This window comes from Quercus robur, chromosome 7, assembly GCF_932294415.1.
Source record: "Quercus robur chromosome 7, dhQueRobu3.1, whole genome shotgun sequence".
Taxonomy (NCBI): domain Eukaryota; kingdom Viridiplantae; phylum Streptophyta; class Magnoliopsida; order Fagales; family Fagaceae; genus Quercus; species Quercus robur.
In genome coordinates this window covers 33,002,606-33,146,283 of record NC_065540.1, presented here as the reverse complement: position 1 = coordinate 33,146,283, position 143,678 = coordinate 33,002,606, and the positions used below count along the sequence as shown (strand labels likewise).

At 41.6% G+C, this 143,678-nt stretch overlaps 2 protein-coding genes and 1 pseudogene across 4 annotated transcripts; all 3 read left to right on the top strand.

Annotated features, from left to right (window-relative positions):
* The first annotated feature begins 86,457 nt into the window (after positions 1-86,457).
* On the top strand, positions 86,458-95,345 carry LOC126691279 (GDSL esterase/lipase At3g26430-like; annotated as a pseudogene).
* A 5,827-nt stretch (positions 95,346-101,172) lies between these two features.
* LOC126693143 (presenilin-like protein At1g08700) lies at positions 101,173-102,819 on the top strand. Its single transcript, XM_050389019.1, has one exon. The coding sequence runs from the start codon at positions 101,298-101,300 to the stop codon at positions 102,597-102,599; it is 1,302 nt and encodes a 433-aa protein (XP_050244976.1). The 5' UTR covers positions 101,173-101,297; the 3' UTR covers positions 102,600-102,819.
* Positions 102,820-111,025: 8,206 nt separating this feature from the next.
* On the top strand, positions 111,026-132,438 carry LOC126693142 (F-box protein SKIP24). Of its 3 annotated transcripts, none has more exons than XM_050389016.1 (5): positions 111,026-111,385; positions 111,471-111,644; positions 113,191-113,353; positions 113,447-113,591; positions 131,907-132,073. In XM_050389016.1, the coding sequence occupies exons 1-5, from the start codon at positions 111,123-111,125 to the stop codon at positions 132,038-132,040; spliced, it is 879 nt and encodes a 292-aa protein (XP_050244973.1). In that variant the 5' UTR covers positions 111,026-111,122; the 3' UTR covers positions 132,041-132,073. The 3 variants fall into 3 exon arrangements, with proteins under 3 accessions (XP_050244973.1, XP_050244974.1, XP_050244975.1); XM_050389017.1 differs by lacking the exon at positions 131,907-132,073 and adding an exon at positions 132,080-132,438 and having other exon boundaries at positions 111,027-111,385; XM_050389018.1 differs by lacking the exon at positions 131,907-132,073 and adding an exon at positions 132,120-132,438 and having other exon boundaries at positions 111,029-111,385.
* The last annotated feature ends 11,240 nt before the right edge of the window (positions 132,439-143,678 follow it).

Here is a 143,678-nt window from a genome sequence, read left to right as displayed (position 1 = left end):
TTGGTTTCCCCACAGGCTTGGATCCGAGGACCATGCAAGGCCTTGGTTCTGTCCATTACTTGTAAGATTTCTTTTTTGTACTTGGTTTCCCCACAGGCTTGGGTCCGAGGACCATGCAAGGCCTTGGTTCTGTCCATTACTTGTAAGATTTCTTTTTTGTACTTGGTTTCCCCATAGGCTTGGGTCCGAGGACCATGCAAGGTCTTGGTTCTGTCCATTACTTGTAAGATTTCTTTTTTGTACTTGGTTTCCCCACAGGCTTGGGTCCGAGGACCATGCAAGGCCTTGGTTCTGTCCATTACTTGTAAGATTTCTTTTTTGTACTTGGTTTCCCCATAGGCTTGGGTCCGAGGACCATGCAAGGTCTTGGTTCTGTCCATTACTTGTAAGATTTCTTTTTTGTACTTGGTTTCCCCACAGGCTTGGGTCCGAGGACCATGCAAGGCCTTGGTTCTGTCCATTACTTGTAAGATTTCTTCTTTGTACTTGGTTTCCCCACAGGCTTGGGTCCGAGGACCATGCAAGGCCTTGGTTATGTCCATTACTTGTAAGATTTCTTTTTTGTACTTGGTTTCCCCATAGGCTTGGGTCCGAGGACCATGCAAGGCCTTGGTTCTGTCCATTACTTGTAAGATTTCTTTTTTGTACTTGGTTTCCCCATAGGCTTGGGTCCGAGGACCATGCAAGGCCTTGGTTCTGTCCATTACTTGTAAGATTTCTTTTTTGTACTTGGTTTCCCCATAGGCTTGGGTCCGAGGACCATGCAAGGCCTTGGTTCTGTCCATTACTTGTAAGATTTCTTTTTTGTACGTGGTTTCCCCATAGGCTTGGGTCCGAGGACCATGCAAGGCCTTGGTTCACTCCATTACTTCTAAGATTTCTTTTTTGTACTTGGTTTCCCCACAGGCTTGGGTCCGAGGACCATGCAGGGCCTTGGTTCTGTCCATTACTTGTAAGATTTCTTTTTTGTACTTGGTTTCCCCACAGGCTTGGGTCCGAGGACCATGCAAGGCCTTGGTTCTGTCCATTACTTGTAAGATTTCTTTTTTGTACTTGGTTTCCCCACAGGCTTGGATCCGAGGACCATGCAAGGCCTTGGTTCTGTCCATTAGTTGTAAGATTTCTTTTTTGTACTTGGTTTCCCCACAAGCTTGGGTCCGAGGACCATGCAAGGCCTTGGTTCTGTCCATTACTTGTAAGATTTCTTTTTTGTACTTGGTTTCCCCATAGGATTGGTTCCGAGGACCATGCAAGGCCTTGGTTCTGTCCATTACTTGTAAGATTTCTTTTTTGTACTTGGTTTCCCCACAGGCTTGGGTCCGAGGACCATGCAAGGCCTTGGTTCTGTCCATTACTTGTAAGATTTCTTTTTTGTACTTGGTTTCCCCACAGGCTTGGGTCCGAGGACCATGCAAGGCCTTGGTTCTGTCCATTACTTGTAAGATTTCTTTTTTGTACTTGGTTTCCCCACAAGCTTGGGTCCGAGGACCATGCAAGGCCTTGGTTCTGTCCATTACTTGTAAGATTTCTTTTTTGTACTTGGTTTCCCCATAGGCTTGGGTCCGAGGACCATGCAAGGCCTTGGTTCTGTCCATTACTTGTAAGATTTCTTTTTTGTACTTGGTTTCCCCACAAGCTTGGGTCCGAGGACAATGCAAGGCCTTGGTTCTGTCCATTACTTGTAAGATTTCTTTTTTGTACTTGGTTTCCCCATAGGCTTAGGTCCGAGGACCATGCAAGGCCTTGGTTCTGTCCATTACTTGTAAGATTTCTTTTTTGTACTTGGTTTCCCCATAGGCTTGGGTCCGAGGACAATGCAAGGCCTTGGTTCTGTCCATTACTTGTAAGATTTCTTTTTTCTACTTGGTTTCCCCACAGGCTTGGGTCCGAGGACCATGCAAGGCCTTGGTTCTGTCCATTACTTGTAAGATTTCTTTTTTGTACTTGGTTTCCCCATAGGCTTGGGTCCGAGGACCATGCAAGGCCTTGGTTCTGTCCATTACTTCTAAGATTTCTTTTTTGTACTTGGTTTCCCCATAGGCTTGGGTCCGAGGACCATGCAAGGCCTTGGTTCTGTCCATTACTTGTAAGATTTCTTTTTTGTACTTGGTTTCCCCACAGGCTTGGGTCCGAGGACCATGCAAGGCCTTGGTTCTGTCCATTACTTGTAAGATTTCTTTTTTGTACTTGGTTTCCCCACAGGCTTGGATCCGAGGACCATGCAAGGCCTTGGTTCTGTCCATTACTTGTAAGATTTCTTTTTTGTACTTGGTTTCCCCACAGGCTTGGGTCCGAGGACCATGCAAGGCCTTGGTTCTGTCCATTACTTGTAAGATTTCTTTTTTGTACTTGGTTTCCCCATAGGCTTGGGTCCGAGGACCATGCAAGGTCTTGGTTCTGTCCATTACTTGTAAGATTTCTTTTTTGTACTTGGTTTCCCCACAGGCTTGGGTCCGAGGACCATGCAAGGCCTTGGTTCTGTCCATTACTTCTAAGATTTCTTTTTTGTACTTGGTTTCCCCATAGGCTTGGGTCCGAGGACCATGCAAGGCCTTGGTTTTGTCCGTTTCTTGTAAGATTTCTTTTTTGTACTTGGTTTCCCCATAGGCTTGGGTCCGAGGACCATGCAAGGCCTTGGTTCTGTCCATTACTTCTAAGATTTCTTTCTTGTACTTGGTTTCCCCATAGGCTTGGGTCCGAGGACCATGCAGGGCCTTGGTTCTGTCCATTACTTGTAAGATTCCTTTTTCGTACTTGGTTTCCCCACAGGCTTGGGTCCGAGGACCATGCAAGGCCTTGGTTCTGTCCATTACTTGTAAGATTTCTTTTTTGTACTTGGTTTCCCCACAGGCTTGGATCCGAGGACCATGCAAGGCCTTGGTTCTGTCCATTACTTGTAAGATTTCTTTTTTGTACTTGGTTTCCCCACAAGCTTGGGTCCGAGGACCATGCAAGGCCTTGGTTCTGTCCATTACTTGTAAGATTTCTTTTTTGTACTTGGTTTCCCCATAGGCTTGGGTCCGAGGACCATGCAAGGCCTTGGTTCTGTCCATTACTTGTAAGATTTCTTTTTTGTACTTGGTTTCCCCACAGGCTTGGGTCCGAGGACCATGCAAGGCCTTGGTTCTGTCCATTACTTGTAAGATTTCTTTTTTGTACTTGGTTTCCCCAGAGGCTTGGGTCCGAGGACCATGCAAGGCCTTGGTTCTGTCCATTACTTGTAAGATTTCTTTTTTGTACTTGGTTTCCCCATAGGCTTGGGTCCGAGGACCATGCAAGGCCTTGGTTCTGTCCATTACTTGTAAGATTTCTTTTTTGTACTTGGTTTCCCCACAGGCTTGGGTCCGAGGACCATGCAAGGCCTTGGTTCTGTCCATTACTTGTAAGATTTCTTTTTTGTACTTGGTTTCCCCACAGGCTTGGGTCCGAGGACCATGCAAGGCCTTGGTTCTGTCCATTACTTGTAAGATTTCTTTTTTGTACTTGGTTTCCCCACAGGCTTGGGTCCGAGGACCATGCAAGGCCTTGGTTCTGTCCATTACTTGTAAGATTTCTTTTTTGTACTTGGTTTCCCCATAGGCTTGGGTCCGAGGACCATGCAAGGCCTTGGTTCTGTCCATTACTTGTAAGATTTCTTTTTTGTACTTGGTTTCCCCATAGGCTTGGGTCCGAGGACCATGCAAGGCCTTGGTTCTGTCCATTACTTGTAAGATTTCTTCTTTGTACTTGGTTTCCCCACAGGCTTGGGTCCGAGGACCATGCAAGGCCTTGGTTCTGTCCATTACTTGTAAGATTTCTTTTTTGTACTTGGTTTCCCCATAGGCTTGGGTCCGAGGACCATGCAAGGCCTTGGTTCTGTCCATTACTTGTAAGATTTCTTTTTTGTACTTGGTTTCCCCATAGGCTTGGGTCCGAGGACCATGCAAGGCCTTGGTTCTGTCCATTACTTGTAAGATTTCTTTTTTGTACTTGGTTTCCCCATAGGCTTGGGTCCGAGGACCATGCAAGGCCTTGGTTCTGTCCATTACTTGTAAGATTTCTTTTTTGTACGTGGTTTCCCCATAGGCTTGGGTCCGAGGACCATGCAAGGCCTTGGTTCACTCCATTACTTCTAAGATTTCTTTTTTGTACTTGGTTTCCCCACAGGCTTGGGTCCGAGGACCATGCAGGGCCTTGGTTCTGTCCATTACTTGTAAGATTTCTTTTTTGTACTTGGTTTCCCCACAGGCTTGGGTCCGAGGACCATGCAAGGCCTTGGTTCTGTCCATTACTTGTAAGATTTCTTTTTTGTACTTGGTTTCCCCACAGGCTTGGATCCGAGGACCATGCAAGGCCTTGGTTCTGTCCATTAGTTGTAAGATTTCTTTTTTGTACTTGGTTTCCCCACAAGCTTGGGTCCGAGGACCATGCAAGGCCTTGGTTCTGTCCATTACTTGTAAGATTTCTTTTTTGTACTTGGTTTCCCCATAGGCTTGGTTCCGAGGACCATGCAAGGCCTTGGTTCTGTCCATTACTTGTAAGATTTCTTTTTTGTACTTGGTTTCCCCACAGGCTTGGGTCCAAGGACCATGCAAGGCCTTGGTTCTGTCCATTACTTGTAAGATTTCTTTTTTGTACTTGGTTTCCCCACAGGCTTGGGTCCGAGGACCATGCAAGGCCTTGGTTCTGTCCATTACTTGTAAGATTTCTTTTTTGTACTTGGTTTCCCCACAGGCTTGGGTCCGAGGACCATGCAAGGCCTTGGTTCTGTCCATTACTTGTAAGATTTCTTTTTTGTACTTGGTTTCCCCATAGGCTTGGGTCCGAGGACCATGCAAGGCCTTGGTTCTGTCCATTACTTGTAAGATTTCTTTTTTGTACTTGGTTTCCCCACAAGCTTGGGTCCGAGGACAATGCAAGGCCTTGGTTCTGTCCATTACTTGTAAGATTTCTTTTTTGTACTTGGTTTCCCCATAGGCTTAGGTCCGAGGACCATGCAAGGCCTTGGTTCTGTCCATTACTTGTAAGATTTCTTTTTTGTACTTGGTTTCCCCATAGGCTTGGGTCCGAGGACAATGCAAGGCCTTGGTTCTGTCCATTACTTGTAAGATTTCTTTTTTCTACTTGGTTTCCCCACAGGCTTGGGTCCGAGGACCATGCAAGGCCTTGGTTCTGTCCATTACTTGTAAGATTTCTTTTTTGTACTTGGTTTCCCCATAGGCTTGGGTCCGAGGACCATGCAAGGCCTTGGTTCTGTCCATTACTTCTAAGATTTCTTTTTTGTACTTGGTTTCCCCATAGGCTTGGGTCCGAGGACCATGCAAGGCCTTGGTTCTGTCCATTACTTGTAAGATTTCTTTTTTGTAATTGGTTTCCCCACAGGCTTGGGTCCGAGGACCATGCAAGGCCTTGGTTCTGTCCATTACTTGTAAGATTTCTTTTTTGTACTTGGTTTCCCCACAGGCTTGGATCCGAGGACCATGCAAGGCCTTGGTTCTGTCCATTACTTGTAAGATTTCTTTTTTGTACTTGGTTTCCCCACAGGCTTGGGTCCGAGGACCATGCAAGGCCTTGGTTCTGTCCATTACTTGTAAGATTTCTTTTTTGTACTTGGTTTCCCCATAGGCTTGGGTCCGAGGACCATGCAAGGTCTTGGTTCTGTCCATTACTTGTAAGATTTCTTTTTTGTACTTGGTTTCCCCACAGGCTTGGGTCCGAGGACCATGCAAGGCCTTGGTTCTGTCCATTACTTGTAAGATTTCTTTTTTGTACTTGGTTTCCCCATAGGCTTGGGTCCGAGGACCATGCAAGGCCTTAGTTCAGTCCATTACTTGTAAGATTTCTTTTTTGTACTTGGTTTCCCCACAGGCTTGGGTCCGAGGACCATGCAAGGCCTTGGTTCTGTCCATTACTTGTAAGATTTCTTTTTTGTACTTGGTTTCCCCCCAGGCTTGGGTCCGAGGACCATGCAAGGCCTTGGTTCTGTCCATTACTTGTAAGATTTCTTTTTTGTACTTGGTTTCCCCATAGGCTTGGGTCCGAGGACCATGCAAGGCCTTGGTTCTGTCCATTACTTGTAAGATTTCTTTTTTGTACTTGGTTTCCCCATAGGCTTGGGTCCGAGGACCATGCAAGGCCTTGGTTCTGTCCATTACTTGTAAGATTTCTTTTTTGTACTTGGTTTCCCCACAGGCTTGGGTCCGAGGACCATGCAAGGCCTTGGTTCTGTCCATTACTTGTAAGATTTCTTTTTTGTACTTGGTTTCCCCATAGGCTTGGGTCCGAGGACCATGCAAGGCCTTGGTTCTGTCCATTACTTGTAAGATTTCTTTTTTGTACTTGGTTTCCCCATAGGCTTGGGTCCGAGGACCATGCAAGGCCTTGGTTCTGTCCATTACTTGTAAGATTTCTTTTTTGTACTTGGTTTCCCCATAGGCTTGGGTCCGAGGACAATGCAAGGCCTTGGTTCTGTCCATTACTTGTAAGATTTCTTTTTTCTACTTGGTTTCCCCACAGGCTTGGGTCCGAGGACCATGCAAGGCCTTGGTTCTGTCCATTACTTGTAAGATTTCTTTTTTGTACTTGGTTTCCCCATAGGCTTGGGTCCGAGGACCATGCAAGGCCTTGGTTCTGTCCATTACTTCTAAGATTTCTTTTTTGTACTTGGTTTCCCCACAGGCTTGGGTCCGAGGACCATGCAAGGCCTTGGTTCTGTCCATTACTTGTAAGATTTCTTTTTTGTACTTGGTTTCCCCACAGGCTTGGGTCCGAGGACCATGCAAGGCCTTGGTTCTGTCCATTACTTGTAAGATTTCTTTTTTGTACTTGGTTTCCCCATAGGCTTGGGTCCGAGGACCATGCAAGGCCTTGGTTCTGTCCATTACTTCTAAGATTTCTTTTTTGTACTTGGTTTCCCCATAGGCTTGGGTCCGAGGACCATGCAAGGCCTTGGTTCTGTCCATTACTTGTAAGATTTCTTTTTTGTACTTGGTTTCCCCACAGGCTTGGGTCCGAGGACCATGCAAGGCCTTGGTTCTGTCCATTACTTGTAAGATTTCTTTTTTGTACTTGGTTTCCCCACAGGCTTGGATCCGAGGACCATGCAAGGCCTTGGTTCTGTCCATTACTTGTAAGATTTCTTTTTTGTACTTGGTTTCCCCACAGGCTATGGTCCGAGGACCATGCAAGGCCTTGGTTCTGTCCATTACTTGTAAGATTTCTTTTTTGTACTTGGTTTCCCCATAGGCTTGGGTCCGAGGACCATGCAAGGTCTTGGTTCTGTCCATTACTTGTAAGATTTCTTTTTTGTACTTGGTTTCCCCACAGGCTTGGGTCCGAGGACCATGCAAGGCCTTGGTTCTGTCCATTACTTGTAAGATTTGTTTTTTGTACTTGGTTTCCCCATAGGCTTGGGTCCGAGGACCATGCAAGGCCTTAGTTCTGTCCATTACTTGTAAGATTTCTTTTTTGTACTTGGTTTCCCCACAGGCTTGGGTCCGAGGACCATGCAAGGCCTTGGTTCTGTCCATTACTTGTAAGATTTCTTTTTTGTACTTGGTTTCCCCCCAGGCTTGGGTCCGAGGACCATGCAAGGCCTTGGTTCTATCCATTACTTGTAAGATTTCTTTTTTGTACTTGGTTTCCCCATAGGCTTGGGTCCGAGGACCATGCAAGGCCTTGGTTCTGTCCATTACTTGTAAGATTTCTTTTTTGTACTTGGTTTCCCCATAGGCTTGGGTCCGAGGACCATGCAAGGCCTTGGTTCTGTCCATTACTTGTAAGATTTCTTTTTTGTACTTGGTTTCCCCATAGGCTTGGGTCCGAGGACCATGCAAGGCCTTGGTTCTGTCCATTACTTCTAAGATTTCTTTTTTGTACTTGGTTTCCCCATAGGCTTGGGTCCGAGGACCATGCAAGGCCTTGGTTCTGTCCATTACTTGTAAGATTTCTTTTTTGTACTTGGTTTCCCCACAGGCTTGGGTCCGAGGACCATGCAAGGCCTTGGTTCTGTCCATTACTTGTAAGATTTCTTTTTTGTACTTGGTTTCCCCACAGGCTTGGATCCGAGGACCATGCAAGGCCTTGGTTCTGTCCATTACTTGTAAGATTTCTTTTTTGTACTTGGTTTCCCCACAGGCTTGGGTCCGAGGACCATGCAAGGCCTTGGTTCTGTCCATTACTTGTAAGATTTCTTTTTTGTACTTGGTTTCCCCATAGGCTTGGGTCCGAGGACCATGCAAGGTCTTGGTTCTGTCCATTACTTGTAAGATTTCTTTTTTGTACTTGGTTTCCCCACAGGCTTGGATCCGAGGACCATGCAAGGCCTTGGTTCTGTCCATTACTTGTAAGATTTCTTTTTTGTACTTGGTTTCCCCATAGGCTTGGGTCCGAGGACCATGCAAGGCCTTAGTTCTGTCCATTACTTGTAAGATTTCTTTTTTGTACTTGGTTTCCCCACAGGCTTGGGTCCGAGGACCATGCAAGGCCTTGGTTCTGTCCATTACTTGTAAGATTTCTTTTTTGTACTTGGTTTCCCCCCAGGCTTGGGTCCGAGGACCATGCAAGGCCTTGGTTCTGTCCATTACTTGTAAGATTTCTTTTTTGTACTTGGTTTCCCCATAGGCTTGGGTCCGAGGACCATGCAAGGCCTTGGTTCTGTCCATTACTTGTAAGATTTCTTTTTTGTACTTGGTTTCCCCACAGGCTTGGGTCCGAGGACCATGCAAGGCCTTGGTTCTGTCCATTACTTTTAAGATTTCTTTTTTGTACTTGGTTTCCCCATAGGCTTGGGTCCGAGGACCATGCAAGGCCTTGGTTCTGTCCATTACTTGTAAGATTTCTTTTTTGTACTTGGTTTCCCCACAAGCTTGGGTCCGAGGACCATGCAAGGCCTTGGTTCTGTCCATTACTTGTAAGATTTCTTTTTTGTACTTGGTTTCCCCATAGGCTTAGGTCCGAGGACCATGCAAGGCCTTGGTTCCGTCCATTACTTGTAAGATTTCTTTTTTGTACTTGGTTTCCCCATAGGCTTGGGTCCGAGGACAATGCAAGGCCTTGGTTCTGTCCATTACTTGTAAGATTTCTTTTTTCTACTTGGTTTCCCCACAGGCTTGGGTCCGAGGACCATGCAAGGCCTTGGTTCTGTCCATTACTTGTAAGATTTCTTTTTTGTACTTGGTTTCCCCATAGGCTTGGGTCCGAGGACCATGCAAGGCCTTGGTTCTGTCCATTACTTCTAAGATTTCTTTTTTGTACTTGGTTTCCCCACAGGCTTGGGTCCGAGGACCATGCAAGGCCTTGGTTCTGTCCATTACTTGTAAGATTTCTTTTTTGTACTTGGTTTCCCCACAGGCTTGGGTCCGAGGACCATGCAAGGCCTTGGTTCTGTCCATTACTTGTAAGATTTCTTTTTTGTACTTGGTTTCCCCACAGGCTTGGGTCCGAGGACCATGCAAGGCCTTGGTTCTGTCCATTACTTGTAAGATTTCTTTTTTGTACTTGATTTCCCCATAGGCTTGGGTCCGAGGACCATGCAAGGCCTTGGTTCTGTCCATTACTTCTAAGATTTCTTTTTTGTACTTGGTTTCCCCACAGGCTTGGGTCCGAGGACCATGCAAGGCCTTGGTTCTGTCCATTACTTGTAAGATTTCTTTTTTGTACTTGGTTTCCCCATAGGCTTGGGTCCGAGGACCATGCAAGGCCTTGGTTCTGTCCATTACTTGTAAGATTTCTTTTTTGTACTTGGTTTCCCCCCAGGCTTGGGTCCGAGGACCACGCAAGGCCTTGGTTCTGTCCATTACTTGTAAGATTTCTTTTTTGTACTTGATTTCCCCATAGGCTTGGGTCCGAGGACCATGCAAGGCCTTGGTTCTGTCCATTACTTGTAAGATTTCTTTTTTGTACTTGGTTTCCCCACAGGCTTGGGTCCGAGGACCATGCAAGGCCTTGGTTCTGTCCATTACTTGTAAGATTTCTTTTTTGTACTTGGTTTCCCCACAGGCTTGGGTCCGAGGACCATGCAAGGCCTTGGTTCTGTCCATTACTTGTAAGATTTCTTTTTTGTACTTGGTTTCCCCACTGGCTTGGATCCGAGGACCATGCAAGGCCTTGGTTCTGTCCATTACTTGTAAGATTTCTTTTTTGTACTTGGTTTCCCCACAGGCTTGGGTCCGAGGACCATGCAAGGCCTTGGTTCTGTCCATTACTTGTAAGATTTCTTTTTTGTACTTGGTTTCCCCATAGGCTTGGGTCCGAGGACCATGCAAGGCCTTGGTTCTGTCCATTACTTCTAAGATTTCTTTTTTGTACTTGGTTTCCCCATAGGCTTGGGTCCGAGGACCATGCAAGGCCTTGGTTCTGTCCATTACTTGTAAGATTTCTTTTTTGTACTTGGTTTCCCCACAGGCTTGGGTCCGAGGACCATGCAAGGCCTTGGTTCTGTCCATTACTTGTAAGATTTCTTTTTTGTACTTAGTTTCCCCACAGGCTTGGATCCGAGGACCATGCAAGGCCTTGGTTCTGTCCATTACTTGTAAGATTTCTTTTTTGTACTTGGTTTCCCCACAGGCTATGGTCCGAGGACCATGCAAGGCCTTGGTTCTGTCCATTACTTGTAAGATTTCTTTTTTGTACTTGGTTTCCCCATAGGCTTGGGTCCGAGGACCATGCAAGGTCTTGGTTCTGTCCATTACTTGTAAGATTTCTTTTTTGTACTTGGTTTCCCCACAGGCTTGGGTCCGAGGACCATGCAAGGCCTTGGTTCTGTCCATTACTTGTAAGATTTCTTTTTTGTACTTCGTTTCCCCATAGGCTTGGGTCCGAGGACCATGCAAGGCCTTAGTTCTGTCCATTACTTGTAAGATTTCTTTTTTGTACTTGGTTTCCCCACAGGCTTGGGTCCGAGGACCATGCAAGGCCTTGGTTCTGTCCATTACTTGTAAGATTTCTTTTTTGTACTTGGTTTCCCCCCAGGCTTGGGTCCGAGGACCATGCAAGGCCTTGGTTCTGTCCATTACTTGTAAGATTTCATTTTTGTACTTGGTTTCCCCATAGGCTTGGGTCCGAGGACCAAGCAAGGCCTTGGTTCTGTCCATTACTTGTAAGATTTCTTTTTTGTACTTGGTTTCCCCATAGGCTTGGGTCCGAGGACCATGCAAGGCCTTGGTTCTGTCCATTACTTGTAAGATTTCTTTTTTGTACTTGGTTTCCCCATAGGCTTGGGTCCGAGGACCATGAAAGGCCTTGGTTCTGTCCATTACTTCTAAGATTTCTTTTTTGTACTTGGTTTCCCCATAGGCTTGGGTCCGAGGACCATGCAAGGCCTTGGTTCTGTCCATTACTTGTAAGATTTCTTTTTTGTACTTGGTTTCCCCACAGGCTTGGGTCCGAGGACCATGCAAGGCCTTGGTTCTGTCCATTACTTGTAAGATTTCTTTTTTGTACTTGGTTTCCCCACAGGCTTGGATCCGAGGACCATGCAAGGCCTTGGTTCTGTCCATTACTTGTAAGATTTCTTTTTTGTACTTGGTTTCCCCATAGGCTTGGGTCCGAGGACCATGCAAGGTCTTGGTTCTGTCCATTACTTGTAAGATTTCTTTTTTGTACTTGGTTTCCCCACAGGCTTGGATCCGAGGACCATGCAAGGCCTTGGTTCTGTCCATTACTTGTAAGATTTCTTTTTTGTACTTGGTTTCCCCATAGGCTTGGGTCCGAGGACCATGCAAGGCCTTGGTTCTGTCCATTACTTGTAAGATTTCTTTTTTGTACTTGGTTTCCCCATAGGCTTGGGTCCGAGGACCATGAAAGGCCTTGGTTCTGTCCATTACTTGTAAGATTTCTTTTTTGTACTTGGTTTCCCCATAGGCTTGGGTCCGAGGACCATGCAAGGCCTTGGTTCTGTCCATTACTTGTAAGATTTCTTTTTTGTACTTGGTTTCCCCACAGGCTTGGGTCCGAGGACCATGCAAGGCCTTGGTTCTGTCCATTACTTGTAAGATTTCTTTTTTGTACTTGGTTTCCCCACAGGCTTGGATCCGAGGACCATGCAAGGCCTTGGTTCTGTCCATTACTTGTAAGATTTCTTTTTTGTACTTGGTTTCCCCACAGGCTTGGGTCCGAGGACCATGCAAGGCCTTGGTTCTGTCCATTACTTGTAAGATTTCTTTTTTGTACTTGGTTTCCCCACAGGCTTGGGTCCGAGGACCATGCAAGGCCTTGGTTCTGTCCATTACTTGTAAGATTTCTTTTTTGTACTTGGTTTCCCCACAGGCTTGGGTCCGAGGACCATGCAAGGCCTTGATTCTGTCCATTACTTGTAAGATTTCTTTTTTGTACTTGGTTTCCCCACAGGCTTGGGTCCGACGACCATGCAAGGCCTTGGTTCTGTCCATTACTTGTAAGATTTCTTTTTTGTACTTGGTTTCCCCATAGGCTTGGGTCCGAGGACCATGAAAGGCCTTGGTTCTGTCCATTACTTGTAAGATTTCTTTTTTGTACTTGGTTTCCCCATAGGCTTGGGTCCGAGGACCATGCAAGGCCTTGGTTCTGTCCATTACTTGTAAGATTTCTTTTTTGTACTTGGTTTCCCCACAGGCTTGGGTCCGAGGACCATGCAAGGCCTTGGTTCTGTCCATTACTTGTAAGATTTCTTTTTTGTACTTGGTTTCCCCACAGGCTTGGATCCGAGGACCATGCAAGGCCTTGGTTCTGTCCATTACTTGTAAGATTTCTTTTTTGTACTTGGTTTCCCCACAGGCTTGGGTCCGAGGACCATGCAAGGCCTTGGTTCTGTCCATTACTTGTAAGATTTCTTTTTTGTACTTGGTTTCCCCACAGGCTTGGGTCCGAGGACCATGCAAGGCCTTGGTTCTGTCCATTACTTGTAAGATTTCTTTTTTGTACTTGGTTTCCCCACAGGCTTGGGTCCGAGGACCATGCAAGGCCTTGGTTCTGTCCATTACTTGTAAGATTTCTTTTTTGTACTTGGTTTCCCCACAGGCTTGGGTCCGACGACCATGCAAGGCCTTGGTTCTGTCCATTACTTGTAAGATTTCTTTTTTGTACTTGATTTCCCCATAGGCTTGGGTCCGAGGACCATGCAAGGCCTTGGTTCTGTCCATTACTTCTAAGATTTCTTTTTTGTACTTGGTTTCCCCACAGGCTTGGGTCCGAGGACCATGCAAGGCCTTGGTTCTGTCCATTACTTGTAAGATTTCTTTTTTGTACTTGGTTTCCCCACAGGCTTGGGTCCGAGGACCATGCAAGGCCTTGGTTCTGTCCATTACTTGTAAGATTTCTTTTTTGTACTTGGTTTCCCCCCAGGCTTGGGTCCGAGGACCACGCAAGGCCTTGGTTCTGTCCATTACTTGTAAGATTTCTTTTTTGTACTTGATTTCCCCATAGGCTTGGGTCCGAGGACCATGCAAGGCCTTGGTTCTGTCCATTACTTGTAAGATTTCTTTTTTGTACTTGGTTTCCCCACAGGCTTGGGTCCGAGGACCATGCAAGGCCTTGGTTCTGTCCATTACTTGTAAGATTTCTTTTTTGTACTTGGTTTCCCCACAGGCTTGGGTCCGAGGACCATGCAAGGCCTTGGTTCCGTCCATTACTTGTAAGATTTCTTTTTTGTACTTGGTTTCCCCATAGGCTTGGGTCCGAGGACAATGCAAGGCCTTGGTTCTGTCCATTACTTGTAAGATTTCTTTTTTCTACTTGGTTTCCCCACAGGCTTGGGTCCGAGGACCATGCAAGGCCTTGGTTCTGTCCATTACTTGTAAGATTTCTTTTTTGTACTTGGTTTCCCCATAGGCTTGGGTCCGAGGACCATGCAAGGCCTTGGTTCTGTCCATTACTTCTAAGATTTCTTTTTTGTACTTGGTTTCCCCACAGGCTTGGGTCCGAGGACCATGCAAGGCCTTGGTTCTGTCCATTACTTGTAAGATTTCTTTTTTGTACTTGGTTTCCCCATAGGCTTGGGTCCGAGGACCATGCAAGGCCTTGGTTCTGTCCATTACTTCTAAGATTTCTTTTTTGTACTTGGTTTCCCCACAGGCTTGGGTCCGAGGACCATGCAAGGCCTTGGTTCTGTCCATTACTTGTAAGATTTCTTTTTTGTACTTGGTTTCCCCACAGGCTTGGGTCCGAGGACCATGCAAGGCCTTGGTTCTGTCCATTACTTGTAAGATTTCTTTTTTGTACTTGGTTTCCCCACAGGCTTGGGTCCGAGGACCATGCAAGGCCTTGGTTCTGTCCATTACTTGTAAGATTTCTTTTTTGTACTTGATTTCCCCATAGGCTTGGGTCCGAGGACCATGCAAGGCCTTGGTTCTGTCCATTACTTCTAAGATTTCTTTTTTGTACTTGGTTTCCCCAAAGGCTTGGGTCCGAGGACCATGCAAGGCCTTGGTTCTGTCCATTACTTGTAAGATTTCTTTTTTGTACTTGGTTTCCCCACAGGCTTGGGTCCGAGGACCATGCAAGGCCTTGGTTCTGTCCATTACTTGTAAGATTTCTTTTTTGTACTTGGTTTCCCCCCAGGCTTGGGTCCGAGGACCACGCAAGGCCTTGGTTCTGTCCATTACTTGTAAGATTTCTTTTTTGTACTTGATTTCCCCATAGGCTTGGGTCCGAGGACCATGCAAGGCCTTGGTTCTGTCCATTACTTGTAAGATTTCTTTTTTGTACTTGGTTTCCCCACAGGCTTGGGTCCGAGGACCATGCAAGGCCTTGGTTCTGTCCATTACTTGTAAGATTTCTTTTTTGTACTTGGTTTCCCCACAGGCTTGGGTCCGAGGACCATGCAAGGCCTTGGTTCTGTCCATTACTTGTAAGATTTCTTTTTTGTACTTGGTTTCCCCACTGGCTTGGATCCGAGGACCATGCAAGGCCTTGGTTCTGTCCATTACTTGTAAGATTTCTTTTTTGTACTTGGTTTCCCCACAGGCTTGGGTCCGAGGACCATGCAAGGCCTTGGTTCTGTCCATTACTTGTAAGATTTCTTTTTTGTACTTGGTTTCCCCATAGGCTTGGGTCCGAGGACCATGCAAGGCCTTGGTTCTGTCCATTACTTCTAAGATTTCTTTTTTGTACTTGGTTTCCCCATAGGCTTGGGTCCGAGGACCATGCAAGGCCTTGGTTCTGTCCATTACTTGTAAGATTTCTTTTTTGTACTTGGTTTCCCCACAGGCTTGGGTCCGAGGACCATGCAAGGCCTTGGTTCTGTCCATTACTTGTAAGATTTCTTTTTTGTACTTAGTTTCCCCACAGGCTTGGATCCGAGGACCATGCAAGGCCTTGGTTCTGTCCATTACTTGTAAGATTTCTTTTTTGTACTTGGTTTCCCCACAGGCTATGGTCCGAGGACCATGCAAGGCCTTGGTTCTGTCCATTACTTGTAAGATTTCTTTTTTGTACTTGGTTTCCCCATAGGCTTGGGTCCGAGGACCATGCAAGGTCTTGGTTCTGTCCATTACTTGTAAGATTTCTTTTTTGTACTTGGTTTCCCCACAGGCTTGGGTCCGAGGACCATGCAAGGCCTTGGTTCTGTCCATTACTTGTAAGATTTCTTTTTTGTACTTGGTTTCCCCATAGGCTTGGGTCCGAGGACCATGCAAGGCCTTAGTTCTGTCCATTACTTGTAAGATTTCTTTTTTGTACTTGGTTTCCCCACAGGCTTGGGTCCGAGGACCATGCAAGGCCTTGGTTCTGTCCATTACTTGTAAGATTTCTTTTTTGTACTTGGTTTCCCCCCAGGCTTGGGTCCGAGGACCATGCAAGGCCTTGGTTCTGTCCATTACTTGTAAGATTTCATTTTTGTACTTGGTTTCCCCATAGGCTTGGGTCCGAGGACCATGCAAGGCCTTGGTTCTGTCCATTACTTGTAAGATTTCTTTTTTGTACTTGGTTTCCCCATAGGCTTGGGTCCGAGGACCATGCAAGGCCTTGGTTCTGTCCATTACTTGTAAGATTTCTTTTTTGTACTTGGTTTCCCCATAGGCTTGGGTCCGAGGACCATGAAAGGCCTTGGTTCTGTCCATTACTTCTAAGATTTCTTTTTTGTACTTGGTTTCCCCATAGGCTTGGGTCCGAGGACCATGCAAGGCCTTGGTTCTGTCCATTACTTGTAAGATTTCTTTTTTGTACTTGGTTTCCCCACAGGCTTGGGTCCGAGGACCATGCAAGGCCTTGGTTCTGTCCATTACTTGTAAGATTTCTTCTTTGTACTTGGTTTTCCCCACAGGCTTGGATCCGAGGACCATGCAAGGCCTTGGTTCTGTCCATTACTTGTAAGATTTCTTTTTTGTACTTGGTTTCCCCACAGGCTTGGGTCCGAGGACCATGCAAGGCCTTGGTTCTGTCCATTACTTGTAAGATTTCTTTTTTGTACTTGGTTTCCCCATAGGCTTGGGTCCGAGGACCATGCAAGGTCTTGGTTCTGTCCATTACTTGTAAGATTTCTTTTTTGTACTTGGTTTCCCCACAGGCTTGGATCCGAGGACCATGCAAGGCCTTGGTTCTGTCCATTACTTGTAAGATTTCTTTTTTGTACTTGGTTTCCCCATAGGCTTGGGTCCGAGGACCATGCAAGGCCTTGGTTCTGTCCATTACTTGTAAGATTTCTTTTTTGTACTTGGTTTCCCCATAGGCTTGGGTCCGAGGACCATGAAAGGCCTTGGTTCTGTAAATTACTTGTAAGATTTCTTTTTTGTACTTGGTTTCCCCATAGGCTTGGGTCCGAGGACCATGCAAGGCCTTGGTTCTGTCCATTACTTGTAAGATTTCTTTTTTGTACTTGGTTTCCCCACAGGCTTGGGTCCGAGGACCATGCAAGGCCTTGGTTCTGTCCATTACTTGTAAGATTTCTTTTTTGTACTTGGTTTCCCCACAGGCTTGGATCCGAGGACCATGCAAGGCCTTGGTTCTGTCCATTACTTGTAAGATTTCTTTTTTGTACTTGGTTTCCCCACAGGCTTGGGTCCGAGGACCATGCAAGGCCTTGGTTCTGTCCATTACTTGTAAGATTTCTTTTTTGTACTTGGTTTCCCCACAGGCTTGGGTCCGAGGACCATGCAAGGCCTTGGTTCTGTCCATTACTTGTAAGATTTCTTTTTTGTACTTGGTTTCCCCACAGGCTTGGGTCCGAGGACCATGCAAGGCCTTGGTTCTGTCCATTACTTGTAAGATTTCTTTTTTGTACTTGGTTTCCCCACAGGCTTGGGTCCGAGGACCATGCAAGGCCTTGGTTCTGTCCATTACTTGTAAGATTTCTTTTTTGTACTTGATTTCCCCATAGGCTTGGGTCCGAGGACCATGCAAGGCCTTGGTTCTGTCCATTACTTCTAAGATTTCTTTTTTGTACTTGGTTTCCCCACAGGCTTGGGTCCGAGGACCATGCAAGGCCTTGGTTCTGTCCATTACTTGTAAGATTTCTTTTTTGTACTTGGTTTCCCCACAGGCTTGGGTCCGAGGACCATGCAAGGCCTTGGTTCTGTCCATTACTTGTAAGATTTCTTTTTTGTACTTGGTTTCCCCCCAGGCTTGGGTCCGAGGACCACGCAAGGCCTTGGTTCTGTCCATTACTTGTAAGATTTCTTTTTTGTACTTGATTTCCCCATAGGCTTGGGTCCGAGGACCATGCAAGGCCTTGGTTCTGTCCATTACTTGTAAGATTTCTTTTTTGTACTTGGTTTCCCCACAGGCTTGGGTCCGAGGACCATGCAAGGCCTTGGTTCTGTCCATTACTTGTAAGATTTCTTTTTTGTACTTGGTTTCCCCACAGGCTTGGGTCCGAGGACCATGCAAGGCCTTGGTTCTGTCCATTACTTGTAAGATTTCTTTTTTGTACTTGGTTTCCCCACTGGCTTGGATCCGAGGACCATGCAAGGCCTTGGTTCTGTCCATTACTTGTAAGATTTCTTTTTTGTACTTGGTTTCCCCACAGGCTTGGGTCCGAGGACCATGCAAGGCCTTGGTTCTGTCCATTACTTGTAAGATTTCTTTTTTGTACTTGGTTTCCCCATAGGCTTGGGTCCGAGGACCATGCAAGGCCTTGGTTCTGTCCATTACTTCTAAGATTTCTTTTTTGTACTTGGTTTCCCCATAGGCTTGGGTCCGAGGACCATGCAAGGCCTTGGTTCTGTCCATTACTTGTAAGATTTCTTTTTTGTACTTGGTTTCCCCACAGGCTTGGGTCCGAGGACCATGCAAGGCCTTGGTTCTGTCCATTACTTGTAAGATTTCTTTTTTGTACTTAGTTTCCCCACAGGCTTGGATCCGAGGACCATGCAAGGCCTTGGTTCTGTCCATTACTTGTAAGATTTCTTTTTTGTACTTGGTTTCCCCACAGGCTATGGTCCGAGGACCATGCAAGGCCTTGGTTCTGTCCATTACTTGTAAGATTTCTTTTTTGTACTTGGTTTCCCCATAGGCTTGGGTCCGAGGACCATGCAAGGTCTTGGTTCTGTCCATTACTTGTAAGATTTCTTTTTTGTACTTGGTTTCCCCACAGGCTTGGGTCCGAGGACCATGCAAGGCCTTGGTTCTGTCCATTACTTGTAAGATTTCTTTTTTGTACTTGGTTTCCCCATAGGCTTGGGTCCGAGGACCATGCAAGGCCTTAGTTCTGTCCATTACTTGTAAGATTTCTTTTTTGTACTTGGTTTCCCCACAGGCTTGGGTCCGAGGACCATGCAAGGCCTTGGTTCTGTCCATTACTTGTAAGATTTCTTTTTTGTACTTGGTTTCCCCCCAGGCTTGGGTCCGAGGACCATGCAAGGCCTTGGTTCTGTCCATTACTTGTAAGATTTCATTTTTGTACTTGGTTTCCCCATAGGCTTGGGTCCGAGGACCATGCAAGGCCTTGGTTCTGTCCATTACTTGTAAGATTTCTTTTTTGTACTTGGTTTCCCCATAGGCTTGGGTCCGAGGACCATGCAAGGCCTTGGTTCTGTCCATTACTTGTAAGATTTCTTTTTTGTACTTGGTTTCCCCATAGGCTTGGGTCCGAGGACCATGAAAGGCCTTGGTTCTGTCCATTACTTCTAAGATTTCTTTTTTGTACTTGGTTTCCCCATAGGCTTGGGTCCGAGGACCATGCAAGGCCTTGGTTCTGTCCATTACTTGTAAGATTTCTTTTTTGTACTTGGTTTCCCCACAGGCTTGGGTCCGAGGACCATGCAAGGCCTTGGTTCTGTCCATTACTTGTAAGATTTCTTTTTTGTACTTGGTTTCCCCACAGGCTTGGATCCGAGGACCATGCAAGGCCTTGGTTCTGTCCATTACTTGTAAGATTTCTTTTTTGTACTTGGTTTCCCCACAGGCTTGGGTCCGAGGACCATGCAAGGCCTTGGTTCTGTCCATTACTTGTAAGATTTCTTTTTTGTACTTGGTTTCCCCATAGGCTTGGGTCCGAGGACCATGCAAGGTCTTGGTTCTGTCCATTACTTGTAAGATTTCTTTTTTGTACTTGGTTTCCCCACAGGCTTGGATCCGAGGACCATGCAAGGCCTTGGTTCTGTCCATTACTTGTAAGATTTCTTTTTTGTACTTGGTTTCCCCATAGGCTTGGGTCCGAGGACCATGCAAGGCCTTAGTTCTGTCCATTACTTGTAAGATTTCTTTTTTGTACTTGGTTTCCCCATAGGCTTGGGTCCGAGGACCATGCAAGGCCTTGGTTCTGTCCATTACTTGTAAGATTTCTTTTTTGTACTTGGTTTCCCCCCAGGCTTGGGTCCGAGGACCATGCAAGGCCTTGGTTCTGTCCATTACTTGTAAGATTTCTTTTTTGTACTTGGTTTCCCCATAGGCTTGGGTCCGAGGACCATGCAAGGCCTTGGTTCTGTCCATTACTTCTAAGATTTCTTTTTTGTACTTGGTTTCCCCATAGGCTTGGGTCCGAGGACCATGCAAGGCCTTGGTTCTGTCCATTACTTCTAGGATTTCTTTTTTGTACTTGGTTTCCCCACAGGCTTGGGTCCGAGGACCATGCAAGGCCTTGGTTCTGTCCATTACTTGTAAGATTTCTTTTTTGTACTTAGTTTCCCCACAGGCTTGGATCCGAGGACCATGCAAGGCCTTGGTTCTGTCCATTACTTGTAAGATTTCTTTTTTGTACTTGGTTTCCCCACAGGCTATGGTCCGAGGACCATGCAAGGCCTTGGTTCTGTCCATTACTTGTAAGATTTCTTTTTTGTACTTGGTTTCCCCATAGGCTTGGGTCCGAGGACCATGCAAGGTCTTGGTTCTGTCCATTACTTGTAAGATTTCTTTTTTGTACTTGGTTTCCCCACAGGCTTGGGTCCGAGGACCATGCAAGGCCTTGGTTCTGTCCATTACTTGTAAGATTTCTTTTTTGTACTTGGTTTCCCCATAGGCTTGGGTCCGAGGACCATGCAAGGCCTTAGTTCTGTCCATTACTTGTAAGATTTCTTTTTTGTACTTGGTTTCCCCACAGGCTTGGGTCCGAGGACCATGCAAGGCCTTGGTTCTGTCCATTACTTGTAAGATTTCTTTTTTGTACTTGGTTTCCCCCCAGGCTTGGGTCCGAGGACCATGCAAGGCCTTGGTTCTGTCCATTACTTGTAAGATTTCTTTTTTGTACTTGGTTTCCCCATAGGCTTGGGTCCGAGGACCATGCAAGGCCTTGGTTCTGTCCATTACTTGTAAGATTTCTTTTTTGTACTTGGTTTCCCCATAGGCTTGGGTCCGAGGACCATGCAAGGCCTTGGTTCTGTCCATTACTTGTAAGATTTCTTTTTTGTACTTGGTTTCCCCATAGGCTTGGGTCCGAGGACCATGAAAGGCCTTGGTTCTGTCCATTACTTCTAAGATTTCTTTTTTGTACTTGGTTTCCCCATAGGCTTGGGTCCGAGGACCATGCAAGGCCTTGGTTCTGTCCATTACTTGTAAGATTTCTTTTTTGTACTTGGTTTCCCCACAGGCTTGGGTCCGAGGACCATGCAAGGCCTTGGTTCTGTCCATTACTTGTAAGATTTCTTTTTTGTACTTGGTTTCCCCACAGGCTTGGATCCGAGGACCATGCAAGGCCTTGGTTCTGTCCATTACTTGTAAGATTTCTTTTTTGTACTTGGTTTCCCCACAGGCTTGGGTCCGAGGACCATGCAAGGCCTTGGTTCTGTCCATTACTTGTAAGATTTCTTTTTTGTACTTGGTTTCCCCATAGGCTTGGGTCCGAGGACCATGCAAGGTCTTGGTTCTGTCCATTACTTGTAAGATTTCTTTTTTGTACTTGGTTTCCCCACAGGCTTGGATCCGAGGACCATGCAAGGCCTTGGTTCTGTCCATTACTTGTAAGATTTCTTTTTTGTACTTGGTTTCCCCATAGGCTTGGGTCCGAGGACCATGCAAGGCCTTAGTTCTGTCCATTACTTGTAAGATTTCTTTTTTGTACTTGGTTTCCCCATAGGCTTGGGTCCGAGGACCATGCAAGGCCTTGGTTCTGTCCATTACTTGTAAGATTTCTTTTTTGTACTTGGTTTCCCCCCAGGCTTGGGTCCGAGGACCATGCAAGGCCTTGGTTCTGTCCATTACTTGTAAGATTTCTTTTTTGTACTTGGTTTCCCCATAGGCTTGGGTCCGAGGACCATGCAAGGCCTTGGTTCTGTCCATTACTTGTAAGATTTCTTTTTTGTACTTGGTTTCCCCATAGGCTTAGGTCCGAGGACCATGCAAGGCCTTGGTTCTGTCCATTACTTGTAAGATTTCTTTTTTGTACTTGGTTTCCCCATAGGCTTGGGTCCGAGGACCATGCAAGGCCTTGGTTCTGTCCATTACTTCTAAGATTTCTTTTTTGTACTTGGTTTCCCCATAGGCTTGGGTCCGAGGACCATGCAAGGCCTTGGTTCTGTCCATTACTTGTAAGATTTCTTTTTTGTACTTGGTTTCCCCACAGGCTTGGGTCCGAGGACCATGCAAGGCCTTGGTTCTGTCCATTACTTGTAAGATTTCTTTTTTGTACTTAGTTTCCCCACAGGCTTGGATCCGAGGACCATGCAAGGCCTTGGTTCTGTCCATTACTTGTAAGATTTCTTTTTTGTACTTGGTTTCCCCACAGGCTATGGTCCGAGGACCATGCAAGGCCTTGGTTCTGTCCATTACTTGTAAGATTTCTTTTTTGTACTTGGTTTCCCCATAGGCTTGGGTCCGAGGACCATGAAAGGCCTTGGTTCTGTCCATTACTTCTAAGATTTCTTTTTTGTACTTGGTTTCCCCATAGGCTTGGGTCCGAGGACCATGCAAGGCCTTGGTTCTGTCCATTACTTGTAAGATTTCTTTTTTGTACTTGGTTTCCCCACAGGCTTGGGTCCGAGGACCATGCAAGGCCTTGGTTCTGTCCATTACTTGTAAGATTTCTTTTTTGTACTTGGTTTCCCCACAGGCTTGGATCCGAGGACCATGCAAGGCCTTGGTTCTGTCCATTACTTGTAAGATTTCTTTTTTGTACTTGGTTTCCCCACAGGCTTGGGTCCGAGGACCATGCAAGGCCTTGGTTCTGTCCATTACTTGTAAGATTTCTTTTTTGTACTTGGTTTCCCCATAGGCTTGGGTCCGAGGACCATGCAAGGTCTTGGTTCTGTCCATTACTTGTAAGATTTCTTTTTTGTACTTGGTTTCCCCACAGGCTTGGATCCGAGGACCATGCAAGGCCTTGGTTCTGTCCATTACTTGTAAGATTTCTTTTTTGTACTTGGTTTCCCCATAGGCTTGGGTCCGAGGACCATGCAAGGCCTTGGTTCTGTCCATTACTTGTAAGATTTCTTTTTTGTACTTGGTTTCCCCCCAGGCTTGGGTCCGAGGACCATGCAAGGCCTTGGTTCTGTCCATTACTTGTAAGATTTCTTTTTTGTACTTGGTTTCCCCACAGGCTTGGATCCGAGGACCATGCAAGGCCTTGGTTCTGTCCATTACTTGTAAGATTTCTTTTTTGTACTTGGTTTCCCCACAGGCTATGGTCCGAGGACCATGCAAGGCCTTGGTTCTGTCCATTACTTGTAAGATTTCTTTTTTGTACTTGGTTTCCCCATAGGCTTGGGTCCGAGGACCATGCAAGGTCTTGGTTCTGTCCATTACTTGTAAGATTTCTTTTTTGTACTTGGTTTCCCCACAGGCTTGGGTCCGAGGACCATGCAAGGCCTTGGTTCTGTCCATTACTTGTAAGATTTCTTTTTTGTACTTGGTTTCCCCATAGGCTTGGGTCCGAGGACCATGCAAGGCCTTAGTTCTGTCCATTACTTGTAAGATTTCTTTTTTGTACTTGGTTTCCCCAGAGGCTTGGGTCCGAGGACCATGCAAGGCCTTGGTTCTGTCCATTACTTGTAAGATTTCTTTTTTGTACTTGGTTTCCCCCCAGGCTTGGGTCCGAGGACCATGCAAGGCCTTGGTTCTGTCCATTACTTGTAAGATTTCTTTTTTGTACTTGGTTTCCCCATAGGCTTGGGTCCGAGGACCATGCAAGGCCTTGGTTCTGTCCATTACTTGTAAGATTTCTTTTTTGTACTTGGTTTCCCCATAGGCTTGGGTCCGAGGACCATGCAAGGCCTTGGTTCTGTCCATTACTTGTAAGATTTCTTTTTTGTACTTGGTTTCCCCAAAGGCTTGGGTCCGAGGACCATGCAAGGCCTTGGTTCTGTCCATTACTTCTAAGATTTCTTTTTTGTACTTGGTTTCCCCATAGGCTTGGGTCCGAGGACCATGCAAGGCCTTGGTTCTGTCCATTACTTGTAAGATTTCTTTTTTGTACTTGGTTTCCCCACAGGCTTGGGTCCGAGGACCATGCAAGGCCTTGGTTCTGTCCATTACTTGTAAGATTTCTTTTTTGTACTTGGTTTCCCCACAGGCTTGGATCCGAGGACCATGCAAGGCCTTGGTTCTGTCCATTACTTGTAAGATTTCTTTTTTGTACTTGGTTTCCCCACAGGCTTGGGTCCGAGGACCATGCAAGGCCTTGGTTCTGTCCATTACTTGTAAGATTTCTTTTTTGTACTTGGTTTCCCCATAGGCTTAGGTCCGAGGACCATGCAAGGCCTTGGTTCTGTCCATTACTTGTAAGATTTCTTTTTTGTACTTGGTTTCCCCATAGGCTTGGGTCCGAGGACCATGCAAGGTCTTGGTTCTGTCCATTACTTGTAAGATTTCTTTTTTGTACTTGGTTTCCCCACAGGCTTGGATCCGAGGACCATGCAAGGCCTTGGTTCTGTCCATTACTTGTAAGATTTCTTTTTTGTACTTGGTTTCCCCATAGGCTTGGGTCCGAGGACCATGCAAGGCCTTAGTTCTGTCCATTACTTGTAAGATTTCTTTTTTGTACTTGGTTTCCCCACAGGCTTGGGTCCGAGGACCATGCAAGGCCTTGGTTCTGTCCATTACTTGTAAGATTTCTTTTTTGTACTTGGTTTCCCCCCAGGCTTGGGTCCGAGGACCATGCAAGGCCTTGGTTCTGTCCATTACTTGTAAGATTTCTTTTTTGTACTTGGTTTCCCCATAGGCTTGGGTCCGAGGACCATGCAAGGCCTTGGTTCTGTCCATTACTTGTAAGATTTCTTTTTTGTACTTGGTTTCCCCACAGGCTTGGGTCCGAGGACCATGCAAGGCCTTGGTTTGTCCATTACTTGTAAGATTTCTTTTTTGTACTTGGTTTCCCCATAGGCTTGGGTCCGAGGACCATGCAAGGCCTTGGTTCTGTCCATTACTTGTAAGATTTCTTTTTTGTACTTGGTTTCCCCACAAGCTTGGGTCCGAGGACCATGCAAGGCCTTGGTTCTGTCCATTACTTGTAAGATTTCTTTTTTGTACTTGGTTTCCCCATAGGCTTAGGTCCGAGGACCATGCAAGGCCTTGGTTCCGTCCATTACTTGTAAGATTTCTTTTTTGTACTTGGTTTCCCCATAGGCTTGGGTCCGAGGACAATGCAAGGCCTTGGTTCTGTCCATTACTTGTAAGATTTCTTTTTTGTACTTGGTTTCCCCACAGGCTTGGGTCCGAGGACCATGCAAGGCCTTGGTTCTGTCCATTACTTGTAAGATTTCTTTTTTGTACTTGGTTTCCCCATAGGCTTGGGTCCGAGGACCATGCAAGGCCTTGGTTCTGTCCATTACTTCTAAGATTTCTTTTTTGTACTTGGTTTCCCCACAGGCTTGGGTCCGAGGACCATGCAAGGCCTTGGTTCTGTCCATTACTTGTAAGATTTCTTTTTTGTACTTGGTTTCCCCACAGGCTTGGGTCCGAGGACCATGCAAGGCCTTGGTTCTGTCCATTACTTGTAAGATTTCTTTTTTGTACTTGATTTCCCCATAGGCTTGGGTCCGAGGACCATGCAAGGCCTTGGTTCTGTCCATTACTTCTAAGATTTCTTTTTTGTACTTGGTTTCCCCATAGGCTTGGGTCCGAGGACCATGCAAGGCCTTGGTTCTGTCCATTACTTGTAAGATTTCTTTTTTGTACTTGGTTTCCCCACAGGCTTGGGTCCGAGGACCATGCAAGGCCTTGGTTCTGTCCATTACTTGTAAGATTTCTTTTTTGTACTTGGTTTCCCCACAGGCTTGGATCCGAGGACCATGCAAGGCCTTGGTTCTGTCCATTAATTGTAAGATTTCTTTTTTGTACTTGGTTTCCCCACAGGCTATGGTCCGAGGACCATGCAAGGCCTTGGTTCTGTCCATTACTTGTAAGATTTCTTTTTTGTACTTGGTTTCCCCATAGGCTTGGGTCCGAGGACCATGCAAGGTCTTGGTTCTGTCCATTACTTGTAAGATTTCTTTTTTGTACTTGGTTTCCCCACAGGCTTGGGTCCGAGGACCATGCAAGGACTTGGTTCTGTCCATTACTTGTAAGATTTCTTTTTTGTACTTGGTTTCCCCATAGGCTTGGGTCCGAGGACCATGCAAGGCCTTGGTTCTGTCCATTACTTGTAAGATTTCTTTTTTGTACTTGGTTTCCCCACAGGCTTGGGTCCGAGGACCATGCAAGGCCTTGGTTCTGTCCATTACTTGTAAGATTTCTTTTTTGTACTTGGTTTCCCCCCAGGCTTGGGTCCGAGGACCATGCAAGGCCTTGGTTCTGTCCATTACTTGTAAGATTTCTTTTTTGTACTTGGTTTCCCCATAGGCTTGGGTCCGAGGACCATGCAAGGCCTTGGTTCTGTCCATTACTTGTAAGATTTCTTTTTTGTACTTGGTTTCCCCATAGGCTTGGGTCCGAGGACCATGCAAGGCCTTGGTTCTGTCCATTACTTGTAAGATTTCTTTTTTGTACTTGGTTTCCCCATAGGCTTGGGTCCGAGGACCATGCAAGGCCTTGGTTCTGTCCATTACTTCTAAGATTTCTTTTTTGTACTTGGTTTCCCCATAGGCTTGGGTCCGAGGACCATGCAAGGCCTTGGTTCTGTCCATTACTTGTAAGATTTCTTTTTTGTACTTGGTTTCCCCACAGGCTTGGGTCCGAGGACCATGCAAGGCCTTGGTTCTGTCCATTACTTGTAAGATTTCTTTTTTGTACTTGGTTTCCCCACAGGCTTGGATCCGAGGACCATGCAAGGCCTTGGTTCTGTCCATTACTTGTAAGATTTCTTTTTTGTACTTGGTTTCCCCACAGGCTTGGGTCCGAGGACCATGCAAGGCCTTGGTTCTGTCCATTACTTGTAAGATTTCTTTTTTGTACTTGGTTTCCCCATAGGCTTGGGTCCGAGGACCATGCAAGGCCTTGGTTCTGTCCATTACTTGTAAGATTTCTTTTTTGTACTTGGTTTCCCCATAGGCTTGGGTCCGAGGACCATGCAAGGCCTTGGTTCTGTCCATTACTTGTAAGATTTCTTTTTTGTACTTGGTTTCCCCATAGGCTTGGGTCCAAGGACCATGCAAGGCCTTGGTTCTGTCCATTACTTCTAAGATTTCTTTTTTGTACTTGGTTTCCCCATAGGCTTGGGTCCGAGGACCATGCAAGGCCTTGGTTCTGTCCATTACTTGTAAGATTTCTTTTTTGTACTTGGTTTCCCCACAGGCTTGGGTCCGAGGACCATGCAAGGACTTGGTTCTGTCCATTACTTGTAAGATTTCTTTTTTGTACTTGGTTTCCCCATAGGCTTGGGTCCGAGGACCATGCAAGGCCTTAGTTCTGTCCATTACTTGTAAGATTTCTTTTTTGTACTTGGTTTCCCCACAGGCTTGGGTCCGAGGACCATGCAAGGCCTTGGTTCTGTCCATTACTTGTAAGATTTCTTTTTTGTACTTGGTTTCCCCCCAGGCTTGGGTCCGAGGACCATGCAAGGCCTTGGTTCTGTCCATTACTTGTAAGATTTCTTTTTTGTACTTGGTTTCCCCATAGGCTTGGGTCCGAGGACCATGCAAGGCCTTGGTTCTGTCCATTACTTGTAAGATTTCTTTTTTGTACTTGGTTTCCCCATAGGCTTGGGTCCGAGGACCATGCAAGGCCTTGGTTCTGTCCATTACTTGTAAGATTTCTTTTTTGTACTTGGTTTCCCCATAGGCTTGGGTCCGAGGACCATGCAAGGCCTTGGTTCTGTCCATTACTTCTAAGATTTCTTTTTTGTACTTGGTTTCCCCATAGGCTTGGGTCCGAGGACCATGCAAGGCCTTGGTTCTGTCCATTACTTGTAAGATTTCTTTTTTGTACTTGGTTTCCCCACAGGCTTGGGTCCGAGGACCATGCAAGGCCTTGGTTCTGTCCATTACTTGTAAGATTTCTTTTTTGTACTTGGTTTCCCCATAGGCTTGGGTCCGAGGACCATGCAAGGCCTTGGTTCTGTCCATTACTTCTAAGATTTCTTTTTTGTACTTGGTTTCCCCATAGGCTTGGGTCCGAGGACCATGCAAGGCCTTGGTTCTGTCCATTACTTGTAAGATTTCTTTTTTGTACTTGGTTTCCCCATAGGCTTGGGTCCGAGGACCATGCAAGGCCTTGGTTCTGTCCATTACTTGTAAGATTTCTTTTTTGTACTTGGTTTCCCCATAGGCTTGGGTCCGAGGACCATGCAAGGCCTTGGTTCTGTCCATTACTTGTAAGATTTCTTTTTTGTACTTGGTTTCCCCATAGGCTTGGGTCCGAGGACCATGCAAGGCCTTGGTTCTGTCCATTACTTGTAAGATTTCTTTTTTGTACTTGGTTTCCCCACAGGCTTGGGTCCGAGGACCATGCAAGGCCTTGGTTCTGTCCATTACTTGTAAGATTTCTTTTTTGTACTTGGTTTCCCCCCAGGCTTGGGTCCGAGGACCATGCAAGGCCTTGGTTCTGTCCATTACTTGTAAGATTTCTTTTTTGTACTTGGTTTCCCCATAGGCTTGGGTCCGAGGACCATGCAAGGCCTTGGTTCTGTCCATTACTTGTAAGATTTCTTTTTTGTACTTGGTTTCCCCATAGGCTTGGGTCCGAGGACCATGCAAGGCCTTGGTTCTGTCCATTACTTGTAAGATTTCTTTTTTGTACTTGGTTTCCCCATAGGCTTGGGTCCGAGGACCATGCAAGGCCTTGGTTCTGTCCATTACTTCTAAGATTTCTTTTTTGTACTTGGTTTCCCCATAGGCTTGGGTCCGAGGACCATGCAAGGCCTTGGTTCTGTCCATTACTTGTAAGATTTCTTTTTTGTACTTGGTTTCCCCACAGGCTTGGGTCCGAGGACCATGCAAGGCCTTGGTTCTGTCCATTACTTGTAAGATTTCTTTTTTGTACTTGGTTTCCCCACAGGCTTGGATCCGAGGACCATGCAAGGCCTTGGTTCTGTCCATTACTTGTAAGATTTCTTTTTTGTACTTGGTTTCCCCAGAGGCTTGGGTCCGAGGACCATGCAAGGCCTTGGTTCTGTCCATTACTTGTAAGATTTCTTTTTTGTACTTGGTTTCCCCATAGGCTTGGGTCCGAGGACCATGCAAGGTCTTGGTTCTGTCCATTACTTGTAAGATTTCTTTTTTGTACTTGGTTTCCCCACAGGCTTGGATCCGAGGACCATGCAAGGCCTTGGTTCTGTCCATTACTTGTAAGATTTCTTTTTTGTACTTGGTTTCCCCATAGGCTTGGGTCCGAGGACCATGCAAGGCCTTCGTTCTGTCCATTACTTGTAAGATTTCTTTTTTGTACTTGGTTTCCCCACAGGCTTGGATCCGAGGACCATGCAAGGCCTTGGTTCTGTCCATTACTTGTAAGATTTCTTTTTTGTACTTGGTTTCCCCCCAGGCTTGGGTCCGAGGACCATGCAAGGCCTTGGTTCTGTCCATTACTTGTAAGATTTCTTTTTTGTACTTGGTTTCCCCATAGGCTTGGGTCCGAGGACCATGCAAGGCCTTGGTTCTGTCCATTACTTGTAAGATTTCTTTTTTGTACTTGGTTTCCCCATAGGCTTGGGTCCGAGGACCATGCAAGGCCTTGGTTCTGTCCATTACTTGTAAGATTTCTTTTTTGTACTTGGTTTCCCCACAGGCTTGGGTCCGAGGACCATGCAAGGCCTTGGTTATGTCCATTACTTGTAAGATTTCTTTTTTGTACTTGGTTTCCCCATAGGCTTGGGTCCGAGGACCATGCAAGGCCTTGGTTCTGTCCATTACTTGTAAGATTTCTTTTTTGTACTTGGTTTCCCCACAAGCTTGGGTCCGAGGACCATGCAAGGCCTTGGTTCTGTCCATTACTTGTAAGATTTCTTTTTTGTACTTGGTTTCCCCGTAGGCTTAGGTCCGAGGACCATGCAAGGCCTTGGTTCTGTCCATTACTTGTAAGATTTCTTTTTTGTACTTGGTTTCCCCATAGGCTTGGGTCCGAGGACAATGCAAGGCCTTGGTTCTGTCCATTACTTGTAAGATTTCTTTTTTCTACTTGGTTTCCCCACAGGCTTGGGTCCGAGGACCATGCAAGGCCTTGGTTCTGTCCATTACTTGTAAGATTTCTTTTTTGTACTTGGTTTCCCCATAGGCTTGGGTCCGAGGACCATGCAAGGCCTTGGTTCTGTCCATTGCTTCTAAGATTTCTTTTTTGTACTTGGTTTCCCCATAGGCTTGGGTCCGAGGACCATGCAAGGCCTTGGTTCTGTCCATTACTTGTAAGATTTCTTTTTTGTACTTGGTTTCCCCACAGGCTTGGGTCCGAGGACCATGCAAGGCCTTGGTTCTGTCCATTACTTGTAAGATTTCTTTTTTGTACTTGGTTTCCCCCCAGGCTTGGGTCCGAGGACCATGCAAGGCCTTGGTTCTGTCCATTACTTGTAAGATTTCTTTTTTGTACTTGGTTTCCCCATAGGCTTGGGTCCGAGGACAATGCAAGGCCTTGGTTCTGTCCATTACTTGTAAGATTTCTTTTTTGTACTTGGTTTCCCCACAGGCTTGGGTCCGAGGACCATGCAAGGCCTTGGTTCTGTCCATTACTTGTAAGATTTCTTTTTTGTACTTGGTTTCCCCAAAGGCTTGGGTCCGAGGACCATGCAAGGCCTTGGTTCTGTCCATTACTTGTAAGATTTCTTTTTTGTACTTGGTTTCCCCACAGGCTTGGGTCCGAGGACCATGCAAGGCCTTGGTTCTGTCCATTACTTGTAAGATTTCTTTTTTGTACTTGGTTTCCCCACAGGCTTGGGTCCGAGGACCATGCAAGGCCTTGGTTCTGTCCATTACTTGTAAGATTTCTTTTTTGTACTTGATTTCCCCATAGGCTTGGGTCCGAGGACCATGCAAGGCCTTGGTTCTGTCCATTACTTCTAAGATTTCTTTTTTGTACTTGGTTTCCCCATAGGCTTGGGTCCGAGGACCATGCAAGGCCTTGGTTCTGTCCATTACTTGTAAGATTTCTTTTTTGTACTTGGTTTCCCCACAGGCTTGGGTCCGAGGACCATGCAAGGCCTTGGTTCTGTCCATTACTTGTAAGATTTCTTTTTTGTACTTGGTTTCCCCACAGGCTTGGATCCGAGGACATTGCAAGGCCTTGGTTCTGTCCATTACTTGTAAGATTTCTTTTTTGTACTTGGTTTCCCCACAGGCTATGGTCCGAGGACCATGCAAGGCCTTGGTTCTGTCCATTACTTGTAAGATTTCTTTTTTGTACTTGGTTTCCCCATAGGCTTGGGTCCGAGGACCATGCAAGGTCTTGGTTCTGTCCATTACTTGTAAGATTTCTTTTTTGTACTTGGTTTCCCCACAGGCTTGGGTCCGAGGACCATGCAAGGCCTTGGTTCTGTCCATTACTTGTAAGATTTCTTTTTTGTACTTGGTTTCCCCATATGCTTGGGTCCGAGGACCATGCAAGGCCTTAGTTCTGTCCATTACTTGTAAGATTTCTTTTTTGTACTTGGTTTCCCCACAGGCTTGGGTCCGAGGACCATGCAAGGCCTTGGTTCTGTCCATTACTTGTAAGATTTCTTTTTTGTACTTGGTTTCCCCCCAGGCTTGGGTCCGAGGACCATGCAAGGCCTTGGTTCTGTCCATTACTTGTAAGATTTCTTTTTTGTACTTGGTTTCCCCATAGGCTTGGGTCCGAGGACCATGCAAGGCCTTGGTTCTGTCCATTACTTGTAAGATTTCTTTTTTGTACTTGGTTTCCCCATAGGCTTGGGTCCGAGGACCATGCAAGGCCTTGGTTCTGTCCATTACTTGTAAGATTTCTTTTTTGTACTTGGTTTCCCCATAGGCTTGGGTCCGAGGACAATGCAAGGCCTTGGTTCTGTCCATTACTTGTAAGATTTCTTTTTTCTACTTGGTTTCCCCACAGGCTTGGGTCCGAGGACCATGCAAGGCCTTGGTTCTGTCCATTACTTGTAAGATTTCTTTTTTGTACTTGGTTTCCCCATAGGCTTGGGTCCGAGGACCATGCAAGGCCTTGGTTCTGTCCATTCCTTCTAAGATTTCTTTTTTGTACTTGGTTTCCCCATAGGCTTGGGTCCGAGGACCATGCAAGGCCTTGGTTCTGTCCATTACTTGTAAGATTTCTTTTTTGTACTTGGTTTCCCCATAGGCTTGGGTCCGAGGACCATGCAAGGCCTTGGTTCTGTCCATTACTTGTAAGATTTCTTTTTTGTACTTGGTTTCCCCATAGGCTTGGGTCCGAGGACCATGCAAGGCCTTGGTTCTGTCCATTACTTCTAAGATTTCTTTTTTGTACTTGGTTTCCCCATAGGCTTGGGTCCGAGGACCATGCAAGGCCTTGGTTCTGTCCATTACTTGTAAGATTTCTTTTTTGTACTTGGTTTCCCCACAGGCTTGGGTCCGAGGACCATGCAAGGCCTTGGTTCTGTCCATTACTTGTAAGATTTCTTTTTTGTACTTGGTTTCCCCACAGGCTTGGGTCCGAGGACCATGCAAGGCCTTGGTTCTGTCCATTACTTGTAAGATTTCTTTTTTGTACTTGGTTTCCCCACAGGCTTGGATCCGAGGACCATGCAAGGCCTTGGTTCTGTCCATTACTTGTAAGATTTCTTTTTTGTACTTGGTTTCCCCACAGGCTTGGGTCCGAGGACCATGCAAGGCCTTGGTTCTGTCCATTACTTGTAAGATTTCTTTTTTGTACTTGGTTTCCAAATAGGCTTGGGTCCGAGGACCATGCAAGGTCTTGGTTCTGTCCATTACTTGTAAGATTTCTTTTTTGTACTTGGTTTCCCCACAGGCTTGGATCCGAGGACCATGCAAGGCCTTGGTTCTGTCCATTACTTGTAAGATTTCTTTTTTGTACTTGGTTTCCCCATAGGCTTGGGTCCGAGGACCATGCAAGGCCTTCGTTCTGTCCATTACTTGTAAGATTTCTTTTTTGTACTTGGTTTCCCCACAGGCTTGGGTCCGAGGACCATGCAAGGCCTTGGTTCTGTCCATTACTTGTAAGATTTCTTTTTTGTACTTGGTTTCCCCCCAGGCTTGGGTCCGAGGACCATGCAAGGCCTTGGTTCTGTCCATTACTTGTAAGATTTCTTTTTTGTACTTGGTTTCCCCATAGGCTTGGGTCCGAGGACCATGCAAGGCCTTGGTTCTGTCCATTACTTGTAAGATTTCTTTTTTGTACTTGGTTTCCCCATAGGCTTGGGTCCGAGGACCATGCAAGGCCTTGGTTCTGTCCATTACTTGTAAGATTTCTTTTTTGTACTTGGTTTCCCCACAGGCTTGGGTCCGAGGACCATGCAAGGCCTTGGTTCTGTCCATTACTTGTAAGATTTCTTTTTTGTACTTGGTTTCCCCATAGGCTTGGGTCCGAGGACCATGCAACTGTCCATTACTTGTAAGATTTCTTTTTTGTACTTGGTTTCCCCACACGCTTGGGTCCGAGGACCATGCAAGGCCTTGGTTCTGTCCATTACTTGTAAGATTTCTTTTTTGTACTTGGTTTCCCCGTAGGCTTAGGTCCGAGGACCATGCAAGGCCTTGGTTCTGTCCATTACTTGTAAGATTTCTTTTTTGTACTTGGTTTCCCCATAGGCTTGGGTCCGAGGACAATGCAAGGCCTTGGTTCTGTCCATTACTTGTAAGATTTCTTTTTTCTACTTGGTTTCCCCACAGGCTTGGGTCCGAGGACCATGCAAGGCCTTGGTTCTGTCCATTACTTGTAAGATTTCTTTTTTGTACTTGGTTTCCCCATAGGCTTGGGTCCGAGGACCATGCAAGGCCTTGGTTCTGTCCATTGCTTCTAAGATTTCTTTTTTGTACTTGGTTTCCCCATAGGCTTGGGTCCGAGGACCATGCAAGGCCTTGGTTCTGTCCATTACTTGTAAGATTTCTTTTTTGTACTTGGTTTCCCCACAGGCTTGGGTCCGAGGACCATGCAAGGCCTTGGTTCTGTCCATTACTTGTAAGATTTCTTTTTTGTACTTGGTTTCCCCCCAGGCTTGGGTCCGAGGACCATGCAAGGCCTTGGTTCTGTCCATTACTTGTAAGATTTCTTTTTTGTACTTGGTTTCCCCATAGGCTTGGGTCCGAGGACAATGCAAGGCCTTGGTTCTGTCCATTACTTGTAAGATTTCTTTTTTGTACTTGGTTTCCCCACAGGCTTGGGTCCGAGGACCATGCAAGGCCTTGGTTCTGTCCATTACTTGTAAGATTTCTTTTTTGTACTTGGTTTCCCCAAAGGCTTGGGTCCGAGGACCATGCAAGGCCTTGGTTCTGTCCATTACTTCTAAGATTTCTTTTTTGTACTTGGTTTCCCCACAGGCTTGGGTCCGAGGACCATGCAAGGCCTTGGTTCTGTCCATTACTTGTAAGATTTCTTTTTTGTACTTGGTTTCCCCATAGGCTTGGGTCCGAGGACCATGCAAGGCCTTGGTTCTGTCCATTACTTGTAAGATTTCTTTTTTGTACTTGATTTCCCCATAGGCTTGGGTCCGAGGACCATGCAAGGCCTTGGTTCTGTCCATTACTTCTAAGATTTCTTTTTTGTACTTGGTTTCCCCATAGGCTTGGGTCCGAGGACCATGCAAGGCCTTGGTTCTGTCCATTACTTGTAAGATTTCTTTTTTGTACTTGGTTTCCCCACAGGCTTGGGTCCGAGGACCATGCAAGGCCTTGGTTCTGTCCATTACTTGTAAGATTTCTTTTTTGTACTTGGTTTCCCCACAGGCTTGGATCCGAGGACATTGCAAGGCCTTGGTTCTGTCCATTACTTGTAAGATTTCTTTTTTGTACTTGGTTTCCCCACAGGCTATGGTCCGAGGACCATGCAAGGCCTTGGTTCTGTCCATTACTTGTAAGATTTCTTTTTTGTACTTGGTTTCCCCATAGGCTTGGGTCCGAGGACCATGCAAGGTCTTGGTTCTGTCCATTACTTGTAAGATTTCTTTTTTGTACTTGGTTTCCCCACAGGCTTGGGTCCGAGGACCATGCAAGGCCTTGGTTCTGTCCATTACTTGTAAGATTTCTTTTTTGTACTTGGTTTCCCCATAGGCTTGGGTCCGAGGACCATGCAAGGCCTTAGTTCTGTCCATTACTTGTAAGATTTCTTTTTTGTACTTGGTTTCCCCACAGGCTTGGGTCCGAGGACCATGCAAGGCCTTGGTTCTGTCCATTACTTGTAAGATTTCTTTTTTGTACTTGGTTTCCCCCCAGGCTTGGGTCCGAGGACCATGCAAGGCCTTGGTTCTGTCCATTACTTGTAAGATTTCTTTTTTGTACTTGGTTTCCCCATAGGCTTGGGTCCGAGGACCATGCAAGGCCTTGGTTCTGTCCATTACTTGTAAGATTTCTTTTTTGTACTTGGTTTCCCCATAGGCTTGGGTCCGAGGACCATGCAAGGCCTTGGTTCTGTCCATTACTTGTAAGATTTCTTTTTTGTACTTGGTTTCCCCATAGGCTTGGGTCCGAGGACAATGCAAGGCCTTGGTTCTGTCCATTACTTGTAAGATTTCTTTTTTCTACTTGGTTTCCCCACAGGCTTGGGTCCGAGGACCATGCAAGGCCTTGGTTCTGTCCATTACTTGTAAGATTTCTTTTTTGTACTTGGTTTCCCCATAGGCTTGGGTCCGAGGACCATGCAAGGCCTTGGTTCTGTCCATTCCTTCTAAGATTTCTTTTTTGTACTTGGTTTCCCCATAGGCTTGGGTCCGAGGACCATGCAAGGCCTTGGTTCTGTCCATTACTTGTAAGATTTCTTTTTTGTACTTGGTTTCCCCACAGGCTTGGGTCCGAGGACCATGCAAGGCCTTGGTTCTGTCCATTACTTGTAAGATTTCTTTTTTGTACTTGGTTTCCCCCCAGGCTTGGGTCCGAGGACCATGCAAGGCCTTGGTTCTGTCCATTACTTGTAAGATTTCTTTTTTGTACTTGGTTTCCCCATAGGCTTGGGTCCGAGGACAATGCAAGGCCTTGGTTCTGTCCATTACTTGTAAGATTTCTTTTTCCTACTTGGTTTCCCCACAGGCTTGGGTCCGAGGACCATGCAAGGCCTTGGTTCTGTCCATTACTTGTAAGATTTCTTTTTTGTACTTGGTTTCCACAAAGGCTTGGGTCCGAGGACCATGCAAGGTCTTGGTTCTGTCCATTACTTGTAAGATTTCTTTTTTGTACTTGGTTTCCCCACAGGCTTGGATCCGAGGACCATGCAAGGCCTTGGTTCTGTCCATTACTTGTAAGATTTCTTTTTTGTACTTGGTTTCCCCATAGGCTTGGGTCCGAGGACCATGCAAGGCCTTCGTTCTGTCCATTACTTGTAAGATTTCTTTTTTGTACTTGGTTTCCCCACAGGCTTGGGTCCGAGGACCATGCAAGGCCTTGGTTCTGTCCATTACTTGTAAGATTTCTTTTTTGTACTTGGTTTCCCCATAGGCTTGGGTCCGAGGACCATGCAAGGTCTTGGTTCTGTCCATTACTTGTAAGATTTCTTTTTTGTACTTGGTTTCCCCACAGGCTTGGATCCGAGGACCATGCAAGGCCTTGGTTCTGTCCATTACTTGTAAGATTTCTTTTTTGTACTTGGTTTCCCCATAGGCTTGGGTCCGAGGACCATGCAAGGCCTTCGTTCTGTCCATTACTTGTAAGATTTCTTTTTTGTACTTGGTTTCCCCACAGGCTTGGGTCCGAGGACCATGCAAGGCCTTGGTTCTGTCCATTACTTCTAAGATTTCTTTTTTGTACTTGGTTTCCCCCCAGGCTTGGGTCCGAGGACCATGCAAGGCCTTGGTTCTGTCCATTACTTGTAAGATTTCTTTTTTGTACTTGGTTTCCCCATAGGCTTGGGTCCGAGGACCATGCAAGGCCTTGGTTCTGTCCATTACTTGTAAGATTTCTTTTTTGTACTTGGTTTCCCCATAGGCTTGGGTCCGAGGACCATGCAAGGCCTTGGTTCTGTCCATTACTTGTAAGATTTCTTTTTTGTACTTGGTTTCCCCATAGGCTTGGGTCCGAGGACAATGCAAGGCCTTGGTTCTGTCCATTACTTGTAAGATTTCTTTTTTCTACTTGGTTTCCCCACAGGCTTGGGTCCGAGGACCATGCAAGGCCTTGGTTCTGTCCATTACTTGTAAGATTTCTTTTTTGTACTTGGTTTCCCCAAAGGCTTGGGTCCGAGGACCATGCAAGGCCTTGGTTCTGTCCATTACTTCTAAGATTTCTTTTTTGTACTTGGTTTCCCCACAGGCTTGGGTCCGAGGACCATGCAAGGCCTTGGTTCTGTCCATTACTTGTAAGATTTCTTTTTTGTACTTGGTTTCCCCACAGGCTTGGGTCCGAGGACCATGCAAGGCCTTGGTTCTGTCCATTACTTGTAAGATTTCTTTTTTGTACTTGATTTCCCCATAGGCTTGGGTCCGAGGACCATGCAAGGCCTTGGTTCTGTCCATTACTTCTAAGATTTCTTTTTTGTACTTGGTTTCCCCATAGGCTTGGGTCCGAGGACCATGCAAGGCCTTGGTTCTGTCCATTACTTGTAAGATTTCTTTTTTGTACTTGGTTTCCCCACAGGCTTGGGTCCGAGGACCATGCAAGGCCTTGGTTCTGTCCATTACTTGTAAGATTTCTTTTTTGTACTTGGTTTCCCCACAGGCTTGGATCCGAGGACATTGCAAGGCCTTGGTTCTGTCCATTACTTGTAAGATTTCTTTTTTGTACTTGGTTTCCCCACAGGCTATGGTCCGAGGACCATGCAAGGCCTTGGTTCTGTCCATTACTTGTAAGATTTCTTTTTTGTACTTGGTTTCCCCATAGGCTTGGGTCCGAGGACCATGCAAGGTCTTGGTTCTGTCCATTACTTGTAAGATTTCTTTTTTGTACTTGGTTTCCCCACAGGCTTGGGTCCGAGGACCATGCAAGGCCTTGGTTCTGTCCATTACTTGTAAGATTTCTTTTTTGTACTTGGTTTCCCCATAGGCTTGGGTCCGAGGACCATGCAAGGCCTTAGTTCTGTCCATTACTTGTAAGATTTCTTTTTTGTACTTGGTTTCCCCACAGGCTTGGGTCCGAGGACCATGCAAGGCCTTGGTTCTGTCCATTACTTGTAAGATTTCTTTTTTGTACTTGGTTTCCCCCCAGGCTTGGGTCCGAGGACCATGCAAGGCCTTGGTTCTGTCCATTACTTGTAAGATTTCTTTTTTGTACTTGGTTTCCCCATAGGCTTGGGTCCGAGGACCATGCAAGGCCTTGGTTCTGTCCATTACTTGTAAGATTTCTTTTTTGTACTTGGTTTCCCCATAGGCTTGGGTCCGAGGACCATGCAAGGCCTTGGTTCTGTCCATTACTTGTAAGATTTCTTTTTTGTACTTGGTTTCCCCATAGGCTTGGGTCCGAGGACCATGCAAGGCCTTGGTTCTGTCCATTACTTGTAAGATTTCTTTTTTCTACTTGGTTTCCCCACAGGCTTGGGTCCGAGGACCATGCAAGGCCTTGGTTCTGTCCATTACTTGTAAGATTTCTTTTTTGTACTTGGTTTCCCCATAGGCTTGGGTCCGAGGACCATGCAAGGCCTTGGTTCTGTCCATTCCTTCTAAGATTTCTTTTTTGTACTTGGTTTCCCCATAGGCTTGGGTCCGAGGACCATGCAAGGCCTTGGTTCTGTCCATTACTTGTAAGATTTCTTTTTTGTACTTGGTTTCCCCACAGGCTTGGGTCCGAGGACCATGCAAGGCCTTGGTTCTGTCCATTACTTGTAAGATTTCTTTTTTGTACTTGGTTTCCCCCCAGGCTTGGGTCCGAGGACCATGCAAGGCCTTGGTTCTGTCCATTACTTGTAAGATTTCTTTTTTGTACTTGGTTTCCCCATAGGCTTGGGTCCGAGGACAATGCAAGGCCTTGGTTCTGTCCATTACTTGTAAGATTTCTTTTTCCTACTTGGTTTCCCCACAGGCTTGGGTCCGAGGACCATGCAAGGCCTTGGTTCTGTCCATTACTTGTAAGATTTCTTTTTTGTACTTGGTTTCCACAAAGGCTTGGGTCCGAGGACCATGCAAGGTCTTGGTTCTGTCCATTACTTGTAAGATTTCTTTTTTGTACTTGGTTTCCCCACAGGCTTGGATCCGAGGACCATGCAAGGCCTTGGTTCTGTCCATTACTTGTAAGATTTCTTTTTTGTACTTGGTTTCCCCATAGGCTTGGGTCCGAGGACCATGCAAGGCCTTCGTTCTGTCCATTACTTGTAAGATTTCTTTTTTGTACTTGGTTTCCCCACAGGCTTGGGTCCGAGGACCATGCAAGGCCTTGGTTCTGTCCATTACTTGTAAGATTTCTTTTTTGTACTTGGTTTCCCCATAGGCTTGGGTCCGAGGACCATGCAAGGTCTTGGTTCTGTCCATTACTTGTAAGATTTCTTTTTTGTACTTGGTTTCCCCACAGGCTTGGATCCGAGGACCATGCAAGGCCTTGGTTCTGTCCATTACTTGTAAGATTTCTTTTTTGTACTTGGTTTCCCCATAGGCTTGGGTCCGAGGACCATGCAAGGCCTTCGTTCTGTCCATTACTTGTAAGATTTCTTTTTTGTACTTGGTTTCCCCACAGGCTTGGGTCCGAGGACCATGCAAGGCCTTGGTTCTGTCCATTACTTGTAAGATTTCTTTTTTGTACTTGGTTTCCCCCCAGGCTTGGGTCCGAGGACCATGCAAGGCCTTGGTTCTGTCCATTACTTGTAAGATTTCTTTTTTGTACTTGGTTTCCCCATAGGCTTGGGTCCGAGGACCATGCAAGGCCTTGGTTCTGTCCATTACTTGTAAGATTTCTTTTTTGTACTTGGTTTCCCCATAGGCTTGGGTCCGAGGACCATGCAAGGCCTTGGTTCTGTCCATTACTTGTAAGATTTCTTTTTTGTACTTGGTTTCCCCACAGGCTTGGGTCCGAGGACCATGCAAGGCCTTGGTTCTGTCCATTACTTGTAAGATTTCTTTTTTGTACTTGGTTTCCCCATAGGCTTGGGTCCGAGGACCATGCAAGGCCTTGGTTCTGTCCATTACTTGTAAGATTTCTTTTTTGTACTTGGTTTCCCCACAAGCTTGGGTCCGAGGACCATGCAAGGCCTTGGTTCTGTCCATTACTTGTAAGATTTCTTTTTTGTACTTGGTTTCCCCGTAGGCTTAGGTCCGAGGACCATGCAAGGCCTTGGTTCTGTCCATTACTTGTAAGATTTCTTTTTTGTACTTGGTTTCCCCATAGGCTTGGGTCCGAGGACAATGCAAGGCCTTGGTTCTGTCCATTACTTGTAAGATTTCTTTTTTGTACTTGGTTTCCCCACAGGCTTGGGTCCGAGGACCATGCAAGGCCTTGGTTCTGTCCATTACTTGTAAGATTTCTTTTTTGTACTTGGTTTCCCCATAGGCTTGGGTCCGAGGACCATGCAAGGCCTTGGTTCTGTCCATTGCTTCTAAGATTTCTTTTTTGTACTTGGTTTCCCCATAGGCTTGGGTCCGAGGACCATGCAAGGCCTTGGTTCTGTCCATTACTTGTAAGATTTCTTTTTTGTACTTGGTTTCCCCACAGGCTTGGGTCCGAGGACCATGCAAGGCCTTGGTTCTGTCCATTACTTGTAAGATTTCTTTTTTGTACTTGGTTTCCCCACAGGCTTGGGTCCGAGGACCATGCAAGGCCTTGGTTCTGTCCATTACTTGTAAGATTTCTTTTTTGTACTTGGTTTCCCCATAGGCTTGGGTCCGAGGACAATGCAAGGCCTTGGTTCTGTCCATTACTTGTAAGATTTCTTTTTTCTACTTGGTTTCCCCACAGGCTTGGGTCCGAGGACCATGCAAGGCCTTGGTTCTGTCCATTACTTGTAAGATTTCTTTTTTGTACTTGGTTTCCCCAAAGGCTTGGGTCCGAGGACCATGCAAGGCCTTGGTTCTGTCCATTACTTCTAAGATTTCTTTTTTGTACTTGGTTTCCCCACAGGCTTGGGTCCGAGGACCATGCAAGGCCTTGGTTCTGTCCATTACTTGTAAGATTTCTTTTTTGTCCTTGGTTTCCCCACAGGCTTGGGTCCGAGGACCATGCAAGGCCTTGGTTCTGTCCATTACTTGTAAGATTTCTTTTTTGTACTTGATTTCCCCATAGGCTTGGGTCCGAGGACCATGCAAGGCCTTGGTTCTGTCCATTACTTCTAAGATTTCTTTTTTGTACTTGGTTTCCCCATAGGCTTGGGTCCGAGGACCATGCAAGGCCTTGGTTCTGTCCATTACTTGTAAGATTTCTTTTTTGTACTTGGTTTCCCCACAGGCTTGGGTCCGAGGACCATGCAAGGCCTTGGTTCTGTCCATTACTTGTAAGATTTCTTTTTTGTACTTGGTTTCCCCACAGGCTTGGATCCGAGGACATTGCAAGGCCTTGGTTCTGTCCATTACTTGTAAGATTTCTTTTTTGTACTTGGTTTCCCCACAGGCTATGGTCCGAGGACCATGCAAGGCCTTGGTTCTGTCCATTACTTGTAAGATTTCTTTTTTGTACTTGGTTTCCCCATAGGCTTGGGTCCGAGGACCATGCAAGGTCTTGGTTCTGTCCATTACTTGTAAGATTTCTTTTTTGTACTTGGTTTCCCCACAGGCTTGGGTCCGAGGACCATGCAAGGCCTTGGTTCTGTCCATTACTTGTAAGATTTCTTTTTTGTACTTGGTTTCCCCATAGGCTTGGGTCCGAGGACCATGCAAGGCCTTAGTTCTGTCCATTACTTGTAAGATTTCTTTTTTGTACTTGGTTTCCCCACAGGCTTGGGTCCGAGGACCATGCAAGGCCTTGGTTCTGTCCATTACTTGTAAGATTTCTTTTTTGTACTTGGTTTCCCCCCAGGCTTGGGTCCGAGGACCATGCAAGGCCTTGGTTCTGTCCATTACTTGTAAGATTTCTTTTTTGTACTTGGTTTCCCCATAGGCTTGGGTCCGAGGACCATGCAAGGCCTTGGTTCTGTCCATTACTTGTAAGATTTCTTTTTTGTACTTGGTTTCCCCATAGGCTTGGGTCCGAGGACCATGCAAGGCCTTGGTTCTGTCCATTACTTGTAAGATTTCTTTTTTGTACTTGGTTTCCCCATAGGCTTGGGTCCGAGGACCATGCAAGGCCTTGGTTCTGTCCATTACTTCTAAGATTTCTTTTTTGTACTTGGTTTCCCCATAGGCTTGGGTCCGAGGACCATGCAAGGCCTTGGTTCTGTCCATTACTTGTAAGATTTCTTTTTTGTACTTGGTTTCCCCACAGGCTTGGATCCGAGGACCATGCAAGGCCTTGGTTCTGTCCATTACTTGTAAGATTTCTTTTTTGTACTTGGTTTCCCCACAGGCTTGGATCCGAGGACCATGCAAGGCCTTGGTTCTGTCCATTACTTGTAAGATTTCTTTTTTGTACTTGGTTTCCCCACAGGCTTGGGTCCGAGGACCATGCAAGGCCTTGGTTCTGTCCATTACTTGTAAGATTTCTTTTTTGTACTTGGTTTCCCCATAGGCTTGGGTCCGAGGACCATGCAAGGTCTTGGTTCTGTCCATTACTTGTAAGATTTCTTTTTTGTACTTGGTTTCCCCACAGGCTTGGATCCGAGGACCATGCAAGGCCTTGGTTCTGTCCATTACTTGTAAGATTTCTTTTTTGTACTTGGTTTCCCCATAGGCTTGGGTCCGAGGACCATGCAAGGCCTTCGTTCTGTCCATTACTTGTAAGATTTCTTTTTTGTACTTGGTTTCCCCACAGGCTTGGGTCCGAGGACCATGCAAGGCCTTGGTTCTGTCCATTACTTGTAAGATTTCTTTTTTGTACTTGGTTTCCCCCCAGGCTTGGGTCCGAGGACCATGCAAGGCCTTGGTTCTGTCCATTACTTGTAAGATTTCTTTTTTGTACTTGGTTTCCCCATAGGCTTGGGTCCGAGGACCATGCAAGGCCTTGGTTCTGTCCATTACTTGTAAGATTTCTTTTTTGTACTTGGTTTCCCCATAGGCTTGGGTACGAGGACCATGCAAGGCCTTGGTTCTGTCCATTACTTGTAAGATTTCTTTTTTGTACTTGGTTTCCCCACAGGCTTGGGTCCGAGGACCATGCAAGGCCTTGGTTCTGTCCATTACTTGTAAGATTTCTTTTTTGTACTTGGTTTCCCCATAGGCTTGGGTCCGAGGACCATGCAAGGCCTTGGTTCTGTCCATTACTTGTAAGATTTCTTTTTTGTACTTGGTTTCCCCACACGCTTGGGTCCGAGGACCATGCAAGGCCTTGGTTCTGTCCATTACTTGTAAGATTTCTTTTTTGTACTTGGTTTCCCCGTAGGCTTAGGTCCGAGGACCATGCAAGGCCTTGGTTCTGTCCATTACTTGTAAGATTTCTTTTTTGTACTTGGTTTCCCCATAGGCTTGGGTCCGAGGACAATGCAAGGCCTTGGTTCTGTCCATTACTTGTAAGATTTCTTTTTTCTACTTGGTTTCCCCACAGGCTTGGGTCCGAGGACCATGCAAGGCCTTGGTTCTGTCCATTACTTGTAAGATTTCTTTTTTGTACTTGGTTTCCCCATAGGCTTGGGTCCGAGGACCATGCAAGGCCTTGGTTCTGTCCATTGCTTCTAAGATTTCTTTTTTGTACTTGGTTTCCCCATAGGCTTGGGTCCGAGGACCATGCAAGGCCTTGGTTCTGTCCATTACTTGTAAGATTTCTTTTTTGTACTTGGTTTCCCCACAGGCTTGGGTCCGAGGACCATGCAAGGCCTTGGTTCTGTCCATTACTTGTAAGATTTCTTTTTTGTACTTGGTTTCCCCCCAGGCTTGGGTCCGAGGACCATGCAAGGCCTTGGTTCTGTCCATTACTTGTAAGATTTCTTTTTTGTACTTGGTTTCCCCATAGGCTTGGGTCCGAGGACAATGCAAGGCCTTGGTTCTGTCCATTACTTGTAAGATTTCTTTTTTCTACTTGGTTTCCCCACAGGCTTGGGTCCGAGGACCATGCAAGGCCTTGGTTCTGTCCATTACTTGTAAGATTTCTTTTTTGTACTTGGTTTCCCCAAAGGCTTGGGTCCGAGGACCATGCAAGGCCTTGGTTCTGTCCAGTACTTGTAAGATTTCTTTTTTGTACTTGGTTTCCCCACAGGCTTGGGTCCGAGGACCATGCAAGGCCTTGGTTCTGTCCATTACTTGTAAGATTTCTTTTTTGTACTTGGTTTCCCCACAGGCTTGGGTCCGAGGACCATGCAAGGCCTTGGTTCTGTCCATTACTTGTAAGATTTCTTTTTTGTACTTGATTTCCCCATAGGCTTGGGTCCGAGGACCATGCAAGGCCTTGGTTCTGTCCATTACTTCTAAGATTTCTTTTTTGTACTTGGTTTCCCCATAGGCTTGGGTCCGAGGACCATGCAAGGCCTTGGTTCTGTCCATTACTTGTAAGATTTCTTTTTTGTACTTGGTTTCCCCACAGGCTTGGGTCCGAGGACCATGCAAGGCCTTGGTTCTGTCCATTACTTGTAAGATTTCTTTTTTGTAATTGGTTTCCCCACAGGCTTGGATCCGAGGACATTGCAAGGCCTTGGTTCTGTCCATTACTTGTAAGATTTCTTTTTTGTACTTGGTTTCCCCACAGGCTATGGTCCGAGGACCATGCAAGGCCTTGGTTCTGTCCATTACTTGTAAGATTTCTTTTTTGTACTTGGTTTCCCCATAGGCTTGGGTCCGAGGACCATGCAAGGTCTTGGTTCTGTCCATTACTTGTAAGATTTCTTTTTTGTACTTGGTTTCCCCACAGGCTTGGGTCCGAGGACCATGCAAGGCCTTGGTTCTGTCCATTACTTGTAAGATTTCTTTTTTGTACTTGGTTTCCCCATAGGCTTGGGTCCGAGGACCATGCAAGGCCTTAGTTCTGTCCATTACTTGTAAGATTTCTTTTTTGTACTTGGTTTCCCCACAGGCTTGGGTCCGAGGACCATGCAAGGCCTTGGTTCTGTCCATTACTTGTAAGATTTCTTTTTTGTACTTGGTTTCCCCCCAGGCTTGGGTCCGAGGACCATGCAAGGCCTTGGTTCTGTCCATTACTTGTAAGATTTCTTTTTTGTACTTGGTTTCCCCATAGGCTTAGGTCCGAGGACCATGCAAGGCCTTGGTTCTGTCCATTACTTGTAAGATTTCTTTTTTGTACTTGGTTTCCCCATAGGCTTGGGTCCGAGGACCATGCAAGGCCTTGGTTCTGTCCATTACTTGTAAGATTTCTTTTTTGTACTTGGTTTCCCCATAGGCTTGGGTCCGAGGACAATGCAAGGCCTTGGTTCTGTCCATTACTTGTAAGATTTCTTTTTTGTACTTGGTTTCCCCACAGGCTTGGGTCCGAGGACCATGCAAGGCCTTGGTTCTGTCCATTACTTGTAAGATTTCTTTTTTGTACTTGGTTTCCCCATAGGCTTGGGTCCGAGGACCATGCAAGGCCTTGGTTCTGTCCATTCCTTCTAAGATTTCTTTTTTGTACTTGGTTTCCCCATAGGCTTGGGTCCGAGGACCATGCAAGGCCTTGGTTCTGTCCATTACTTGTAAGATTTCTTTTTTGTACTTGGTTTCCCCACAGGCTTGGGTCCGAGGACCATGCAAGGCCTTGGTTCTGTCCATTACTTGTAAGATTTCTTTTTTGTACTTGGTTTCCCCCCAGGCTTGGGTCCGAGGACCATGCAAGGCCTTGGTTCTGTCCATTACTTGTAAGATTTCTTTTTTGTACTTGGTTTCCCCATAGGCTTGGGTCCGAGGACAATGCAAGGCCTTGGTTCTGTCCATTACTTGTAAGATTTCTTTTTCCTACTTGGTTTCCCCACAGGCTTGGGTCCGAGGACCATGCAAGGCCTTGGTTCTGTCCATTACTTGTAAGATTTCTTTTTTGTACTTGGTTTCCCCAAAGGCTTGGGTCCGAGGACCATGCAAGGCCTTGGTTCTGTCCATTACTTCTAAGATTTCTTTTTTGTACTTGGTTTCCCCACAGGCTTGGGTCCGAGGACCATGCAAGGCCTTGGTTCTGTCCATTACTTGTAAGATTTCTTTTTTGTACTTGGTTTCCCCACAGGCTTGGGTCCGAGGACCATGCAAGGCCTTGGTTCTGTCCATTACTTGTAAGATTTCTTTTTTGTACTTGATTTCCCCATAGGCTTGGGTCCGAGGACCATGCAAGGCCTTGGTTCTGTCCATTACTTCTAAGATTTCTTTTTTGTACTTGGTTTCCCCATAGGCTTGGGTCCGAGGACCATGCAAGGCCTTGGTTCTGTCCATTACTTGTAAGATTTCTTTTTTGTACTTGGTTTCCCCACAGGCTTGGGTCCGAGGACCATGCAAGGCCTTGGTTCTGTCCATTACTTGTAAGATTTCTTTTTTGTACTTGGTTTCCCCACAGGCTTGGATCCGAGGACATTGCAAGGCCTTGGTTCTGTCCATTACTTGTAAGATTTCTTTTTTGTACTTGGTTTCCCCACAGGCTATGGTCCGAGGACCATGCAAGGCCTTGGTTCTGTCCATTACTTGTAAGATTTCTTTTTTGTACTTGGTTTCCCCATAGGCTTGGGTCCGAGGACCATGCAAGGTCTTGGTTCTGTCCATTACTTGTAAGATTTCTTTTTTGTACTTGGTTTCCCCACAGGCTTGGGTCCGAGGACCATGCAAGGCCTTGGTTCTGTCCATTACTTGTAAGATTTCTTTTTTGTACTTGGTTTCCCCATAGGCTTGGGTCCGAGGACCATGCAAGGTCTTGGTTCTGTCCATTACTTGTAAGATTTCTTTTTTGTACTTGGTTTCCCCACAGGCTTGGGTCCGAGGACCATGCAAGGCCTTGGTTCTGTCCATTACTTGTAAGATTTCTTTTTTGTACTTGGTTTCCCCATAGGCTTGGGTCCGAGGACCATGCAAGGCCTTAGTTCTGTCCATTACTTGTAAGATTTCTTTTTTGTACTTGGTTTCCCCACAGGCTTGGGTCCGAGGACCATGCAAGGCCTTGGTTCTGTCCATTACTTGTAAGATTTCTTTTTTGTACTTGGTTTCCCCCCAGGCTTGGGTCCGAGGACCATGCAAGGCCTTGGTTCTGTCCATTACTTGTAAGATTTCTTTTTTGTACTTGGTTTCCCCATAGGCTTGGGTCCGAGGACCATGCAAGGCCTTGGTTCTGTCCATTACTTGTAAGATTTCTTTTTTGTACTTGGTTTCCCCATAGGCTTGGGTCCGAGGACCATGCAAAGCCTTGGTTCTGTCCATTACTTGTAAGATTTCTTTTTTGTACTTGGTTTCCCCATAGGCTTGGGTCCGAGGACCATGCAAGGCCTTGGTTCTGTCCATTACTTCTAAGATTTCTTTTTTGTACTTGGTTTCCCCCCAGGCTTGGGTCCGAGGACCATGCAAGGCCTTGGTTCTGTCCATTACTTGTAAGATTTCTTTTTTGTACTTGGTTTCCCCATAGGCTTGGGTCCGAGGACCATGCAAGGCCTTGGTTCTGTCCATTACTTGTAAGATTTCTTTTTTGTACTTGGTTTCCCCCCAGGCTTGGGTCCGAGGACCATGCAAGGCCTTGGTTCTGTCCATTACTTGTAAGATTTCTTTTTTGTACTTGGTTTCCCCATAGGCTTGGGTCCGAGGACCATGCAAGGCCTTGGTTCTGTCCATTACTTGTAAGATTTCTTTTTTGTACTTGGTTTCCCCATAGGCTTGGGTCCGAGGACCATGCAAGGCCTTGGTTCTGTCCATTACTTGTAAGATTTCTTTTTTGTACTTGGTTTCCCCACAGGCTTGGGTCCGAGGACCATGCAAGGCCTTGGTTCTGTCCATTACTTGTAAGATTTCTTTTTTGTACTTGGTTTCCCCCCAGGCTTGGGTCCGAGGACCATGCAAGGCCTTGGTTCTGTCCATTACTTGTAAGATTTCTTTTTTGTACTTGGTTTCCCCATAGGCTTGGGTCCGAGGACAATGCAAGGCCTTGGTTCTGTCCATTACTTGTAAGATTTCTTTTTCCTACTTGGTTTCCCCACAGGCTTGGGTCCGAGGACCATGCAAGGCCTTGGTTCTGTCCATTACTTGTAAGATTTCTTTTTTGTACTTGGTTTCCCCAAAGGCTTGGGTTCGAGGACCATGCAAGGCCTTGGTTCTGTCCATTACTTCTAAGATTTCTTTTTTGTACTTGGTTTCCCCACAGGCTTGGGTCCGAGGACCATGCAAGGCCTTGGTTCTGTCCATTACTTGTAAGATTTCTTTTTTGTACTTGGTTTCCCCACAGGCTTGGGTCCGAGGACCATGCAAGGCCTTGGTTCTGTCCATTACTTGTAAGATTTCTTTTTTGTACTTGATTTCCCCATAGGCTTGGGTCCGAGGACCATGCAAGGCCTTGGTTCTGTCCATTACTTCTAAGATTTCTTTTTTGTACTTGGTTTCCCCATAGGCTTGGGTCCGAGGACCATGCAAGGCCTTGGTTCTGTCCATTACTTGTAAGATTTCTTTTTTGTACTTGGTTTCCCCACAGGCTTGGGTCCGAGGACCATGCAAGGCCTTGGTTCTGTCCATTACTTGTAAGATTTCTTTTTTGTACTTGGTTTCCCCAAAGGCTTGGATCCGAGGACATTGCAAGGCCTTGGTTCTGTCCATTACTTGTAAGATTTCTTTTTTGTACTTGGTTTCCCCACAGGCTATGGTCCGAGGACCATGCAAGGCCTTGGTTCTGTCCATTACTTGTAAGATTTCTTTTTTGTACTTGGTTTCCCCATAGGCTTGGGTCCGAGGACCATGCAAGGTCTTGGTTCTGTCCATTACTTGTAAGATTTCTTTTTTGTACTTGGTTTCCCCACAGGCTTGGGTCCGAGGACCATGCAAGGCCTTGGTTCTGTCCATTACTTGTAAGATTTCTTTTTTGTACTTGGTTTCCCCATAGGCTTGGGTCCGAGGACCATGCAAGGCCTTAGTTCTGTCCATTACTTGTAAGATTTCTTTTTTGTACTTGGTTTCCCCACAGGCTTGGGTCCGAGGACCATGCAAGGCCTTGGTTCTGTCCATTACTTGTAAGATTTCTTTTTTGTACTTGGTTTCCCCCCAGGCTTGGGTCCGAGGACCATGCAAGGCCTTGGTTCTGTCCATTACTTGTAAGATTTCTTTTTTGTACTTGGTTTCCCCATAGGCTTGGGTCCGAGGACCATGCAAGGCCTTGGTTCTGTCCATTACTTGTAAGATTTCTTTTTTGTACTTGGTTTCCCCATAGGCTTGGGTCCGAGGACCATGCAAGGCCTTGGTTCTGTCCATTACTTGTAAGATTTCTTTTTTGTACTTGGTTTCCCCATAGGCTTGGGTCCGAGGACCATGCAAGGCCTTGGTTCTGTCCATTACTTCTAAGATTTCTTTTTTGTACTTGGTTTCCCTATAGGCTTGGGTCCGAGGACCATGCAAGGCCTTGGTTCTGTCCATTATTTGTAAGATTTCTTTTTTGTACTTGGTTTCCCCACAGGCTTGGGTCCGAGGACCATGCAAGGCCTTGGTTCTGTCCATTACTTGTAAGATTTCTTTTTTGTACTTGGTTTCCCCACAGGCTTGGATCCGAGGACCATGCAAGGCCTTGGTTCTGTCCATTACTTGTAAGATTTCTTTTTTGTACTTGGTTTCCCCACAGGCTTGGGTCCGAGGACCATGCAAGGCCTTGGTTCTGTCCATTACTTGTAAGATTTCTTTTTTGTACTTGGTTTCCCCATAGGCTTGGGTCCGAGGACCATGCAAGGTCTTGGTTCTGTCCATTACTTGTAAGATTTCTTTTTTGTACTTGGTTTCCCCACAGGCTTGGATCCGAGGACCATGCAAGGCCTTGGTTCTGTCCATTACTTGTAAGATTTCTTTTTTGTACTTGGTTTCCCCAAAGGCTTGGGTCCGAGGACCATGCAAGGCCTTAGTTCTGTCCATTACTTGTAAGATTTCTTTTTTGTACTTGGTTTCCCCACAGGCTTGGGTCCGAGGACCATGCAAGGCCTTGGTTCTGTCCATTACTTATAAGATTTCTTTTTTGTACTTGGTTTCCCCCCAGGCTTGGGTCCGAGGACCATGCAAGGCCTTGGTTCTGTCCATTACTTGTAAGATTTCTTTTTTGTACTTGGTTTCCCCATAGGCTTGGGTCCGAGGACCATGCAAGGCCTTGGTTCTGTCCATTACTTGTAAGATTTCTTTTTTGTACTTGGTTTCCCCATAGGCTTGGGTCCGAGGACCATGCAAGGCCTTGGTTCTGTCCATTACTTGTAAGATTTCTTTTTTGTACTTGGTTTCCCCACAGGCTTGGGTCCGAGGACCATGCAAGGCCTTGGTTCTGTCCATTACTTGTAAGATTTCTTTTTTGTACTTGGTTTCCCCATAGGCTTGGGTCCGAGGACCATGCAAGGCCTTGGTTCTGTCCATTACTTGTAAGATTTCTTTTTTGTACTTGGTTTCCCCACAAGCTTGGGTCCGAGGACCATGCAAGGCCTTGGTTCTGTCCATTACTTGTAAGATTTCTTTTTTGTACTTGGTTTCCCCATAGGCTTAGGTCCGAGGACCATGCAAGGCCTTGGTTCTGTCCATTACTTGTAAGATTTCTTTTTTGTACTTGGTTTCCCCATAGGCTTGGGTCCGAGGACAATGCAAGGCCTTGGTTCTGTCCATTACTTGTAAGATTTCTTTTTTCTACTTGGTTTCCCCACAGGCTTGGGTCCGAGAACCATGCAAGGCCTTGGTTCTGTCCATTACTTGTAAGATTTCTTTTTTGTACTTGGTTTCCCCATAGGCTTGGGTCCGAGGACCATGCAAGGTCTTGGTTCTGTCCATTACTTGTAAGATTTCTTTTTTGTACTTGGTTTCCCCACAGGCTTGGGTCCGAGGACCATGCAAGGCCTTGGTTCTGTCCATTACTTGTAAGATTTCTTTTTTGTACTTGGTTTCCCCATAGGCTTGGGTCCGAGGACCATGCAAGGCCTTGGTTCTGTCCATTACTTGTAAGATTTCTTTTTTGTACTTGGTTTCCCCACAGGCTTGGGTCCGAGGACCATGCAAGGCCTTGGTTCTGTCCATTACTTGTAAGATTTCTTTTTTGTACTTGGTTTCCCCATAGGCTTGGGTCCGAGGACCATGCAAGGCCTTGGTTCTGTCCATTACTTGTAAGATTTCTTTTTTGTACTTGGTTTCCCCACAAGCTTGGGTCCGAGGACCATGCAAGGCCTTGGTTCTGTCCATTACTTGTAAGATTTCTTTTTTGTACTTGGTTTCCCCGTAGGCTTAGGTCCGAGGACCATGCAAGGCCTTGGTTCTGTCCATTACTTGTAAGATTTCTTTTTTGTACTTGGTTTCCCCATAGGCTTGGGTCCGAGGACAATGCAAGGCCTTGGTTCTGTCCATTACTTGTAAGATTTCTTTTTTCTACTTGGTTTCCCCACAGGCTTGGGTCCGAGGACCATGCAAGGCCTTGGTTCTGTCCATTACTTGTAAGATTTCTTTTTTGTACTTGGTTTCCCCAAAGGCTTGGGTCCGAGGACCATGCAAGGCCTTGGTTCTGTCCATTACTTCTAAGATTTCTTTTTTGTACTTGGTTTCCCCATAGGCTTGGGTCCGAGGACCATGCAAGGCCTTGGTTCTGTCCATTACTTGTAAGATTTCTTTTTTGTACTTGGTTTCCCCACAGGCTTGGGTCCGAGGACCATGCAAGGCCTTGGTTCTGTCCATTACTTGTAAGATTTCTTTTTTCTACTTGGTTTCCCCCCAGGCTTGGGTCCGAGGACCATGCAAGGCCTTGGTTCTGTCCATTACTTGTAAGATTTCTTTTTTGTACTTGGTTTCCCCATAGGCTTGGGTCCGAGGACAATGCAAGGCCTTGGTTCTGTCCATTACTTGTAAGATTTCTTTTTTCTACTTGGTTTCCCCACAGGCTTGGGTCCGAGGACCATGCAAGGCCTTGGTTCTGTCCATTACTTGTAAGATTTCTTTTTTGTACTTGGTTTCCCCAAAGGCTTGGGTCCGAGGACCATGCAAGGCCTTGGTTCTGTCCATTACTTCTAAGATTTCTTTTTTGTACTTGGTTTCCCCACAGGCTTGGGTCCGAGGACCATGCAAGGCCTTGGTTCTGTCCATTACTTGTAAGATTTCTTTTTTGTACTTGGTTTCCCCACAGGCTTGGGTCCGAGGACCATGCAAGGCCTTGGTTCTGTCCATTACTTGTAAGATTTCTTTTTTGTACTTGATTTCCCCATAGGCTTGGGTCCGAGGACCATGCAAGGCCTTGGTTCTGTCCATTACTTCTAAGATTTCTTTTTTGTACTTGGTTTCCCCATAGGCTTGGGTCCGAGGACCATGCAAGGCCTTGGTTCTGTCCATTACTTGTAAGATTTCTTTTTTGTACTTGGTTTCCCCACAGGCTTGGGTCCGAGGACCATGCAAGGCCTTGGTTCTGTCCATTACTTGTAAGATTTCTTTTTTGTACTTGGTTTCCCCACAGGCTTGGATCCGAGGACATTGCAAGGCCTTGGTTCTGTCCATTACTTGTAAGATTTCTTTTTTGTACCTGGTTTCCCCACAGGCTATGGTCCGAGGACCATGCAAGGCCTTGGTTCTGTCCATTACTTGTAAGATTTCTTTTTTGTACTTGGTTTCCCCATAGGCTTGGGTCCGAGGACCATGCAAGGTCTTGGTTCTGTCCATTACTTGTAAGATTTCTTTTTTGTACTTGGTTTCCCCACAGGCTTGGGTCCTTGGACCATGCAAGGCCTTGGTTCTGTCCATTACTTGTAAGATTTCTTTTTTGTACTTGGTTTCCCCATAGGCTTGGGTCCGAGGACCATGCAAGGCCTTAGTTCTGTCCATTACTTGTAAGATTTCTTTTTTGTACTTGGTTTCCCCACAGGCTTGGGTCCGAGGACCATGCAAGGCCTTGGTTCTGTCCATTACTTGTAAGATTTCTTTTTTGTACTTGGTTTCCCCCCAGGCTTGGGTCCGAGGACCATGCAAGGCCTTGGTTCTGTCCATTACTTGTAAGATTTCTTTTTTGTACTTGGTTTCCCCATAGGCTTGGGTCCGAGGACAATGCAAGGCCTTGGTTCTGTCCATTACTTGTAAGATTTCTTTTTTCTACTTGGTTTCCCCACAGGCTTGGGTCCGAGGACCATGCAAGGCCTTGGTTCTGTCCATTACTTGTAAGATTTCTTTTTTGTACTTGGTTTCCCCATAGGCTTGGGTCCGAGGACCATGCAAGGCCTTGGTTCTGTCCATTACTTCTAAGATTTCTTTTTTGTACTTGGTTTCCCCATAGGCTTGGGTCCGAGGACCATGCAAGGCCTTGGTTCTGTCCATTACTTGTAAGATTTCTTTTTTGTACTTGGTTTCCCCACAGGCTTGGGTCCGAGGACCATGCAAGGCCTTGGTTCTGTCCATTACTTGTAAGATTTCTTTTTTGTACTTGGTTTCCCCCCAGGCTTGGGTCCGAGGACCATGCAAGGCCTTGGTTCTGTCCATTACTTGTAAGATTTCTTTTTTGTACTTGGTTTCCCCATAGGCTTGGGTCCGAGGACAATGCAAGGCCTTGGTTCTGTCCATTACTTGTAAGATTTCTTTTTTCTACTTGGTTTCCCCACAGGCTTGGGTCCGAGGACCATGCAAGGCCTTGGTTCTGTCCATTACTTGTAAGATTTCTTTTTTGTACTTGGTTTCCCCAAAGGCTTGGGTCCGAGGACCATGCAAGGCCTTGGTTCTGTCCATTACTTCTAAGATTTCTTTTTTGTACTTGGTTTCCCCACAGGCTTGGGTCCGAGGACCATGCAAGGCCTTGGTTCTGTCCATTACTTGTAAGATTTCTTTTTTGTACTTGGTTTCCCCACAGGCTTGGGTCCGAGGACCATGCAAGGCCTTGGTTCTGTCCATTACTTGTAAGATTTCTTTTTTGTACTTGATTTCCCCATAGGCTTGGGTCCGAGGACCATGCAAGGCCTTGGTTCTGTCCATTACTTCTAAGATTTCTTTTTTGTACTTGGTTTCCCCATAGGCTTGGGTCCGAGGACCATGCAAGGCCTTGGTTCTGTCCATTACTTGTAAGATTTCTTTTTTGTACTTGGTTTCCCCACAGGCTTGGGTCCGAGGACCATGCAAGGCCTTGGTTCTGTCCATTACTTGTAAGATTTCTTTTTTGTACTTGGTTTCCCCACAGGCTTGGATCCGAGGACATTGCAAGGCCTTGGTTCTGTCCATTACTTGTAAGATTTCTTTTTTGTACTTGGTTTCCCCACAGGCTATGGTCCGAGGACCATGCAAGGCCTTGGTTCTGTCCATTACTTGTAAGATTTCTTTTTTGTACTTGGTTTCCCCATAGGCTTGGGTCCGAGGACCATGCAAGGTCTTGGTTCTGTCCATTACTTGTAAGATTTCTTTTTTGTACTTGGTTTCCCCAAAGGCTTGGGTCCGAGGACCATGCAAGGCCTTGGTTCTGTCCATTACTTCTAAGATTTCTTTTTTGTACTTGGTTTCCCCACAGGCTTGGGTCCGAGGACCATGCAAGGCCTTGGTTCTGTCCATTACTTGTAAGATTTCTTTTTTGTACTTGGTTTCCCCACAGGCTTGGGTCCGAGGACCATGCAAGGCCTTGGTTCTGTCCATTACTTGTAAGATTTCTTTTTTGTACTTGATTTCCCCATAGGCTTGGGTCCGAGGACCATGCAAGGCCTTGGTTCTGTCCATTACTTCTAAGATTTCTTTTTTGTACTTGGTTTCCCCATAGGCTTGGGTCCGAGGACCATGCAAGGCCTTGGTTCTGTCCATTACTTGTAAGATTTCTTTTTTGTACTTGGTTTCCCCACAGGCTTGGGTCCGAGGACCATGCAAGGCCTTGGTTCTGTCCATTACTTGTAAGATTTCTTTTTTGTACTTGGTTTCCCCACAGGCTTGGATCCGAGGACATTGCAAGGCCTTGGTTCTGTCCATTACTTGTAAGATTTCTTTTTTGTACCTGGTTTCCCCACAGGCTATGGTCCGAGGACCATGCAAGGCCTTGGTTCTGTCCATTACTTGTAAGATTTCTTTTTTGTACTTGGTTTCCCCATAGGCTTGGGTCCGAGGACCATGCAAGGTCTTGGTTCTGTCCATTACTTGTAAGATTTCTTTTTTGTACTTGGTTTCCCCACAGGCTTGGGTCCTTGGACCATGCAAGGCCTTGGTTCTGTCCATTACTTGTAAGATTTCTTTTTTGTACTTGGTTTCCCCATAGGCTTGGGTCCGAGGACCATGCAAGGCCTTAGTTCTGTCCATTACTTGTAAGATTTCTTTTTTGTACTTGGTTTCCCCACAGGCTTGGGTCCGAGGACCATGCAAGGCCTTGGTTCTGTCCATTACTTGTAAGATTTCTTTTTTGTACTTGGTTTCCCCCCAGGCTTGGGTCCGAGGACCATGCAAGGCCTTGGTTCTGTCCATTACTTGTAAGATTTCTTTTTTGTACTTGGTTTCCCCATAGGCTTGGGTCCGAGGACAATGCAAGGCCTTGGTTCTGTCCATTACTTGTAAGATTTCTTTTTTGTACTTGGTTTCCCCACAGGCTTGGGTCCGAGGACCATGCAAGGCCTTGGTTCTGTCCATTACTTGTAAGATTTCTTTTTTGTACTTGGTTTCCCCATAGGCTTGGGTCCGAGGACCATGCAAGGCCTTGGTTCTGTCCATTACTTCTAAGATTTCTTTTTTGTACTTGGTTTCCCCATAGGCTTGGGTCCGAGGACCATGCAAGGCCTTGGTTCTGTCCATTACTTGTAAGATTTCTTTTTTGTACTTGGTTTCCCCACAGGCTTGGGTCCGAGGACCATGCAAGGCCTTGGTTCTGTCCATTACTTGTAAGATTTCTTTTTTGTACTTGGTTTCCCCCCAGGCTTGGGTCCGAGGACCATGCAAGGCCTTGGTTCTGTCCATTACTTGTAAGATTTCTTTTTTGTACTTGGTTTCCCCATAGGCTTGGGTCCGAGGACAATGCAAGGCCTTGGTTCTGTCCATTACTTGTAAGATTTCTTTTTTGTACTTGGTTTCCCCACAGGCTTGGGTCCGAGGACCATGCAAGGCCTTGGTTCTGTCCATTACTTGTAAGATTTCTTTTTTGTACTTGGTTTCCCCAAAGGCTTGGGTCCGAGGACCATGCAAGGCCTTGGTTCTGTCCATTACTTCTAAGATTTCTTTTTTGTACTTGGTTTCCCCACAGGCTTGGGTCCGAGGACCATGCAAGGCCTTGGTTCTGTCCATTACTTGTAAGATTTCTTTTTTGTACTTGGTTTCCCCACAGGCTTGGGTCCGAGGACCATGCAAGGCCTTGGTTCTGTCCATTACTTGTAAGATTTCTTTTTTGTACTTGATTTCCCCATAGGCTTGGGTCCGAGGACCATGCAAGGCCTTGGTTCTGTCCATTACTTCTAAGATTTCTTTTTTGTACTTGGTTTCCCCATAGGCTTGGGTCCGAGGACCATGCAAGGCCTTGGTTCTGTCCATTACTTGTAAGATTTCTTTTTTGTACTTGGTTTCCCCACAGGCTTGGGTCCGAGGACCATGCAAGGCCTTGGTTCTGTCCATTACTTGTAAGATTTCTTTTTTGTACTTGGTTTCCCCACAGGCTTGGATCCGAGGACATTGCAAGGCCTTGGTTCTGTCCATTACTTGTAAGATTTCTTTTTTGTACTTGGTTTCCCCACAGGCTATGGTCCGAGGACCATGCAAGGCCTTGGTTCTGTCCATTACTTGTAAGATTTCTTTTTTGTACTTGGTTTCCCCATAGGCTTGGGTCCGAGGACCATGCAAGGTCTTGGTTCTGTCCATTACTTGTAAGATTTCTTTTTTGTACTTGGTTTCCCCACAGGCTTGGGTCCGAGGACCATGCAAGGCCTTGGTTCTGTCCATTACTTGTAAGATTTCTTTTTTGTACTTGGTTTCCCCATAGGCTTGGGTCCGAGGACCATGCAAGGCCTTAGTTCTGTCCATTACTTGTAAGATTTCTTTTTTGTACTTGGTTTCCCCACAGGCTTGGGTCCGAGGACCATGCAAGGCCTTGGTTCTGTCCATTACTTGTAAGATTTCTTTTTTGTACTTGGTTTCCCCCCAGGCTTGGGTCCGAGGACCATGCAAGGCCTTGGTTCTGTCCATTACTTGTAAGATTTCTTTTTTGTACTTGGTTTCCCCATAGGCTTGGGTCCGAGGACCATGCAAGGCCTTGGTTCTGTCCATTACTTGTAAGATTTCTTTTTTGTACTTGGTTTCCCCATAGGCTTGGGTCCGAGGACCATGCAAGGCCTTGGTTCTGTCCATTACTTGTAAGATTTCTTTTTTGTACTTGGTTTCCCCATAGGCTTGGGTCCGAGGACCATGCAAGGCCTTGGTTCTGTCCATTACTTCTAAGATTTCTTTTTTGTACTTGGTTTCCCCATAGGCTTGGGTCCGAGGACCATGCAAGGCCTTGGTTCTGTCCATTATTTGTAAGATTTCTTTTTTGTACTTGGTTTCCCCACAGGCTTGGGTCCGAGGACCATGCAAGGCCTTGGTTCTGTCCATTACTTGTAAGATTTCTTTTTTGTACTTGGTTTCCCCACAGGCTTGGATCCGAGGACCATGCAAGGCCTTGGTTCTGTCCATTACTTGTAAGATTTCTTTTTTGTACTTGGTTTCCCCACAGGCTTGGGTCCGAGGACCATGCAAGGCCTTGGTTCTGTCCATTACTTGTAAGATTTCTTTTTTGTACTTGGTTTCCCCATAGGCTTGGGTCCGAGGACCATGCAAGGTCTTGGTTCTGTCCATTACTTGTAAGATTTCTTTTTTGTACTTGGTTTCCCCACAGGCTTGGATCCGAGGACCACGCAAGGCCTTGGTTCTGTCCATTACTTGTAAGATTTCTTTTTTGTACTTGGTTTCCCCATAGGCTTGGGTCCGAGGACCATGCAAGGCCTTAGTTCTGTCCATTACTTGTAAGATTTCTTTTTTGTACTTGGTTTCCCCACAGGCTTGGGTCCGAGGACCATGCAAGGCCTTGGTTCTGTCCATTACTTGTAAGATTTCTTTTTTGTACTTGGTTTCCCCCCAGGCTTGGGTCCGAGGACCATGCAAGGCCTTGGTTCTGTCCATTACTTGTAAGATTTCTTTTTTGTACTTGGTTTCCCCATAGGCTTGGGTCCGAGGACCATGCAAGGCCTTGGTTCTGTCCATTACTTGTAAGATTTCTTTTTTGTACTTGGTTTCCCCATAGGCTTGGGTCCGAGGACCATGCAAGGCCTTGGTTCTGTCCATTACTTGTAAGATTTCTTTTTTGTACTTGGTTTCCCCACAGGCTTGGGTCCGAGGACCATGCAAGGCCTTGGTTCTGTCCATTACTTGTAAGATTTCTTTTTTGTACTTGGTTTCCCCATAGGCTTGGGTCCGAGGACCATGCAAGGCCTTGGTTCTGTCCATTACTTGTAAGATCTCTTTTTTGTACTTGGTTTCCCCACAAGCTTGGGTCCGAGGACCATGCAAGGCCTTGGTTCTGTCCATTACTTGTAAGATTTCTTTTTTGTACTTGGTTTCCCCATAGGCTTAGGTCCGAGGACCATGCAAGGCCTTGGTTCTGTCCATTACTTGTAAGATTTCTTTTTTGTACTTGGTTTCCCCATAGGCTTGGGTCCGAGGACAATGCAAGGCCTTGGTTCTGTCCATTACTTGTAAGATTTCTTTTTTCTACTTGGTTTCCCCACAGGCTTGGGTCCGAGGACCATGCAAGGCCTTGGTTCTGTCCATTACTTGTAAGATTTCTTTTTTGTACTTGGTTTCCCCATAGGCTTGGGTCCGAGGACCATGCAAGGCCTTGGTTCTGTCCATTACTTGTAAGATTTCTTTTTTGTACTTGGTTTCCCCATAGGCTTGGGTCCGAGGACCATGCAAGGCCTTGGTTCTGTCCATTACTTGTAAGATTTCTTTTTTGTACTTGGTTTCCCCATAGGCTTGGGTCCGAGGACCATGCAAGGCCTTGGTTCTGTCCATTACTTGTAAGATTTCTTTTTTGTACTTGGTTTCCCCACAGGCTTGGGTCCGAGGACCATGCAAGGCCTTGGTTCTGTCCATTACTTGTAAGATTTCTTTTTTGTACTTGGTTTCCCCACAGGCTTGGGTCCGAGGACCATGCAAGGTCTTGGTTCTGTCCATTACTTGTAAGATTTCTTTTTTGTACTTGGTTTCCCCACAGGCTTGGATCCGAGGACCACGCAAGGCCTTGGTTCTGTCCATTACTTGTAAGATTTCTTTTTTGTACTTGGTTTCCCCATAGGCTTGGGTCCGAGGACCATGCAAGGCCTTAGTTCTGTCCATTACTTGTAAGATTTCTTTTTTGTACTTGGTTTCCCCACAGGCTTGGGTCCGAGGACCATGCAAGGCCTTGGTTCTGTCCATTACTTGTAAGATTTCTTTTTTGTACTTGGTTTCCCCCCAGGCTTGGGTCCGAGGACCATGCAAGGCCTTGGTTCTGTCCATTACTTGTAAGATTTCTTTTTTGTACTTGGTTTCCCCATAGGCTTGGGTCCGAGGACCATGCAAGGCCTTGGTTCTGTCCATTACTTGTAAGATTTCTTTTTTGTACTTGGTTTCCCCATAGGCTTGGGTCCGAGGACCATGCAAGGCCTTGGTTCTGTCCATTACTTGTAAGATTTCTTTTTTGTACTTGGTTTCCCCACAGGCTTGGGTCCGAGGACCATGCAAGGCCTTGGTTCTGTCCATTACTTGTAAGATTTCTTTTTTGTACTTGGTTTCCCCATAGGCTTGGGTCCGAGGACCATGCAAGGCCTTGGTTCTGTCCATTACTTGTAAGATTTCTTTTTTGTACTTGGTTTCCCCACAAGCTTGGGTCCGAGGACCATGCAAGGCCTTGGTTCTGTCCATTACTTGTAAGATTTCTTTTTTGTACTTGGTTTCCCCATAGGCTTAGGTCCGAGGACCATGCAAGGCCTTGGTTCTGTCCATTACTTGTAAGATTTCTTTTTTGTACTTGGTTTCCCCATAGGCTTGGGTCCGAGGACAATGCAAGGCCTTGGTTCTGTCCATTACTTGTAAGATTTCTTTTTTCTACTTGGTTTCCCCACAGGCTTGGGTCCGAGGACCATGCAAGGCCTTGGTTCTGTCCATTACTTGTAAGATTTCTTTTTTGTACTTGGTTTCCCCATAGGCTTGGGTCCGAGGACCATGCAAGGCCTTGGTTCTGTCCATTACTTGTAAGATTTCTTTTTTGTACTTGGTTTCCCCATAGGCTTGGGTCCGAGGACCATGCAAGGCCTTGGTTCTGTCCATTACTTGTAAGATTTCTTTTTTGTACTTGGTTTCCCCATAGGCTTGGGTCCGAGGACCATGCAAGGCCTTGGTTCTGTCCATTACTTGTAAGATTTCTTTTTTGTACTTGGTTTCCCCACAGGCTTGGGTCCGAGGACCATGCAAGGCCTTGGTTCTGTCCATTACTTGTAAGATTTCTTTTTTGTACTTGGTTTCCCCATAGGCATGGGTCCGAGGACCATGCAAGGCCTTGGTTCTGTCCATTACTTGTAAGATTTCTTTTTTGTACTTGGTTTCCCCACAGGCTTGGGTCCGAGGACCATGCAAGGCCTTGGTTCTGTCCATTACTTGTAAGATTTCTTTTTTGTACTTGGTTTCCCCATAGGCTTGGGTCCGAGGACCATGCAAGGCCTTGGTTCTGTCCATTACTTGTAAGATTTCTTTTTTGTACTTGGTTTCCCCATAGGCTTGGGTCCGAGGACCATGCAAGGCCTTGGTTCTGTCCATTACTTCTAAGATTTCTTTTTTGTACTTGGTTTCCCCATAGGCTTGGGTCCGAGGACCATGCAAGGCCTTGGTTCTGTCCATTACTTGTAAGATTTCTTTTTTGTACTTGGTTTCCCCACAGGCTTGGGTCCGAGGACCATGCAAGGCCTTGGTTCTGTCCATTACTTGTAAGATTTCTTTTTTGTACTTGGTTTCCCCATAGGCTTGGGTCCGAGGACCATGCAAGGCCTTGGTTCTGTCCATTACTTGTAAGATTTCTTTTTTGTACTTGGTTTCCCCACAGGCTTGGGTCCGAGGACCATGCAAGGCCTTGGTTCAGTCCATTACTTGTAAGATTTCTTTTTTGTACTTGGTTTCCCCACAGGCTTGGGTCCGAGGACCATGCAAGGCCTTGGTTCTGTCCATTACTTGTAAGATTTCTTTTTTGTACTTGGTTTCCCCATAGGCTTGGGTCCAAGGACCATGCAAGGCCTTGGTTCTGTCCATTACTTGTAAGATTTCTTTTTTGTACTTGGTTTCCCCACAGGCTTGGGTCCGAGGACCATGCAAGGCCTTGGTTCTGTCCATTACTTGTAAGATTTCTTTTTTGTACTTGGTTTACCCAGAGGCTTGGGTCCGAGGACCATGCAAGGCCTTGGTTCTGTCCATTACTTGTAAGATTTCTTTTTTGTACTTGGTTTCCCCACAGGCTTGGGTCCGAGGACCATGCAAGGCCTTGGTTCTGTCCATTACTTGTAAGATTTCTTTTTTGTACTTGGTTTCCCCACAGGCTTGGGTCCGAGGACCATGCAAGGCCTTGGTTCTGTCCATTACTTGTAAGATTTCTTTTTTGTACTTGGTTTCCCCACAGGCTTGGGTCCGAGGACCATGCAAGGCCTTGGTTCTGTCCATTACTTGTAAGATTTCTTTTTTGTACTTGGTTTCCCCATAGGCTTGGGTCCGAGGACCATGCAAGGCCTTGGTTCTGTCCATTACTTGTAAGATTTCTTTTTTGTACTTGGTTTCCCCATAGGCTTGGGTCCAAGGACCATGCAAGGCCTTGGTTCTGTCCATTACTTGTAAGATTTCTTTTTTGTACTTGGTTTCCCCACAGGCTTGGGTCCGAGGACAATGCAAGGCCTTGGTTCTGTCCATTACTTGTAAGATTTCTTTTTTGTACTTGGTTTCCCCACAGGCTTGGGTCCGAGGACCATGCAAGGCCTTGGTTCTGTCCATTACTTGTAAGATTTCTTTTTTGTACTTGGTTTCCCCATAGGCTTGGGTCCGAGGACCATGCAAGGCCTTGGTTCTGTCCATTACTTGTAAGATTTCTTTTTTGTACTTGGTTTCCCCACAGGCTTGGGTCCGAGGACCATGCAAGGCCTTGGTTCTGTCCATTACTCGTAAGATTTCTTTTTTGTACTTGGTTTCCCCACAGGCTTGGGTCCGAGGACCATGCAAGGCCTTGGTTCTGTCCATTACTTGTAAGATTTCTTTTTTGTACTTGGTTTCCCCATAGGCTTGGGTCCGAGGACCATGCAAGGCCTTGGTTCTGTCCATTACTTGTAAGATTTCTTTTTTGTACTTGGTTTCCCCATAGGCTTGGGTCCGAGGACCATGCAAGGCCTTGGTTCTGTCCATTACTTGTAAGATTTCTTTTTTGTACTTGGTTTCCCCATAGGCTTGGGTCCGAGGACCATGCAAGGCCATGCAAGGCCTTGGTTCTGTCCATTACTTGTAAGATTTCTTTTTTGTACTTGGTTTCCCCATAGGCTTGGGTCCGAGGACCATGCAAGGTCTTGGTTCTGTCCATTACTTGTAAGATTTCTTTTTTGTACTTGGTTTCCCCACAGGCTTGGGTCCGAGGACCATGCAAGGCCTTGGTTCTGTCCATTACTTGTAAGATTTCTTTTTTGTACTTGGTTTCCCCATAGGCTTGGGTCCGAGGACCATGCAAGGCCTTGGTTCTGTCCATTACTTGTAAGATTTCTTTTTTGTACTTGGTGTCCCCATAGGCTTGGGTCCGAGGACCATGCAAGGCCTTGGTTCTGTCCATTACTTGTAAGATTTCTTTTTTGTACTTGGTTTCCCCATAGGCTTGGGTCCGAGGACCATGCAAGGCCATGCAAGGCCTTGGTTCTGTCCATTACTTGTAAGATTTCTTTTTTGTACTTGGTTTCCCCACAGTCTTGGGTCCGAGGACCATGCAAGGCCTTGGTTCTGTCCATTACTTGTAAGATTTCTTTTTTGTACTTGGTTTCCCCATAGGCTTGGGTCCGAGGACCATGCAAGGCCTTAGTTCTGTCCATTACTTGTAAGATTTCTTTTTTGTACTTGGTTTCCCCATAGGCTTGGGTCCGAGGACCATGCAAGGCCTTGGTTCTGTCCATTACTTGTAAGATTTCTTTTTTGTACTTGGTTTCCCCATAGGCTTGGGTCCGAGGACCATGCAAGGCCTTGGTTCTGTCCATTACTTGTAAGATTTCTTTTTTGTACTTGGTTTCCCCACAGGCTTGGGTCCGAGGACCATGCAAGGTCTTGGTTCTGTCCATTACTTGTAAGATTTCTTTTTTGTACTTGGTTTCCCCACAGTCTTGGGTCCGAGGACCATGCAAGGCCTTGGTTCTGTCCATTACTTGTAAGATTTCTTTTTTGTACTTGGTTTCCCCATAGGCTTGGGTCCGAGGACCATGCAAGGCCTTAGTTCTGTCCATTACTTGTAAGATTTCTTTTTTGTACTTGGTTTCCCCATAGGCTTGGGTCCGAGGACCATGCAAGGCCTTGGTTCTGTCCATTACTTGTAAGATTTCTTTTTTGTACTTGGTTTCCCCATAGGCTTGGGTCCGAGGACCATGCAAGGCCTTGGTTCTGTCCATTACTTGTAAGATTTCTTTTTTGTACTTGGTTTCCCCACAGGCTTGGGTCCGAGGACCATGCAAAGCCTTGGTTCTGTCCATTACTTGTAAGATTTCTTTTTTGTACTTGGTTTCCCCACAGGCTTGGATCCGAGGACCATGCAAGGCCTTGGTTCTGTCCATTACTTGTAAGATTTCTTTTTTGTACTTGGTTTCCCCACAAGCTTGGGTCCAAGGACCATGCAAGGCCTTGGTTCTGTCCATTACTTGTAAGATTTCTTTTTTGTACTTGGTTTCCCCATAGGCTTGGGTCCGAGGACCATGCAAGGCCTTGGTTCTGTCCATTACTTGTAAGATTTCTTTTTTGTACTTGGTTTCCACATAGGCTTGGGTCCGAGGACCATGCAAGGCCTTGGTTCTGTCCATTACTTGTAAGATTTCTTTTTTGTACTTGGTTTCCCCACAGGCTTGGGTCCGAGGACCATGCAAGGCCTTGGTTCTGTCCATTACTTGTAAGATTTCTTTTTTGTACTTGGTTTCCCCATAGGCTTGGGTCCGAGGACCATGCAAGGTCTTGGTTCTGTCCATTACTTGTAAGATTTCTTTTTTGTACTTGGTTTCCCCACAGTCTTGGGTCCGAGGACCATGCAAGGCCTTGGTTCTGTCCATTACTTGTAAGATTTCTTTTTTGTACTTGGTTTCCCCATAGGCTTGGGTCCGAGGACCATGCAAGACCTTAGTTCTGTCCATTACTTGTAAGATTTCTTTTTTGTACTTGGTTTCCCCATAGGCTTGGGTCCGAGGACCATGCAAGGCCTTGGTTCTGTCCATTACTTGTAAGATTTCTTTTTTGTACTTGGTTTCCCCATAGGATTAGGTCCGAGGACCATGAAGGCCTTGGTTCTGTCCATTACTTGTAAGATTTCTTTTTTGTACTTGGTTTCCCCATAGGCTTGGGTCCGAGGACCATGCAAGGCCTTGGTTCTGTCCATTACTTGTAAGATTTCTTTTTTGTACTTGGTTTCCCCATAGGCTTGGGTCCAAGGACCATGCAAGGCCTTGGTTCTGTCCATTACTTGTAAGATTTCTTTTTTTACTTGGTTTCCCCACAGGCTTGGGTCCGAGGACCATGCAAGGCCTTGGTTCTGTCCATTACTTGTAAGATTTCTTTTTTGTACTTGGTTTTCCCACAGGCTTGGGTCCGAGGACCATGCAAGGCCTTGGTTCTGTCCATTACTTGTAAGATTTCTTTTTTGTACTTGGTTTCCCCATAGGCTTGGGTCCAAGGACCATGCAAGGCCTTGGTTCTGTCCATTACTTGTAAGATTTCTTTTTTGTACTTGGTTTCCCCACAGGCTTGGGTCCGAGGACCATGCAAGGCCTTGGTTCTGTCCATTACTTGTAAGATTTCTTTTTTGTACTTGGTTTCCCCACAGGCTTGGGTCCGAGGACCATGCAAGGCCTTGGTTCTGTCCATTACTCGTAAGATTTCTTTTTTGTACTTGGTTTCCCCACAGGCTTGGGTCCGAGGACCATGCAAGGCCTTGGTTCTGTCCATTACTTGTAAGATTTCTTTTTTGTACTTGGTTTCCCCATAGGCTTGGGTCCGAGGACCATGCAAGGCCTTGGTTCTGTCCATTACTTGTAAGATTTCTTTTTTGTACTTGGTTTCCCCATAGGCTTGGGTCCGAGGACCATGCAAGGCCTTGGTTCTGTCCATTACTTGTAAGATTTCTTTTTTGTACTTGGTTTCCCCATAGGCTTGGGTCCGAGGACCATGCAAGGCCATGCAAGGCCTTGGTTCTGTCCATTACTTGTAAGATTTCTTTTTTGTACTTGGTTTCCCCATAGGCTTGGGTCCGAGGACCATGCAAGGTCTTGGTTCTGTCCATTACTTGTAAGATTTCTTTTTTGTACTTGGTTTCCCCACAGGCTTGGGTCCGAGGACCATGCAAGGCCTTGGTTCTGTCCATTACTTGTAAGATTTCTTTTTTGTACTTGGTTTCCCCATAGGCTTGGGTCCGAGGACCATGCAAGGCCTTGGTTCTGTCCATTACTTGTAAGATTTCTTTTTTGTACTTGGTGTCCCCATAGGCTTGGGTCCGAGGACCATGCAAGGCCTTGGTTCTGTCCATTACTTGTAAGATTTCTTTTTTGTACTTGGTTTCCCCATAGGCTTGGGTCCGAGGACCATGCAAGGCCATGCAAGGCCTTGGTTCTGTCCATTACTTGTAAGATTTCTTTTTTGTACTTGGTTTCCCCACAGTCTTGGGTCCGAGGACCATGCAAGGCCTTGGTTCTGTCCATTACTTGTAAGATTTCTTTTTTGTACTTGGTTTCCCCATAGGCTTGGGTCCGAGGACCATGCAAGGCCTTAGTTCTGTCCATTACTTGTAAGATTTCTTTTTTGTACTTGGTTTCCCCATAGGCTTGGGTCCGAGGACCATGCAAGGCCTTGGTTCTGTCCATTACTTGTAAGATTTCTTTTTTGTACTTGGTTTCCCCATAGGCTTGGGTCCGAGGACCATGCAAGGCCTTGGTTCTGTCCATTACTTGTAAGATTTCTTTTTTGTACTTGGTTTCCCCACAGGCTTGGGTCCGAGGACCATGCAAGGTCTTGGTTCTGTCCATTACTTGTAAGATTTCTTTTTTGTACTTGGTTTCCCCATAGTCTTGGGTCCGAGGACCATGCAAGGCCTTGGTTCTGTCCATTACTTGTAAGATTTCTTTTTTGTACTTGGTTTCCCCATAGGCTTGGGTCCGAGGACCATGCAAGGCCTTAGTTCTGTCCATTACTTGTAAGATTTCTTTTTTGTACTTGGTTTCCCCATAGGCTTGGGTCCGAGGACCATGCAAGGCCTTGGTTCTGTCCATTACTTGTAAGATTTCTTTTTTGTACTTGGTTTCCCCATAGGCTTGGGTCCGAGGACCATGCAAGGCCTTGGTTCTGTCCATTACTTGTAAGATTTCTTTTTTGTACTTGGTTTCCCCATAGGCTTGGGTCCGAGGACCATGCAAGGCCATGCAAGGCCTTGGTTCTGTCCATTACTTGTAAGATTTCTTTTTTGTACTTGGTTTCCCCATAGGCTTGGGTCCGAGGACCATGCAAGGTCTTGGTTCTGTCCATTACTTGTAAGATTTCTTTTTTGTACTTGGTTTCCCCACAGGCTTGGGTCCGAGGACCATGCAAGGCCTTGGTTCTGTCCATTACTTGTAAGATTTCTTTTTTGTACTTGGTTTCCCCATAGGCTTGGGTCCGAGGACCATGCAAGGCCTTGGTTCTGTCCATTACTTGTAAGATTTCTTTTTTGTACTTGGTGTCCCCATAGGCTTGGGTCCGAGGACCATGCAAGGCCTTGGTTCTGTCCATTACTTGTAAGATTTCTTTTTTGTACTTGGTTTCCCCATAGGCTTGGGTCCGAGGACCATGCAAGGCCATGCAAGGCCTTGGTTCTGTCCATTACTTGTAAGATTTCTTTTTTGTACTTGGTTTCCCCACAGTCTTGGGTCCGAGGACCATGCAAGGCCTTGGTTCTGTCCATTACTTGTAAGATTTCTTTTTTGTACTTGGTTTCCCCATAGGCTTGGGTCCGAGGACCATGCAAGGCCTTAGTTCTGTCCATTACTTGTAAGATTTCTTTTTTGTACTTGGTTTCCCCATAGGCTTGGGTCCGAGGACCATGCAAGGCCTTGGTTCTGTCCATTACTTGTAAGATTTCTTTTTTGTACTTGGTTTCCCCATAGGCTTGGGTCCGAGGACCATGCAAGGCCTTGGTTCTGTCCATTACTTGTAAGATTTCTTTTTTGTACTTGGTTTCCCCACAGGCTTGGGTCCGAGGACCATGCAAGGTCTTGGTTCTGTCCATTACTTGTAAGATTTCTTTTTTGTACTTGGTTTCCCCACAGTCTTGGGTCCGAGGACCATGCAAGGCCTTGGTTCTGTCCATTACTTGTAAGATTTCTTTTTTGTACTTGGTTTCCCCATAGGCTTGGGTCCGAGGACCATGCAAGGCCTTAGTTCTGTCCATTACTTGTAAGATTTCTTTTTTGTACTTGGTTTCCCCATAGGCTTGGGTCCGAGGACCATGCAAGGCCTTGGTTCTGTCCATTACTTGTAAGATTTCTTTTTTGTACTTGGTTTCCCCATAGGCTTGGGTCCGAGGACCATGCAAGGCCTTGGTTCTGTCCATTACTTGTAAGATTTCTTTTTTGTACTTGGTTTCCCCACAGGCTTGGGTCCGAGGACCATGCAAAGCCTTGGTTCTGTCCATTACTTGTAAGATTTCTTTTTTGTACTTGGTTTCCCCACAGGCTTGGATCCGAGGACCATGCAAGGCCTTGGTTCTGTCCATTACTTGTAAGATTTCTTTTTTGTACTTGGTTTCCCCACAAGCTTGGGTCCAAGGACCATGCAAGGCCTTGGTTCTGTCCATTACTTGTAAGATTTCTTTTTTGTACTTGGTTTCCCCATAGGCTTGGGTCCGGGGACCATGCAAGGCCTTGGTTCTGTCCATTACTTGTAAGATTTCTTTTTTGTACTTGGTTTCCACATAGGCTTGGGTCCGAGGACCATGCAAGGCCTTGGTTCTGTCCATTACTTGTAAGATTTCTTTTTTGTACTTGGTTTCCCCACAGGCTTGGGTCCGAGGACCATGCAAGGCCTTGGTTCTGTCCATTACTTGTAAGATTTCTTTTTTGTACTTGGTTTCCCCATAGGCTTGGGTCCGAGGACCATGCAAGGTCTTGGTTCTGTCCATTACTTGTAAGATTTCTTTTTTGTACTTGGTTTCCCCACAGTCTTGGGTCCGAGGACCATGCAAGGCCTTGGTTCTGTCCATTACTTGTAAGATTTCTTTTTTGTACTTGGTTTCCCCATAGGCTTGGGTCCGAGGACCATGCAAGACCTTAGTTCTGTCCATTACTTGTAAGATTTCTTTTTTGTACTTGGTTTCCCCATAGGCTTGGGTCCGAGGACCATGCAAGGCCTTGGTTCTGTCCATTACTTGTAAGATTTCTTTTTTGTACTTGGTTTCCCCATAGGATTAGGTCCGAGGACCATGAAGGCCTTGGTTCTGTCCATTACTTGTAAGATTTCTTTTTTGTACTTGGTTTCCCCATAGGCTTGGGTCCGAGGACCATGCAAGGCCTTGGTTCTGTCCATTACTTGTAAGATTTCTTTTTTGTACTTGGTTTCCCCATAGGCTTGGGTCCAAGGACCATGCAAGGCCTTGGTTCTGTCCATTACTTGTAAGATTTCTTTTTTTACTTGGTTTCCCCACAGGCTTGGGTCCGAGGACCATGCAAGGCCTTGGTTCTGTCCATTACTTGTAAGATTTCTTTTTTGTACTTGGTTTTCCCACAGGCTTGGGTCCGAGGACCATGCAAGGCCTTGGTTCTGTCCATTACTTGTAAGATTTCTTTTTTGTACTTGGTTTCCCCATAGGCTTGGGTCCAAGGACCATGCAAGGCCTTGGTTCTGTCCATTACTTGTAAGATTTCTTTTTTGTACTTGGTTTCCCCACAGGCTTGGGTCCGAGGACCATGCAAGGCCTTGGTTCTGTCCATTACTTGTAAGATTTCTTTTTTGTACTTGGTTTCCCCACAGGCTTGGGTCCGAGGACCATGCAAGGCCTTGGTTCTGTCCATTACTCGTAAGATTTCTTTTTTGTACTTGGTTTCCCCACAGGCTTGGGTCCGAGGACCATGCAAGGCCTTGGTTCTGTCCATTACTTGTAAGATTTCTTTTTTGTACTTGGTTTCCCCATAGGCTTGGGTCCGAGGACCATGCAAGGCCTTGGTTCTGTCCATTACTTGTAAGATTTCTTTTTTGTACTTGGTTTCCCCATAGGCTTGGGTCCGAGGACCATGCAAGGCCTTGGTTCTGTCCATTACTTGTAAGATTTCTTTTTTGTACTTGGTTTCCCCATAGGCTTGGGTCCGAGGACCATGCAAGGCCATGCAAGGCCTTGGTTCTGTCCATTACTTGTAAGATTTCTTTTTTGTACTTGGTTTCCCCATAGGCTTGGGTCCGAGGACCATGCAAGGTCTTGGTTCTGTCCATTACTTGTAAGATTTCTTTTTTGTACTTGGTTTCCCCACAGGCTTGGGTCCGAGGACCATGCAAGGCCTTGGTTCTGTCCATTACTTGTAAGATTTCTTTTTTGTACTTGGTTTCCCCATAGGCTTGGGTCCGAGGACCATGCAAGGCCTTGGTTCTGTCCATTACTTGTAAGATTTCTTTTTTGTACTTGGTGTCCCCATAGGCTTGGGTCCGAGGACCATGCAAGGCCTTGGTTCTGTCCATTACTTGTAAGATTTCTTTTTTGTACTTGGTTTCCCCATAGGCTTGGGTCCGAGGACCATGCAAGGCCATGCAAGGCCTTGGTTCTGTCCATTACTTGTAAGATTTCTTTTTTGTACTTGGTTTCCCCACAGTCTTGGGTCCGAGGACCATGCAAGGCCTTGGTTCTGTCCATTACTTGTAAGATTTCTTTTTTGTACTTGGTTTCCCCATAGGCTTGGGTCCGAGGACCATGCAAGGCCTTAGTTCTGTCCATTACTTGTAAGATTTCTTTTTTGTACTTGGTTTCCCCATAGGCTTGGGTCCGAGGACCATGCAAGGCCTTGGTTCTGTCCATTACTTGTAAGATTTCTTTTTTGTACTTGGTTTCCCCATAGGCTTGGGTCCGAGGACCATGCAAGGCCTTGGTTCTGTCCATTACTTGTAAGATTTCTTTTTTGTACTTGGTTTCCCCACAGGCTTGGGTCCGAGGACCATGCAAGGTCTTGGTTCTGTCCATTACTTGTAAGATTTCTTTTTTGTACTTGGTTTCCCCATAGTCTTGGGTCCGAGGACCATGCAAGGCCTTGGTTCTGTCCATTACTTGTAAGATTTCTTTTTTGTACTTGGTTTCCCCATAGGCTTGGGTCCGAGGACCATGCAAGGCCTTAGTTCTGTCCATTACTTGTAAGATTTCTTTTTTGTACTTGGTTTCCCCATAGGCTTGGGTCCGAGGACCATGCAAGGCCTTGGTTCTGTCCATTACTTGTAAGATTTCTTTTTTGTACTTGGTTTCCCCATAGGCTTGGGTCCGAGGACCATGCAAGGCCTTGGTTCTGTCCATTACTTGTAAGATTTCTTTTTTGTACTTGGTTTCCCCACAGGCTTGGGTCCGAGGACCATGCAAGGCCTTGGTTCTGTCCATTACTTGTAAGATTTCTTTTTTGTACTTGGTTTCCCCACAAGCTTGGATCCGAGGACCATGCAAGGCCTTGGTTCTGTCCATTACTTGTAAGATTTCTTTTTTGTACTTGGTTTCCCCACAAGCTTGGGTCCAAGGACCATGCAAGGCCTTGGTTCTGTCCATTACTTGTAAGATTTCTTTTTTGTACTTGGTTTCCCCATAGGCTTGGGTCCGAGGACCATGCAAGGCCTTGGTTCTGTCCATTACTTGTAAGATTTCTTTTTTGTACTTGGTTTCCACATAGGCTTGGGTCCGAGGACCATGCAAGGCCTTGGTTCTGTCCATTACTTGTAAGATTTCTTTTTTGTACTTGGTTTCCCCACAGGCTTGGGTCCGAGGACCATGCAAGGCCTTGGTTCTGTCCATTACTTGTAAGATTTCTTTTTTGTACTTGGTTTCCCCATAGGCTTGGGTCCGAGGACCATGCAAGGTCTTGGTTCTGTCCATTACTTGTAAGATTTCTTTTTTGTACTTGGTTTCCCCACAGTCTTGGGTCCGAGGACCATGCAAGGCCTTGGTTCTGTCCATTACTTGTAAGATTTCTTTTTTGTACTTGGTTTCCCCATAGGCTTGGGTCCGAGGACCATGCAAGGCCTTCTTTCTGTCCATTACTTGTAAGATTTCTTTTTTGTACTTGGTTTCCCCATAGGCTTGGGTCCGAGGACCATGCAAGGCCTTGGTTCTGTCCATTACTTGTAAGATTTCTTTTTTGTACTTGGTTTCCCCATAGGCTTAGGTCCGAGGACCATGAAGGCCTTGGTTCTGTCCATTACTTGTAAGATTTCTTTTTTGTACTTGGTTTCCCCATAGGCTTGGGTCCGAGGACCATGCAAGGCCTTGGTTCTGTCCATTACTTGTAAGATTTCTTTTTTGTACTTGGTTTCCCCACAGGCTTGGGTCCGAGGACCATGCAAGGCCTTGGTTCTGTCCATTACTTGTAAGATTTCTTTTTTGTACTTGGTTTCCCCATAGGCTTGGGTCCGAGGACCATGCAAGGCCTTGGTTCTGTCCATTACTTCTAAGATTTCTTTTTTGTACTTGGTTTCCCCATAGGCTTGGGTCCGAGGACCATGCAAGGCCTTGGTTCTGTCCATTACTTGTAAGATTTCTTTTTTGTACTTGGTTTCCCCATAGGCTTGGGTCCAAGGACCATGCAAGGCCTTGGTTCTGTCCATTACTTGTAAGATTTCTTTTTTGTACTTGGTTTCCCCACAGGCTTGGGTCCGAGGTCCATGCAAGGCCTTGGTTCTGTCCATTACTTGTAAGATTTCTTTTTTGTACTTGGTTTCCCCACAGGCTTGGGTCCGAGGACCATGCAAGGCCTTGGTTCTGTCCATTACTTGTAAGATTTCTTTTTTGTACTTGGTTTCCCCATAGGCTTGGGTCCAAGGACCATGCAAGGCCTTGGTTCTGTCCATTACTTGTAAGATTTCTTTTTTGTACTTGGTTTCCCCACAGGCTTGGGTCCGAGGACCATGCAAGGCCTTGGTTCTGTCCATTACTTGTAAGATTTCTTTTTTGTACTTGGTTTCCCCACAGGCTTGGGTCCGAGGACCATGCAAGGCCTTGGTTCTGTCCATTACTTATAAGATTTCTTTTTTGTACTTGGTTTCCCCATAGGCTTGGGTCCGAGGACCATGCAAGGCCTTGGTTCTGTCCATTACTTGTAAGATTTCTTTTTTGTACTTGGTTTCCCCACAGGCTTGGGTCCGAGGACCATGCAAGGCCTTGGTTCTGTCCATTACTTGTAAGATTTCTTTTTTGTACTTGGTTTCCCCACAGGCTTGGGTCCGAGGACCATGCAAGGCCTTGGTTCTGTCCATTACTTGTAAGATTTCTTTTTTGTACTTGGTTTCCCCCCAGGCTTGGGTCCGAGGACCATGCAAGGCCTTGGTTCTGTCCATTACTTGTAAGATTTCTTTTTTGTACTTGGTTTCCCCATAGGCTTGGGTCCGAGGACCATGCAAGGCCTTGGTTCTGTCCATTACTTGTAAGATTTCTTTTTTGTACTTGGTTTCCCCATAGGCTTGGGTCCGAGGACCATGCAAGGCCTTGGTTCTGTCCATTACTTGTAAGATTTCTTTTTTGTACTTGGTTTCCTCACAGGCTTGGGTCCGAGGACCATGCAAGGCCTTGGTTCTGTCCATTACTTGTAAGATTTCTTTTTTGTACTTGGTTTCCCCACAGGCTTGGGTCCGAGGACCATGCAAGGCCTTGGTTCTGTCCATTACTTGTAAGATTTCTTTTTTGTACTTGGTTTCCCCATAGGCTTGGGTCCGAGGACCATGCAAGGCCTTGGTTCTGTCCATTACTTGTAAGATTTCTTTTTTGTACTTGGTTTCCCCACAGGCTTGGGTCCGAGGACCATGCAAGGCCTTGGTTCTGTCCATTACTTGTAAGATTTCTTTTTTGTACTTGGTTTCCCCATAGGCTTGGGTCCGAGGACCATGCAAGGCCTTGGTTCTGTCCATTACTTGTAAGATTTCTTTTTTGTACTTGTAAGATTTCTTTTTTGTACTTGGTTTCCCCATAGGCTTGGGTCCGAGGACCATGCAAGGCCTTGGTTCTGTCCATTACTTGTAAGATTTCTTTTTTGTACTTGGTTTCCCCACAGGCTTGGGTCCGAGGACCATGCAAGGCCTTGGTTCTGTCCATTACTTGTAAGATTTCTTTTTTGTACTTGGTTTCCCCACAGGCTTGGGTCCGAGGACCATGCAAGGCCTTGGTTCTGTCCATTACCTATAAGATTTCTTTTTTGTACTTGGTTTCCCCATAGGCTTGGGTCCGAGGACCATGCAAGGCCTTGGTTCTGTCCATTACTTGTAAGATTTCTTTTTTGTACTTGGTTTCCCCACAGGCTTGGGTCCGAGGACCATGCAAGGCCTTGGTTCTGTCCATTACTTGTAAGATTTCTTTTTTGTACTTGGTTTCCCCACAGGCTTGGGTCCGAGGACCATGCAAGGCCTTGGTTCTGTCCATTACTTGTAAGATTTCTTTTTTGTACTTGGTTTCCCCACAGACTTGGGTCCGAGGACCATGCAAGGCCTTGGTTCTGTCCATTACTTGTAAGATTTCTTTTTTGTACTTGGTTTCCACATAGGCTTGGGTCCGAGGACCATGCAAGGCCTTGGTTCTGTCCATTACTTGTAAGATTTCTTTTTTGTACTTGGTTTCCCCACAGGCTTGGGTCCGAGGACCATGCAAGGCCTTGGTTCTGTCCATTACTTATAAGATTTCTTTTTTGTACTTGGTTTCCCCATAGGCTTGGGTCCGAGGACCATGCAAGGCCTTGGTTCTGTCCATTACTTGTAAGATTTCTTTTTTGTACTTGGTTTCCCCACAGGCTTGGGTCCGAGGACCATGCAAGGCCTTGGTTCTGTCCATTACTTGTAAGATTTCTTTTTTGTACTTGGTTTCCCCACAGGCTTGGGTCCGAGGACCATGCAAGGCCTTGGTTCTGTCCATTACTTGTAAGATTTCTTTTTTGTACTTGGTTTCCCCACAGGCTTGGGTCCGAGGACCATGCAAGGCCTTGGTTCTGTCCATTACTTGTAAGATTTCTTTTTTGTACTTGGTTTCCCCCCAGGCTTGGGTCCGAGGACCATGCAAGGCCTTGGTTCTGTCCATTACTTGTAAGATTTCTTTTTTGTACTTGGTTTCCCCACAGGCTTGGGTCCGAGGACCATGCAAGGCCTTGGTTCTGTCCATTACTTGTAAGATTTCTTTTTTGTACTTGGTTTCCCCATAGGCTTGGGTCCGAGGACCATGCAAGGCCTTGGTTCTGTCCATTACTTGTAAGATTTCTTTTTTGTACTTGGTTTCCTCACAGGCTTGGGTCCGAGGACCATGCAAGGCCTTGGTTCTGTCCATTACTTGTAAGATTTCTTTTTTGTACTTGGTTTCCCCACAGGCTTGGGTCCGAGGACCATGCAAGGCCTTGGTTCTGTCCATTACTTGTAAGATTTCTTTTTTGTACTTGGTTTCCCCATAGGCTTGGGTTCGAGGACCATGCAAGGCCTTGGTTCTGTCCATTACTTGTAAGATTTCTTTTTTGTACTTGGTTTCCCCACAGGCTTGGGTCCGAGGACCATGCAAGGCCTTGGTTCTGTCCATTACTTGTAAGATTTCTTTTTTGTACTTGGTTTCCCCATAGGCTTGGGTCCGAGGACCATGCAAGGCCTTGGTTCTGTCCATTACTTGTAAGATTTCTTTTTTGTACTTGTAAGATTTCTTTTTTGTACTTGGTTTCCCCATAGGCTTGGGTCCGAGGACCATGCAAGGCCTTGGTTCTGTCCATTACTTGTAAGATTTCTTTTTTGTACTTGGTTTCCCCACAGGCTTGGGTCCGAGGACCATGCAAGGCCTTGGTTCTGTCCATTACTTGTAAGATTTCTTTTTTGTACTTGGTTTCCCCACAGGCTTGGGTCCGAGGACCATGCAAGGCCTTGGTTCTGTCCATTACCTATAAGATTTCTTTTTTGTACTTGGTTTCCCCATAGGCTTGGGTCCGAGGACCATGCAAGGCCTTGGTTCTGTCCATTACTTGTAAGATTTCTTTTTTGTACTTGGTTTCCCCACAGGCTTGGGTCCGAGGACCATGCAAGGCCTTGGTTCTGTCCATTACTTGTAAGATTTCTTTTTTGTACTTGGTTTCCCCACAGGCTTGGGTCCGAGGACCATGCAAGGCCTTGGTTCTGTCCATTACTTGTAAGATTTCTTTTTTGTACTTGGTTTCCCCACAGACTTGGGTCCGAGGACCATGCAAGGCCTTGGTTCTGTCCATTACTTGTAAGATTTCTTTTTTGTACTTGGTTTCCACATAGGCTTGGGTCCGAGGACCATGCAAGGCCTTGGTTCTGTCCATTACTTGTAAGATTTCTTTTTTGTACTTGGTTTCCCCAGAGGCTTGGGTCCGAGGACCATGCAAGGCCTTGGTTCTGTCCATTACTTGTAAGATTTCTTTTTTGTACTTGGTTTCCCCACAGGCTTGGGTCCGAGGACCATGCAAGGCCTTGGTTCTGTCCATTACTTGTAAGATTTCTTTTTTGTACTTGGTTTCCCCACACGCTTGGGTCCGAGGACCATGCAAGGCCTTGGTTCTGTCCATTACTTGTAAGATTTCTTTTTTGTACTTGGTTTCCCCATAGGCTTAGGTCCGAGGACCATGCAAGGCCTTGGTTCTGTCCATTACTTGTAAGATTTCTTTTTTGTACTTGGTTTCCCCATAGGCTTGGGTCCGAGGACCATGCAAGGCCTTGGTTCTGTCCATTACTTGTAAGATTTCTTTTTTGTACTTGGTTTCCCCACAGGCTTGGGTCCGAGGACCATGCAAGGCCTTGGTTCTGTCCATTACTTGTAAGATTTCTTTTTTGTACTTGGTTTCCCCATAGGCTTGGGTCCGAGGACCATGCAAGGCCTTGGTTCTGTCCATTACTTCTAAGATTTCTTTTTTGTACTTGGTTTCCCCATAGGCTTGGGTCCGAGGACCATGCAAGGCCTTGGTTCTGTCCATTACTTCTAAGATTTCTTTTTTGTACTTGGTTTCCCCACAGGCTTGGGTCCGAGGACCATGCAAGGCCTTGGTTCTGTCCATTACTTGTAAGATTTCTTTTTTGTACTTGGTTTCCCCATAGGCTTGGGTCCGAGGACCATGCAAGGCCTTGGTTCTGTCCATTACTTGTAAGATTTCTTTTTTGTACTTGGTTTCCCCACAGGCTTGGGTCCGAGGACCATGCAAGGCCTTGGTTCTGTCCATTACTTGTAAGATTTCTTTTTTGTACTTGGTTTCCCTATAGGCTTGGGTCCGAGGACCATGCAAGGCCTTGGTTCTGTCCATTACTTGTAAGATTTCTTTTTTGTACTTGGTTTCCCCATAGGCTTAGGTCCGAGGACCATGCAAGGCCTTGGTTCTGTCCATTACTTGTAAGATTTCTTTTTTGTACTTGGTTTCCCCATAGGCTTGGGTCCGAGGACCATGCAAGGCCTTGGTTCTGTCCATTACTTGTAAGATTTCTTTTTCCTACTTGGTTTCCCCACAGGCTTGGGTCCGAGGACCATGCAAGGCCTTGGTTCTGTCCATTACTTGTAAGATTTCTTTTTTGTACTTGGTTTCCCCATAGGCTTGGGTCCGAGGACCATGCAAGGCCTTGGTTCTGTCCATTACTTCTAAGATTTCTTTTTTGTACTTGGTTTCCCCATAGGCTTGGATCCGAGGACCATGCAAGGCCTTGGTTCTGTCCATTACTTCTAAGATTTCTTTTTTGTACTTGGTTTCCCCACAGGCTTGGGTCCGAGGACCATGCAAGGCCTTGGTTCTGTCCATTACTTGTAAGATTTCTTTTTTGTACTTGGTTTCCCCATAGGCTTGGGTCCGAGGACCATGCAAGGCCTTGGTTCTGTCCATTACTTGTAAGATTTCTTTTTGGTACTTGGTTTCCCCACAGGCTTGGGTCCGAGGACCATGCAAGGCCTTGGTTCTGTCCATTACTTGTAAGATTTCTTTTTTGTACTTGGTTTCCCTATAGGCTTGGGTCCGAGGACCATGCAAGGCCTTGGTTCTGACCATTACTTCTAAGATTTCTTTTTTGTACTTGGTTTCCCCATAGGCTTGGGTCCGAGGACCATGCAAGGCCTTGGTTCTGTCCATTACTTGTAAGATTTCTTTTTTGTACTTGGTTTCCCCACAGGCTTGGGTCCGAGGACCATGCAAGGCCATGGTTCTGTCCATTACTTGTAAGATTTCATTTTTGTACTTGGTTTCCCCACAGGCTTGGATCCGAGGACCATGCAAGGCCTTGGTTCTGTCCATTACTTGTAAGATTTCTTTTTTGTACTTGGTTTCCCCACAGGCTTGGGTCCGAGGACCATGCAAGGCCTTGGTTCTGTCCATTACTTGTAAGATTTCTTTTTTGTACTTGGTTTCCCCATAGGCTTTGGTCCGAGGACCATGCAAGGCCTTGGTTCTGTCCATTACTTGTAAGATTTCTTTTTTGTACTTGGTTTCCCCACAGGCTTGGGTCCGAGGACCATGCAAGGTCTTGGTTCTGTCCATTACTTGTAAGATTTCTTTTTTATACTTGGTTTCCCCACAGGCTTGGGTCCGAGGACCATGCAAGGCCTTGGTTCTGTCCATTACTTGTAAGATTTCTTTTTTGTACTTGGTTTCCCCATAGGCTTGGGTCCGAGGACCATGCAAGGCCTTGGTTCTGTCCATTACTTGTAAGATTTCTTTTTTGTACTTGGTTTCCCCAGAGGCTTGGGTCCGAGGACCATGCAAGGCCTTGGTTCTGTCCATTACTTGTAAGATTTCTTTTTTGTACTTGGTTTCCCCACAGGCTTGGGTCCGAGGACCATGCAAGGCCTTGGTTCTGTCCATTACTTGTAAGATTTCTTTTTTGTACTTGGTTTCCCCACAAGCTTAGGTCCGAGGACCATGCAAGGCCTTGGTTCTGTCCATTACTTGTAAGATTTCTTTTTTGTACTTGGTTTCCCCATAGGCTTGGGTCCGAGGACCATGCAAGGCCTTGGTTCTGTCCATTACTTGTAAGATTTCTTTTTTGTACTTGGTTTCCCCACAGGCTTGGGTCCGAGGACCATGCAAGGCCTTGGTTCTGACCATTACTTGTAAGATTTCTTTTTTGTACTTGGTTTCCCCATAGGCTTGGGTCCGAGGACCATGCAAGGCCTTGGTTCTGTCCATTACTTCTAAGATTTCTTTTTTGTACTTGGTTTCCCCATAGGCTTGGGTCCGAGGACCATGCAAGGCCTTGGTTCTGTCCATTACTTCTAAGATTTCTTTTTTGTACTTGGTTTCCCCACAGGCTTGGGTCCGAGGACCATGCAAGGCCTTGGTTCTGTCCATTACTTGTAAGATTTCTTTTTTGTACTTGGTTTCCCCACAGGCTTGGGTCCGAGGACCATGCAAGGCCTTGGTTCTGTCCATTACTTGTAAGATTTCTTTTTTGTACTTGGTTTCCCCACAGGCTTGGGTCCGAGGACCATGCAAGGCCTTGGTTCTGTCCATTACTTGTAAGATTTCTTTTTTGTACTTGGTTTCCCCACAGGCTTGGGTCCGAGGACCATGCAAGGCCTTGGTTCTGTCCATTACTTGTAAGATTTCTTTTTTGTACTTGGTTTCCCCATAGGCTTGGGTCCGAGGACCATGCAAGGCCTTGGTTCTGTCCATTACTTGTAAGATTTCTTTTTTGTACTTGGTTTCTCCATAGGCTTGGGTCCGAGGACCATGCAAGGCCTTGGTTCTGTCCATTACTTGTAAGATTTCTTTTTTGTACTTGGTTTCCCCATAGGCTTGGGTCCGAGGACCATGCAAGGCCTTGGTTCTGTCCATTACTTGTAAGATTTCTTTTTTGTACTTGGTTTCCCCACAGGCTTGGGTCCGAGGACCATGCAAGGCCTTGGTTCTGTCCATTACTTGTAAGATTTCTTTTTTGTACTTGGTTTCCCCATAGGCTTGGGTCCAAGGACCATGCAAGGCCTTGGTTCTGTCCATTACTTGTAAGATTTCTTTTTTGTACTTGGTTTCCCCATAGGCTTAGGTCCGAGGACCATGCAAGGCCTTGGTTCTGTCCATTACTTGTAAGATTTCTTTTTTGTACTTGGTTTCCCCACAGGCTTGGGTCCGAGGACCATGCAAGGCCTTGGTTCTGTCCATTACTTGTAAGATTTCTTTTTTGTACTTGGTTTCCCCACAGGCTTGGGTCCGAGGACCATGCAAGGCCTTGGTTCTGTCCATTACTTGTAAGATTTCTTTTTTGTACTTGGTTTCCCCATAGGCTTGGGTCCGAGGACCATGCAAGGCCTTGGTTCTGTCCATTACTTGTAAGATTTCTTTTTTGTACTTGGTTTCCCCACAGGCTTGGGTCCGAGGACCATGCAAGGCCTTGGTTCTGTCCATTACTTGTAAGATTTCTTTTTTGTACTTGGTTTCCCCAGAGGCTTGGGTCCGAGGACCATGCAAGGCCTTGGTTCTGTCCATTACTTGTAAGATTTCTTTTTTGTACTTGGTTTCCCCATAGGCTTGGGTCCGAGGACCATGCAAGGCCTTGGTTCTGTCCATTACTTGTAAGATTTCTTTTTTGTACTTGGTTTCCCCACAGGCTTGGGTCCGAGGACCATGCAAGGCCATGGTTCTGTCCATTACTTGTAAGATTTCATTTTTGTACTTGGTTTCCCCACAGGCTTGGATCCGAGGACCATGCAAGGCCTTGGTTCTGTCCATTACTTGTAAGATTTCTTTTTTGTACTTGGTTTCCCCACAGGCTTGGGTCCGAGGACCATGCAAGGCCTTGGTTCTGTCCATTACTTGTAAGATTTCTTTTTTGTACTTGGTTTCCCCATAGGCTTTGGTCCGAGGACCATGCAAGGCCTTGGTTCTGTCCATTACTTGTAAGATTTCTTTTTTGTACTTGGTTTCCCCACAGGCTTGGGTCCGAGGACCATGCAAGGCCTTGGTTCTGTCCATTACTTGTAAGATTTCTTTTTTGTACTTGGTTTCCCCACAGGCTTGGGTCCGAGGACCATGCAAGGCCTTGGTTCTGTCCATTACTTGTAAGATTTCTTTTTTGTACTTGGTTTCCCCACAGGCTTGGGTCCGAGGACCATGCAAGGCCTTGGTTCTGACCATTACTTCTAAGATTTCTTTTTTGTACTTGGTTTCCCCATAGGCTTGGGTCCGAGGACCATGCAAGGCCTTGGTTCTGTCCATTACTTGTAAGATTTCTTTTTTGTACTTGGTTTCCCCACAGGCTTGGGTCCGAGGACCATGCAAGGCCATGGTTCTGTCCATTACTTGTAAGATTTCATTTTTGTACTTGGTTTCCCCACAGGCTTGGATCCGAGGACCATGCAAGGCCTTGGTTCTGTCCATTACTTGTAAGATTTCTTTTTTGTACTTGGTTTCCCCACAGGCTTGGGTCCGAGGACCATGCAAGGCCTTGGTTCTGTCCATTACTTGTAAGATTTCTTTTTTGTACTTGGTTTCCCCATAGGCTTTGGTCCGAGGACCATGCAAGGCCTTGGTTCTGTCCATTACTTGTAAGATTTCTTTTTTGTACTTGGTTTCCCCACAGGCTTGGGTCCGAGGACCATGCAAGGTCTTGGTTCTGTCCATTACTTGTAAGATTTCTTTTTTATACTTGGTTTCCCCACAGGCTTGGGTCCGAGGACCATGCAAGGCCTTGGTTCTGTCCATTACTTGTAAGATTTCTTTTTTGTACTTGGTTTCCCCATAGGCTTGGGTCCGAGGACCATGCAAGGCCTTGGTTCTGTCCATTACTTGTAAGATTTCTTTTTTGTACTTGGTTTCCCCAGAGGCTTGGGTCCGAGGACCATGCAAGGCCTTGGTTCTGTCCATTACTTGTAAGATTTCTTTTTTGTACTTGGTTTCCCCACAGGCTTGGGTCCGAGGACCATGCAAGGCCTTGGTTCTGTCCATTACTTGTAAGATTTCTTTTTTGTACTTGGTTTCCCCACAAGCTTAGGTCCGAGGACCATGCAAGGCCTTGGTTCTGTCCATTACTTGTAAGATTTCTTTTTTGTACTTGGTTTCCCCATAGGCTTGGGTCCGAGGACCATGCAAGGCCTTGGTTCTGTCCATTACTTGTAAGATTTCTTTTTTGTACTTGGTTTCCCCACAGGCTTGGGTCCGAGGACCATGCAAGGCCTTGGTTCTGACCATTACTTGTAAGATTTCTTTTTTGTACTTGGTTTCCCCATAGGCTTGGGTCCGAGGACCATGCAAGGCCTTGGTTCTGTCCATTACTTCTAAGATTTCTTTTTTGTACTTGGTTTCCCCATAGGCTTGGGTCCGAGGACCATGCAAGGCCTTGGTTCTGTCCATTACTTCTAAGATTTCTTTTTTGTACTTGGTTTCCCCACAGGCTTGGGTCCGAGGACCATGCAAGGCCTTGGTTCTGTCCATTACTTGTAAGATTTCTTTTTTGTACTTGGTTTCCCCACAGGCTTGGGTCCGAGGACCATGCAAGGCCTTGGTTCTGTCCATTACTTGTAAGATTTCTTTTTTGTACTTGGTTTCCCCACAGGCTTGGGTCCGAGGACCATGCAAGGCCTTGGTTCTGTCCATTACTTGTAAGATTTCTTTTTTGTACTTGGTTTCCCCACAGGCTTGGGTCCGAGGACCATGCAAGGCCTTGGTTCTGTCCATTACTTGTAAGATTTCTTTTTTGTACTTGGTTTCCCCATAGGCTTGGGTCCGAGGACCATGCAAGGCCTTGGTTCTGTCCATTACTTGTAAGATTTCTTTTTTGTACTTGGTTTCTCCATAGGCTTGGGTCCGAGGACCATGCAAGGCCTTGGTTCTGTCCATTACTTGTAAGATTTCTTTTTTGTACTTGGTTTCCCCATAGGCTTGGGTCCGAGGACCATGCAAGGCCTTGGTTCTGTCCATTACTTGTAAGATTTCTTTTTTGTACTTGGTTTCCCCACAGGCTTGGGTCCGAGGACCATGCAAGGCCTTGGTTCTGTCCATTACTTGTAAGATTTCTTTTTTGTACTTGGTTTCCCCATAGGCTTGGGTCCAAGGACCATGCAAGGCCTTGGTTCTGTCCATTACTTGTAAGATTTCTTTTTTGTACTTGGTTTCCCCATAGGCTTAGGTCCGAGGACCATGCAAGGCCTTGGTTCTGTCCATTACTTGTAAGATTTCTTTTTTGTACTTGGTTTCCCCACAGGCTTGGGTCCGAGGACCATGCAAGGCCTTGGTTCTGTCCATTACTTGTAAGATTTCTTTTTTGTACTTGGTTTCCCCACAGGCTTGGGTCCGAGGACCATGCAAGGCCTTGGTTCTGTCCATTACTTGTAAGATTTCTTTTTTGTACTTGGTTTCCCCATAGGCTTGGGTCCGAGGACCATGCAAGGCCTTGGTTCTGTCCATTACTTGTAAGATTTCTTTTTTGTACTTGGTTTCCCCACAGGCTTGGGTCCGAGGACCATGCAAGGCCTTGGTTCTGTCCATTACTTGTAAGATTTCTTTTTTGTACTTGGTTTCCCCAGAGGCTTGGGTCCGAGGACCATGCAAGGCCTTGGTTCTGTCCATTACTTGTAAGATTTCTTTTTTGTACTTGGTTTCCCCATAGGCTTGGGTCCGAGGACCATGCAAGGCCTTGGTTCTGTCCATTACTTGTAAGATTTCTTTTTTGTACTTGGTTTCCCCACAGGCTTGGGTCCGAGGACCATGCAAGGCCATGGTTCTGTCCATTACTTGTAAGATTTCATTTTTGTACTTGGTTTCCCCACAGGCTTGGATCCGAGGACCATGCAAGGCCTTGGTTCTGTCCATTACTTGTAAGATTTCTTTTTTGTACTTGGTTTCCCCACAGGCTTGGGTCCGAGGACCATGCAAGGCCTTGGTTCTGTCCATTACTTGTAAGATTTCTTTTTTGTACTTGGTTTCCCCATAGGCTTTGGTCCGAGGACCATGCAAGGCCTTGGTTCTGTCCATTACTTGTAAGATTTCTTTTTTGTACTTGGTTTCCCCACAGGCTTGGGTCCGAGGACCATGCAAGGCCTTGGTTCTGTCCATTACTTGTAAGATTTCTTTTTTGTACTTGGTTTCCCCACAGGCTTGGGTCCGAGGACCATGCAAGGCCTTGGTTCTGTCCATTACTTGTAAGATTTCTTTTTTGTACTTGGTTTCCCCACAGGCTTGGGTCCGAGGACCATGCAAGGCCTTGGTTCTGTCCATTACTTGTAAGATTTCTTTTTTGTACTTGGTTTCCCCATAGGCTTGGGTCCGAGGACCATGCAAGGCCTTGGTTCTGTCCATTACTTGTAAGATTTCTTTTTTGTACTTGGTTTCCCCACAGGCTTGGGTCCGAGGACCATGCAAGGCCTTGGTTCTGTCCATTACTTGTAAGATTTCTTTTTTGTACTTGGTTTCCCCATAGGCTTGGGTCCGAGGACCATGCAAGGCCTTGGTTCTGTCCATTACTTCTAAGATTTCTTTTTTGTACTTGGTTTCCCCATAGGCTTGGGTCCGAGGACCATGCAAGGCCTTGGTTCTGTCCATTACTTGTAAGATTTCTTTTTTGTACTTGGTTTCCCCACAGGCTTGGGTCCGAGGACCATGCAAGGCCATGGTTCTGTCCATTACTTGTAAGATTTCATTTTTGTACTTGGTTTCCCCACAGGCTTGGATCCGAGGACCATGCAAGGCCTTGGTTCTGTCCATTACTTGTAAGATTTCTTTTTTGTACTTGGTTTCCCCACAGGCTTGGGTCCGAGGACCATGCAAGGCCTTGGTTCTGTCCATTACTTGTAAGATTTCTTTTTTGTACTTGGTTTCCCCATAGGCTTGGGTCCGAGGACCATGCAAGGCCTTGGTTCTGTCCATTACTTGTAAGATTTCTTTTTTGTACTTGGTTTCCCCACAGGCTTGGGTCCGAGGACCATGCAAGGCCTTGGTTCTGTCCATTACTTGTAAGATTTCTTTTTTGTACTTGGTTTCCCCATAGGCTTGGGTCCGAGGACCATGCAAGGCCTTGGTTCTGTCCATTACTTCTAAGATTTCTTTTTTGTACTTGGTTTCCCCATAGGCTTGGGTCCGAGGACCATGCAAGGCCTTGGTTCTGTCCATTACTTGTAAGATTTCTTTTTTGTACTTGGTTTCCCCACAGGCTTGGGTCCGAGGACCATGCAAGGCCATGGTTCTGTCCATTACTTGTAAGATTTCATTTTTGTACTTGGTTTCCCCACAGGCTTGGATCCGAGGACCATGCAAGGCCTTGGTTCTGTCCATTACTTGTAAGATTTCTTTTTTGTACTTGGTTTCCCCACAGGCTTGGGTCCGAGGACCATGCAAGGCCTTGGTTCTGTCCATTACTTGTAAGATTTCTTTTTTGTACTTGGTTTCCCCATAGGCTTTGGTCCGAGGACCATGCAAGGCCTTGGTTCTGTCCATTACTTGTAAGATTTCTTTTTTGTACTTGGTTTCCCCACAGGCTTGGGTCCGAGGACCATGCAAGGTCTTGGTTCTGTCCATTACTTGTAAGATTTCTTTTTTATACTTGGTTTCCCCACAGGCTTGGGTCCGAGGACCATGCAAGGCCTTGGTTCTATCCATTACTTGTAAGATTTCTTTTTTGTACTTGGTTTCCCCATAGGCTTGGGTCCGAGGACCATGCAAGGCCTTGATTCTGTCCATTACTTGTATGATTTCTTTTTTGTACTTGGTTTCCCCAGAGGCTTGGGTCCGAGGACCATGCAAGGCCTTGGTTCTGTCCATTACTTGTAAGATTTCTTTTTTGTACTTGGTTTCCCCAATGGCTTGGGTCCGAGGACCATGCAAGGCCTTGGTTCTGTCCATTACTTGTAAGATTTCTTTTTTGTACTTGGTTTCCCCACAGGCTTGGGTCCGAGGACCATGCAAGGCCTTGGTTCTGTCCATTACTTGTAAGATTTCTTTTTTGTACTTGGTTTCCCCATAGGCTTGGGTCCGAGGACCATGCAAGGCCTTGGTTCTGTCCATTACTTGTAAGATTTCTTTTTTGTACTTGGTTTCCCCATAGGCTTGGGTCCGAGGACCATGCAAGGCCTTGGTTCTGTCCATTACTTGTAAGATTTCTTTTTTGTACTTGGTTTCCCCACAGGCTTGGGTCCGAGGACCATGCAAGGCCTTGGTTCTGTCCATTACTTGTAAGATTTCTTTTTTGTACTTGGTTTCCCCACAGGCTTGGGTCCGAGGACCATGCAAGGCCTTGGTTCTGTCCATTACTTGTAAGATTTCTTTTTTGTACTTGGTTTCCCCATAGGCTTGGGTCCGAGGACCATGCAAGGCCTTGGTTCTGTCCATTACTTGTAAGATTTCTTTTTTGTACTTGGTTTCCCCATAGGCTTGGGTCCGAGGACCATGCAAGGCCTTGGTTCTGTCCATTACTTGTAAGATTTCTTTTTTGTACTTGGTTTCCCCACAAGCTTGGGTCCGAGGACCATGCAAGGCCTTGGTTCTGTCCATTACTTGTAAAATTTCTTTTTTGTACTTGGTTTCCCCACAGGCTTGGGTCCGAGGACCGTGCAAGGCCTTGGTTCTGTCCATTACTTGTAAGATTTCTTTTTTGTACTTGGTTTCCCCACAGGCTTGGGTCCGAGGACCATGCAAGGCCTTGGTTCTGTCCATTACTTGTAAGATTTCTTTTTTGTACTTGGTTTCCCCATAGGCTTGGGTCCGAGGACCATGCAAGGCCTTGGTTCTGTCCATTACTTGTATGATTTCTTTTTTGTACTTGGTTTCCCCACAGGCTTGGGTCCGAGGACCATGCAAGGCCTTGGTTCTGTCCATTACTTGTAAGATTTCTTTTTTCTACTTGGTTTCCCCATAGGCTTGGGTCCGAGGACCATGCAAGGCCTTGGTTCTGTCCATTACTTGTAAGATTTCTTTTTTGTACTTGGTTTCCCCATAGGCTTGGGTCCGAGGACCATGCAAGGCCTTGGTTCTGTCCATTACTTGTAAGATTTCTTTTTTGTACTTGGTTTCCCCACAGGCTTGGGTCCGAGGACCATGCAAGGCCTTGGTTCTGTCCATTACTTGTAAGATTTCTTTTTTGTACTTGGTTTCCCCATAGGCTTGGGTCCGAGGACCATGCAAGGCCTTGGTTCTGTCCATTACTTGTAAGATTTCTTTTTTGTACTTGGTTTCCCCACAGGCTTGGGTCCGAGGACCATGCAAGGCCTTGGTTCTGTCCATTACTTGTAAGATTTCTTTTTTGTACTTGGTTTCCCCACAGGCTTGGGTCCGAGGACCATGCAAGGCCTTAGTTCTGTCCATTACTTGTTGGAGATCAGCCCCTAGACCATGGCGGGGGGATGTGGCCTAAAGCCGGAAGCCCCTAGAGCTGTCCGCGCTGTTGACACTGCAGGGCGTAGCCCCTAGCAAAAATTCGGGTCGGAGCAACGACGGCTTGTCGCCGGAGATGGAGGGAATCCCACAAACCTCAGTTGGCTAGAGAGTTGACTCAAACACCTCCTACGCCAACGCGCAAGCCTTCCCACAAACGGCGCCAATTGTAAGGACACAAAATCTTCAACGGCCCAGCGACGATGTTGGGCTCGCACGCGGAAAGTCCCTCACAATAGTATTTGTAGAGAGTGGGCTTGAAAGGCCAGCGTTAGATCACAGGGCGACGTTTCGGGACGGACTGTAGGTGAGCCAATATGAGAAAGAGCTTTGGGCTGGATACTCAGGCCCTTCAATCTTGTATCTAGGAGGATTTGGCTCCTCGGATCATGTTCAAGGAGCGGTGGTGTTGTCCCTGGTTACCCGTCGGCGGGTTTTTATGTGGTGTCCGGTGTACATTATCCTGGCATTTTCTTTCATCAATGTCTTTCTCAAGAAGCTAGATGGGAAGAGAGCCCTCCCCCCACTTTTGGTCACATAACATTCTCTTTTATACTAGTCTACGTTTGTTGTCCTCCGTCCACGTGTAGGGTCAATCTTTCTAGGACAGCTATCTGTCCCATCAGTCTAATCCCAAAGATTGCTGGAGATGATCCATAATGCCTAAGATCCCGGCCCTGTTAGGGGCAGTGTCATGTCAGGGAAGGGTATTAAAGACAACTTCCCCAGGATATTTTCTGATCTTTCCAACTTACTCGTATTCCATTTCTATCCATGAGGTTTTTGGACCTGTCGAGGACGAAACCATCCTCGGCTATGTCTTCGGGCTATTTTTTATGTATCCTAGTTTCGAGCTTGGGCCCTGGCCTCCTTCCGTTTAAGACCGGTGGGCTTCCCATAAGCGTGTGGGCCGGACCCATAAACTATTGGACCCCACAATTATTATCTAAAAACTAGTTTTAAGTTCAATTTTTTGAAAATTGTTTTTATATTGTTTTGAAAACAAAAACAAAAATCCTCCTATCAATCAGACCTCTAAGCATTGTGTTAGACATATTGGATTAAAATTAATTGGAGTGGGAGAAATGAAAGAAAGTGTATTAAAAAAAAAAAAAACTAACTTAAGGACGAAAACGAATTTTTAAATAAATTTTAGGGGGGCAAAAACAATAACTTGTCCTTTTATATTACATTGGTTCAATGAGATACCTAATGGCTTTCTATTTTCTAATAAGGTAAGAAATTAAAATCCTATAATTTCAAAAGAAACAAATTAAACTTTCAACTTATATTAAAATTTAAACACAGTTTTGTTCCACTTAAATGGTTTGAGGTTTAATTTGTTAAGATTTGAAATTTTAGGGTTCAATTTGTTATTTTTGAAACTATAAGATGTAATTTGTTACTTTTTAAAAGTTCATAATTTAAATTGTTACCTCATAAACTATAAGTTTTAATTTGTTACACTCTTAAACTATAAGATTTAAATTTAAATTTTCTTAATTATCGACTTTTTATAACGTTTACTTATTTGATTGGGGTATTTCAGCTGAGAGCCTAGGACTACCATATTTGAATGCTTTCCTTGATGCTGTTGGATCCAACTTCACTCATGGGGTCAACTTTGCTACTGCTGGATCCAGCATATTACCCCAAACTAGAACTCTTACACTATGTTTGGTTGGAGGGATTATAGGGAGGATGGAAAATAATGGGTGGAAAATGGTGTGGAAAACAGTGTTTTCCACTGTTTGGGAAGCAAAGGAAAACAGAGAGGATGGAAAATCCGGGAGAAAATTTTCCTCCCGGACCCACCAATTTTTTTCCTCCCAAATCGGGAGGAAAACTGTGGAGAGAAAGCTGCTCTTACCGTGAAATTACACAAATGCCCTCTCCCACCTACCCTCCTCACAAATACAATGGCTATCCTGGAATCAAGTAAATAAAAATAAAAAATAAAAAAATAAAAAAACCAGAGACCGAGAGCTGGAGAAAAAAAAAAGAGAGAAAGCACTTCTTGAATGAGGGAGAAAAAGAAAGAAAAGACGGGGGAGATAAAGAGATAAGGAAAAACGTGTATGGAGGAAGAAGAAGAAGAAGAAAAAAAAAAAAAAACCAGAGAGAGCGAGCTGGAGAAGATGAAGGGAGAATGAGAGTGCTGGAACGTGTGTGGAGAAAAAGAAAAAGAAGGGGTGGGGATAGAGATAACGTGTGTGGTGGAGGAGATAGCATAAAAAAAGAAAAAAAAGAAAAAGAAAAACGTATGGCTGTAATGAAAAGATTGAAAAGAGAAATAATATAAAAAATAAAAAATCCTAATTGAGAAATGTTACTATAATATTTTCACAATAAATTTTAAGCAATAGATTGTTATTAGTTTATATTGGTGAGCAAAAAAATAATTTCTGTGGTGGGTTCAAATTAGAACTAGTAACAACTTTTCACATAAATTTTGTTGTGAAAATATTGCAAAAAATGTTGTGGACGTAACACTTCTTATTGAAAAATATAATAGTTGGTAAATTTTATATTATTTAATGAGTATAAATAAATCTATTTTTTACCAATTATGTAATAAGGGTATAATAGTCAATTTATATAAACTACTTTTTCTATCATCTCACTTTTCTTTTCAACGAAATAAAAGAGTTTTCCATCCTCCCACTTTTCCATCCCTCCAACCAAACACACATGAGGAAAAACTAAATATTTTCCATCCTTCCACTTTTCCATCCTCTCACAATTTTCCATCCTTCCACTTTTCCACTCCTCCAACCAAACGGACCCAAAGCAAAGTGGTTTTAGTCCTATCTCTTTGGATGTTCAATGGGCTCAATTCAATGATTTCCATCGTAGAACCCAAATTTTTCGTCAAAAAGTTAATAAATTCACATTTTGGTTCAATTTTACATGCTTATGCTTTACTAATGATAAAATCAATGGCATTCTTATTATGAATCTTTTGGATGATGCCTTGCCTAGAAAGCATTTTTCAGGAATTATTGCCTAAGCCAGAATTGTTTTCTCGTGCTTTATATACAATCGATATTGGTCAGAATGATTTGGCATCATCCCTTTTCCTTAACAAGTCTACCGATCAAGTTAAAGCAGTTGTTCCTGTAATTATGGATCAGTTCAAAGATATCGTTAAGGTATGCGGATATAGTGTTTTTGAATCATGATTGATGCTTTATATACAGACCTACTCGTGTGAAAAATCTTTTAACTCTCCAAATTGGTTTGGATGAATGCTTTTTGATGGGTTTTAATTAGCTTAACTAGTGAATAAGGGATTTAAGGACCAATTCTTGCTTACACCAAAATTAATTGGTACCTTAATCTGATGATAAAAAGCTAGGCGTAAATGCACTTTTAGTCCCTACGTTTTGCACTTTTTTTTTTATTTTGGTCCCTACATTTTATTTTTACCACTTTTAGTCCCAAAACCAATTAGCGTCTGACATTTAGGTCCTTTATGTCACCTAACTAACAGCAAAAGCTGACGTGGCTGACGATGAAATAAAAAAATAATATAATCACACAATATATAATGCCACGTCAGCATATAAATTTAAAAAATTAATTTATTAATTTTAACTAAATAAAAAAAATAAAAACAGAATTAAAAATCAAAATTCATTAATCAAAATCAAAATTCAAAAAATAATGCCTCCCATTCTTTTCATTAATTTTTCTTTTCATCATTATTTTTTCTTTTTATTATTTTGTTGGAAGATCATGCCTTTGTCATGTTCTGTGTTCTTTCCATAACTGTTCATATTCTTTCTCACTTATCCAGAATTGTTCATGTTCTTCCTCAAATAACTCGTTGCCCAGAACACAACTGTGCCCTTTGAATCTTTGATTGGCTTGATCTACAAAAAGAACATGACAAAGGCATGAAAACCTAATCATTTGTAGATCTTCCTCAAAGGCCACAGATCTACAAAATACAAAAACCTTTAAAGATTCAAAACACAAAAAACCCAAACCCAAACCCAACCCTCAATCTCTAGCAAACCCAGAACATCACATGAAAAATCAAACCCTCTGTTAGTTTTTAGACCCCTTAAAACACAATTAGATTAACCTAGGTAATTAGCCAAGTTGTTACTTAGTCCAAATTCCAAATCTAGGTTATCACAATCAAACAATCATATCATGCAAAGCAGCGAAAAAAATAAATAACACAACGATATGATAACGTAGGAAAACCAAACCGGTAAAAAACCTGGGGAGGATTTAACCTAGTTATCCTCAAGGTAAAAAACAAATCCACTAGAAAGAATCGGAGTTCATATAATAAGACTTACAAACCCCCACGCTCGACTTCTTATTGCTACCAACCAGTAGAACTTACTGACACGACCACGTGCAAGCTCCGAATCCACGAACTCCTTCTTTCTTTGGCCTTTGCAAAACACAAACACCCTCGTTTGTGACTTTGAGATCCCACTCAAAGGTTTAGCAACACAAACACTCCTGTTTATGACTCCAAGACCACCCTTGAAGGTTTAGATCATCAACACCTTTGATGACAAGAGAAGGCAGCAATTTCTACAATACCGGATCTTGAGATTCTTCAAGGAATATCACCGGTAGAAGATATAAGAGAGCTTTTTAGGAACAAAACCCTAAATACAAAAGAGGCACACTCTTTTCTCTTTGAAAAGCCACATAAAAACGTGCTTAGAGTTTCCTTTATATACTGGAAAAAGTAGATTAGAAACCCTAATCCTAAATGGGCTTGAACTGCTGTTTGGGCTAAATTAAAAATTCTGCAGATACGACTTTCGATCGATCGAGCTTGTCTTTCGATCGATCGATCGAGCTTGTCTTTCGATCGATCGAACCAGACAGATTATGAAATCTTCTTCTGCAGCTTGTATGTTCTTGAATCTTGACTTGAATCACCTTGAGCATTGTCTAATAATACCTATAGACTCTAAGATCTATATTTAGACAAGTTTGTGTTCACGATTTGCCAATTGTTCTAAACATTTAGAACCTAACACCCTCCATACAAACATCAAACCCACAAAACTCAAATCATCCTTTTTCAGATCTAAGGGTAGAGGAAAGGAATCGAGCTCGCAATCAGAGCCTTCTTCGGAGACGGAATCATCGCAGGGCGGCGGAGGCCGCAGCGAATTGAAGTGTGAAATCCTATTGTGGAGCTATTCTTGTTGTGAGTAAGGACTGAGTCTATCTAAGGCTTATCACAGCGATTTGTGGAGGCTCGCGAAGCTTGGAGTCGACGATATCTGCGGCTCCGGCTCTGGCTCCAGAACCGGCAGTTGCGGTGGCGGCAAAGGAAGTGTAGTTGGGAGTAGTAATGACGGAGCGTAAGCGGTGGTGCGGAGGAACGTAAACGGCGACGTAGGAAGATCGAGGTCGATCCTTCATTGTTAGGGTTTTAGGGTTTTGAAGTGGAAGAGAATTGTGAAGGTGAAGAAGAAGAAAAAGTGAAGGAGAGGAAGAGAGCATGCAAGGTTGAGAACTAAGGAGAACGGCGTTGTTTGAAGTAGTAGTTTTTTTGTTGGTGATTCAGTTAGGTGGTTGCGTTTGGTGATTCAGTTAGGCTAGAGATTGAGGGTTGGGTTTGGGTTTGTGTTCTTTGTGTTTTGAATCTTTGAAGGTGTTTGTATTTTTTGAATTTTGATTTTGATTAATGAATTTTGATTATGTTTTTAAAGAAAAATTAATGAATTTTGATTTTTAATTCTGTTTTTATTTTTTTTATTTAGTTAAAATTAATAAATTAATTTTTTTAATTTTATATGCTAACGTGGCATTATATACTGTGTGATTATATTATTTTTTTATTCCACTGTTAGCCACGTCAGTTTTTGCTATTAGTTAGGTGACAGAAATGACCTAAATGTCAGGCGTTAATTGGTTCAGGGACTAAAAGTGGTAAAAATAAAATGTAGGAACCAAAATGAAAAAAGGTGCAAAACGTAGGTACTAAAAGTGCATTTATGCCAAAAAGCTATCATCGAGAGCAGACGTTATAGGTTGAAATTATCTATAAAAATAAATAAATAAATGAATACTTCCATCATATAAAATATATATATAGATCGTGAATGAATGGGTCTCTATTATTATAAGTGACGTTGAGATCATGTTAGCTTTATTTTGGGTTAGGAATAGAATATGTTAAAATTGAAGTTAAATGATTAAATTTATCATTTTCTAATCCTTTATTTTTTTACAAGAATCAGTAATTTAAAAAATAATAATAATAATAAAGAATCTCACATGTTAGAATTATGAATAAAATTTTAAATTCAAGATGATTTTCTTGTAATGGTTTAGGATTTTGAGAGATTTCATTTATCTCAATGGAAAATTGATTTTGATGTACTTTAATTAAATGTACATGGTTGGTATATATCTATATGGTAGAATGTATATGGTCAAGGAGGAAGGTCATTCTGGATACATAATACGGGCCCCGTTGGCTGTTTGGCGTACGTGTTGGTACGACTGCCAGTCAAAGCCGCACAATTGGACGATTTTGGATGTGCAATTCCTTTCAATGATCTTGCTCAACATTTCAATAGTAAATTAAAAGAAGCTGTTGTCCAACTTCGAAAGGATCTTCCACTTGCTGCATTCACCGATGTTGATGTTTACTCGGTGAAGTGCAAACTCTTTACTCAAACAAAGAAACTTGGTAAGCCCTCCATATATCCCCCATAAATGATATGATATGATTTTTGAGCTTTCTCAATTTTCAATTCTCAATTTCCAATTTCTTGGTTTATATAACTATTCTCTCGCCTAATTTTATAATTTGTTGATTTGTATAATTGTGAGTAGTCATTATAAAGTGGTGGGTCGTACTAGACATAAAATATTCACTATTTCTAATCACATAAGCCAACAAATTGGGAAATTGAATATTTAATTGGTTGTATTTCTAGAAATATTCATTGACTTATTCTAATAATGTTAAACAAGAGACCTCATATATACTAATTAACCTCATATATACTAATTAAGGATACCTTGTGAGTTAGAAATTAAGATGGTAAAACAGGAGAATCCGTAGCAAACGTTGTAAAAATTATGTCATTTTGCTACACCAAAAGCCTACTTTATTATTTTACCACATCATTTTACAATATCTCATTTATCAGATGTTCTATATTTTTACCACTTCATTTAAATATTATTTCTTTATTCTTTTTAATTCTTATTTTATTCTTTCTTTATTATTTGTTCAATGGTAACATTTTATTCTTTCTTTCAAATCTCAACGTACCGTAAAGTTGCCGAGAGTGAAAGAGAAATAAAAAAGTAATAAACCCAATATACCACATCTTACCGTACAGTTGCATATTTGTCATTGTACTGTAGCAAGTTGCAAAAAATATAGCATTTACAACATCTGACAAATGAAGTCAAACTTGGTTTGGTGTGGGATATGTGCCAAATATTTAGCATTTGGCACATATCCCACATCTGATGTGGGTAAGGATTGGGAAGCACATGAATCCAAATCTTCTTTCCCACAAGGGAACATTCACCACAACATTTTTCCTTTTACAATCATCAACTTTTTTACCTCCTCAATTGGCTGGCTAATTTTAATCTTTAATTAATGGGACCCACCATTCATATGAGAAGAGAAAATACGTATTTAGGGTACTCCAGGAATACCTAATAATTTTCCTTTTTTAAGTAGCCTCACTTGATTTTGATATTCAAAGACTTTTAATACTTTAACCATTACTTTTTTTTTTCTCAGTTCCGTTTCCCTCTCGAGTAAGTTATAATGTAATATTACATGCATAATAATGCATTAGCCAAATGGACAGTCAATTCTTTGTTGGAAAGTGAATTGCTTGGGGGGTGGTGGGGTGCTCTCGGTGATACACTCTATTTTATTTTGATTCATGACTTCGTAATTGGTTGGTTTTTTGTTTTCTGGGGGATTTGTTGGTTTCTTTCATGTTTTCTTAATTTCTTGTTCAATGTACGTAGTGGGTTATACTCTTATCTTTCTCTTGATATATATGGTTTCTATTAAGAAAAAAATGATACTAAGTACCTTATTGCAACTATGTTCATGAAAGATTAAATAATAAATGATATATATAGTTTTTTATATTTTTGATAAGAAGTTGAACTATAAGATTCTTGATAATGTATAATGTCTAGATTAGGTTATATAATTAATTCTTCTTAAAAAAAAAGGTTATATAATTAATTGCAGTGTGTAATTCTTAACTTTAATATTATATATATATATATATATATTATCTATAATATTCTAATTTAAACCGAATTTATGAAGAATTAGTGATTTCATAATTTTCAAAGATTTAGTGGAACTTGTAAATAATTTTAATTATTATAGATCCAAAGTTAAGCATTACAAGTTTATAATTATATCCTTGAAAGCCAAATAAAATAAACTTTATTCAATCAGAGCTTGGGGTAGTAAGGGAAAATTGGAAATTGACACTGCTTTAACTGGAAGTCACATCTAAGTTGAACATTATTTTAAAAAAGGAAAATTTATGTTAGTATCAATATCTTTGTTTGTAACTATATATAACATGAAATTTTCAGGGTTTAAGGAATCACTGAAAACTTGTTGTGGTTATGGAGGCAAGCTAAACTACGACAAGGATGTGGTATGTGGAGCGACTAAAAAGGTGAAGGGCAAAGAAGTTTTAGTGGCGAAAGCATGCAAAGATCCATCAGTTTGGATTAACTGGGATGGTGTCCACTAAACTGAGGCCGCTAACAAATATGTTTTTGATCAAATAGTTGGTGGTTCATTTTCTGATCCACCCATTCCAGTCAAATTGGCCTGCCATAGGCATTAATTTAAGCAGGGTTACCATATTTGGATGTGAGGTTTCTATTAATCTCATTTTTTTTTTTTAGAGAGTTTCAACCTATGGCGTCCGCTCCTGATGATAGCTCTTTATTATTAGACCAAGACACTAATCAGTTTTTGGTGTAGGCGGGGATTGAACTTCAGATCTCTTATTCAACCATCAGAAACTTTACCAGTTGAGTTAGCTGGAACCCACTATTAATCTCACATTTTGAAAGTCTTGTTAGAAATAAATAAAAAAATAAATGTTAAAGGTATTATAAATTGTTCACAATATAATATGACAATAATTGCGATTGATAACTGTATGGACTGAAATTGGATTGGACCCAATATATGGTTGGGTTTTAGCCCAAAAAGCCCAAACAATAAATTTGTAGATCGTGGATGAAAGAATTAGATCTACTCTAGAAGAAAAATGATAAAATTTGCTAATTTAAGGCTATTAAACACAAGTAAGATAAGAAAGTCTGTCATCGGAGTGGCCTGAGGAGATTATATTATATTGTCTTGTTTTTTAACAAAGGTACAAGAGCTCACAGTATTATTACAAAAATTTCTTGATTTTTTCTGATCCTCCTCTTTAGTCCATCTTCACATGCTATATACTACAATCTTGGTATCATCCCTATCATACACGTGTAAGTTAGATTCTGGGAACTCCTTCTTGTCCCATCCAACACCTTCCAGAACCATCAACAGTAGCTGTAAGGTTGCTTGACCACTGTTTAGGTATCACCTCCATATTAATGCGGCCAGAGAGTTAGTTGGGAGGCATTTAATGTGGAGGTAACAGCTTTTTGAAGATATTTGTTGCCCTTCCCCTTTCTTACCCATTGTCCAATGTTCAACTCTTAGTTGTGATGTAACTTTGAAGAAAGTCCATGATGATATGGCACTCTTACTGACCTCTGACCCTTGTTTCCGAGATGACTTTTCTCCTCGGACATTCATTAGACTTATCTCATATTATCTTTACTTTTCTCTTTATTCCATTCCCCTTATAATCTTATCTGGCCATCTTCGGATTAGCTAATGTCCTCGGATTGGGCCATAGTCCCAGTTAGTACAGCCTTAACAGTACCTCCTGATTAACTAACCCCCACAATGATGGACTTCAATAACATAATTAATGAATATTTGAATTATTTTTTTGTGATTAGTAACATGTTACTTTCTAAGCCTATAGTAAAATAACTTGTAAAAGAATTTGCCAATGACCACCTTGCTAAGACGTGCAACTTCGTTAGCATTCTTGTACACCCAATTAAACTCCAGCAGCTCAAATCTTGCATATAGCAATCTGGCCTCATTGAAAAATTAGCAATTCTCCAATGCACTAATTTGGATTTGTTGGTCATTGCCTCGACACAATTTTTGGAATCATCCTCAATTACCAGGTTCTTAAGCTCCATTTGACTGGCTAATTCCACTGCACACATAAAAAGCTTTGGCTTTCGCTTGGACAGGGACTTTACTTTAGTATTCACTGAGCAAGGCTAATACCAATTGCCCTCTCTATCTCTAGCTATCCCACTATAAGACTTGGTCCAAGGGCACATATAGGAGCTAGGCTTCATACTAGACTTTCATATCAAGTTAATGTAACATGACACAAAATGACCATGACAATATATAGGAGGTCTTCAAATTATAAAAAAATAATAATAATAATTTAAAAAAAAAAAAAAAAAAACTCGTTCATGAGCCCCAGATGTCTCAGGCATACACTACACATTAAGGCAAGGTTGTCATTGGGAACAATGTTCTATCCTACAATGTGGTAGGAAGATAAGAAAAGCGAAGATAAAAACATTAATGAAAGTCTATATATATTGACACAATACAGTTCATACGTATAAGAAAATACCTAAACCTGCTACAGAATGTTTTGTGGGCAACGACTATGATACAGTCAAAGACACAATTACGAAGTGGTATTATCCCCAAACTCATGAATCAAACTTCTAAGTTTCTCAATGACTTCGTTCTCTCTCAAGAATGGCATGCACCCACTATTATATCATTCTCATATGAAATACTTTCAGTTTCATTCATATGTGTTTCTTCCAAACTAAAATTCACTCTCCTAAATTAATACAAATAAATAGTTTATTTCCAGTATCCTGCTAGGACCTCTTTTGGGAGATGCTTCACTGGGAAAGCATCTCTACCCAAAATAGGTAGTAAACCGGTTGGGACCATTTGATTCACGCTAGAGGAATTGGTAGAAAGAGACCCAAGGTTTTACCATTCAAAGGAGAGAGAGAGGTACATGGTAGAATGAGATAGGTGAGAGTTTGTCATGGGATAGGTTGTGGAAGAGAGAGAAAATGTTGCACATGCTTAGAGGTAGTGAAGGTTGAACTCATAAGGCCAAAAGGGCAGTGGGCACTTCTGAAGAGCGTTTGCGGCAGACAAAAATAGTTGGTGAGTAATGAGGGTAAAAGAGAGAAATCACACAAGCTTAATTTGGTATATAAATAGGAACATTGCTCATAAGAGGAACAAGGATAGTGACTTAGGCAATCTAAACAGAGAATTGAAAGAGAAAGAAGAGAGAAAAGGGAAAGAGTGAAGTGAGACTTAGAAAAAATAGAAGAGTGACTATGGCAAAAACACCAAAATAGGCAAATTTTTTCCATCCCTCATTTAGTAAATCCACTCTTTGTAATCTAATTGGACAAATAGTAGCTATCCTAACCATGGTTTTAAAAACCGAACCGGTTAAAGAACCGTAAAAGAGATTGATTACCGGTTTTTAGGTCCGACCGGGGTCGGACCGATGGTCGAACCGGTGACACAATAAATAATTTAATTAATAAATATATAATTATAAAAAATAATTTTAAATATATAATAATTTTATAGCTGTCAATATTTACTAATATATATATATATATATAACATTTTAGAAGTATTTTTATGTCAAATTTAACTCAAATTAAAAGAAATTAACCTAAACAAACTATCAAATAAAAAAGGTTATGGTTTTCAAGTTTTATGAAAACGGGTTTAAGGTTTTATATTCATATATAATTTTATTTACTTCTAAGTTTTAACAAAACCATTATTTATTTAGAAAAATATTTACCAATGTTAACATAATTCACACCTAAATATTTCTCCCAAAAATATTAGTATTTATTATGTAAATATTTTAGGCTTGTCTTGCAAAATGCAACAAGCCACTGTTTTGTTATATACGAAGTGTAAATAAGAATATGGGAGTCACAAAGTGGTCTCCCACCTAACCATCAGTCATCAACGTGGCCAATCAACATCCAACCACGTTGATGCTAAACTTTTAAAAAAAACATAAAGTCTTCTCCTCTGCCTCTCTTTAAAAAGTAGATCTAGAAGAAGTTAGAAAATTACTTAGAGCTCTCTCTCTCTCCAAAGAAGTACCAGTGGAAAATTTAAATTGCTCTCTCCTTCAAGCTCGGCAGTTCATCCTCACTCCTTGCCCAAACCAAACAGATTTGAGGTATTATTTCCTAATCATTTTCTCACAACTCCTTAAACAAATAAGAGATTTGAAAGTCCATAACCTCTCATTCGTCTCTCTCTTTCTAATCTATCTCTCCCTTTCTGCCAAGATCTAAGATTCTCAAAATGAGGAAGAAAAATTGTTTCATTCCCATCATTTACAGCAACAAAGTAACTGCTGCACCAATGAGAGAGGCCGAATGGGGAAGAAATCAAGAAAAACAAAGTCATTTTCTCTGTATTTTGCAAAACCGGTTCGACCACGCCGGTTTCCGGTTTTACGGTTGAATCGGCCGGTTTTTACTATTTACCGGTTTTAAACTCATTTTCGGTTTTTTACCATAACCGGACCGGATTGGAATCCGGTTCCCGGTTGAACCGGTCGGACCGGCCGGTCCGGTTTTTAAAACTATGATCCTAACCCATCTTCCAAAGTGCATAATTTTGTGGCCTAATAGGGCAATAAAGTTATATAAGTTGGAGTTTGGGCTCTCTTTAGCTCACTTTCTGCGAAGACTCCTTTTCATATTATGATTTTGTTGCTCTAACCATGCTTACTGACAAATTATTTAGACTGACTTTTCTACTATAACATATATATATATATATATATATATATATATATTGTTTGTTATCTTTTTGGGGTGTCTTGTCTTGTGCACAAGCTGGCTTTGAGCAAATTATGCGGAGATAACGAGTTAGGCCCAACTCTCCTACTCACTACAGAAAGCCTTAGCCTAAAAGCATAGAAGGCCCCTACAAATGTCTTGTGAATACCAACATGTCCAATGATTCCTAAGTAAATACTTCTCATGAAGGGATCCCTGTTCCTTTTGTATTTTACAGAGTAAGTAATGACAAATACATTGTAAATGATATTACATAAATCTTACGAAATTGATATTTTACCAATTATAAGAAGGAAAAAAAATGTTATACACAAAAATTAATCCATACATTTATTTATTATAGTGTTTAACTCTATAAAATTTTCCTTTATGAAAAATAATAAAGGTCGGAGTTTTATGCAGAGAAATATTATGTCCACGATATTTTCACAATAAATTTTAAGTGACATGTTATTATTGGTTATTAATGGTGGGGAAAAAAAAAAGTAAATTTAAGTGGTGGGTTCAAATTAGAACTAATAACAACTTACTATCTAAGATTTGTTGTGAAATTATTATGAAAATGTTGAAGACGTAACACTTCTCTTTTATGCATTTATGAGAATTGAGTTATTTTAATACCACTCCATTTTTCAAACTATCCAATATGGCAAACTATAAACTCACCACATTCTACCCACTACTCATAAATTTAGGTTAAAATGCAAAATCCACCACCAAAATTCATATCAGTAATTTAACTTTGGTTTAGTTCATTTTAGTTGTCTAAGGTGCGATTTGGATTGCGTGTCTGCGTCTGGCATTTTGCTTCTCTCTTTTCTTTTTCTTTTTTTTTTTTCAAGCTGCTTATGTTGACTTTCAGAGACAAAATTTACTGTTCATGAACAGTGCATGCACTGTTCATTTATTTAAAAATATTAAAAATGGGTCTCACGGTACTATTCACATCTTTAAAAATTATTTTGTTACAGTGTTTTTCAGTTTTCAATTTCAGTAAAAATAAGTTCAATCCAAATGAACCCTTCGCTTGGGAGGAGGGAATGGAATGGAATGAAAAGAATCATTTTAGAATATTCTTCCCTTCCTTTGTTTGGGAGTTTTAATGGAGGGAATGAAAAGCATATTCCCTTGTTTGGGAGTTTAAGTAGGAGGGGATGGAATGGGTTGGAGGAAACACTCATTCCTCTCTATTCCCTTAAAACTTCAAATTTTCATTCCCCCCGAAATTGGGAGGGAATAGAATTTGATTTAATGATTTTTTTTACTAAAACTCCCAAAATACCCCTGTATATTCAATTCTTTATTTTAAAATAGAGGTCTAATAGTAATATTGTCATAAAATGATTCCATTCTATTCCCTCCATGTTACTCCCAAACAAAATTACTTACATTCTATTTATTTTCATTTCTTTCCATTCGTTTATTTTAAAACATCCAATTAAGGTTACTTAATTTCATTCCATTCCATTCTTTTCCATTCCTTTCCCTTACTTAAATACATTCCATTCCTTTCCATTCTCTTATGATCATTCCATTCCCTTCCCTTATGAACTCCCAAACGAAACCTAAGTTTCAACATCAACTTTAACTAAATATTGCGATTAATTGTACAAATTAATTTTTTTTTGCAAAACTTTTAAATTAAAAAAAAAAAATCCAATTAATGGTTAAAAATATAGGCCGTATAGGAGGACAGGAACCACCATTGGGCGCATGACGCGAAAGAAACGTATAAAAATAAAAGTACTCCAGACCAAGCTAGCTAGCTAGCCTCAAAAATCACACACCCCACCACCTGTTCGACCAAATTCCCCAACGAAATGGAGTCAAGCATTCTTGAATCGATCGGCGTCGAGATCATCGGAGTGATGTCCCCAGTCTCAATCTGCATGTTTTTGGTAGTCCTCTTGGTCTATTCCCTCTCTCCTTCCAACCCCTTTTCTTCTCCCTCCATTCCCATTCGCACAGCAGCCAATCTCGTCTACCTCGAGACCCCATCTGACTCCGCTACCCAAAAGCTCGAAGGATCTCTCTTGAACGCCTTGGTCTTCGTCATCCTCATCGCCGTCGTCACTTTCCTCTTGGTCGTCCTCTACTACTATAACTTCACCAATTTCTTGAAAAACTACATGCGCTTCTCTGCTTTCTTTGTTTTGGCCACTATGGGTGGCTCGATATTCCTCTCGATCATTCAACATTTCTCGATACCGGTCGATTCCATCACTTGTTTCTTGCTGCTTTTCAACTTTACGGTTGTGGGTGTGTTGTCAGTTTTCTCAGGTGGGATACCCATAATCTTGAGACAAGCGTATATGGTTTCTTTGGGGATAATTGTTGCCACTTGGTTTACGAAATTGCCTGAATGGACTACTTGGGCTTTGTTGGTAGCATTGGCTGTGTATGATTTGGTGGCAGTGTTGGCCCCCGGTGGACCTTTGAAGCTTTTGGTCGAATTGGCTTCAAGTCGGGATGATGAATTGCCGGCGTTGGTTTACGAGGCTAGACCGGTCGTGTCGAGGAGTCGGGGGTCGAATTTGGGGCTTTTGGTTGGTGGGGTTTCGGACTCTGGTTCGGTTGAGCTGCAGGCGGTTAACGAGGGCGAAAACCACCGGCCGACTACTAATGAAGGGGAGAGTTTCCCATTGGTGAGTCATTCACGGGAACGGCATTCGTTCAGCAGTGAATCCTCGGAACAATCGACTGTAGTTGTGTCTTGTGATCGAGTGCAGAATCGGGAGCCTGAGATTGTTGTTGATGAGGAGATGTCTCCCCTTGTTGAGATGATGGGATTAGGGAATGAGAGAGAGCAGCAGACGAGGAGGGATAATGTGGAAGTGCATGGTGGTGGTAGTGATAGAGGTATTAAACTTGGCCTTGGAGACTTTGTTTTCTATAGTGTTCTTGTAGGCAGAGCTGCAATGTATGATCTTATGACAGTGTATGCTTGTTACCTTGCAATTATTTCGGGACTTGGCTGCACTCTTATTTTGTTATCAGTGTGCCATCGAGCTCTGCCTGCCTTGCCTATTTCGATTGCATTGGGTGTTGTTTTTTACTTCCTGACTCGGTTATTAATGGAGCCTTTCGTGGTCGGGACAGCAACAAATTTGATGATGTTTTGATTGTCCATTTTCGAGAGACCAATTAAATGTTAAAGAAACACTGATATGTCTTGGTACGCTTGAGATTTGAATTCAAGGTGAAAGGTATTACCCCCTAATTTTTCACTCCTTTGTGATTAGAAATAGTGAAGCAACTTTTCAGACCGTTTGGTAATGAATTGAAATGTAAGTTGACTGGCCTCAAGGGTCTTACTTCTATAAAATCTATAACATTTTGTCATACTGCAATGTTTGGTGGATGTCTTTCTTATTAAATTTTTGTCGTAACTGAGATATGTAGGAAGTGAAGCATAGAGAACTGATATATGTATTTTTCGTGTATTCTAAATGACCATCTCACATTAGAAAAGGAAGGAGTGGTGTCTAAAATACTTCCTCCATCGCCTATGTAGGGTAGGATATCTACATGCATAAATGGCACCATGAAGTTAGGCTACAGAAAACATTATACTCATATATTTGGGGATGGGGAAGATTCAATGAGCAGTGAGCACATCAGGAACTCTATACTCCAGTTTCTATGATTCAAAAGCCTATTTTCCTCTTGTAAATAACTGTTGAGGTTTTATTTCTTGTAGTGACAAAAATTAAACAAAATATGATCTAATAGAAAGATAGCAGGAGTGCCAGACATAAATAATTAAATATATCATAGTATGGAAGATGCATCGCTAACTATCACAGGTTCTAATGAAACTCTTATGCAGAAGGTACCTGGACCTCTCACTTCTGAGTAAATCTACATTGTAACAGTATCTTCCAGTTAGTAATTGGTTGTGTGTGTAAATGTGCTTTACAATTCTTCAATTCTATTGAACGCTACATTTAATTTTGTTAACCCATGGGGAGCTCATGACCTTATTTGATAAATCACATATTCATGTTTTAGAGCCCTATCCATTTTCAAGTAGAGCAGATAAAGATTAGTCATTTGGTAGTTTTCACATGTATTGCTATCCTCTTTGTAGTGTTCAGATATTGATGTTATGACCTTCATATGTACCTTTGCACATCCATGCATATAGAGATCCAGTAATTCCTGTTTGTTTTAGATTAAATAAACTAAATATATTTACAAATTATAAGTACTAATAGATACTTATATTCTCATATTACCCTAAGAAAGAATTTCTAGGATTGGTATTGGTATATGTGCACTAGTCTAGTGTTTACTCTTTAAATTTTTATGTGTAGCTAATCGTTGGTGTTGATTATTATCCGTTATCAATGACTATGAGTACTCAATTGGGTACGACTTTAACCATGATCCAAGAAGAAGAAAAATCTACTTATTTATGTAAACATTTTTCCAGAGTTTTAAAGTGTTGTAATGGTCATCACTTGGTGCATGACTTTGAATAACCTAACATTTATGCTGGATTTGCATCTTGCAAACTGCCATTGAAAAAGAAAAAGGAAAGGAAGAATAAACTGCTGCTTGCCAAGTTTCACAAGTGGCATCTCTCCTGTATATAATTGGTCTTAACTAGAATTTGGCATCCTCCTTGTGGTTGACATCATTGCCAGAGTTGGATTAAATGTAAAAATAATCTCATACCATGATGGATCAAATGTGTGATCCATTGAGTTAATCTCAAAATTAATTGGGCTAAGGCTTTAGATTGAAGTTCTATTTCTGGTTAAATTATTTTCTCTGCTATTACCATATACTTATTTGAGTGCTAACTGTCATTTCTTAAACTCCTATCCATTAAAAGTCTCAAAACATAAATTAAAGTTTGCTCATAAATTTTATAAATTTGTCAATAGTTGTCATGCATAAAAAATGATATCGCATATTTTTGGGCATTTTATAATGGATGTTTTATTTGATGATAATACTAAGATTAAAAAATAAAAATAAAAAATAAGAGAAAGAAAATAATGATAAAACAAATTAGCACTATTATCTTGTCATTACCAAGCTATAATCATCCAATACAAAATTACCAAGATTGTATTATAATGGCTGAAACAATTTTTTTCTAGCAAAAGAAAAAAAAAAATCACATGCACAAAAAACAAAACAGAACAGAACTTTACAAAAGGAGGGAGAGAGGAGAAACCAGCAACAAGTAGATTTTATAGTACAGGTGTGGATGAGCTCTAGCTCAAATGGAAATCATTCCATCCATGGGATATTGGGTTTACCAATTGGGACCAATATATATATATATATATATAATTGTATAATTTACCAATCAAAAAAAATATTCAGCAGCAATCTGTTTAGCGATGCAGGCATGCAAAACTAGGAGAAAGTATACCATGTTTCGGTAATCCCAACTCAGCATCTGTTTTGGTATTTCTTACCCAATAAATGAGTGACACTTGTTTCAAAAAACCACATCAGACTACTCTAATAAATTAATTACAACCTTCTATACTATCGGGAAGATAAATTAATCATTTATTGGAGTAGTCTGATGTGGTTTTTTGAAACGGGTGTCACTCATTTATTGGATAGGAAATACCAAAACAGATTTTGAGTTGGTATTACCAAAACATGGTATACTTTCTCCAAAACTAGAGGTGGGATCACGATGGTGTATGAGCTCACACATTGTTTTCCTGCATTGTCTTTTCTCATATCATCCGTTAAAATTAATTTATTGATACTTCGGGTCAATTTGAAATCCACTTGTTTTGCTAAAATTAAAATTTTTTTACTAAAAGTACTATAACTAAATGTAAAAATTAGTTGAAATAGTACCGTTGGACCCATGAATATTATCAAAAAGTGTAGTGAGACCCATGAATAATAGCAAAAATAAGTTGAATGGTAAAAAAAGTTGGCAAATTTCATCCATGCCAAACGCACATTTCATCTCATTTTGAAATAATTTTGCCAGTATTCAATTATTTTTAGGAACAATGCTTTTATCAACATTGTTGGTCTCTAAAGTTTACTTATTGAGCACTTTATTGGTCCTTGAAGTTTTAGATGAGCATATTGGTTAACTTCTGTTAATTTCATCACCCATATGACTTTGTTTTTTAATGACATGGCAAGGTTTCTCTAAGTCCAAACCCGCAACAATATATCAATCTAATTACACCCTCTAAGAAGTATATCAATCTAATTAAGAAAATAGTAGGTTCCAGTTAGTTCAACTGGTAAAGTCCTTGATGGTTGAATAAGAAATCTGATATTCAATCCTCGCCTATACCAAAAACTAATTGGTGTCTTGGTCTGATGATAAAGAGCTGTCACCAGGAATGGACATCAGAGGTTGAAACTCTTTTTTTAAAATCTAACTAAAAAAGGAAAATTATTCCATCCAGCTCTTCCTTTGCTTTCTATGTAATGAAACAAAAGTTTCGAACTTTCACAAACAACCCTTTTCATATTGAGGAAAAAGAAAAATGTTAGATCTGTGATGCTTTGGTAACCAAAAATAAGTAAAATAATTGTTCAATCTTATTATTAACCAAAAATATTAAATTTTGTTTGTTCAGGATGAGATCCTAATTATTAACATAAACTACTTTTTCTTTTTCTTTTTTTTTAAAATTATTATTATTATTTTATTCTATACAAGTGTCATCTGATGTGTTACAAAAATAATTTTTTTATTTTAATTGTTAGCCACATTAGCATTCTCATCAATCACTTAATGCAATGACAATTTTGATCAAATACCAAAAGGTTATGACCAAATTGACACATTTAAAAGTTCAAGGACTAAATTGACATGCAACCCAAAAATTATGGACCAAATATGTAATTTACTCAAAAAATTTTCATTAAGTTATTCTCTTTTAAGATACATTAAATTCTATTCCATCAAAGTTGTCTTTACTAGAATAAAATATGATTTATTACTTTGTGGTTTTTAAATTTCACTCTCATGACTCTGCTTTTTTCTTTTTTTTTTTATATATGTTTTTTTATTTTATTGAATCTCAATGAAGTTTTCATTATAACAATAAAATTCCAAAACTAGTTTCCAAGAATTTTGCTATAATAACATTGAATGATGACTTGAATTGATATAGTAATTACTACAAACTGGTTAGATTTTGGACCTATTTGAGAAGTTAGGGACTCCATATCTATGTAACTAACATATTGTTCTATATAAAGCAAATATCTAGTGGGTTTCAGTTAATTCAACTGGTAAAAATTTTTATGATTGAGTAAGAAATCTGAGATTCAATGCATGCCTACATCAAAAACCGATTGTCATAAGTTGAAACTCTATTACACAAAAAAAAAAAAAAAAAAAAAAAAAAAACTAATTTTCTAATTTAGCCTTGATTTACATCAATCTCTCTCTAATTGTGTGAATGTTATAAATAAGATCAAGAAAAACAGCTTCGGAAATCAGGTCAAGAATTTGTTATAGTGGGTCAAGAATTTGTTATAGGGGAAAAGAAAGATCCTCAAAGAGAATGATGTCTTAAAATATTGAGGGGCGTTTAAGCGATTGAGGTTGGTAGAGACTACAGAGTGATATCTAAACATGTAATTCAAGAAGATTAAATGTTTTACAAAAATAATGAAAGTAGTGTGGTTTTTTTGCGAATACTTTATTTTAGGACCTAGTCTGAACTTTTAGCCCAACAAATGTATGGACTTAAGCTCAAAAAACCTAAAGCAATAAATTTGTAGAGAATGTGTTGGAAAACTGTGCTTTAGTGAATTAAGTAACCGACCAATAGATTTTGATGACATGAAAAGAAAGATAATAGATGTTCACTAAAGAAAAAAGTCCCTGGCCAAGTCCGAGAAGATTGATTCTTAAATATTATTCTCAAAACTTTACTACAAGTCTGGTTCTAGATTGTTACAGTGTTTCTTCCCTTTTTCTTCTTTTTCCTCCACCTTTTAGAAGGAAGGTCTCTCACATTATATAGCCCCCTTTAGGCCATCTTGATCCCACACTTGTTGATCATCTGAGCCCTTACTTGAGTCCTTATCTCATCAGACACCCACTTTGGCTTTCTGTGAGTTGCGATTGCCAATGCAGCACTGTTCAGGGATCTTCTCCACATAAATGCAGCCAGAAAAGTAGCTGCAGTGCATTCAATGCGGTGGTAGTAGCTTTCCCTTAGATATTTTTTGGGATTTCCTTCTCTCTTGCACATTTCTGGGGTACGTCTTTGTTACTAAGGTTTCCTGGAAGGTCGCCTTGATCATTAGGATCTGTGTTTGACCTACTCATAGCTGGTCCGAGGAGACATTCCTCCTCGAACCACCTTCCCATCCATGCTCTATTCGTAAAGTCTAACTCAAACCATTTTGTACTACTTGCTTGTCTTCGAATTACTTACCTCCTCGGACAGGACCCAAGGCCCAATATGTGATTTGGGCCCCTAACCCCACACTTTATATAACAAAAATAATGCCAACAGTTTTTTTTTTTTTTTTTTTTTTTTTTTTTCATTTTTAATCTTCTTATCTCAATTCTACTTTAGGTTGATGAATTTTTGTGTTGAACTCTGCTTTGGATTGACGCATTGTATTTTAATTTGTTAGCTTTTTTCTTTTATTTTCTTTGATTATTATATGTTACCTTACCGCATTATATAGTATATAATAATATAACGTTATTCTATTATGTAGTATGACTTTGATAATTTTGTATTTATAACCATGCATTTTTCTTTTGAGTATTCTCCAACTCATCTTCTTTTATATAAATGTTCTATTTTTCTAACACTCTCTCCCAAAAAAAGTGATTGCTCTCTCTCTCTCTCTATTATTTATTCTTTCTTGCAACTCTACTTTAAATTAATAAATTTTTATGTTTTAGTACCTCTACATTGGGTTGATACATTTTGGTGGTGTGTTTTTTGAGTTCCCAAATCACATATACTCTATTTCTATCTTGTATTTTTGGTTTGAATTAATTCTTAAAAAATTTGGAACCAAGAATTTGAGTTTATATCAAAATACAATCTATTAGACTACTCATGTGAGGTACACGTGAATCTAAATAATTCTCAAAATTTACAGGAGAGAAAAACCTTTAGGAGAGATAGGATTGAATGATTGCAACGGAAGGGAGGAATATTGTTGATGATCTCGACAAGTTGTTTAGACAGTATGCAATAAAAATATACCCACTTAATCACAAACCCAGGCAACAAGACTCGTAAACATAACACTTACATGCACTTAAATCAACATATATCAACCCCAAAATTGTTAGTACAACACAATAACCACAACACATCCACTATATCTATCAACCCAAAGAGATACACATAAACATTCAAAAAGACCTTCACACACAAGCGCTTCCAAACATTGCATGAGCTACCATAATCTTAACATTCATCTCCGATTCACGAGTTCTTTCACTTCCACCTTACAGATCATGCATCCATGCCTACCAAATCATCGATTTGGGCACTTTAAGGAGAGGAAGAGAGTTTGGGTTTGTGAGAGGAAACCAAGAGAGAGTGCAAGATTTAGAGAGAGAAAATGAATCAAGAATCTCTTTCTCAAATTTGAATAGGTTTTTCTCTCCTTTCCCTTGCTGCAACAACCTAGTCCCTTTGCCATTGTTCGATCAACATCCCTCCTTACTGCTACTATTTGATCCTTTCTCTCCTATAGGTTTCTCCTCATAAATTTGAGAATTATTTAAATTCACATGTATCTCACGTGAGTATTTTGTTAGTGTTTTACTAGAAAGCTAACTTGAGTACCAATTTGGCACGTGTGAAGTTTAGGGAGTAAATTGGCTAAAATGAAAGTTCAAGGGTTGTAATAACCACTATTCTAAATTTTAAGAGGTGTCAAGACATTTATAGCATTTTTTTAAATGGTCCAATAAGAAAAGGGTAAATTACATATTTTGTTAGGCAAAATGTATAAATACCATTAATTTTAAAATTATGTAGCAAAATACCCATATTTCCAAACTATTTAGCAAAATGCCATTGTTTTGGAACTCGATTTTAACAAAATTGAATTCTGTGTAAAATTCGATATCCTCAAAATCAAGTTTTATGTGTATTTTTAAGTAGAACTTGACATTAGTAATGTCAAGTTTCACTTAAATTTTCAAAAAAAAAAAAAAAAAAAAAAAAATTTAAGTGACAAAATATGTATAAAACTCAACATTGTTAATGTTGAGTTCCACATATAACTCGATTTTATTGAAATCGAGTTCCAAAAACAGGGTTATTTTGCTAAATAGTTTGGAAAGAAAGATATTTTGCTACATAGTTTTAAAATTAAGGGTATTTACCCATTTTGCCCTATTTGGCCCCTAAACTTTAGGCTGCTTGTCAATTTAGTCTTTAACCTTTCAAACGTGTCAATTTAGTTCCTAACTTTTTAGCATTGTGTCGAAATGATCCTTACTGTTAAGTGATAAACGAAAAATACTGACATGACTAATGACTAAATTAAAATATTATTTTTTATCACATGGACTTCCATGTAAGCTGCCACATGGTAGTTATAAAAAAAAAATCAACATTTTCTAATTCACTTCCACATAAGGCATTTGCATAAATTATTTTGCATTAAAAGTATGTTTTGGAAATTCGTTTTCAAGGTTAATTGAAATCATGTTTTGAAAATACTATTTCTTAGTGGACACTTGCCAATTAGTTCGTGCCACATCACTACAAATTTGAGGTGAAATCTTGTTTTCAATACTTAAAATTGTGTTTTCACTTAGAGGCTATTCTCCAATCTTTTTTCTTGGGTAAATTTCATTAACATAGGTTTGGGCTAATACCAATTAGTTCCAAGATATTTCAAAACGGACTAATTTGGTTCCTTAAGCCAACTTGGAGTATGTTTGGTAACTGTTTTTCCTTCTATTTTCTATTTTCAAAAATAAGTTTCTATTTTTGAGATTAAAAAACTTGTTTGGCAATCTAAAATGGACAGAAAACAAAAAAAATGTTCTCAAAACTCAATTTGTGAAGAAAACTGAAAACATCCAAAAGACTGTTTTTAGTTTCTAGTTTTCAAATATCAATGAAAACACGCATTTGATCTAATGAATCTATCTCATTTAATGAGTTAGCATTAGAGTTCAAATCCTAGTAACAACATATTTTAATATTTTTTATTTTTTTAATTTCAACTAACCAAACATGTTTTTTATTTTAAAAATATAAGAATTTTTTTTCTTTATATTCCAAAAAAAAAAAAAAAATTGAAAATAGAAAACAAAAACTGTTACTAAATATAACTTTAGTCTTTAAACATTGTTAGGCCTAGTCGGGTTTAAGGACCAAATTGGTTATTTTTTTTTTTTTTGACAATCAAATTGGTTTAGTTTTAAAATGTCTTGAACATAGTTAGCATTAGCTCACATCTTAAAAAAAATATTAATGTTTATCAAAAAAAAAAAAAAATTAATGGAATTTACCATTTTTATTTTACCACAACCTTATTTTTATAATTATCAATATCATTTACCTTAAAAAAGGAAAAAAGAAAAAAAAACCAACAAGAAAGTCTATTGCGGCGTGTAGAAACAAAATTGCTCCTATAATCTCTCTCAGTCTCTCCTTGTCCCTTGCTATCTGTCTTGGGAATTCACAAAAATGTCAATCTCAAACTCGTTCCTACCAGATGAACTGTGGAGACGAATCCTAGAAATCGGTATCAAAACCAGCGGTTTTAGGTACAAGGACCTCTGCTCTATCTCCATTTCTTGTAGACGCCTCCACCGACTCTCCAATGAAAACTCGCTCTGGTCTCACCTTCTCTCCTCTGACTTTCCGTCCTCTTCATCATCATCATCATCATCATCATCATCATCATCATCGACGACCAAGTCTAGCACCAAAACCCTTTACAGAGAAAGGTATTTTGTTAACGAAACGGGGTCGTTTTGTGTGTGTGTGTGTGTATTTGTATTTGACTTGATAGTGTTTTTTGTTTTTTTAAAGGTTTGAGAGAGATAGAGAGAAGAAGTTAGCGGTGAATAGGAGGATTGTGCTTAGAAAGGAGAGTCAAATTGTGGAGCATTCTAGAAAGATTCGAGAGATCGAGACTCGGTTGGCAGATGAGAACCATAAATTGAAGACAACTGTTTCTGAATTATCACATTTACGACTCCTCAGGTAATCAACTTCTTCAACCTAGTCCTTGCAATTTCTTTATTCAATCATGAAATATGCTAATGCTATGCCTATGGATTTCAAGTTTTTTTATTTTTTATTTTTATTGCATCCTAAGCCTAAAATAATTCAAGACTATTCTAGATTACAAGGATTACTATGTGAGTGATTACTACAAGAATTAAATGTTTGGGTTTATTATACAACCTATATCCATATTATACATTCCATTATCAGTTGTATTATGCCCCCAAAAAGTACTTTACAATGTTTCACTGTACACATAACTCATCAGGGTGCAGACTAGTAGTAGTAGTAGTTGTAGGCTTGGGACTTGGGAGTCATCCCCACTGGCACTAGGAGGAGTTCCATTACGGGTCCGTTTGGGAACAATTTAGTTAGTTGAAACTAAAAACTTTTTACTGAAAGTAGCGTATATAAAGGTAAAAGCTAGTTGAATTAGTACAATGGAACTTATGAATAATACCAAAAAGTGAGACTCATGAATAGTAGGAAAAATAAGCTAAATAGTAAAATAAACTGACTTTAAACACTAATCTCAAATGCAACCTACATGGTTCTAGCGGGAGGGTTGTGTATCTGTCGTTTACTTCTCAGGGGTGGATCCAAAGGGCCCTACCTTGGGGAGGTTCTACGCAATTAAAAAATAATAATAATAATTGTTTCACCATAGACATGGGTGTAAAGTAGTTGTACTTATCAAAAAAAAAAAAAAAAACAAGAAAATAAGTTTAAAGCAGTAGTATGTGCTCTTCTTAATGTTTGAGTATATATATATATATATATATTTTTTTTTTTTGGGGGAAAAATACACAAAACTTCCTTGTGGTTCTCTCGTTAAACACACCCCCTTAAGGTGTTGACTGTAACACTAGACCTGTTTTATGTTTAAAGTGTAAATTGTTAATTGTGTAGCACTTAGAACTGTTTTATGTGATAATAAAGTAAGCTGCAACCTTAAATATGGGCACATGTCCTTACATGTCATTATAAGCAGCTCATGTTGTTTATTATCATGGATGTTTAATGACTTGCACATAAAAGAATATTGCTAGTACTAGGTTAAGTGTTACACTCAAAACTTCATAGGGGTTTTGTGTTTTATAGAAAACCACGTGAGGGTTTTTGTGTATTTTTTTTTCCTTTTTAATTATGTGGAAAAAGGTAAAGAAACATAATTTAATAGAGTATTAAATTCAAGTTTACTTGTGCCTTTAGGGCATTTGTCAACAAAATTGAAGGAGTATTGGGTAAATGAGAAAACAAAGAAAAATAGAGGAAAAAAGGGTATTGGAGTTTTTATCTCTTCATTTTAATTTGCATTTATGTTATTATGTATAATTTCAATAATCTTGCTTTTAAAGTGAAAAAGAAAACATAGCTGGAATTTTTATAAGGTTTAATGGTCTTAATGTTTCATCTCTAAGAGCTATTTGTATTAAAAAAATGGAACCTTTTTCATTTTTTTTCTTCAGTTCTAATATAATATGGTTTTGGACTTGTGGGTGATGTGATATTGGGATTGAAGACAAGCTTCGGTGGCTTTGAATGTGTGGCAGCCAGAGGTAATCCGAGGTAGACAAAAAGAAATAGTTGGGCAATGTGTTGTGCCTGTGGAATCTCGGATTCATGCCCTTGAGATGGAACTTAGGCTTTGCAAGCAACAGATTTTGGGGTTTGAAAAAGCTCATGTATATGTCTTTCTCTCACTAAGCAGTAGGTACTATCATGTTAGAGTTACATAGTTCATTGTTTGTGATGCTTTTTGTATGTTTTATGGGCAGAAAGATGAAAAACGAAGGCTTGATACAGCAAAAGAAGAACTGGTTTCAATGAAGTATCACCCTCTACGAGATTATACCATGGAAATGAATGGTGGGGACAAAGAATGTAACATCAAGAGAAAGAAGTTGAAAAGATGCCACAAAGGTGAGGATTTAAATTTCTGGTTCTTTATTGAAATAAAATATGCATATACATCTGATAATACACGACTAAGATGTCAGAATTTTAATCCATCACTTTTCTAGTTTATTTGTCATGTAGTTTTAAGTGCATCAACTTTTTTTTTTTCCCGAGGTACTGATACATGTAGGGAAAGGTAGCTGGTTTCATAATTGCTTTTTCCGTGAATACTTTGTGAAGAATATGAATTGCTTATCATATATGCATGTTTTGTTTTTTTGTTTTACGTGATTATTTTAGGCTTTCATGGATTTTTTTGTTTTCCTAAAGTTAAATAATTTTATTAAAGAAATAGGTTGCAGTTTGAATTCACAACATTTGTACCAAACTACTCCTTAAGAATTACAATCTCAAGTTCAAATAGTCTAGGAAATCTGAAAAAGGAAAAGAAGGAATACTTCCGATGGCATCCATCCAAGCATAACTCATTCATCATAGATTGTTTGATAACATGATTTGGATGTTCGACAGTCGACACCATCAAATGTTTTGCCATTATGCTCTTGCCAACTTACTCACATTAACACAACCAAACCACCTTCCTTCCATATCTTAGTGCTTCTATGTGGATGGTCCCTTGCCAACATCAAAGCATCTAAATCACGATCTTTGGCATAACCCAAGAAACTCCAAATAATGCAAACACAAAAGACCAAATGCATCTTGCCATTGAACATTGAACAAAATTTTCAACTGATTTTCTGCTATTCTTACACATACAACACCAATCAGTGATCAAAATATTCCTTTTCCAATGATTCTGCACTGATAAAATCTTACCCGAGAACATGGTCCAAGTGAAGAAAGCAAACATGTGGTGTATTACGGCCTTCTTTTGTGATTTTCTCTGTTGCTTTACCATTTGTATTGTATTGGTCCACAAGCTGCTCAATACGTTTCTTTTCACACTAATTGTAGCCATCCAAAATGGGTGCAGTATAATTTTGAAGTATGTATCCAACGCTCCTCCATAATTTGATGCCATTTCTAAAGCTATTGGTGTCGTGTTTTTGGGAACAAAGTACTCAGTGCTTACCTATAGGTGAAATTTAAAATGGCACACCAGCCTGAATTTTGTAATGCGATGGACTCAACATTTGTGGAAAAGAGAAATGCAACACGGTATGAGTCTTACTAGTAGACCTTTGGGGTCCATTTGGTTGGGGTGAAAATAGGGAGGATAGAAAATGGAGGAGAGAAAAGGGTTTTTGGGGTTGTTTGGTTGGGGTGAAAAATTGGAGAGATTTTGGTGGGGCTGGGGCTCAAGTGTTTTCCCCCTTGGCCCACCAAAATGCTCTCTCTCCAATTTGGAGAGGAAACTCTGCTGATTTTGCTGCCACCATTCCAGTTACTTCTCTGCCCCTTAGTTATAACATTGAACAGGTATCTCTCCTCTCTTTGATTTTTTTTTTTTTCTTTGTTGGTTTGTTCTTTTACTGTTCTCTCTGTCCTTATTTTATTTTGTTGACGTTGTTTACTTTTTTCCCCTTGTTTTTTTTCTTTCTTTTTCTGCTTGTTCAGTGCTTTTTTTTTTTCCTTATTTTTTTTTAAAATATAATACATTTAAAAAAAAAGGGGGAAAGAAATATAATAGCAAAGAGAATTTTCATTTTTCATGTCTTACTTCTGTTCTAAATATTTGTATTGGTTGTGTCAACCCTTCATAATTTTGATCCCTATCAATCCTTAAAGTAATATCCCCATGGCTCTAAAGGCTTGGCTACATTGAATTAGCCACAAACAAGGCCTAGCTACCTGGGATTAGCCATCAAATTTTGTATTTTTTAGTTTCTTTTCTGTTGTTGTGGGAGGTTCTATTTTCTTCTTCATTGAGTCAAAAACTTTTGAATTTTCAGTTGAAGAAGGAGGTACTTTTTACATATTATGTATTTATGAGAGAAGTAGGGAGTCTTTATGTTCAGTGTTCATGGGCAAAGAGAGTACAAAGCGTTTGCTAGCCATTTTTGAGGACCTCATATCCAATGTATCTCCAGGACATTTCGCGGAGATAAAGTCTTCATTCTGCAATTGGGTTCCAATGCACATGGCTCTTTTCTAATGATCTCAGAACTTTTGCATGGTCATCGGAAAGGTTTCATTGTGGTGCCGGATGAAAATTGGGTGGTGGTTGGAGAGGATTTGGATTTAATCTGCAGAAGGCTATTGCTCCAGAGACACTTGCTGCCAAACTGCCCTCCCAGAATTTATCTAGGATCAAACAGACTGTTTTGAGACTAGCGGAGACGTGCCGAAATAGTGATTCCAATACACTTATGTTGACAGCGGTGGAGGGGCGGTAGAGCAAAGGTGGTGGAGGTAATAAAGGAAAGAAATTAATTCCAAATTTTCAAAATAAAAAAAATTCATACTTGAGTGGTCAACACTATGATTTATGCGAGGGAAATTCTGGGATGGCGAATGCACAAATTGGGGCAAAAATTTTGTCCGTTAGAAATGGTATTGTTTCTAAAAGAACTGAAGATGGCTTGGTATTAGATGTTTCTTTTAGGATGGAACATGGGTTGGATGGTAAGTGGGGGGTCAAGTGGTCTAATGTTCAGGAAATGGGCCTCTCTCAAGTAGGCCAGAATTTAAAAATGAAGCCCACTGTTGCCAAATCTTTTAAGCATATAAAGAAACCAACTCCTAACCCTAAACCCATTTCTGTGTGGTGGCCTAAATCATCACAGCCCATTAATTCTTCTCACGTGACCCAACCCCAAACTCTTTCCCTTCACAAGTCTTCCCAACAAAAATCGTCCCACCCTTCTGTTTCGGCATGCACCAAGATAGGTCCTTTGATGCTTCCCAGCTCTGATGCTGCAGTTTATGAGCCGATCCAAACCCATTTAGAGCTGATTTGCACTGAGATGATTGCGGTGTCTAAATCTATTTGCTCCAATATGTCTGTGGAGACCTATAGTTTAAGGGTTGGAACCCACATCTGATTGTGAAGAAGGCTTGCAACATGACTTGCGACCTGTAAAGGGTTGGAACCTACATCTGATTATGATGAAGGCTTGCAACATGATTTGTGAACAATCCTTCAGGAGCATACTGGCAACATAATCAAGAAATGGGAGAATTCTGAGCAGTGTGTCCTTGAATTATGCGATGGGAGGAGGGTGGCAGTCCTGATTCAGATATCTTTGCCACCGAGTGATGCTGTAGATGATTTTGTCGAGCAGAATCAGTTGGCTGTGGTTCTGTTGATGACATCAGACTCTATAGTAGGGATAGGGCTTTGCTTGTTTCTCAATGAATTTGAAGTTGCTATTGCGTACTTGGAGGGCTGATATTGTTTGTTTGCAAGAGACAAAATTGGAGTGGATTACTAGAGGAATTGTTCATAGCATCTGGAGTTGTCCTTATATAGATTGGTTTTACTTGGGTTCTGAAGGTGCTTTTAGTGGTATTTTGCTTATGTGGGATCGAAGGGTTGTGGAAAAGGTGGAGGAAGCGGTGGGACATTTCTCAGTCTCTTGCAAATTTAAAAATGTTGGTGATCAGTTTGAGTGGGCTTTCACAGGTATTCACGGTCCAAATTTGAATAGGAGGCGTCATATAATGTTGAACAAACTGGTAGGACTTATCAGTTGGTGGAATTTGCTATGGTGTCTGGGAGATGACTTTAATGTAATCCGTTTTCCATTAGAGAGGTCAGGGGCTGTAAGTTATACTTCGTCTATGATTGATTTTTTTGATTTCATTTCTCCTCATGGGCTGATGGATATCTTTGGAAGGGGCCTTTCCATCCCTCCAACCAAACACACATGAGTGAAAACTAAGAGCCCGTTTGGATAGGCTGTTCACAAAACCTTAACGTGCATTTTAGACAAAACGTGATTTGCCAAATCATTTGGCTCCACAAAATCAACACGTTTGCGTTTTCAAAATCCAGATTTTTCACGTTTACAAAACACTGCAAAGCTTTGCTTTTTTAGAGACGCAGATGGGCTAACCGCTATTTTTTTCTTCAGAAAATAAAAATAGCGCCAACACGATAAGAAATACCAGCTTTATCCCTTCCCCCATGTATACCGTACCGGAACCTTGGCCGGTATAGGAACGCTAGTATTTCGTTCCGGTTTAAATACTGGCCGTACCGGAGACATTTCGGCAATACCGGAGCGAATACCGAATTTTGGATACCGGATTTCTAAGAAATTGAAGGTCTTTGAAGAAGAATAAAAATCGAAGAAGCAGTTGAGGCTTTTGTGAATCTTTGATAAAAAATTTCACCTGTCGTTGCAGATCAAATCAAGCTGCTGCTTCTTCTCATTTCCTTGATGCTACCTCATGAACTTCTTCTCCTTCTTTTACTTCTAGCAAGTTCCTTCTCCCCCACTTTTTCTTTTTCTTTGTTTTATCCGGCTGTGAATCTCAATGAAAAATTTTGAAACTTGTGGTCAGTGATGGGAAGTGAGAAAGACAAGTCTTCAAGTTCACTTTTTACCCATCCCAATGGTCATGTCACTCACGTGGCTATAGATGGTGTATTTTTTTTATTCCCTTTAACTGTGTTATAGTACTACTCTTTAACTCCAAAAATAAAAAAAATAAAAACAATAGTATATATATATATATATATATATATACTAGTTATCAAAAATATATATATATTATAATAAACTATATATTCTGTACATTAGTTAAATAATATCAGATATTTGCCATTGCTGCTATGAGATTTTGGGAAAAAAACTTTACCATTGTTGGTAGAAGTATAGATTCTTTGATGAGGTTGATAAAAAAAAATGACAACCTTGGATACTCACTTTTTTGAAACCATATGGATGACTTAATAACAACCCGAAGGGAGCAGCATAATTAGTTAGGGACCTTTGCCTCATGAAGTGGAGATTACTACTGTTCCTCTTCCTTGGGGCCAAAACTTGTTTATCTTAAAAAAAATGGATGACTTAATAACAACATTATCTATCTTCACTTTCAAGTTTCAACTCTTTGTCAATGACTTTGATGAGCTCTACTTATTTCATGATCTTAAATTTACTTTAATACTTGTTTGATTCCCTTGAGTTATACCAATTAGCTCTGCTTATTTTTTTTTACTAATTATTTTAATATAATTATTTTCCTAATCATTTTAATATCTTCCTCTTGTCGGGTTTTTTTTTTTTTTCAATTTTAAATTATATAAATTTCTCTCCATGATTCCAACAACGACAACATCATTATTGTTATTATTATTAATGTAATTGTCGGCTTAATTACATATTTTCAATAATAATTAAAAAAAACACTGATTAAAGGAAAAATGACAAAATAACCTTAACAAAATTGTTAAGTCCTTTTTTGGAATTTACACTCCAAACAGTAATTTTAAAACAGCTTATCCAAACGCTTAATGTAGCTTTAAAAATAATAAACGCATATTTTCACATTTTTACCAAACGCTTATCTGTGGTTTTTAAAATGATGTTTTAAAAACGCTCGTTTTTAAAACGCACCTTTATGAACAGCCTATCCAAACAGGCCTTAAATCTTTTCTATCCTCCCATTTTTCCAACTCCCCAACCAAATGAACCTTTCCTTAGGATGTGAAGATATTCTTGCTTAACAAATGGTTAATAAAGGAATGAAGGGTTATGGACAAGAAAAACACATGATTAACAACCAGTGGACTGATGAGTTATGTGTTTTTAGAAGGTAATTTGAAATGATCAGCTCCAGGACTGGGCACATCCAAAGTCAGGCAGCCATCTTTTATATTTAAGACATGTAGTAAAGGAGAAGATTCCAATAAGCAGTAAGCATAACAAGAAAGAAGGAAGAAATTATTCATAAAAACATAAAGGAAGTATATGAAATTTGACGTAAAATAGTGGTTTCCTTCCGTGGTACAGTACTTGTAGGAGACCTGGAGGCGTATGTTTAGCTGTTTCCCACACACACACACACACATATACATGTTATATTCTGGGCTGGTATAGGGTTCGATAATTTGATTCATGTCAGATGAATTATGTTTTGGAGTGTTGATCAATTTTAGGCTGAAATCCTACAGTGATGTTTCTTTATTAGGACTTTAGTGTTGTTTCTTTACTTTTCGTGATACTGAGAAATTTATGGTCTCTAGTATTACGTTTATTTGGGGTACAGTGGGTCATGCCTAGGAGGGTAATTGATATGTCAGCTTGTTTGAAGGGCAGTTTGCTATACATCAGAATGGAGATATTTGGAATGCTATTTTGTGCCCATTCGGCATCCCATTTTGAAACTGCACTTTTTTCAATATACAACTATTTTAAATGTTACTTTTTTCTAGTTTAGCCTTTTCAAATTAAAAAAGTTGAATAAATAAGCTGAACCAAACAGGCACTTTCTGCTTATTGTGATCTGGAAAGAACGCAATAGAAGTATGTTCAAAGGAGTTGAATGCACCATGACGGATCTTAAGATGATCTTCTTATGTACCTTGTATGATTGGATGACATAAAGTGGTCATTCTTTCCATAATTTATTTGAGTTCCTAGATTCTTGTACTCTTAGTTGATATATGTTGCCTTTTGAGTACACAACCTGTGTACTTGGTTGTGCCTTCTTTTGATAAAAATGTTACCTACCTATAAAAAAAGTGTTGATTTCTTGAAGTAATTCCTCTTCCTTGGTCTCTGTAGTTAACCCTTTGTTTGATGTCTTCCTCCTTTTTTTGAACTGTGGACCTCCCTACGATTGTGTTCTTGTCTCTTGAGTTCTACACGGTTGCATAATTGAGCGAAGACAATCTAGTATTTGACTTTACTTTTATTCTCCACCCACCATCCCCCCACCCCCCACCCCCCCAACACAAAAGTACAAACACCAGAATTTTTTTGGCTGATTTGAATGATGTGATTTTATTTTGATCAAGTATTTCCGGGATTTATTTACGCTATAATAATGGGCATTATTTTTTTCCTTTTGATGTGACCCTAGTTGCCCATTAAAATCAGGCTCTCATAATGTTGACATCATGTTGAATTTGATGAATGAAAAATTGAATGATATTTTCTCTAGCTTGGTGGTGATTCAAACAGCTTTAGGTGGTGAAGCTTAGGGTTTAGCCCTGTTGCTTGTTTTGTTTTATTTGCTTATGCAAATTCTGTTATTGTTGCTACATAGATTTGGTATCAAAGCAAACCCCAATCTGGTTTTCCAACAAAATCCTAAACAGTCACTTCAATCTGAACACCCACATCCCATATCCCAACCTGCAATCTTGTACTCAACAACAATGAAATACTCACCTAATGACATGATAGCCTAGTTAACTGGAATCTGTTGTAAGAATTATTCATCATTGTCACCAAAGCATCCATTGCTACCTCCCAGCAACTTTTGAAGCCCACTACCCCAAATCATACTGGAATTTGGACCCACCGTCAACCAACAACAAACCCACACCCACACATCAAAGCCAACCAATGAACCCAAAACCTAGAACCACATGTCAACCACCGTGAGCCCACCCCGTTGATATCCATACTGATCTAGCTACTAAGTTGTGAACTATGGTGTTTGTTTTGTTTGGAATTCAATGGGTTATACCAAAGAGTGTTATTGCCTTGCTAACTTCTTCACAAGGTCGGTTTGGTTGATATCAAAATATAATTATTTGGAGGCCATACCTCATTGTTTGATGTGGTGTATTTGGGAGGAACAAAATGCTAGAAGTCTTGATCTTAAGCTGTTATTTTTCAAATATTTGTTTGATTCGATGTTAGCATCGGGTTCTTTTTTCTTGTTTTCACTACCAGATTTAATTTATCTTTGTACCTTGAGGGGTTGATTTTATTGTATCCATAGCATACCCACTAGGTACTTAGGCTATTTTTACATCATTATTTCTTATACCCATAGTATGCCCCCTATGTACTTGGTCTATTTTACATCAATAAATTTTGTTATTTATCAAATAAATAAATAAACATGTCCTCAAGCCCTACCAGTACTGATCTAACCCATATCCATAAACCTGGGGGGGGGGGGGGGGGGGGTTTACTTTTGCTAATTTGCCCTACTTACTTGATCGTTGTACTTTGTGTGTTGAATTTTAGTGTACCTATTGCATACACCCTATGTACATTAGTGGCGCCCCTTTGCATTTAGTTAAGGGTCCGGTTAATGGGTACCCTTAGGGGATTTGTTAATGAACAGTTTAGGAAAGTTTTAATACTACTTTCATAAGAAATATAAAAAACTGTAAAAAAAGAAAGTAGTTGTTGTTGTTGTCTTTTTTTTTTCCTATAAAAAGTTTCTAAAAATATTTTCTAAACCAATGCCCTTAGGGTATTTGTTAACTTTTCCTTTTAATTAATGAAATTTTACTTATCAGCCATACTAGATTAAGTCATAGCTGAAACCTCATCAGACTCAGAAGCTAATCACCCAGACCAAAACCCATCCATTGACAATCTGTTTGGCGAATCTCCTGCTGACCATTGCCAATCTGGTGGAATAAAACAGTTGAATTGTGATGAAGTGACTGAGAATGGCCTGGAAGGTCCATTTAACCAACTGAATTTGGTGGCAGTTGGTCTTTATTGCATCCCTCTCTTGGATTCCTAGATCTGTCAATAATGATATCAAATTTCCTTAATAAAAAGGCCACAGATTGTGTTTGAGACTGTGTGCTGTGTCAACATGAATGTGCTTTTATTTCTTTTCTGCTAGGACCTCTTGCCCCATTATTTCCATGGGCTAACTGTCTTAGTCCACTGTGTTTTGACCAAGTACACCAGTTGCATTTTATTTTTTGAATTTATATTGATATCTGCATATAAGCCTTTTCATTATTTGTCACAAAAGTCAGAAATTATTTTTATTATTTTTAATGTTTTCATGCGATGTTTAATTGTTTATTTACTAAGTCTATTTGTGTTTGACCTTGGAGTAAGCAGTGTTGGTATATCTGAAATCTGAATTACTGAATATGGTCCAGACTGGTGTATTTTTTGCTTGTTACCTTTCTTTATGATCTTATCAAATTTGTCTTATTTCAGATAACACATGCATATGAGGTCTAACTCTTAGTAAATGTTACACCATCTAATATTTTTTATTGGTCAAGGATTCCATCGAACCCATCTCTGGATTTTATATTTCCCCCATAACAACCATGTTTGTCGAATCCTAAGATGATTGGATACCAAGAAATGTTTCATCTGCAAACTGTCCAAGGTTTATTTTATTTTATTTATTTTTATTTTTTAAATACACTAAATACATGACTTTATGAAATTGATAGTAGACTAGTAGTATATTATATCTCACTGATAAGCCTACAGAGAACGTGTAATCTAACCAAAGTAGTCAAATCCATACCATATTATCTAGTACGGCCAATATTTACTGTAAAACAGTACGTGAATTGGTACAAAAACACCTACTGAAACATACAATGATAAGATTAGAGAGAATGTGTGATCTAATTAATGTAGTCAATTTTGTACCGTATTGGCTGGTACGGCTGTTATTTACCAAACCAGTATCAGTGTGTGAACCGGTACAGAAATACCTACTGAAACATATCACCCCAAATACGGGGCTGTACCAGGTTGTCTCAGCAATTCTGAGTTATATTTTGGATTTCAGCCGGTAAATGTATAGCAGGCTCGAATTAAACATCTCTGTCATTTGTAAATTTCTGTTAAAGGGGAGGGCTTTTTTGTAACTCGCTCACTGAAACCGGTTAATACAAGAATTCACTTGCATATCCCTTTTTGTCGTCCTTCTTGGTTACTCTGCCAGTGCCAGCCATTTAAGGCTGTGTTTGGTTCGCGTAAAACCATTTCCGGAAAATATTCTATTTTTCGGAAATGCTATTTTCCGGAAAATATTCTATTTTTCGGAAATGCTATTTTCCGGAAAGGAAAACGTTTTTATGTGTTTGGCTGTCACAAAATTCATTTTACGGAAAATTAATTTTGGTGTTTGGTTCATTTAAACATTTTACCAGAAAATGCATCAAATCCGGCAAAACGCTCGTCCGACGAGCGGCTCGATCGACGATCGCGATCGTGATCGCGCCGCTTGTCGATCGACGAGCGCGCTCGTTGAACGAGCACGCTCGTCAGACGATCGCGCTTGTCGGACGATCGTGCCGCTCGTCGATCGACGAGCGGTGTGATTGTCCGATGAGCGCGCTCGTCGATCGCGATCGTCGATCGTGCCGCTCGATCGACGATCGCACAGCGCGATCTCATCGATCGCGATCGTGCACCGCGCCGCTCGTCGGCGCGGTGCGATCGTCGGATGAGCGGCGCGATCGTCAATCGCGCCGCTCGTCGGCGCGGCGCGGCGCGATCTGGGCTCTCTCTTCTCTCTCTCTCTCTCTCTTTTTCCGGAAGTGATTTGAAGTGAAAATGAGGGGAGAAAATGATTTCCGGGTCAAAGGTGAAAATATTGGTCAACCGGAAGTCATTTTCTGCAAAATGATATTTTTCGTGACAGCCAAACACTCCGGTTTTACGGAAAATGATTTCCGGAAACAGTTTTCACCCAATTCAAACACACCTTAATCTCATTCTTCTTCTATGTATGTACGTGTCTTATTACCTTTCAAGGGTTTTATATTAATGAAAAAAAGTACTATCAATCTGTGGGGTGGACAAACCAATAACTGCACCTTTAACTTTGCAGCTTGCAACTAGAAACAAAAACTTTCAATCAGCTTTTCATTTTTTTTGGAACCCCTAATCACATGTGAAGTCTGTTTATTTTCAAATTTTTATTATCTTTTTTTACCCTTTTAGATGTATCATTTTTATTGGACTAATGAAAAAAAAAGGATGTATAATTTTTATTGGGTTTGAATTAATATGTTGGGTTAGTGATAAAGACATTGTTTGGGACATTGATTTAAAATTTTATACACTTAACAAATTATATGATTTTGACCAATATTTATTAATATAGTGCACATATATAGAGTAGTGAGCCTGACACAGTTAACTGATATTGAAATATCTCATCCCTTGACCAAAAAACGCCCTCTAGTATAGTATTGATAATGTTGGATCTAACGGAATAGCATTGACAACATTGGATCTAACAGTGGAATTGACAAAATATTAATGTAATGTAGAACCTATTGGGTGGTGTAACTTTCGAGTCCAACTCATATAAATATTGTGGGTGATGTTGGTGCTTTGAGTGGTTTGATGCATAATCTAGCCTCAACAACACATACCAGATAGTGTTCAGCTTACTGAGGTCCATTAAGACACCTACAAGATATTAATATACTATTAAAGTGGTAAACTTGAAACGGTACATTGGTATTGACCGGTATCAAAATATTTTATTCTGTTGATCAAACTGAAATGAACTTCTGTACGGTATTGACAACAATGGATCTAAGGGTGGAATCGACCACATATTAATTTAATGTAGAACCTTATGGGTGTGTAACTTTGGAGTCCAACTCATATAGATTTTGTGGGTGATGTTGGTGCTTTGTGTGGTTTGATGCATAATTTGGCCGCAACACATACTAGACAGTGTTCAGTATACTGAGTTCCGTTGAGAGACCTAAAGAATCTTGTTCAGTTGGTTTCATTGTAGACTTTGTATTCAACTGGTGAAATAACTATGTAAAGAAACAGAGAAACTAAATAGAATAGAGAGAATTTCATTGATTGAAGAATGAATTACAATGAAATGAATTGAATGAATAAACATCTACACATTACTCTGTTTATATACACAGAGAAATAACTAACTCAACTATTGGCGCCAAAATCAGTTATTTGAATTTTCTGGTGGCTGTACACGTGGCAAGCCTAAGTAACTAACTCCTAGATTTGTGGAACTAACTTCTTCAATGATCCTGGATGAAGAACTCATGATGTGGCATGGACTCAATCATTTCCAAGATTGCTGAGTTGATCTTGTCCTTTGATGCTAGCTTGGTAGTCTGATCAGTGCGTACCTCATCAGCAAATGCTGCACTGACTGCTGGTCTTGTGGCTGAGCTAGTGCTTCCTTCATCAGTCCCAGCTACACTACTAGCTAGCTGTGTGGCTTGAGATATGCAACACTTCTTTGCATTCTTAATACTCCCCCTCAAGAGTACAGCTCTTGCCTGTTGATCTTCCATACCAGTATGAGGATATTCCACATGAGAAGCAAAAATATTTATGACACTTAGTCTTCTAATTAGCCTTAAAAAACTCTCCACTCCCAAGGCCTTGGTAAACACATCTGCCAACTGATTCTTAGTCGAAACATGGAAGGTTTTGAGTGCACCCTCAAGGATCTTATTCCTTACAATATGGCAGTCAGCTTCTATGTGTTTTGACCTCTCATGGAACACTGGATTAGCTGCTATATGGATTGCTGCCTGGTTGTCACAGTACATCAACACAGGCTGATCATGTTTGACATGTAAATCTTGTAGCAGATGCAAAATCCAAGTCAATTCACATGTGGTGTTAGCCATAGCTCTATATTCAGCTTCTGCACTAGACCTAGAGACTATGCTTTGCTTCTTAGACCTCCAAGACACTAAGGCATCACCAAGGAACACACAATAGCCTGTTAGAGACTTTCTTGTGTCAGGACACCCTGCCCAATCAGCATCACAGTATGCTTTTAGGTGTAGATCAGATTTAGTGGGAAAGAAAACACCTTGACCAGGTGTTCCTTTTATGTATTGAAGTATTCTAGAGGCTGCTTTCATGTGTGGTGCTCTAGGCTGTGCTAAGAACTGGCTGAGTCTATGAACTGCATATGTGATATCCGGTCTGCTCAAGGTCAAGTACATAAGCTTCCCAATGAGCCTTCTATACTGTCCTGGATTGGTAAGTAAGTCTCCACTGCCTTTAGACAACTTCAGTTGCTGTTCCATTGGGGTTTGGACTGGTTTACACCCTGTCATACCAGTTTCTTCAAGCACTTCCAAGGCATACTTCCTCTGTGTTAAGCTGATCCCACTCTTGTTCCTTGCAATCTCTAAACCCAAGAAATACTTGAGTGATCCCAAGTCTTTAATACCAAACTTTTGATCAAGAATGGACTTGAGAGAGACAACACAGGCATGATCATTGCCAGTGATCACCATATCATCAACATAGACCAACAGAGCAGTGAACAAGGACCCTTTGCTGTGCACAAATAAGGAATGATCAGCCTGAGATTGAACAAAACCAAGCTCCTTTATTGTTGTTGATAGCTTAGTGTACCATTGCCTTGAAGCTTGTCTCAACCCATAAAGAGATTTAACCAATTTGCACACCTTAGGAGCAGTGGAAGAATCTGAAACACACTCCCCCTTACTGTGAAAACCAGGTGGCAATGACATATAAACCTCTTCATCCAAATCACCATGCAAAAAGGCATTGTTGATGTCCAATTGGTGCAAAGGCCATTGCTTGGCAGCAGCAAGAGCAATCAAGACCCTCACTGAAACTGTTTTAGCAACAGGAGAGAAGGTTTCAAGAAAATCAAGACCTTCCCTTTGAGTATACCCCTTTGCAACCAGCCTAGCTTTGAACCTTTCAACACTTCCATCAGGGTTAAGCTTGACTTTATAAACCCATTTGCAGCCAATGGGAAGCTTACCAGGAGGCAAGGTAGTCACAGTCCAAGTATGATTCTGTTCAAGGGCCTGGATTTCTTTGTCCATGGCAGCCCTCCAAAGTGGATCTTGAACAGCTTGGGAGAAATTTGAAGGCTCTTTAGGACTAGAAGTAACTGCCAGCAAATAAGAATGGTAGCATGGCTCCAAGTGAGAATATGTAAGACATTGATCAAGAGCATAAGGAGCACCAGGTGCAATGGCAGTACAAGCATAGTCCTGCAAATAAGCAGGAGGTCTGATATCCCTAGTGGACTTCCTTAGAGGCACTGGAGGCACTGAAGCAACTGGTGGTGATGAAGAAGGTACTGCATCAGAATGACACATCTGTATAGGACTAGAAGAAGAAATAGGATTAGAAGACAAGACAAGTGGAACATGCTGATGAGAAGAAGAAGGTGGATCAGTAAAATCCATGGAAGAGGGTTCAGAAATGCTGACAGGAGTAACAAAATCAGCAACACCAGCTGAACAAGAAGCTTCCACAGCAGATGATAGGAAAGGATCTGCATTATGAGGTGAAATAGAAGCAAAAGGGAAAGAATTTTCATGGAAAACCACATCTCTAGAAAGGAACACCTTGTTAGTAGACAAATCAAGAACCTTATATCCTTTAACCCCAAAAGGATATCCCAAGAAGACACACCTAACAGCTCTAGGGGCAAATTTAGACCTATGATTTGAAAGAGTGGAAGCAAAGCATAAGCAACCAAACACTTTAAGATGTGCATAGCTAGGCGGATGACCAAATAAAACTTCATAAGGAATCTGATTTGACAAAACAGATGAAGGGGTTCTGTTGATTAAGTACACAGCAGCTAGTATAGCATGACCCCACAAATGCAAAGGTAAATGGGATTGAAACATGAGAGCTCTTGCCACATTTAAGATGTGTTGGTGCTTCCTCTCAACAATAGCATTTTGTTGAGGGGTTTCAACACAACTCAAATGATGTAAGATGCCCCTTTTTGCAAAAAAATCTTTCATGATGAATTCAGTCCCATTGTCAGACCTTAGAGTTTTAATTTTCTTACAAAATTGAGTCTCCACCATAGTGCAAAATTGTTCTAAAACAGATTGTGTTTGAGACTTATGCTTTAACAGATAAACCCAAGTGGTTCTAGAATAGTCATCAACAATGGTTAAAAAATACTTGCAATGATCAATGGTAGAAACCGAGAAGGGTCCCCACAAATCACAATGAATCAACTCAAAGCAAGATTTAGACAAATGAGAGCTTTTATTAAAGGGTAAACGTTTTTGTTTTGCAAGGGGACAAATGTTACAATCAAGGGTCTCAACAGAAATGAAACTAGGTACATCACTAGATTTTATTGAAGCCAATTTGGCATTTGACAGGTGGCCCAATCTGGAGTGCCAGATGTGAACTTGAGGACTATGTACAGAAGCAGCAACAGATGGTGAAGAAATGTAGCTCTTGTCCAGCAAGTAAAGTCCATTGCTTTCTCTACCCAGACCAAGTGTGCTCCAATGAGCAAGGTCCTGGATAAAGCAACAATGTCCAAGGAAAATAAGGCAACAAGCAGTGGACTTAACTAACTGACTGACAGAGATGAGATTGAAACTAAAAGATGGGACACAAAGAACATTGTGAAGTATAAGGTGTTCTGATATCTTCACAATGCCAACATGAGTAACAGAAGCAACTTCACCATTAGGTAAATTGACAAAGGTGTTTAGGGTAGCAGTGATAGTGGTGAAACATGCAATAGAATGGACCATATGATCTGTAGCCCCTGTGTCTATGACCCAATCAGTGGCACAAAAGACATCCCTATCAGCTACTTTAGCAGAAAAGATTGAATGCTTCAAGGAAGGGGAAAAATGAAGCAAAGGATTGATACCTGACATGGTGTCAACAAAGGTAGATTGAGTATAGTCTGAAGATGTCATAGATGTGGAAGGCACACCAGTTGCAGCATGCGAACCAGTAGCTCCAGAAAGCATGCTAGAGACAGCAGCACTTGTACTAACACTTGCAACATGGTGATTAGCACCTTGACCAGTCCCAGAATTGAATAGAGCAAGTAATTGTTCACACTGTGCCTTAGAAATAGGACACTGAACAGATGCATTAGAAGGAACCTCAACAGCTTGACCTTGAGGATATGAAACTTGGTTAGCATTGGAATTAGGCTTCCCTTTGTGCTTGTAACCTGGTGGATACCCGTGGAGCTTGTAACACTTGTCCATAGTATGTCCAAGCATGTTACAATGGGTACACAAAGGTCTTTCCTTCTTGAAACCACCTTTATTGCCTGAATATCCCCTGGTATTGGCATACATTGCCACTGAATCAGGCTTAGGTGTGAAGGTAGAGCCATGGCCAATGCCTTTGTGAGATTCTTCTTGGAGAACCAGAGCATATACCTTGCTCATTGAAGGAAATGGTTCAAGCATGAGAATGTGACTCCTCACTGTCTCGAAATTCTCACTGAGTCCCATCAAGAACCTCATCACATAGGATTTCTCATGTGCAATGCTCAGAGTTTTCATTGCTCCACAAGAGCAGGCTGGTAAAGGTTCATAATGAATCAATTGATCCCAAAGCTTCTTGAATTTAGAATAGTACTCAGTCACTGATAATTGCCCCTGAGTTATCTGTGAAATCTCTTGCTGAAGATTATAAACCTTTGGTCCATTTCCTTGTGAAAACACACGCTGTAACTCAAGCCACATCTCCCTTGCAGTCTCACAGTACATGATGCCACTTGAAACATCATCATGCATAGAGTTGATCAACCAAGAAAGCACCATTGTGTTACAACTTTCCCAATCTTCATACAGAGGAGAATCATCTTCAGGCTTTACAATCTTGCCATTCACGAATCCTATCTTTTTCTTGGCAGTCAATGCTAGAACCATAGCCCTAGACCAAGATTGATAGTTCCTCATCCCCAAGAGTGGTTGAGTGACTAAGATATTTCCAGGATTCTCACTTGCACTAAGGAAAAACCGATTGGGAGAATTGATTTCTGTGTTAGACTGAGGAGCTTGGTGTGTGGATTGATTGTGCGTAGGATCAGAGTCACTTCCTTCAACAGAGGCCATTGATGATTTTCACGAAGCTTGAATGAAACTTCTAATGAAATTGGAAATGGAATCGAAAGACAAGATTCAATATCAACAGAGATGAATTAAGATCTTGCAAAATCAGAATTCAAGGAAAACTCTTGAAGTATTCTCTGTTTGGCAAACAAGAAAAGTTTGTAACAAGAAGCGAAGCTAGCACATGCTAGTGCTCTGATACCATGTAAAGAAACAGAGAAACTAAATAGAATAGAGAGAATTTCATTGATTGAAGAATGAATTACAATGAAATGAATTGAATGAATAAACATCTACACATTACTCTGTTTATATACACAGAGAAATAACTAACTCAACTATTGGCGCCAAAATCAGTTATTTGAATTTTCTGGTGGCTGTACACGTGGCAAGCCTAAGTAACTAACTCCTAGATTTGTGGAACTAACTTCTTCAATGATCCTGGATGAAGAACTCATGATGTGGCATGGACTCAATCATTTCCAAGATTGCTGAGTTGATCTTGTCCTTTGATGCTAGCTTGGTAGTCTGATCAGTGCGTACCTCATCAGCAAATGCTGCACTGACTGCTGGTCTTGTGGCTGAGCTAGTGCTTCCTTCATCAGTCCCAGCTACACTACTAGCTAGCTGTGTGGCTTGAGATATGCAACACTTCTTTGCATTCTTAATAAACTACATCTGTCTTTCTATGAACACAATCACAGCATTCTACATACTAAACAGTTGAAAAAAGGGTTTAAAAATTGGTTGATATGTTCCTTCCCATTGCATTTTAAGCCTCGGGTAGTAGTACTGGCACCCAAATGATGACAAATAATTTATTTGAAAGAATTGGTTAATTACACTGAATATTTATTCAGAATTTGAAACATCCAAATTTGTGCCAATCTTCTGCAAATGTGAGTCATGTCTTGATTGACTAATTTATCTCAACTAGTTGCTAACTCATGCAATGCGCAGAAAAACTTTGCATAAATGTATAATGTGTCATGTATAAGATTCAAAGCTGAAATTATTAAAACAAAACAAAAAATAGATGACCACACAATAAAGAAATATAAGAAAAAGATGGTGTTACTCTTAAAAGACTAATCCATGGTTTATATGGTTGATAGGTTCAGTTATTGCAAAAATTGAACCCAAAAATTTAGATATTAAAACTTTCAAAAAATCAAAAAAAAAAAAAAAATCTGATTATTCAAAGCCTAAAAAAAAAAAAAAAAGTGGAAAATCAAAGAATTAGATATCAAAACTTTGAAAAGTTCCCCCCTTCCCCCCAAAAAAAAATATATATATAGAATTAGATGATTTAGAGCTTAGAAATTATTGAAACAAAACAAAAGAATATATGACTATACAACAAAGAAATATAAGAGATAACGTACTAGTTTTAGATGTTGCAAAAAATAAACACAAAAATTCCAAAGTTAAAACTTTATAAAGAAATATAGAAATATAAGAAAAGGATTAAGATTGGTTAGCCATGGTGAAGATAGCAATAGCAATAGTGGAGCCACAATATCTGATGTTTTGTTTATTTTCTAGGTTGTTTAGAGACTTTTGCTTCGTGTAGGATTTGAAGTCTAAGAAAAAGAACTCTGCTCTAACAGAAATTTTTTTCCTTCCAGAGCCAAAACTTATGTGGCTTGCAAAGTTAACGTGTCAAAATTTTAAAGGTCAACAAAAAGTTCAAGGCTTTGGTTTTATATTATTTATTTCAATTGTTTTTTATCCAGCTTTGGTTATTTGTATTCATTTTTAGTACCAAAACTGCAAATGTTATACTAATTGTGAGATTTAGGTGGGAAGCACATTCTAATGTGCCCTACTTGTTTGTCCAGGTGATGGATGAAAGCCAAGGTAAAACATCATGGGTTAGTAGGTGTCCTGGATCAACTTGCCGATCCCTCCTCAGTAGTTGTTGTATAAACCATCCAGACTAGCCTTGTTGAGTGAGTTACTGCACAAGGCATTGATGAGCCTTGCAACAATGGGACAATGATTATTGGAAAGATTTCTGGAGCCAGAGTTCTTGATAATATTGTAAACTTTGTTGCAGCCATCGGTATGGCTTTTCAGTGTTAAGCTTGTGTATCATTATCAAGTTCTCTTTGCTTATACAGAAGTACAATCTTCATTTATTTTGAATTTTCAAGTTTAAATTTCTGATTCATAGAGCAAAATAGTTAAAAAAAAAAAAAAATGAAGTATATTATCCTTTTAACATCTTGTTACGTTATTTTATATAAAAATTAGTCACGTCATTAACCAAAATGATTGCATTACATTATCTTTTGCCGTTCATTCATTGATATACATGGGACCTAAACATATCCGCCCCAAAACCAGCTGAAGACTCAGATCATCATGTTGGTATGACCACCCAAACCCCAAAATAAATTCTCATGATATCCACCCAGGCCAAAATCACAAGCCAGCTGCTAATCCAAGTTTTAATGAGAACATGCTCTTTGCTCTAATGGTCAAAACTGAACCAAATGAAGAAAATTTAGATGTCCATTTGGAAATATGAACTAAAGTTGCCATGGAGGGTGCTGTTGTTACTGCAATCAATGTTCTGATGTACAGTAAATCTTTGATTACTCTGTCTTGGCTGGCAACTCCATTCTGCTGGAGGGCTGCAAGGTCAGTTGAAACTTGAAAGGGTACAAGCTTTTTCGGCAAGGATAGAGAAGGCCAGAAGAGGATAACTGGCTCTTGCAGTTTGTCAGCCCCAAGTAGAATTATGGCTGTGTGTCTGACAATCAGGGAAGCTCTGGTGATGGGATGGGAGGAATTCAAAGCTGTTATACCCCTCCCCACAAGCACAAAAAGTCTAGGATCACACAATTGCCCTCACACTTTAACACAACTTAGACATGTGACAAATGGTGACTAGATTACTTTTCACTAAATATCAGTGGTGGACCCGTGTGTGAGTGATGTACTCAATCAAATATTGACAAATGTGTAAGTTGTGTCAAAGTGTAGCATGTCTATAGAAGGAGAAAATACAAAGTGTTTCAGATGCATGCATCTTTCCACTCACACGAAGGTGGACCTCACAACCTTCCATAAAAGAACTATTTTTAGCAATAGGGAACTATCCGAAGTTGTTAAATAATGAGATAACAAAAGCAATTTGGCAGTTGGAATCAGTCTCAGGCATTCAATAACTATGGAGGTGTGTAATATAGTTCGGTGAGGCAAGTTAATTGACATGGGGACAGTGTCCTGGCTGAAGGCTTATATGAGTATTATTATTAGCTGGTGCAAGCAGATGGGCTTTTGTTGTGTTTGTACTTTTTCGAGTTTGGTCAATTAAAGACCAACCTTCTGTTATAAATCATATGTTTTCTACGTATCTGCGACTGTGGAAAGCCTTAAATGTCTGGTAAAGAAAAATCTGTGGATTTTTTTTTTTAAATTTTTTTACTTGCTAATATTTCTCCCACATTCAAGGGGTTTCAAACCCTGACGTCACCCACCCCTACACACTAAACCACCCCCCCCCCCCCCCCTCTCTTTCAAGTGGGTAACTAATGTTATAGTTCTTAAAGTTTATTCTATAAGCGCAATTGATTGTTCAAGTTTCAAAATGCTATTGGTTTCTTAAGTTTTAACAATGAGTAGAATTAGTCCTTATCTTAACTGTCATTAGTGGTATTGTTTATGTAGTTTTTTTTTTTTTTTTGAGAGAGAGAGAGTTTTAACTTATGAAATTTGCTCTTGATGTAGCTAATAGAGATGTTACGTCTACAACATTTTTACAACAAATCACAGGTGGTTAGTTGTTATTGGTTTAAATTTGAAACTAATACTAAAGTTACTTTTTTGTCCAAACAATAACAACCAGTAACAACTTGCCACTTAAGATTTGTTGTAAAAATATTATAAAAATGTTATAGACATATCATTTCTCATATAATAATAACTTAGTATTCTTTTCAATGACGGTCATTATTTATTTTACACATAAGAAATCCATTAATACTAAAATACTTGACTTGATAAGTAAGGGGTAATACCAAATCAAAATCTTCCCATGATCCTAGTTTTCCAAACTCTGGATTTTAGGATAAGAGTACTTCTGGGCGCCTGGGCTTGCAGGACCATTATGTTCCTTGAGTTTAGAGTACCAAACTTCTACGAGCCACAAAGTGCAAAACGAGCCTGGTTTTATCTAAAAGTCTAAAACCCTATACAAAAGATTACAAATAAAATAGCAAATGAATTGAAACACAATCATAATACCATTGCACCAAGTCTCAAACCTCAACGTCAATCTCCGCCTCCTCTTCCCTCTTTCCTCTTCTTTCTCCCTTTAAACCTTCTCTCTCCAACCTTAAACCCATCGACCAATCTTTTTCTTCTTCTCTCTTCCCCATTCTTGCATCCTCTAAACAACACGTTCCTCCTCCTCACCTCAAACCCAATCTTACTCACATAAACACCAGTAGAGACCCACAAAAAGTGGTTCCAATGGAAACAACAACTGAGCCTCAATCTCCTGTTGGGTTCAATAAGAGAAAGGCTGAAGGTAGAGACGAGTGATAAACAGCACAAGACCTTGCAGTTGAAAGTGCCAAGCTTAATCCTGAAAATACCATTTCTTATGTGCATGTATTTTTTGGGGTTTTGGCTTTTTCCAAACTCCATGGATTTCAGACTTTGATTTGATATTACCCGTTAATTAGCAGGTCAAGTATTTTAAATTAATGGGTTTTTTACATGTAGAATAATTATTTATAACTTTTCATTAAAAAAAAATTGTCAAGTTCCTATTATGTTAGCCATGTAAACGTTACTAACAGCAATTAAGTGAATGACTAATACCACTCATTTTTACACTTGAGGGACCAATATAGCTTATTTGAAACTTAAGAGATCAATTGCGCTTACATAGTAAACTTTAAAGACCAATAGTATAGTTTTACCTTTTATTTTTATTTTATTTTTTAAAAATAAAGGTTATTCTTAGAATGTGATTCTTTTTGGGATTTTTTTTTTTTTTTTTTTTTTTTTTTTTTTTTTTTTTTTGTTTATAGCCTTGTTTTCCATTTTCATTTTCAAATTATCATTAGAAAAGTAACATTGGGCTTTGGTGGATTAGTCCCTCCTCGTTAATAAGAGAGGAAATCGAATGAATGGGAGTCATAAATTAGAAATAGAGCTGCACAAAAAATAGAATGAATGGTCATTCATTGCACTGCTGGCCATGGTGAAGGTGCAAAAACTGCACCGCATCGCATATATACACACACATATATATATATATATATATATTATAAAAGTTTTATTTGATATTTTAATATATAATTAATATATATGATATGAAACACTGCTTCTCATTAAGTAATTTTTTATTTATTTTTAAATTAGATGCAAAACAACGTCAGTTGCTTAGGTTAAATACAAAAAAAAAAAAAAAAATCACATTTCATTTCACAGTTTTTACCCTCACACTCTCTTTTTTCTACAGATACCCTCTCTCTCACTTGATTTCTCACCCTCTCATTAAACCCTAATTGGGCATTTTAGTTGGTAAGTTGTTATTGGTTCTAATTTGAACTAGACACTAAAATTGCTTTTTGCCCATCAGTAACAACTTCTCACTTAATTTTTTTTTTTTTTTTTGGGTGAAAATGTTGTGAATAATTGCATATTTGTTGGGAATTTGTGATAGCATATATTGGACACATTTTATTTTGAAGATTTATAAGTCAACATGTTAGTAATATGGGAAGCCAATTATGTGGCATTTGGTACGGGGTAATGCTTTAGGATTCCTATGAATGTTTAAAGATTCCCATGTTTGGTTGCAAATCGTGTTAGGAAATCAGATGCTAGGGAAATCTGAATTCCCCCCTTAAAACCCTCTCAGTAGGAATGTGGATTCCCTTTAAAATAGGTGGGAATCCAGATTCCCAAGCTTAAAGGAAATTGTATTTTTTATAAATCGACAATTTTAACCATTTTTCCTTATCATTTAAGCAATTAAGATAAAATATAAAACAAATTATCAATATCTTTTCCCGCCAAAATAACATAAACAAGATAGACAACTCTGTTGATATATTCTTTAACAAAGTTTTATTTAGGTTTCACGTGTGGAAAAAAAAAAGTTTGAAGAGGACTTTCCATTATTACCAGGTATTCACTTTTGCTGTTGTGTGTGTGTTGCTCAAAAAATTATTAATGGATTTATTTTCATGGAAATTTGTTAATGTATCTATTCGTATCTTAGATCTTGGTTTTGTTCAGTTGCTAAAAATATAGATTTGGATTGGTGGCTTCATTTGGTTTTTTTTTTTTAATAGATTAATGGCTTTGTTTCTAGATTCATATGTTACACAGGGTGAGTAACCAACCAATCCTAAACACAGTATATGCTATTTTTTTCTAGCCTTGATTCATTGGTTTGATATTATTGTGAGAATATATAATGGAGGAAACTCATTTTTCTCTTTTTGCACTGGTCATTTACGGGCAATAGCTAATCTAAGATTAAAAACAATAGATTTTTTTTAACTAATAAAAATTTATTAGTAAGTATCCCAAATAGTTTTCTTCCATTATATTAGTTACATAGCTATATGTCACACTGGAAGCTAGTCTAGTAACAGTTGTTTTAATAATTTGTAATTTTCTTAAATGTCAAGTTTTTATTTCTTGTGTATGATTGCAGTGATGGTTCAACCACCAAGGAATAATAAAAAGAAAATTTTAGTTGTATTGCTACATCAATTAGATTTACTATATCAAATGTGGATTACGTTAGCTCACATGTGTGCAATAGTGAGTCTTTCTAGGAATAGGAGAGTAGGAAAACGTGCAATACTTAGAAGTAGATCATTTTATCCAATCAAGACCCAATGTTGGATCATTTCAGCTTGTGTACTACTCCACAACTATATAAGAAGAGAGATAACACTTGACCCTCAAGATAACTCTCCCTTGATTGACAACTCAGTGCTCAAGAGTTGGATGGTGAGCATATAAGGTATGTGGAGACATCTGAAGCATGGAGTCATTGGAGAGATAAGTTGGCTGAAGAAATGTATGAACAATGAAGGGCCTCTAGGCATTGAATTGCATTGACTTGGAGATGATGTTTACTTGGTATCTTTTCATTCTATTATATAGTTAGGTGCTACTCAATTTGACATTATATCTTTTCTAATCTATACTACTATTAAAATGATTCCCCTTCTAGCAAGGCACGCTACAACCTTAGCGTGCCTTGCTAGAAGGGGAATCATTTCAATAGTAGTATAGATTAGAAAAGAAATGATTCTCAATTACAATTGAAAATATAATAAATAATTACTTTATTTTTTATTTTTTATTTTATAGATATTTAAATCTTATGTAGTCATCTCCATGATAATTATTTTTTTTATTATCAAGCCAAGACACTATTTGGTTTTTGGTGTAGCGTGGGAATCAAACTCTTGATCTTTTATTCAACAACAATAAATTTTACTAGTTGAGTTAACTAGTTAGATATAACAATCCACCTTCCATAACTTATGTTCTCTAGCAAACGTGTCAAAAACCAAGTCCTAGAATCATTGAGCTTCAGCCCAACTACATATGCTAATTACATGTTACCATAGGCATCTTTCCTAATAATTGATAGGCCAAAAACGAATTGACCTCTTGTGATAAATTAACCAATTTAATTTAGTCAAGTGAATTAATTAAGTTAATTGATCATGCAAACGCGTGGTAGTACAAACAAATCACCAATAAACTAATTATGCAGCAGAAAATAAATAACACGGTGATTTGTTTATGAATGGGGAAAACCTAACGGCAAAAACCCTACCGGGTGATTTTCAGGTCACCATTCCTGAAATTCCATTATTATCAAAACAAGCGGTTACAAGTAAAGGAATCCCAGTACCTTATACCAACTTACAGTTGAACCCTTACCCCAATACCCAATTGGACTTATTTTGTAGTGACAATTTTCCCTTTTGATGCACGGCTCCCAAGTACGTGACTAACCAATGTGTGGATCCCAGTACACGACTTCAATCACCAACTGGAGAAGGTTGTTGGCTACAAAGTTCTTCAGTTCATCCCAATGATGAAGATCAAGAAGATGCTTGGTCACAAAACCCTACGGTGCACATACACAGCAACTTCTTCACAAGAATGATGAACTAGAGCAAAATTTTGTCTCCAGTTACAAATTGCTTGAACAAACTTTACTCAACACTTGTGCAACTTGTATATACTTTGACGGCCCTTAAAATAATCATTTTATATGTATAGGGTTAGAAGAAAAGAAAATCCAAACACATATTCCCGGATTAGAGTCAAAACAGAACTGGAATTCTGTTTTTCAGAAAGCTCGATAGATAGCTGTCTGTCGAGATGCTGTCGAGCAGCTGTCGAGCCACGAGGTTGGAACAACTTTTTAAGCTCGATGGATAGCTAGCTATCAAGTTTTAATGAACAACACTTCTTTAGTTTGAATCTTGGACAGACTTGCATGTCTTCAACACTTGATCTTAAAACACAGTTTCTTGAAGTATTAAACACATCCTAGATCTACCCAAATACAAGTAAAATACCTTTTGTCAAAGGATAAGCCAATTGCATAAAATAGTGACATATGTTCTTAACAAGTGAATCACATATGTCCTAACAATAATGTCAACCAACTTTTTAAGCTCGATGGATAGCTAGCTATCAAGTTTTAATGAACAACACTTCTTTAGTTTGAATCTTGGACAGACTTGCATGTCTTCAACACTTGATCTTAAAACACAGTTTCTTGAAGTATTAAACACATCCTAGATCTACCCAAATACAAGTAAAATACCTTTTGTCAAAGGATAAACCAATTACATAAAATAGTGACATATGCTCTTAACAAGTGAATCACATATGTCCTAACAATAATGTCAACCAACTCTTTCCTTGATATGTCACCCATTAATGCCAATTATAGGCTCCATCCCCTTATAAATCCTCTTTTGTAAGGTTCAAGGTATACATACAACAAGAAAAATTCTCTACACCTCTTAAACTTTAGGGTAATAACCATTACACCATTTGAACTTTTATTTTGGCCAATTTATTCCCTGAACTTCACACGTGCCAAATTAATACACTAGTATTGATTTACTAATGGAATACACATGTGAGATGCATGTGTAATTTAAAATATCACAATTCTTTGAAACCCATTTGGAAAGAAGAGAGAAATTTAGGGAGAGAGAGAGACATTCGAACCAGAATCACCATTGGCCATCACATCCCTCCCTTTGTGATGACTTACGTCTCTCTCTTCCTAAGATTTTCTCTCTTCTTTCCAAACATTTTTTTTGAGGATTGTGGAATTTTAAATTTGTGTGTTTTTCATTAGTAAATTGATGGTATCCTAACTAGGGTATTAATTTGTCACATGTGTGAAGTTTAGAGAATAAATTTGCTGAAATAAAATTTCAAGCGTTGTAATGACCATTACCATAAAGTTTAGGCGGGTGAATGAGCACTTTTCCCTACATACAACCTTAAGAATACATTATCCTTCATATGTCCAATCAGCAACCCAAAAGATAAAATAAAATTAAAACAATAAATTTTATTGAAGGAGAAATTATGATTTGGGTGGCAACAAGAACATAAGAATTAATTCGCAAAAAATCATAAGCATTTAATTTGCATGGAGTCTACGGTTAAATCTTAATTTTAATCAAAGAATTATAAATAATAAAACACTTTTCTAGATAGGAAAATCAAGAAAAAAAACTTTAGCATTATTATCCTCAAATATTTTTAAACCGTACCAATAAAAGGTTGGGTTTCACCCTTTCCTTAGCAAGGCTTCTAGAAGGTCATTACACCAAAGAAAATTAAAAAAAAATGAAAGAAACTATATATATAGAAAAAAATCATAATATCGTTCTAAGGCTGCCACCCTTTGAATTTGACCTAAAAAGCTTTTAAATAAGCTAAGAAATCCTATTACAAGTAGAATTCTTGTTTAGAAAAAATTCCAAATTTTCAAGCTTCACTTAACCAACTTTTTTGATACATTAAACACCATAATTTGGACCATAAACTAAAAAGTTGTCACCCAACAGTCTTTTTAGCCCAACTTGAATAACTTTAATCCGATATCTTAGCCAAAAGTTATGCCTAAAACAATAAGGCTTGCATAGCTTGAAATCCTAATCCAAATTTAACTTGAATTTAGTATAAATTTCTTTTGATTCTTTACTCTAGTCGGACTCCAATTTAATTGGGTTGATTATCTTTAACTTCATTATGGCCTCTTATAAAAATATAGTACATTGACCATTTTCTTACACAAATTCACTTGTGTCATTCTTGGTAAATCTTGCTAGAATTAATTTCATTATTCTATATATGACATATTCATGCATTGAAATTCATTTTAAGCACAAAAATAATTACTAAATATTATTCCAAAACCAAATGTAAATGCATAAATTAACAAAATTAAATATAATAATACTCTTTAATAACAATATAAATATGCAAAATTAAGCTATTATCAAGAGACATTTTGAGAGAGAGAGAGAGAGAGAGATAGTTTGGGCCTACATGTTGTTCAGCTTGATGCAAGAGTTAGTTTATTGAGTTTAGCTTTAGCTAAAACAATTTGGTTTTGTTAAGCCTAGTGTGACTACTTTAATCTCTTCACTTTGCCTTTCCTCATGGCATCGTAAGTTCAAGTGAGATCACCCCTTATGGACTACAAATACTAGCTGGTTATTCATGTAGTATTTTCTCTCTTGGTTTAGAAGTACTGTTTGCCATAGTTATGTTAACTCTTTATGTTCTTTGTTTGGAACGACTAGTTCTTGCTTCCTCTCTAGCATTTCTCGTAGAGTTAGAAACTCCTTTGAAGTATTTTCACTCTTTGGAGGTAATGAATCTCTCAAAATATTGATATTAGAAATATTGAATAAGTATTTTGTATTTCTCAAATAATAAAATATACATGAGTGCCTTTATATAGGAAATAGAATGTGTAGTACAAATATATGTGCAATACAAGTGTGCTATACAAGTAAATAAGGTGGGCCTAAGGCGCATAGATTACACGTTAACAGCCCCCCTCAAACTCAAGGTGGGTGTGAAACTAACTTGAGGTTGTCAACTAAAGCAAGAAGACATCCCTTAGGATGTGACTTGGTGAAGTTATCTGCAAGTTGATCTTTAGAGGAGATTGAGAATAGCTTGAGAGCACCATGGACAAGATGATAATGGATAAAATAACAGTCAATCTCGATGTGTTTTTGTGAGCAATATAAATGACACTCTGGTTATCATAATAAAGAGAAGTAGTAGAGCATGTAGACATACCTAAATCCTTAAGAAGGTTTTTAGATAATGCATCAAGTTCTTCTTTCATTGCAATCTGCCATAAAGGGTTAGTGGAGGCCTCATGGTAGGTGTGAGGCTCGTGCAGTATTGCAAGGGCAGTGTAACAATGATAGTCAAGTAATGTGCAAGAATGGATCTTACATGAGATGAGTGACGAGGTGGAATGTCTTGTGTAAGATCTTCAGGCGAAGCAGGAATGAGAGACCCAGGCTCAAAGTTGGGTAGCATTTCTTCGACTTGTTCATCTTCCACCTGTTCATCTTCGACATGTTAAAAAATATCTAGTGGTTGGATAGAGAAATCTATAGGAGGATCAGAAGCAACTATAGAAGGAATATGTGACTCGTTTAGAAGGAGTTCTTTGATAGAGGAGGTAGATAGGGAGGAACAGAAGTGAGAGAGATCAACAAAGGAGCGATATTCCCAAAAGAAAACATTTCGGGAAACATGAAAACGATGAGAGATAGGATCATGACACCGATACCCCTTTGAGTTTTTTCATACCCAAGGAAACAATAGAGTCTGGATCGAGGCTCAAGTTTGTTGTGCTCATAAGGCTGAAGAAGAATGAAACAGGCAAAATTGAAGTAGCGCAAGTGATGATAGTCAGGGGGCGACCCAAAAAGGCACTCATATGGAGTCTGATTATGGATGATAGTGATTGGAATGCGATTAATAGCATGAATAGCATATGAGTGGCTTCACCCTAAAATGGGGTAGGAACTTTGACATAGAGAAGGAGAGCACGAATAGTGTCAAAAATATGACAAAGTTTTTATTTGGCTCTACCATTTTGCTTAGAGGTACTTGGATAAGTTAGGTCATGTATAGTGCCATAGGAGTGCAAAATAGCTTGAAAATCATATTGAGTGTATTCAAAAGCATTATTAGATTGAAAAATCATAATATGTTGGGAAAATTGTGTTTCAACCATTTTTGCAAAGTTACAGTAGATTTTTAGTAATTTAGAATGAGATTTCATAAGAAAAATCCAACTATAACGAGAGTAATCATCAATAAAGACAACATAATATCGAGATCTACCAATACTAGTAATAGGGGAAGGTCTCCAAACATTAGAATGAATTAAATAAAAAATACCAGTAGATATCAATTCACTATTATTGAAAGGCAAAGCTAGTTGTTTTTCTAATTGGCATGAAGTACAATCAAAATTTTCTTTGGACATAGAACTTAACAGACCCCTAGAAGCTAACTATTGTACCTGAGAAGAGGGTACATGACCGAGATGAGAATGCCAAAGAGTGAGAGAAGGTAAAGAAAAAATTACAGTAGCTATAGCAGTATCAGAAACAGGAGCAATAAGTGAAAGATAAAGGATGTCCATGGGAAACATACGCCCAACTCTAGAACCAATCTCAAGCTCTTGTCTCGTACTCAAATTGTGCATAGTATACCTAGAATAATAAAAATAAGGCGATAACCTAGTTTAGCTAATTGGCCCACAAACAATAAATTATAGGATAGTTTATGTACATGGAAGACCCCGGGAACTGAAAGGTTAGAGGTCGAAACAAATCCTAGACTATTGCCATGCATGGTGGATCCATCAGCTATACAAATACTAAGATGATGTGGTGCAAGTTCAAGTTTAAAAAATAAGGACAGGTGAGGTGTCATGTGATTGCAACAAGAAGAATAAAAAAAGCCAAGAGTGAGACTTACCAGGTAAAACTGAGAGAGTAATGGAAAGAGATGCATTACTAGTCATACGAATAGCCTGAACTATGATGTTCTGTAGTTCAATTGATGAGAGGTTGATAGTGGATCTAGAAGACTGGGACTCAGCTAAGACGAAAGAGATTGGCAAGGTAGACTTAGTATTAGCAACAACAACAGTAGATTTGTTGTGATGGTAATAAGTCTCAATATTATGGCCATGATGCTTACAATAGTTGCAGAACTTTTTGTTAGACTGTTTGTGATGATTGCCGGAGCTAGATGCATCAAACCTTATCTACATAGGTTGCTCCGTGGAAGGAGAAGAAGGAGCAATAGCCAAAACA

What these genes read in the sequence shown, in the direction of transcription:
- LOC126693143 (XM_050389019.1), top strand. Translation starts at nt 101,298, where the DNA reads ATGGAGTCAAGCATTCTTGAATCGATCGGCGTCGAGATCATCGGAGTG.
- LOC126693142 (XM_050389016.1), top strand. Translation starts at nt 111,123, where the DNA reads ATGTCAATCTCAAACTCGTTCCTACCAGATGAACTGTGGAGACGAATC. An exon ending in AAAACCCTTTACAGAGAAAG is followed by an intron (nt 111,386 to 111,470) that starts GTATTTTGTTAA and finishes GTTTTTTTAAAG; the next exon opens with GTTTGAGAGAGATAGAGAGA. An exon ending in TCACATTTACGACTCCTCAG is followed by an intron (nt 111,645 to 113,190) that starts GTAATCAACTTC and finishes TTGGGATTGAAG; the next exon opens with ACAAGCTTCGGTGGCTTTGA.